General features: G+C 39.5%; 1 protein-coding gene and 4 long non-coding RNA genes across 10 annotated transcripts; 1 reads left to right on the top strand and 4 right to left on the bottom strand.

The window, feature by feature from the left end:
* Positions 1-30,971: 30,971 nt before the first annotated feature.
* LOC107316198 (uncharacterized) lies at positions 30,972-55,600 on the top strand. Of its 3 annotated transcripts, XR_014948792.1 has the most exons (7): positions 30,972-31,125; positions 32,235-32,352; positions 43,797-43,873; positions 43,971-44,035; positions 44,894-45,007; positions 52,944-53,090; positions 54,108-55,600. It is a non-coding gene; the product is annotated as an uncharacterized LOC107316198 (long non-coding RNA). The 3 variants fall into 3 exon arrangements; XR_014948793.1 differs by lacking the exons at positions 30,972-31,125; positions 32,235-32,352 and adding an exon at positions 39,476-39,609; XR_014948791.1 differs by lacking the exons at positions 30,972-31,125; positions 32,235-32,352 and adding an exon at positions 43,037-43,137 and having other exon boundaries at positions 52,944-53,083.
* LOC116653600 (uncharacterized) lies at positions 46,881-57,338 on the bottom strand. Its single transcript, XR_014948794.1, has 3 exons — positions 56,900-57,338; positions 56,700-56,801; positions 46,881-49,536 (listed from the first exon to the last, which is right to left on the bottom strand). It is a non-coding gene; the product is annotated as an uncharacterized LOC116653600 (long non-coding RNA).
* Positions 57,339-59,673: 2,335 nt separating this feature from the next.
* Positions 59,674-90,436, bottom strand: WDR11 (WD repeat domain 11). 4 transcript variants are annotated; one of them, XM_015867447.3, is made up of 29 exons: positions 90,275-90,436; positions 90,026-90,137; positions 88,822-88,975; positions 87,928-88,101; positions 86,520-86,703; positions 85,559-85,724; positions 85,173-85,287; positions 84,737-84,932; positions 82,967-83,070; positions 82,382-82,561; positions 81,722-81,806; positions 76,507-76,613; positions 75,657-75,732; positions 74,735-74,843; positions 74,073-74,197; positions 73,588-73,735; positions 72,994-73,100; positions 72,385-72,499; positions 70,479-70,650; positions 67,666-67,774; positions 67,093-67,155; positions 66,546-66,611; positions 65,718-65,889; positions 65,407-65,502; positions 64,537-64,702; positions 64,204-64,301; positions 63,137-63,282; positions 62,704-62,783; positions 59,674-61,803 (listed from the first exon to the last, which is right to left on the bottom strand). In XM_015867447.3, the coding sequence occupies exons 1-29, from the start codon at positions 90,358-90,360 to the stop codon at positions 61,646-61,648; spliced, it is 3,669 nt and encodes a 1,222-aa protein (XP_015722933.2). In that variant the 5' UTR covers positions 90,361-90,436; the 3' UTR covers positions 59,674-61,645. The 4 variants fall into 4 exon arrangements, with proteins under 4 accessions (XP_015722933.2, XP_015722935.2, XP_015722936.2 ...); XM_015867449.3 differs by having other exon boundaries at positions 82,382-82,558; XM_015867450.3 differs by having other exon boundaries at positions 82,967-83,067.
* An 833-nt stretch (positions 90,437-91,269) lies between these two features.
* Positions 91,270-94,783, bottom strand: LOC146760012 (uncharacterized). The gene is made up of 2 exons (XR_014948795.1): positions 92,093-94,783; positions 91,270-91,422 (listed from the first exon to the last, which is right to left on the bottom strand). It is a non-coding gene; the product is annotated as an uncharacterized LOC146760012 (long non-coding RNA).
* A 9,537-nt stretch (positions 94,784-104,320) lies between these two features.
* LOC107316169 (uncharacterized) lies at positions 104,321-106,130 on the bottom strand. Its single transcript, XR_001556208.3, has 2 exons — positions 106,054-106,130; positions 104,321-104,941 (listed from the first exon to the last, which is right to left on the bottom strand). It is a non-coding gene; the product is annotated as an uncharacterized LOC107316169 (long non-coding RNA).
* Positions 106,131-144,179: the final 38,049 nt, after the last annotated feature.

The following is a 144,179-nucleotide window of genomic DNA, read 5'->3' as shown; positions in this document are numbered from 1 at the left end:
GGAAAAGCTTTCAACCTGTCTGTGCTGCAAGTCAAGGGTTCTGTAAGCTTGCTCTACACTAGCATCCTATTTTATTCCTAACAGTTTGCTTCAAAAAGCTGGTGGAGTCAACAAAGCTATTGCCATCACCCTCAGTAGATTTTGGACTGGGCTGTATGAGAACAAGACTGTTCTTCACTCCCGCTGCGAAGCCAGTGACAGAATGACAATGCATCAATATTATCATAGTTCCCCTATAAACAGTGGCCATGTGCCACGTGGTAGGTGGTCTTTTATACCAGGCAGAGTGGAATTAAGCCAGCAGGCACACAGAATGACAGTGAGACAGGAGGTCTTTTATACCCAGTTCTCAGAGGAGGTTGTCCTGTGGCCGAGATTGTCTTCCTTAACCCATTCCATAAGCCTGGCTTAAGTGTCTTAGCAACACTTACATCCATTTTCTATAAAACTGATCTCAAATCAAAGAAGAAAATACTGAAACATTCTGAAGGTGTCATCTGCTGTTTATCACCATAAGCATGACATTCCTGTAGGAGGATATTATTCCATATCTTGCTGCTAAACAAATCAGACTTGTTCAATGGCTTACTCCCAACCACAACTTAATAAATATTGTTACCATAAATGACCTGTGCCTTTTCCTCCTGTTCCTTCTGACTGTGACAAGGCTGACGGTGCTTGACATAGGTTGGTGAAACCGTTTTCATTTGATGAAGTGGGAATTATTTAGCACTAACTAGCAGCATTTCTTGTCATGCTGTCTTCTTGAACCCAAAGTGCAGCTGTGAATACATCATCTGTTGCTTGGCTTTCTATAGTTTTGTTCACATGCTGCATGACTTGGTTTTGGCTGTCAAGCAGAGAAGGAACTCGGAGTAGGAAGTCGTTGCCATATCTGTCATCTCACCTGAAGCAGTTCCTAAGATTTCTATAAACTGTATATTCTTTGGCTCTCTTGCAAAAACATGAGAATATTCAGATAGAGCTGAAACTGATGCTACATCCGCTTATTGGAAAAAAAAGATACAATGTAAAGATTAGTCGAAAGAACAAAAGACCTTTCTTCACCTTCATTTATGCACTGCACACTCGGTTTACTTTTTATCACTTCTTTAACTTTAAAAAAAAAAGACACAAAACAGGAAAAAAAACCCAACCCCACACAACTACATTCTACATTTCTGTAAGGATGCACCCTTACAGGAATTAGCATTGGGGATTCCAGCTTTTTGCTTGAGACAGGGAGAACTAACTTCTATTCATATCTTATATCACTATGGATCTTACAGAGTCCATCTCTTCTCTTTACTCAAATAGCAATATTTCTGCTTTGCAGCAAGGTGGAATTAACTAATCTCCACTACTTCAGGTCTCAGAGAATCAAACTGATCTATATGAAGGAAAGAAAGAAGGAAGGAATAAACAAAGAAGATAAAAGTAATGAAGGTAGCAAAAAAGCAAGCAGGAAGGAAGAAAGAAGGAAGGTAGAGAGAAAGGGAGACATGTAGGTAAAAATGGATGCACTAATGTGGAAGGTACAAATTGTTCTGTGTTTTTCCTTTGTGGGAGGACTGTGTGCATCACAGAATCACAAAACTGCAGGGTTTGGAAAGGATCTCAAGAAATCATTGAATCCAACCCACCTGCTAAAGCAGGTACCCCACAATAGGTTGCACTGATAGGCATCCAGCTGGGTCTTGAACATCTCTATAGGAGACTCTACAACCTCTTGTACTTGCAGGAAAGATCCTGGTGAGGGAAGTGGGAGTTGTATAGACATGCTTCTCATGGCCTGGCACAGTTTCACTGCTGTCCATAAAACAAAAGCAGTTTGCAGGAGAAACCCATATATCTCCATGGTGATCCAACAGAATAGCATGCTCCAGGAACATAAACAGTGTTCAGACATGTAGAACCTGATCCAAATTCCTGTCTTTAGAAAGCTTTCACTCAGGATCATAATGGTTATGCAGAAGGCAACATATCTCATTTTCTCTGACTCATTTTCTTTGTCTCAAGCTTTTGGAGGGTGAGAAAATGGATGCTCAGGAGGCAAGGGAATAGCACTTAAGTTCTGAAGAGGAAACAATCCTATATCCTCATAACTCCACATCCAGCTTAATTTGGACACACGCCCATTGCATCTCCCCTTGGGACTTTCATATGGTGCTGCTTGTTCTGTGTAGAAGGTTGGTATGACCCACCCAGTGCTGAATGTGTTCTAATTGGATCAGAACCAGACAGGAGGTTGTTACACTATCAGTGGTCACAAATAGCATCAGATGTTCCAGGAACTTCATGGTCCATCAAAAGAGGTCTTTTACCAACTGAATGAGACTAGTGGCCACTATTCTTCACAGAATAGTAATGTACAAAACATCAAACACTACATTCCTCCCTTCTCTCCTACACCCGCTGCATAATCGTCATGCACATGCACTGCACGTATTTCCCTTTAAAAATACCATTTTCATTTCCCAGGTACTGTTGGCTGAGTGCCTGTGCACAGTCCACCCAGGGTGTTTTGCCAGCAGCCACCACTGCTGTGGGAGTGTTCACGAAGGCAAAATTCTTTGGGGCACAAATCCAGGGAGAAGGAGCACAGGAGCTCTGGCTATATTTACGCTGCTTTGGGCTAGAAACAGGAACACCAAATGGAGACTATTTTGCTCCCATGTTTTACCTTTGTATTGCTCAATCAAAAGCTGTTAATTTTGAGCTGAATGTGTTCATTTTGAAAAAGAAAACAGAGGGGTTCTTTGAGGTGTTGTTTTTAGTTACACCCATTCAATCTGAGTGATAGAACAGTTCTGATTCCTGTTGTCCCTCAAACCTCTGAGTTCAGACATCTGGAGTTTAGACGTTGCAGTAGTATTTATTACCAAATAAACCTTTGTGTTACCTTCTAGACCTCTTGAGTCAAGGATGTACTGCTGTATAAAATGCTCATGACTGCCTCATAATTTAGCACAGCAGAAGTTAATACCATACAGCACGAAATTCCACATGGGAACACTGAAAAAACTCCTATTAAGCAGAAGTCCAGTTAGATCTCATCCCGTTGTATTTCTTCTTTTCTCTCTGGGTTTCTGTCCCATCATACTGCCTCACTGTGTTTCATACACTATGTAGCAAAGAAAGCTGAGGTGAGATATTCTGATATTCCCTGATAAAACACATGGCACTCATTCTTACCTCCATTATCAAGAGGGAGTGAGGAAAGGTTCCTGTGCAACTAGGCAGATTTTTTTCCCTATATTTGTCTTAGCAAACATGCTGCCATCTATCTTCACCCCTGACTACTTTCTGTATGGGAACAGAGGCTTCTCCTCAACTGCTGGCAGAAAAAAATACCACTCTGGACAGTGGGTGAGACTCTCCCAAGAGAGAGGTGGTCAGTGTCAAAAACAGTCTGTATTTTGGCCTCTTAAAATCTCTTCTGGCAGGATGTGGCCATGCTGAGTAGGGCAGTGCAGAGGTACTTGAGGGAACTCCTTTACTAACCTAATACCAAAAACATCTCCACCACAGAGATGCACAGCTTCACCTTGAATTATGTTCCAGCTATGCTTATGTGTAAGGATGTAGAGGTATGTCTACAGATATGAAACACTCACAATGCACAGATGGTAATAATCTGAAAACTAAAAAACCTGTGTATGCCTGTTTGTGTTGTTTGTTTTCACATTTACCAGGCTGGGTGTATTTTAAGGTGATGAAAACTCTGAAGACAGACTTAGACAGATGGGTTATCCTATGGAGCTCTGAGAGCTAAGCCAGGCTTTCTACCTGTGTAGTTATGAAGCAGCACAGACCAGGGCAGTGTGAGATGGGCTAAGCTCTCCCTGTAGGCAGCTGGTCCATAGACAAAGGAGGAGAAAACACTGAACTGGACATGCTTTGTAACAGCTGGACGTCAGGGGAATTAATGTCTTTTAGGATCTTTTGATTTTGTTTCAAAACAATGTGAAAATAACAGCATGATTTAACTGCAATATCAATACAGTTGAGATTTGTTGAGTTTTACTGATTTTTTCCTTTAAAGCGGTAATTTTCAGTGTGTTTTTTGTTTTGTTTATGCTTTTTTTTTTTCTCTTTTCCCCTAGGCCGTGTATAGGCAGAGCAGAAACGTGTAAAATATTTGCTCCTCTCACTGCAAATATTTAATCTTGGGCTTTGGCCTTTGCAAAATCAACTGTAGGTTTGTGGTTTGGTGCATTTGCAAACCTCAGGCTGTGCTAGGAAAAACTCAGTAAACACTGGCTGGGTCTGCTGGCACTGCTGGGAAGTCATCAGATCTCCCTCATCTCTTCTGGCCTCCTTTAGCCCTCCCCCTCAAGGTCTCAGTCCTGTTGCAGGCACCTACACATCAGAGAAGGAGAAAGAGCAGGGAAGTTTCAGTGCAAGGAAGATTTTGTCTGGTAATCAGTGCTTGGGTTTGAGTGAAAGCAAATCGCCTGAAAAGTTCTGTGTTATGTATTCCTTGTATTTTCAGATATAGGGATTGAAGCAGCCCTTTAAAATTATTAGTACTGAAAAATAACCCTAAAATAATCCTTACCAAAAATAAAGAATGCAGGGGACAGACTTATTAGCAGGGCTTGTGGTGATAGCCAAGAGAAAATAGATTCAAACTTAAAGAGGGGACATTTAGGTTGGATATAAGGCTGCCCAGAGACGTCATTGATGCCTCATCCCTGGAGACTTTCAGGGCCAGGCTGCACCAGGCTCTGAGCACCTGATGGAGCTGTGGGTGTCCCTGCTCATTGTAGGGGAGTTGGACTAGGGGACCTCTAAAGGTCCCTTTTAACTCTAAGGATTCTATGACTCTAAATAATCCGTATCTATAAAAAGTCAACAAAAAAAAAGCCAATCCACAACACAGATTCAAAAAAGGAAGGAATGGGAAAATGCAGAGGGGGAAACCAAGGTGAATGTTTGTGAAGGGGAAGGAAGCAAGGTGTGAGGAACCCAAGGGGAAGAAGTCTGGGCAGTAAGCGGTTCTGATGTAAAACTGTCTTCCTACTGCACACATCCAGGAGTATGGATCAATAACAATCAGGGCACTCACACAGAAGTACTATATGTGTGAAAATTCATTCTAGGGAGGCACTGGCACAAGCTGCCCAGGGAAGCAAGGGATTCCTTGTCCCTGGAGGTGTTCCAGAACCATGAAGATGTGATACTGAGGGATGTGGGCAGTGGGCATGGTGGGCATGTGTTGGGGTTGGGCTTGGGGTTCTTAGTGGTCTTTTCCCACCTTAATGATTCTATGATCCCATGAAACTGCCTGCATCTTCTCACGACAAGCTTGGTTTAGTTCTGTTATTTTTCTTACAGTCTGTGATGCAAACATGGCCATAAAAAGGGAAATGTTTATTTTGTCCCATTTATTTTATTTCCTACCAAAGTAACTTTATTCTTCACACAGTTTTTCACGAGCTGGTGGCCTTGCTTCCAATATTTTGACTTTGGCAAGAGGCAGCATACAGTCAGTAAAAAAGAACTCTGAGTGTCATGCTCAATAAAGACTTGGATACAGTTTCACAAATGACTGTAAAACAAAATTTACTGAAAAGCAGGCAAAGAACTCATATCTAGAAATCGAGTCTCTGCTTGTAAAAGTCAAAGGTTAAATTCTTTCTTAAGAAAATGCTCTCACGCATCTCTCAGGCATGTCCTACGCTTGCTTGAATATTTGAGAGGGGGAAAGTAGCTGGGACAGACATTCCTGTGGACATATGTGAGAAATCTGCAGCCCAAAAATTGAATTACTTCACTGTTTAAAATGGCACTTCTAATTTTAACTTATCAAGCATTATGAGCCATAATGCAGCTTTTAAAGGGAGAAGGAAAAGTGAAATATCAGCAACATGAAACACATCCCTGCGTGTATTTATTTTGCCTTGTAATTCAACTCAGTCCAATTCTGCTGCAGGGCATTCAGTTTATGTAATATGAAAGGTTGGAAATTGCTCCCAAGATTATTTTTTGATTATATTTACTGATATATATAACGCAGATGATTGATTTCTTTGCATGTTTTGAGGTTTCATATTTTACTGAGCTTGTGCTTGAATTCTGAGTTCTCCAGGCTTTAAAAAATTTTATTCAGAGCAAAGCAAGAGAAACATCTTTATCTAACTTCTGTTTTTGAATGGGAGGACTAAATCTAGACCTAAGCATTGACTTTTATGTAGTCAAAATACTAGTTTCTTGGTTCCTTTATGCAGGTCCAGGGAACAGATCTGTAACTGCATTCCCAGCTGCCCTCAGGGAACATAGGGAAAATGGCTGGTCCTGTTGGTGATGCTTGGTTTCAGTCCCATTAACTTCTCCATATGAAGTACTGCTCTTCAGAGGGATGGAGCAGTTCACAACTCAAGGGCCTTTTAAAAGTGCCCTGTGAGGGCTCATGCTGTTGACTGCCAATGGCAGTTATGCTCCCAAATCCCTCTGGAGCTTCTTGAAAGCCTCTCCTTTCCCAGAATAGCATCACCTTCCCTGAAGCTGTGCAAATGCTGGCATTGCATGCCTTTTATCTCAGCCTGTTCAGCCTGTGGAGCCAATATCCCAATCAACCACTCTTGGTTGGAAGCCTAGAGATGTGCTGACCTGCTTTGCATCCCAGCGGGGAAACCCAATGGAGGAGCATAAGGGACCCAGGCCCAGCACCTCTGTAGCTCACATGGAGGTGGTGGTCATAAGGTCTGTAGCCCTGTGTCATGTCCCATGGGAAGAGCAGCTTGCAGGGTGCAGACCTTTCTAGCCCCTCCACTGCCTTATGCAGGGTTATGCTGAAGGTCTCTCGTATCTCAGTGAAGGTCTGGCCCTCTATCATGCTGGGGGCTATAGAAGGGAACGTATGATGAAGGGAAGCGGCAGAGAATGCCTGTAATTGCCACACAGGCTGGGGCTTGCCTGACTGCCAGCTGTCAAACTGCACCCAAATGCTGCTCATGTTTTTAAGAGGGAAAATGATATCCTTGTTTCTTGGTTTTAGGCGATTCACTGTCTGTGCCGTCTGTCATTTGGACAAGGGGCAATCTTGTGACGCCTAAGCCTGCCAGGAGCAAGAGATAATCCATATATTCTGTGGAGTATAGGAAGAAATATTGCCAGAACCAGCACTTGACAGAAAGCTGAGACTGAGTTTTTTGTCCCTTTCCTGATCAAACTTCTCTTTAGAGTTAACACACAATCAAATGATCTACTCATGGCTACTGATGGGGCCCGTTTTGCTCTGCCTTAGTTGAGTGTCTCCAGGAGCTCACACTCTCTACAAGACAAAGAAATATATGGGGTAGGACCTGACCCAAGAAAGAGATTGCTAATTTTATACCAATCCATACAGTGGTAGAATGATTTATACCCTTTTTTTGTTTCTTTGTTTCTTTGGTTGGTTGTTTTTGACTGATGGTAGTTCCAGGAATAGTAGAATAAGAATACTTCTATGTATGTCATATGAAGATTTTCTTAGTTGTGATATCAACACTGTTTCCATAATGGCAAAAGAAATGTAACCGTAAAAAAAAAAAACCCAAACATAATTACAAATGTAAAAGCAACTCGATGATCTAAATTACCAGATGCACTGTGTTAGCTGCAGAGAGAAGAGCTGGGTGTGTTGTGTACCATGCTCAAGGCTATGTAAATTCCTTAACTTCAGATACTTTGGCATTAATTACCTGTAATTATTTTTGTCCTTTCATTAAGATTTATGTTGCTCTGAATCATCCTTTAAAACCTAATTAAATCAGCTATTTCCTTTTCTTTTAGACCCATTCATTGCTGGATTTGTGCTCATTTCTCCTTATTTGGATTTAATCAGATTGTATTAATCACAGATTTCGGCTTTTTTTGTGCCCCTTCCTTACTCAAGCTGAAAAACCTCTTCCTGGCTCCAGGTCCTGAGCTTTAATTCTAATAATAAAAGCCCAGACTTAACAGGCCCTTGGTATCCTTAGTTCAGTTCTAATGTGGGAGCAGAAATGGTGGCTATTGTGTTTGCAGGATTAATACTAATTAATAACTGTCAGGAGTTGAAAAAAGGAAGTTTGAATACGCAGAATTCTTTCTCTTCTTTCTCTCTTTCTTTCTTTTTTGGAGGAGCTGAGTGAAGACATGGTCACACAGAACCTTCCAGGGCTGTTGTAGCAGCATCAGGCACGTGGAATGCAGCAGCAATATGGGGGCATAAGTAAAGGAGCATTGAACATTTAATGGAGTTTTCAGGTGGTTTTCCCAGTTAAAATCTTAAAATGTGCAAGTGCACTTTGAGAATCTTATGCTAAAAGCTCTTCATAGATGTATTTTTGGTAATTTGAAAGTACATTGTTAGTTCTCTTAATGGCTTGAAATGTTGTCTCTTAAAGTAAATGGAGAGTGAACTGTTTTAGCTGGAAGTCAGCGTCATGCAGCCATAGCACCAGGTTCTAGCATAACAAAATTCAATTCAAAGAGCAATGGCTTGTGTCACATAACATTCTCACAAGCAGGAATAAGAGGCCATATGCTGATTGTGTGTTCTGTGCCATTAGAAGCTACCTGATTGCAGGCAGGAAGGAGTGTGTCTTTACAGGGGATGATAAGAAAATGTGTGTTCTCACCCCAAACCTCCATATATTCTGAGGGCTGAACTTGTTCCAAATTCCCAGCCCTGCTTAGTTTATCTCTTGCTGCTTAGTAGATGGGAGCTGCCATGGGGTAATTCCCCAGGGTCAGCAGAGCTCCACCAGGGAACACTTTCTCCCATTAAGTATCAGCGTTGTTGACTACCAGACAGAGGAAATTAATGCTGGGCTGCAAGCTACAAAGCTGAGCCATCATCTTCTCACTGAATGTTTTTTTCTGGCAAGATGTGATACAGCCCTGAACCTTGCATATTTCATGCATACAAATGAATGAGCAGTGAGCTGCCATAAGGATATTGACACTAGTGCCTTTTTAGTATAGCTATCCTAACAAAATTCCACAGGATAGCTTAGAAAAATAAATAATCATACATTAGATTCTTTGGATGCACCTTGGATTAAACACAAAGGGCTGGGAGCTCTGCAATGTGAGCCAGGCACAGAGCTGATGGAAATCACAATTCAGCAGATTAACATCTGTTTACACCAGGTGAGAATTAATACCAACACTATAAACCGAACAGTGCAGCCTGAATATGAAATGAGTTTTCTGCAGATATTGAGACTGGAGGGAAGGCAGAGCTGCTCTCCCACTGTTAACCCTAATTGCTGCTTTTTTTCTTCAGATTGGGTTGACTGCAAGAGTAGGGTTAGCTCAACCCACTGGCAGAGTTTTAATTGCTATTTCTTGTGTGACTGCCAACATATAATCTTACGGGTAATGATAGTTTATAGAAGCATTTTACTTTATCAAACCAAAATTAGTGCTGTAATGGATAGAGGAAGGTTGAAAGTTTTATTCATATCTATTAACTATCACTGCAAGTTCGAGAAGTCACAAGGGTCAGAAGCATGAGTAGATTCAGTTTTCTGGTGATTAACCAAACAGGAAAAAAATACAATATAATAATACTGATGGAATAAAGAGCAAAGTGTAGATACACCCCAGTAAATCTGTCCCACTCTTGGGTTGCCTGGAGAACAAGCAAAAAAGCTCATTCATACCCAGATGTCCAATTAAGTCTTCCTTCACTTGGCTCAGAACCTGAACTTTGTGAGCGACCATCTTACAGACTCAAGATACATGCATCTACAGCTGTACCACTCATCCCAAGTCTCCTTTCTATACATTGAAAAGTGGACATATCTTATTACCAGCTAGCGATTTAACAGTCTCTTCCCCGTTGACATATTATAAGCAAGATTCCTTTCACCAGCTTTCAATTAGCTTAAAGTTAAGCTAAGCCAGTCTAAACCTAAGCCATTCCTTTAGCTTCATTGTATGAGAGGTAAAAGGGCAAAGGCACTTCCAGAGAGCCATTCCGTCCATTTATCTTTGAACTGACAGACACATGCTTCTCCATGGCTTCTCAGCCGCATCTCTTGCTTCTCAGTCAGTAGGTCTGGAGGCCTAACTATTATAGAGGAAAAAAATAAGATCTACAAGTATGCTTGGTGAAGAAAAATGGAAGTATTCAGAGAAAATGACACAAAGGCCTTGAGGACAAGGGCAAAGCCTTGCTAAGCATAGCTCCAAATCTCTGATTCTGGCTAAGGGTAAACTCAATGATCCTTCTTTATCCCTTCCAACTCATGATATTCTGTGATTCTATTTATTTATTTTTTACTGAGACAAACCTCACAAGAGATAAACTTTCATTCTGTTGGAGGGACACAATTCATGTGTATTGTGTGTTCATGTTGACAAGACAAGTAACCACTATTCAAGAAGAAATCATGGAAAAAAGATAATTTGCCTTCCTCCCTGTGTGCCAGCACATGAGTTGAAAGACTTGGGTTTTGTTTATCCTGTAACAAGTGAAGGCATCAATAAAGCAAGCATCATTTCTTCCCCATTAGGATTTAGCAGCTTGTGCCTTCCAAACAAAGACAAACCAGGGTCTTTTTATGCTAGAATGTTCCCGTTAAAAAAGACACTCACAGAGACATAGGACTGGATCAGGGATTTATTGATTTTATCACACTGTTCCTGCAGAAACATACCAGCTGCTTCAGAGAAAAGTACAGGAAGCTTTACAGAAAGCAATTATGGAGTAACTTGCTGACAGGAAAAAATTCTTACTAGCTCCCATTAATTAGAGGTTATCTTATGTCCTGGAAGCATGAAGACTTGCATCCTTTCCAAAGAGACTGCCATACTATTTATCATTTCTGATCTTCACTGGTTTTTAAACTGCGTCTTAAACCACATATTTCTCAGTTCAGCTTTCAAGACTTAATGACACATAATGAACAATGTTTATTTACAAAGAAGATACAAACTCTTTTGTGTAAATTATACCAAATTCCTTATTAGATCACAAATTGTTGCTCAGGATAAGATTGGGTCTTCTGGAACCTAAAAATAAGCAGAGCTTTGAGGATTTCCCTCATAAATTCAGAATATAATCACATTTTGTAACAATTAATGATAACAAACAAGATGACTATTTCTCCTTTAAAAATGTGCCATTAATTATTAACTGGCTCAAACTCTTCTTCTCTTACACAACCTTACATCAAATGCGTTTGGGAATTTTCCAGCTCAGTTTTTATGCCTGTCTCTGTCTGGCATCCAGCATTAGGGAGCACCCTTGGGGTTGTGTTTGACAATTGTAGCCCTGAAGCTGGAGGCTGCAGACATGTAATGCTGGTGAGAAGCACCCAGACAGGCTCCCTTACAATGTTAAAATCCAACTGTATGTCACCCTTGGCAATTACTCCCTGCTTGCTGTTCCCCAGTCATCACTAATTCTTACAGCTTTTGCAACTGATTTTAAAGCAGCTCTGCAGCCTACAGGGCTGAACATGGTGCAGCTGAGAACTGGGCCATGCAGTGTTACTGTGGTTGTGTACCTAAGGTACTGGTGACATAAATGCCAGGAGAAACTGAGATCTGGCACTGGCTTTAGGCAAAGCAGGCAGTGTCTGGGCTGCCCTCTCACTTCCATTTCAATTTTGTGCCTTCATTTCCATGTAAAGGGTAAGGATGGACTCCAGAGTTTGGCCATGCTCCTTCTAATATCCCTAAATAGGAAAGTTAAATTTCCTGTTCTTCGAAACAGAGGTAGATAAAGTGACATTAGGAGTAGCACGGTCAGCCTAAAGGCAGATGTTTTGCTTGGTTTTATGGTCAGTTTTGGGGTGATGATATTCAGTAGTGCCCTGGTTTCTGTAAGCCATCCCCATACACGAGTCAGCACACTGCCAGTTGTTGCACAGGGAGAAGACCCAGCCAACCTCCACAGCCACTGGAGCCCCTCAGCTCATCTGGAGCCACCTCAGCTGAGATGACACAAAGCAAGTTCGCTTTTCACTTAAGAGACCTCTTGCATCCAAAAGGCTCTGATCCAGTCTTTGAGGCCTGTCAAACTGTCTGTGGCTCAAATCAAAGAGTCGTTTTCCATTTCTTGTCATGTATGTCAGCGATTGCCCTTTCAAAGCAAACAAATATTGCCTTTGTTTCTGCGACAGACACCATTCTGCCCACACCTCTCAGCACTCTTGATGCGGGTTCTGTGATTATTTTTTTGCTGGAACTTCCTGCCACATCTGTTCCCAAACAGAAACCCAAAAGGAAATCAGCTTTCACCTGTCAACTGCTGTGGGCAAATGACCTCCCTTTTTCCATCACTTTCCATTAATGTCTTTCATCATTTCGAAGTCTTTTACATGTTTAGTTCTTTTTCTCTCCTCCCCTTGGGGAAGTCCCATTTTCCTTTTAAGCTTCAACTCCTCTGCCATACTTACTGCATCAACCCTACACACAGTGGCTCCTGTTTGTCCTTGGGATGTGTGTTGTCTGACAGGGCTCTGTCTGCCCAGCTGCTTTTGAGTGGTTGCCTCCTGATGAGGATAGTCGCTTTTGGCATCCACTGCTGCTCCCCAGCTCTGCTCTGTGGCACATTGCTTTGTGCAACAGCTGCTTGGCTTGCAGAGCTCAGATTTCCTCCGCCCTACTAACCCAGTGCAGCAAAACAGCCCTGACTTGCAAAAACCAGATGGATGGAGTAGAGTGGAGTGAGGGTTTGGGGTTGTTTTGTTTTGTTTTAATGTGACTCCAAAGACCCCAAATTCAAGTAGATTTGGCAGATATTATGTACTCTACAGGAAGAAAAAAAACTGCTCCAAAGATGACATCAACGTAGAGTAGGGATGATTTAAAGGGTAGTGTTATATTTAGCCAGGCTATGAGCACCTGATCGATCTGTTCATTGCAGGGGAGTTGGAACAGGTGGCTTTTAAAGGTCTCTTCCAACTCAGACGGTTCTATGATTCTGTGAGAAACCTGTTTTTTTAAATAGCAATCTGACCTTCCTGACAAACTTCTTAATAATGAGAGTGGTCATCACTGTGCTTTCCGATGAGCAGATTCGTGTATCAGGATGTAATCTGGGAATGTTTCCCTTCTGGAGGTCTCATGGGGTGAGGTGGGAACCTCTACCTTCAGAGACCCACTGGAGTGGACAACGCACCCAGCTGCTTGGCAGGGTCAGGGCTGAGGCAATCCTGGCTTTGTAAAAGTGTCCAAAACCAGGGGAAATTTTTAAAGTCAAAAAGCGCCAGTGTATGTAGTTCAGAGGTCTCTGAGATGAGGCCATAAATGATGAGTGGTTTCCATGACCTCAACTTTTGACTTAACTTCTGTGACTGTTTCCATGGAGCTAGCCCTTAGAAACTTGCTTAACGTGAAGCAAGGAGTGTTTGCCCTGGATAAGAACAGACCTTTCGCGACTTCTTTTAGTGCTCTTGAGACCATGTCTGAACTTCCTCACTTCTGTTTTTAGCAGTAGATTATATCTGCCAAAGGGTATCTCAGGAAAGCTACCAGCCCTGAAGGAAAGGATATTTTCCCTCAATTTTCTGTTTTTGCTAAAACTTCCAAGTATTCATTCTGAGCAGCACACACTGAAATTCTTGCTGGAACAAGCCTCATGGAAACTCTGGGTTGGTCACATTCATAGCAGAGATTCACTGCTTCAGACACCTTCAAAACATTTGCAGTTGTCTAAATTTTCTATGTTTTGGGGCTTCTACCAGTGAAGTTTGCAAACTGCCAACAACTCTACTCCTGCACATACAGAGTCTGAGCCTCAGCATCGCTGAGAGGTGTGGTACTACCTCAGCCTGCAGCCATAACATAGTATTCCCTGCCTGCCAGCTCTCTGAAGATTTGTTCAAACTTACCCTTACTTACAGAAAAGAAAATGCTTTCAGGTGTAGTCAGATATAAAAACAGGCCAGCAGGATGGAACACTGTCATTTCAGGGGAAAATGTTAGCACTTCCCACAGGAACATAATGAGTCAAGTTGCCAAATAACACAAAACCAAATAAATAATAACGGTGACAAACCCAGGACACCTACATTCCAAAGCAGCAATGCAAAGTGTGTGTTTCACCATTTCTCATGGACTGCTGATTAAAACACTTACCTGTAATGCAAAACCCCAGGAATCTCTTTTCCTTTGGCTGAGATGACTCAATACCTACCTCCCACAGACACATTCTAACCCTAACCACTAAAATGTATGGTTTTCTGAAGTGGGGAGTTTCTCATCTTAAAGGTATTTTGCTTTGCATGGAACAACTACATAGTCTTTGGGCAAGTGAGAGTATCTGTACAGTACTCTTTAGCCTACACTTCAAGCTCTCCAGCCTCCATTCACATCTCTGAGTGGTTTCTACCAACTACCTGGACCATTTGGCCTCTTTGGGTTCTGTGGCTACCAGCAGTGTCTTATTTCCATCACAAGTCATGCCCTGGCTCTACCCTTGATGCATACTCCCTCTATCAATACTCTACTCAACTCTGACACCACACTGGCATGACAGCACCTTGCAATTGCACACCTCAGGCACTTTGCCTAGGTCTCATTAATATGCATTTCACAAAGCCTTGCCTTGTACATGTGAGAGTCTACAACACGTTATCAGTCTCTGTTTCCATGGGCTACTCACTGAAGGGCCCTGCCTGGGGGGTGATTCAGATGATGACTTCTTTATGGAGTGAAAGTTGCCATGACTTCAAAATTGAATGTGGTGTGGTCATGTATATAACATACAGCCTGAGTTCACCTAACTAACAAGGTACCTAGATTCGTGGTTGTTTTAGTTTATGAACTTGAAATTGGTTGAAAGATATGAATGTGCTGTTTGCTATGAGCAGGTAGAGGGGAGTGCCTCAGGGAACAAAGCACCAGCTTTGTTTAACACGGTGGTGTTAAAAGCTGACCTAAAGATGTGATGTTGCAATGAGGACTACTTCTCAAAGATTTTGACCAAGACTGCTTTAGGATTTCTTGTTTTCCCAAAGGCTTTTAAGCTATCCTTCTCAATACACTTTGCTTATAAAGCCTCATGGTACTCTACAGAATCACTGGTCTGAGCAGGACTGTTTGTGGAGAGAATCTAAATGCCCTTTATGGCATTTTTTCTTGGTCAGGCTCACACACACGGTTACCCATATATTTACTAATTTGAGCAGATGCTTTGAAATATCTTTGAGGGGAAGGTCAGTTCTATCGACCAAATGTTCGTAAGTCCAGCTGCACTGAAAGACCTCTTTAACCTCAACCCTATGCATTCCCAGCATATCATTAGGAAGATTATCAAGGCCTCTGGAACACCACTGGATTTCCTTATGTACGGAAAGGCCTGACAGATCAAAGGAGACATTACTTCAAATAGCTTGTAGCTTATCTGGAGCTTGCCCTAGCACCACTGGCCCCTCAATCATCATAATTTTTTCCAGTAGGAATTGCTTTTAAAGACAACAGTTTTTATTCCAAGATCCTTGTTTTGACCTTTCAGGCTTTCCCAATATTCCATACTAAAAGGTGTATAAAACTCACATACCCCATACTCAGTAAGTAAAATAGATTTAAAATAACTAAACTATTGCAAGTCAAAAAAACTGCTTGGTTTTGCTAATGAAGTGACTGAGAATATGAGCAATTTTGTGTTTGTTGTTTGTAGATTTGACTCGTACTTGGCAGAACATTTTCACAAACACTGAGGTCAGTGATATTTGACCTTCAGCATTATCCAGTCAGGCTGAAATGTTAGTCCTTGTTCTGCAGTTGCATCCGTATGTGGGTGTGTGTGAACCTTTGCACCCACGCAGAGACCAAGAGGCAGCAGCTAAGTTATTTCCAGCTGCAAGGCCCACCCACAGGGATTGATTGTAGGGATAGGTTCTTATTCATGAGCCTACTTTTTATAAGACCATATTATTCATCAGTGTGGAGTATTAATCACTTTGTTTGATATTTAAATTTCCTTCAGGGGCTTGTTATTTATTCTATAGGTGTGTTTTAGCATGTTTTAATATTAAGCGTGCTTTAATCACCCCTAAAATATTTTCAGGTTCATTACTTACACTTAAAGCTGGCTGGAGATATATATGCAATAACCAAGGAACATGTTTTCGTAAATAAGATGTTTGACCTTTACCTTTCTAACATTATAGAGCTGCAAATTCCTGCCTGAACAGCTCATTTGAAGAGTTAAAATCAAGTACTCAGTCATTACTACAACGTATCTATTTCAGTTGAGCGTCAGCTGCCTTTTCCATTGGAAGTCCCATTTTCATGGCTATATAATTTGATGTGTTCAATTATACGGAGCTTAAACTCTACTTGCTACTCTTGACTTAACAAATAAGCATGGCAATTCAAAGCTAAACCAGTGGTTCAAGAAGTGCCATTTAACAACACTAGGATAAGATTTATATTCTAAGGTTTTCAGACAGATGGTGAAAAGGGCCGTGATAAAATTATGTTTTAGATAGGTTCAGTTCAGATTTAATGACTGTGATATTTTAACTGCATCTTAAACTAGTTATTTTGCTACATCAATTCTGTATATAATTTTAATTAATTTCTAACCCTGCACCATTCCAGCAGCTGGAATACATATCATCTACCAGATAGCATCGGTCTCTCATCCTTAGACTTGGTATGTAAACAGTCTAATACTAATTAGCTGTAATTAAAATCAGTATCAGACAAAGAAAATATGCAGTTTTTATATGGTTGTCCAGAAAGAACTAATCAGATCCAAAGATATTAACAAAAAAAAAAAAAAGAAAAGAAAAGAAAAAAGTGAGCAATTTAATTCCAAATTCTGTCTCTTCAGTGTTATCTGTCTCCTAACCCTGACTTGAGCAGACAGAAACACACCCCTTATTTTCTGCTGTCATCCCTACTAACTGGATGCCATACCCTGTATTGGCTTTGCTGCCTGCTGTCACAGCATTGCATTCTGCACTTGGGGCAGGATTCACAATGCAGCACTGAAGTAGTGACAGCCAACAGAAGAGCTTAAAAATGTCCTCTTTACACAAACATATAAATACGTCTTTTGTGAAGCTCTATTTATACTCTCATCTTACATATGTAGTGGTGTAAGTTGGTGTAAAGGCAGGCTGTAGACTTGATCCTTCTTTAAAGGAGTGTATACTTGTGGCAATTGGGCCAGTGGGTCTGAGAACCATGCTGTCACTGGCTTAGAGCTGGGGAGCAAGTTTAAGGGCATAAATTAAGACAACACACAGAAATCACCAAAAGGCAAAGTAGCTAGGAACAAATGCATGAATACTAGTGTGAAATGTAACATCCCTGAGCTTAGCACAGCCTTCATCCCAAACTTCCCCTCTCCAAAATACAAACCTCTTACCTTCACCTGTTTCTGTAGCAGTGATAATTTAACTCCCAGAAGGCCCTGTAGATTGGTGCTCCTAAGGCCAGAAATACAGAAATCGGGGCTTTCTTTAATGCCCATGGGGCAAAAGGGAGAAGGGGACATGATGGTGGCACAGAACTGCTGAGCTGTCCTCCACAGCGAAGGGAAATGAGCTGTGCATTGTGGTCCAACCATACATCATCACCACCCATAAAAATCATTTCCTGCAGGAAACAGCCACTGAGCACTGAAAGAAATCAAAATTTCACAGTAGATTGCCGTGCAAGTTGAAATAAATCCCCGTGTCTCTGCACTGCATGCCCCATGCTGCTGTGCTGCATGCAGCCCCAGGAAGGCCTCTGAAGGAGATACTGAACTCATTTCATATGTATATATATATATATGAAAACATGCTTCTATGAGAAGTGATGAAGTACCCTGAGAAATGTAATTCCTGTGAATGGTGGCTATTATTACAAAGGAATAGGAGTTTCTCTGCACTGTTTAAAAAGCTGAGACTGCATTTTTCTTATCCCTGATTCCTTCAGACAGATACTGAGCAAATGAAAGTGTTTACTAAATTTGACTCCCAACAACACAGAATTCTGCTTTTGATTCCATTAAAAAATGACCCTAAGGTCTTCCTTATAATTTACTTTATACCTTTCCCATGCACTTATTTCTTCTAGTAAGTGCTCTAAAATATCTGGCATGGTCTTACCATAGTACTTGGGGCAGATAGGCTATTTCCTTACTGATAACTGCATTTTGCTGAGTCAGGCCTTCCCCTGTAGCCAATAACATGAAATAATTACTGGGAAGGTGGATGCATTTCATGTGTAGTAGCCAGGAATTCCTTCTGCCTGCTCTGAACATGCAACCTCTGTTGTAGCTCTGCACAGAACCAAGCTAAAAGTACGCTCACAAAATTAATTTGTCTACAAAGATTTTGGCCAGTATTAATGGACGTAGCCTCTGGTAGCACTGCATAGCACTCTTCTAAATCAGCTTTAACCACAGCTGTTTGTCAAAGACATGGTGTTCTTTTTTAAAAGAATTTATTTTAAATGGGCTCGATTTTTATTTCTTGATTTAGTTTTTCAATCTATTTTTTCTGCTATGCAGTGCATTTCAATGGCATTAAATGCAAACCCAGATGCTTGTTCTTTTGGCTGTCCAACCTGCAGGCACAACTGGGCCGTGCAGATGAATTACTGATGTGAAAAGAGAGTTGTGGAGTTGTGAGCTTGTGCTGTAAAAACGGCAGGTGCATTGCATGACTCCAAAGGGGAACTGCTCTGTTTGGGAAGTCTGCCATAAACACAACGGCCTGAACAGTGAGGGTTACAGTGAGCTCATATTTACTTTAATACTGTTTGCTTCTCTGCAGAAACGACTCCCTGAATTATTTTGACCTCAAGAGTTCATTCCAAAAAAGGTGCTTAGCTGTAAACACCACCTGCACAGTAGAGCGTACTGTGAGCCACCTCTGCCACTGTATTGCTCTCTTATCATTCATAATGTGAAAATATGACTGCCCTTGCAGCCAGCCTGCATGCTGCCCGGCCCTGCAGATGGCAGGCACATGTGTGCACAACATTTGCATTTTATAGCTCTAATAAGAACAGTCAATAAAATGAGGGCTTTTCCACCTCCGTTACTATCTTGGTACGAATGATCTCATATTAGTAGTTGTTTTATCTCTGTCCTTGTAATTTCCAGATGATTTTGTTTTTAAATATTTGTACTTGATTTTGGCACTGGTAAGCATTCAGCCCACCCATTGTATTTTCCCAGAGCCAACATTTTCTTGGTGCTATCTAGAGTTTCAATTCATTTCTTTCCCTCCCTAGTGAAGGACTAACTTTAATCGTGTCCTATCTGCAACTGTATTTGAAATGAAAGTAACTTCTGCATTGTAATTCCTCATTGGCTTGGTTCGTGAGAGCAGCTGGTAAAGCTGGAGGTTATACTGGCTCTTCTCTTGCCTGCAGTGACACAGTGGTATGCAGTGACCTCGTCCTTATTGAGGCATTGCACTGAGACACTGATGTGAAGCTCCAAAGGTGACAGTGTCATCATCACCAGTCATGGCAAGAGTGGGAGGAAGCCTGCACTTCATCCCTTGCTCCTCTAGGAGCACTAGCTAGTGATACCAACACCACAGCTTACTGCTGCAAGGGCAGGCCTGCATTTCTATTTATCTATTTTGGCTCTTCAAAAGCAGCTCCAATGAAATTGCAGCTTTGGGCATTAGAAACAACAGCTCTGCCTATTTGCTTTTTTGTTCCAATACCCATTCTGTTATGATATGTCAAATACAAGAATTTTTTTAATTTCCCTTTCTGTACAGAAGAGTTGTAGCAGTCAGGAAGGCTTGAACTGGTGGCACTTTCCATGAGTTTAATTGCATAAAAATGTAAGGAGAGTGGTTACACTTAACGTCTGTCTTTCCCCATTCACTCTCTTTTAAGAAGTCTAAAGGAAAAGAGCAAGAACAGGATAAGCACAGATGATTTCTCCACTCAAACTCCCCCACTTTCTGACTGCTCTCAGCTTCAGATGTGGTTTCAATGATTTAATAACCCTCAGTGGATTTCTCTTCCCTGAGCTCGTCCAATTTCCTCTTAAACCAGTGTAAACCTTTAGCATCTACAATAGCATCATTCATGATTTTATAGACCTTGTCATTACCCCTGTCGGCTGCTTCTTTCCTAGAAAAATCCTAGCAGATTTGATGGCTTCCCACATGGGAACTGAGAATGATTGCCATATGATTGCCACTTCGTCATGCTTCAGATCTTTTCCAGTTACTGTAAAGGAAAAATGTCTCAGGGGATCAGGATTGCACATCACCTAGCAATTTTCCCATGTGGATTACTCTTTGAATTACTGTTTTGGATTCAAACTTAACAGGGGAGATTTAGACTGGATAAAATGAAAAAAAAATACAATAAGGTCAGTGAGGCACCAGCACAGGCTGTCCAGAGAGGTGGTGGTGCCCCACCCCTGCAGACACCCAAGGTCAGGGGATGGGTTCTGAGCACCTAATGGAGCTGTGGGTGTCCCTGTGCATTGCAGGGGGGTGGACCAGATGGCCTTTAAAGGTCTCTTCCAACTCACATGATTTATAGAATTGACAAAACATAAGTACTGGAAAAACATTGGGTTATGTGTTGCTGGAGTGGCTAATCCCTTTGGACACACACAGTTCTGTAGAGAGATAAAGGGAAAGTAATTGCCAGAGTCCTCATTTATGTACTTCATAACCATTCTACATAGCAGAGAGCTATGAAAAAAACCCAAAGGCTGTACATGTGATGGCACTACAAATAAAATATCCAATCTACATGTTCTGCTCAAAATAAGCCTACACAGACTGATGCATAAATGATGGTTTTGCCTGTCTTCTGGCATAATTGGTTTAAACCACACTTTCTCTGGAAACTATGTAGGCACGCTGGGATGACCCCAGGATTTATAATGGCTCTAATGTGGCTACCCCCACTTCTGGACCAAAGCTGGTTCATGTCTACCCAGTTTGTTCTCAGGGTAGAACAAACACGATGGTCTACCCTTGTTTAGATGTGCCTGCATGTTTTCACAAGGGTGTGACTGGGTCAGACCTAGAACTCTAGCCCTTCATACCCAGAAGCCTTTAAGGTAAATAGAATCAAATTGGCTTTTTGTGGTCAGGCCCATTTATGCTAAAAAAAAAGTAGAAAACGGCTAAGTTGAAATGTCTGACCACAGTTAATTCTTTGGCTCTTATTCCAGTTCTTTTTCATATTCTGTGACATTTTTGTTTTCAAAATAAACACAATCAAGAAAGTAAAGTTAGGAGGAAGGAAACGTGTATATTTTTTGCATTGCCGTAATAAATGCAACATGACAGTTCTAGCATCCACTAGAGTGGCATTGGATTTGGACAGTATGATACCCCATTTTTATGGGAGAAAACCAGGTGCTTTTTCCTATGATGTTGAATTCCCATTCTCTTAATCTTATTTGCTGGTTGGTACTATACTCCACAAATTGGACATTATACTTTTCAAACCATGCATGTATGTACATTTGGATTCCACCATTAAACTTAATGGAAAAAAATGGACCCGACCATGTCAGTACATTTTTATGAGTAAAGCCCCAGAGTCTCTTATTCAAACTCTTGGTAGCTTGTGAGTTTATATGCAGTTTTGGTACAGGCATTTAAAAACGTGAATGTATTTTAAAAAAGCATTTGTCAGAATTCAACGTTACTCTATTATTATGTTTTTCCAATTCCGTTGACTTATATGTAATCTTCTAATTTCCTCCCTGTGGTCTGTAAAAATGATCCTTGCTGCTCTGCTACTCATATAACAAGAACTGGCCAGTGTTACTTCAAATAAGCTATTTGACTGACTTTGTTCTGAGTGTCCACATGCCAAAAATTTACTAGATAATTATTTGTCTCCTAAACCTTCTCTCCCTGATTTTTTCCACTCCACTGAAAACCCTTTCTTGACCTACAGATATGGGTTCTAATTTAACCCCTGTTTCCTTGTGTACTGCAGTTGCTCTTGACCGTGCGTGCACTTTTTCTTCATCTGCATGGCATGTCAATATGCAGTTTACTGAGAATTATCTTTTTGACTTGCTTTTCTACAAAATAAGCATAGATTACAACATGCCCTGATTGAGTCCCGTTGTATAGAAATGCTCTCGGCCTTTATGTGGAGTGATTGACTTAGCACTTTGAGAATCTGCAGGTGACATGAGTATAATTAGAGTGGGTACAGCTTCCTTTCTGTCAATTACTCAGGTAGCAGAGCTCCTCTGCGCACATTAAAACATCCAGATTCATTTTAAAAATAATTGGCACACAGTATTGTTTACAATGGTACGATCTTCATTCATTTCCAATTTCCTTACATTGTTGAATACTTTCTGCATCCTTTCCAGGAGCAGATATCTTGAGTTCCCAGAGAGCATGTGGGCCCCATAATTAACTTACTTAGGTCACTGCAGCCCCTGCCCCCATGTGCTTCAAGTGTGTAATAGTACAACATTAAACAGTGACTACAGCTGTGGCTTTGCATGATCTTATATGAATGACATTGTACACTTAGATGACTACCATTAACTGAGGGACATCTTTCAAGGAGCAGAAGATTCCCTGTTCACTGAACAGTAATTTGGCAGCTCACCTATGGGCAATGTCTTCACATTTTCATTTAATTTCTGTCTGGGTCCATGGGAAACACAGCTTTGTTCACACAGCTTTATTCACACTCAGTCTGGTGCTACACGATGACCTCGTTCTAATTGGGTGTGTTGCTGGGTTTTTGGCTGATGACTCTAGTTATCATTTCACAGCCTGCCTGAAAAAAGGGACAAGAACATCCTAATGAACACTTTGTCTAGGCTTCCTGTCTCTCCTGTCACCGAATGACTAATTACTAATTTCTAGCGATGAATAATTTACATTACATCCTACTTTTTAACCCTGGGGATATTTCCTTTCGTTTACATGTTTCAGATTTATGCAGATCCCTTCATATTCCTGCAAAGGCTTCACTGAACACCTGTATGAAGTAAAGAGCAATTTTCCAAATAACTATTTCTAAACGTTTGACATCAGTCATAGAAATTAAGATCTATTTTTTCCTCTATGTTCTTCTTTTACTTTAAAAATTTCTGGTGTCCCAAGTGACTAAGTAGCTGTTCTTGCCCACCTTTCAGCTCTTCTCCCACATCCTCTCTGCAGAGCTTGGATTAGGATTATTGCAGTAGATTATACCAACCAACCTGGGTATACCATTATATCTATTATCACAGCAATTTTGAGTGATCTCAGCTGACTGCGAATGCCCAAGGGGATATTTTTCCAAACATGCAATTATTCTCAGTGTACCACTTCAATTGCCAGGACTAATCCCTGGCTCATCTCTTGATTAGTCAGAATTAGAGCCTGTGGGTCGGTACTGTTGATCTCACTTGCCTGACTGACCTAAATTCCATTGTGCACCTGCCATTGTGCATTTGAATAAATCTGGAACAAATTCTGGTACTTGATGTGCTGCCAGTCTTGGTCTTAATTTGGGGATATGACTGGGTGAGGCAATGAATCTCTTCATCAACGTGCAGAACTGCTATAGAAGCAAAGTGCGCATGCTGCTGAGTCATGGTGCTCATTAGGAAGGAGGACACATGAGGAAGCAACATTGCCATTCAAGGCTGGCAACAGCCCCGGTTCTTGCCACATGCAAGTGAAGCTTTAGACTTTTTTACATTTCTTTTTTTGCTTCAGTAACTCAAATAGATAATCATATCTTGATTAACTTGAGGGTAGTTGCTCAGAAATCTGATGTTAGATGGCCTTTGCTCATTTGTTTGTTGCTGTTTCTATAAGAGATAACCCAATTATCTCCAATAATTTTATCTTAATTAAAAATCTATAGAAATATACGACCAGGAATTGCTTAATTAAAATCAGGACAGTGAAAATCATTTCCAGGTGGACAGGAATTTTCCTGTCTCACACTGCATGGTATATAAGCTGATTAATTATTGCAAAGAATGTTTTCATATAATGGCACACTAGGGGAAAAAAACCAAACCTATTGTCAGGAAAAAAAGAGAGAAGAGTTGTTCAGACAGATAGTAAAGTGAATTACTTCTGTCAACACTGATGTGTCATCAGGAGTTTTCAAGTAACTGTAAGACTAAAATGTTTCCTTGTTGCATGAAGGAGGAACTACAGTGAAATGTATTTATCAGTATAGTTAACATTGCAGACTAGAATTAAATCTTTGCTGTCTACATGAAAAACTTTCATTGTTGTCGAGAAATCAAAAGACAAAGAGGTAAATTCTTTTCAGTTATTTGCCATTTGGGCAGGGAGTTTGTCTTTCTGCATGTGTGTACAGTGCAAAGCTCATTTGGGGTGTGACTGTCCTTTTAAATCTACCATAAACAATATTGTCAATAACTCATTGCCTGTGTTCTTAGGCAGTTCTGCCTGAAGTTCTTGTTTTTGTTTCTTTACTTCAAAGGCATTACATCGATAAGACATTTTATATGGTCTCTTGTTTAGCTTATTTCATCTGACCTACTTGCATGTAAAGAATTAGAAGTACATGGGCCTCATCTCCACTGTACTCTCTGTAGGGTTTCCATAAGGATGTAGACATGGGGGTAATGCACATCTGCAGGAATTAAACTACTGTTGGAAATAACATGGGCTCTATTCATGAATATGATGCCCATGCCACTGTAGTTTCCTTCCAAAACCATAAAAATACACATTTCTGCTAACTCTAAAGAGGAGTAGGATTTCCACATTGCTCGTGTCCTTCCAGTAAAGGACCAAACTCCTCTATGGCCTTTTAGCTTTGTGGCCTTGGAGACAACTAAAACATTTATGGAATGTACACCAAGTGGGAAAACAAGACAAGCAGTCTTTCAAGACCATGGAATACAAAGATGGGACAGGAAAAAATAAACTAGGAGAGTGATAACCTTATTTTATTCCAAAGTGGGGCTTAAGTAAAGTAAATGGTGGCAAAATTGCTTTCCAAGTAGAGCACAATAGGAAGAGAAAGAAAGAACATTTATACATAAGATGTCTGATGCTGACACTTTCGGTTATGTAGAAGTTTCCAAGGCATCTTGCAGGAGATTACACAAATGCCTGAGAAAATGTAAAGGTGTCTTGAATCAGGAAGCACCCGATATGTTTATGCTGCCTTGATGGGAAGGGATGTTTTTATTCAAGCTGCCAGCCAAAATTACATGTGCTAATGGCTGTTAAGGAAGGAAAAGAATTTATTATTTGTAACTGTGCTGTATTATGCATAAAATAAAATAATGGTAAATAAAACAATAACCACCACCATAAACAAGCAAACAAACAAACACATTAGAAAAAAAAGGCTTTTAAGAAATTTCGTGGCAAGCTTTCACAGACTGGAGAAGGAATGGGAGAAATGTAAAGCAGGCTGCAGGTAGGAGGATGCTTAAGTGTGGCTCTTCATTCAAACTCAGCAGGGATGCTGTGAGACCCAGGAGTTTGTAGTAGATCTGGAAAATAATATCTGTACGTTGCTGTAAGTACATGGTATCCCACTGTTAAAAATCTGAATGTATAGAACTGGAAAATCTGTGATCTTGTGTGTTTGAAAAATTGCAAAGTAGTACTGCTAGGTCATGTAGTGATTCACAAGGATGTGTTTTCTGGCCTGGGAGTCTGCCAGCCCCAAGCATTAGAGCTTTGTCTACTTGCATGATGAGTTGTATTTCACTATTGAAGTGCAACTTGCAAGTTGCCTATATAATCTGCCTCAGAGAATTATTTCTGTATGTAAAGCCAACTGTTCTTCAGGCATTGCTCTGGGCTTTTAGTTTTGTGATAAAGCCAGGGATTCTTTGTCTTGCTTTGTTTAAGATCCACTCACTGTCTTCATCCAGATCTGCAGAAAGGTAATGGCAATGCAAGGAAAAGAGTTCGAGTTTGTCTTAAAATGGTGGAGGTGATAGATACCATACAAAATTAAAAGGTTATTCATCAGATATCAGAAATGAGAAGAAGAAAGGGTTGCAATGCAAGCTGTGTTTAGATGTTTAGCTGCAACATGGAATACGCTGTTTCACATGATACTATGGGGGATACCATGGCGGGGGCCGAAATCATTGTTATTTTCTTAGGCAAATGGTATCTTGCTCTACTGCTCTCCAGATAGCAGTTACTCCCACTGGAAAAGCCCAAGACCCTCAGCTGTAATTCTCGTGGTCTAACCACTTGGCTTCACTGAACAAACTTATTTGTTTGGTGTCATAATTCGGTAAAAATAGAAACTGCAAGAAAATCTTTGAAACATTTACTAGAGTGGACCTAGGAAATCTTGGGAGACCTTTTCCCTGTAGCCTTATTGAAGTAATTTGCATCTGAACAAGATAAGAACAAAATCTAGGAAAAGATTTTGTCTTTCACGATTCAAACATAGTTTTAAAGTACACCTAGCATGTACTAGCTTTGTACTTTGTGTATGTTTAGCTATGGTTGCTGATACTGTTTAATCTGTATCTACATCACCTCCTATTTGCCATCTGTTCTTTGAATGGAACCTCTGTTTAACATTAATTTAATGAAGAAAAATGGTCCTGTAATTAAGTTTGCTAGCAAACTGTTGTGTCAGCTCAATCTTGAGTGTCATTTACAGCAGGTGGAAAATGGCAAGGGATTTTGTGATAGTGCCTCTGCAACCAAAGTGGGTCACAGAGCAGCCCCCAGGAAGGTCACCTTCTGAACCTGTCAGGACAATCTAGTCCACAGCTGGGGCAAGCTGGTCATGTACCTGATGCAAGGAAAAATTTGGTAGAAAAGGCATATTGGAATTCCTGGATGATGACATGTAAATAATGCATTGCTAATAGCTCTATTAAATGGGACATATTTGTTATGAACACATCCCTTAATTCAGTGTAGTTTGCTTGATGAATTTGGAGCTAAACACAAGCAAGATTTATTTCCATCTACTGGATTATTCTGTTTAATTGCTTCTGTTAACTTCTTCAAATACACTAAGCTGTGGGAAGGTTCTGCAGCCAATTGAGTTCTGCATATACCAGTGATTCTGTTCTATGGTTCTATGATATCTAGTTTCATCTTCCCAGCTGTGGGCAGAAGTGGAAGATAGCCAAAAGGGGCTATCAGGTATCAGTGCACCAAAGTCTCTGGCTGTAGTGTTGTTAATTTACAGCCCTATGTGCAGACACCTGATGTGATACAAAGCTAGAGCAGGGCTCTCCTGACTTACGCCTATTTGCTCGCAAATCAGGAGCCAGCTACAATTGCTAGAATCTCCTCTGTGAAGGCCTGGATCTCCATCAGTTGGGCTGATGGATGATTTCATTACACAGGCATAACCCTGGAAAAGCTGAATTTGTTGTTACTTCATAAACGAGGCATCCGGTTTCAAAAAATTAAACTGGGTTAAAAGTCACTGATCTTAAAGGGCTTGCAATATTTTAATATGCTATATTCTACTCGGTTGGCATATAAGGATTAGCTCATCTAATTTCAGTCCAAAGTTTTCACTTGTAAAAGTATTTCAGGAGAATATTTACATTCATACTGCAAGTAGAATTGCTTCAGGGAACCCTGCAGTATCTTCCTGTGACAAAAGATCCAAATCCCTTCCATGCCTCTGTATAGATGAGCTGGGAGCCTCAGGGAAATTTTAATACCACCTGTATATCGTGTAGGAGGTGTTGTGTTTGTGTCACCATATTCAAGTAGAAATAGAACAGCCAAGGAGAACTTTCTCACCAGGCACATTGTGGATGCTTGGGAAGGCTCCTGTTAGTTTTATATCATAAGTTATCATCAGGAAACAAAAACACAGAACTACCATAAGGCTACATCAAAACAACTGACAAATTTACTACTTGATAATTCTAATACTACTCAGGTTTTGGACAAATTGCAGATGGAAAAACAGAAGTATGGTCTCAAATGTTATCAAATGTTAGGACTTTTCAGTTCACATAGTTGACTGCAGGAGGTTTCAGCAAACAAAATGCCTAGGACATGACTAATCACAGTATAATCATCTGATAATCCAACATATCAGAGTCAAATGTGACACCTAAAACTCAGGATCTTTGCATCTGTGGCCATTTTCAAAGCACTGTAGCCTAGCTACAGTGTCCCAAGTGCACATAAATTAGAGTCTCTTGAATAATAGGATGTCATATTAAAAAGGAAAAGACATTGTTTTGAATTTCTTTCTGTGCCTCAGACAGAACATACAAACAATAAGAAAGAAAAAATAAATGAATCTTCCAAAAAAATACATATATATTGTTACAAGGACAGAAAACAGCAAAGAATTTCCTCTGTTTAGAATAGTAAATAGAAAAACAATCTCTACAAACAAGTACTTTCAGTAATGAAATGAGCTGAGTTCACAATGTAGGTCATGAGATCCTGAACAGCTACTTCCTTTTTGGTGGAATTACTGGCAGAAATTCCTCATAACCCATTGGAATCTCCTGTATTTGATGATAGGGAAGTATTTAAGTCATGAGTTAAACTATAGCACAGAACCTCAGCCAGATCTGATAGCTGTTGTAAAATCCATGAAGGGTCATTGCCCCATTTCTGACATCCATCAATCTGCAGCAGCAGAAGCTTCAGCACACAGTTATGTGTGTACAATGCCATGGATGCCCCATCCCTGGAGGTGTTCAAGGCCAGGTTGGGCAAGGCCCTGGGCAATCTGATCTAGTGCTTGATCTAGTGGTTGGCAGCCTTGCCTGCAGCAGGGGTGCTGGAACAATGTGATTCTTGAAGTCCCTATCAATGCAACCCATTCAGTGATTCTGTGAAGGTCACCCCCACCTGGAAGCTTGCTTTATACCCATAGTTTGTTTTATCTCTGCTTTAATATCCTATAACCTTGGGTTTTCCCCAAACACTTCTTTCCTTTGATTTTCTCTACCACACATACTGTGAGCATTTCTTCCTAATCAGAAGAGATGGGAATAGTAAACCGTATTAAAAAAGACTTGGAAACAGTTTCTAATAGCTTCAAATTCTGGGCTTGCTAGCCAAGAACATGGATGCTGTTTGAATACAGTGGAAAATATCTAATTTTAACAGATGAAATTAATGGAACTAAGCATGTAATAAGGGTACTATTCAGTTTAAATGCAGCAGAGATGGCCCAATAAAGATTACATAATGAGTATTAGATTGCCTCCTCTAGTTACAAAGTAAAAACAAACAGCTCCTAACATTATGCATTGGTAACAGCATGTCAGGAAACGCTCAAACCCAAACATTAAAACATCAATCTCCAGTGTAGAAAATGTTTTATTTACTATCAATGATGCCACTAGGTATTCTTTGTATGAATATTAAGAAATCATACAGCCCAGTTTTTCACTGTCTTGTGGAAAGCAAAGACAGCTCTGGGAGTACTTCCAGATGTTAAGTCAACTTGCCACATTTCACAGATTCAGAGTTCTCTTTTTAAGGCCATTTATAGAACTTTGGAAAAAGCACAGGGTTTGGTGTTATTAAAAGGTAGGGAGATGTGTTTTAGTTTTTAAAACAAATTAAAGGCATGACAGGTTTTTGCAATCACTGTTAACTGCTGTAGTCCAAAAAGGAAACAGCTCCAGGTACCTATAGCTAAATAATTTCCTATTATTATATTAGTGGATTTTCACCTAAGAACGTATCCTAAAATTGGATGTACCAAGTTGTGAGACATCCAGACATTCAACTGGCTCTGTTTCTCTTGCAAAGTTCACGGAATTTATGAAGATTTAGGCTGTCCCTTTCATTTCAAATGAATTTTCTGATCCCTTAGGTAGTAATTCCCAAAAAACAGTAATAGAGATGTCACAGAGAAGGAATATCTTTATGCAGCAGTCAGGAAGCATACTAAGATCATACAAGTGTTATGGAGCAAACCAGGAGCAGCAGCCAATGTATTCTGTTTTGGTGCTTCATGCAGCATTTACTGTTTGAAGAAAAATGGAAGAATGTCTGCAAATGATTAGAAGAGGAGAAAGGAAGATTAGGAATCCCCACAAATTAAAGTAGGAGAATTGCCATCTAAAATGTAGTTGAATTCTTTCCTTTTAATATAAAGCTGTATTTAGTTTGAAGGGAATTGGAAAGAATGATCAGCACATTTAACAATTAACATGGTCTGCATTTTACTTTAACTGTCTGTCAGTAGACCAGGTCAGTTTAGTAACAATAGCATGCCTTGTTCTGATTAATTTGTACCATCTTCTATGAAAACATTAAGTAACTCCTGGAATGCATTGTTCCTGCAAATGCTAATCATGGCATTATCACAGATTAGATGAACATTAACAGATTTAACATATCAAGTTCTAGTAAATACTGTAGGTGTGCAGTCAACAGCACAGTGCTGGCTAAAAGGCAAGAAAATAATAATATGCAAACCAAACTACTCAGCCTTGTAGTTATACAGCATATAGTCCTACTGTATGACAAAGAACTTTCATGGCACCTGGCAAATGACCAGGAATTTTAATTATCATTCTGTGACATGTCTCCATGGGATGATTGTGCTTATTCAAAGCAGGTTCTGCTTCATGAAGCTGGTGACTGTATAATAAAGTCATCTGAATGCCCTCATCTATCAATTATTCTTGTGAGATGATGAAAGTAGTGGCATTTTTAGTGCACATATGAGTTCTGTCATACAGGAGGAAAAGTTACTGCAGGTTCATACAATGAGAGCAGTAAATCATACTTTTTAAGGCTCGTTCGCAGTGGGTAGAAGTCACATCTAGCTGAGCTTCAGCTCTTTTCCTTTCTCCCCTTTTACCCATGACAACTTTAAAGAAGACTGCCATCTGGTCTCCCATCTGCCTGCATGTCCGATCTTATGCTTCCTGCAATTGCTTTTATTTGTCCCCAGTGCCGCCTTCACAGAAGAGACAACAGTCCCCACTGAAACACTACGTAATTTGGGACCTTTATACCTTTATGAAGCTCTGAAAGAAATCAGAATGCAAGGAAGAAAGTCTTCCATTCTAGTTATTAATAACACTGGGGGGATGGAGAGTGGGGAACAAACAAATGTGCTGAAGAAAAATGACAACACCTGTTCTTGCCTTCCAGGTGCCTGAAACAAAACTTCATTGCTGAGCTACAGGGATTAAGGGAAGGGATTTTATTTGCCTGCCGCATTTTGATGCAGCATCCTCAAGGGCCCCAGGACCTGCATGGAAACATGGAGGAGAGGAGAGGAGAGAGGAAATAACCTTTACAGAAAGTAAGTGCTGGGTGCTGGGAAAGGCACTATGGGACTCAAGGGAACTTATCACTTCTTCCCAAAAGCTGTACTAACTGTGCATTGATGTCAGTGAAAGTTTTATCACCTCCTGATGACACTGAGAGCAGAATCTGATCTATAAACATCAATCTGATCAATAAACATCACATGTAAATACATCAACAGACCCTATACTGGAAGTTTTTAGTTAGACTGATACCCTTCAGCTGAATCACAAAAATCCCTCTTGATCTGGAAATGTTACTTTCCCATCTACTTCATTTCAGTGCAGTGGGAATTCAGCACTGTAATCCCTTAAACAACAACAAAAAATCTCAACCTGAAATGAACTCTGACATCAATCTAACAAGCACCCAAAGAAGTCACAGAGTGGAGAGCCTTTAAATCACAGCATGAACAGTAGCAGAGGAAGCAGAGGGACCAACAGCATAACCTGATACAGGTACAGATGTCTTGCAGTTATACACTGCCTAATCAAGAGAGGTTATACTCCATCCAATGATGCACAGAGAAAGGCTCTGTGTTTTCATTTTACAACAAGGGAAACTAACTCTGGTATTAAATAGGTGGACTTAGTCTTGCTGCCACAATAAATCTGTACTAAATCCTTGCACCTTGCTCCAAAGTTAAGAGTGGGAGGTGCACTCAGACTTTGGTTTCTCCCAGGAGGACTTGGATTACTTCAGCTCCTGGGATGAGTAGTATGGTTGGAATAGCACTTGTATTAATACATATGAATATAAAATATATATTTCTACTTCATCTGACATGGCTAGTGTAAAAACCCAAGCACTTTAAGTTGTTCAAGATAAGTATGTGTGAAATTTCTGCATAGAAAGGGTATGATGGTTTCATCTGAGGACCCTGGCACTTGCTGAAGTTATTCTACACCTAGCTAGGAGACAATGGAGATTTGCTGACTTACATCAGCTGTGAATTCGTGAATTCATACAGGCATTTAGTGGAGATACCACCTGCTTCACGAAATGAAAAAAAAAAATTAACTCAGTGTTGAAACTGATCTCGTGTTATCCAGGATATCTGCATGTATATACAGTAACATGCTGTCCTGTTCTTTATGGTTGTAGGAAATGAACAAGTGACCTCAAGGACGAAAGAATCCTCTTCTGCCAATTCAAGAAAAGATAACGGATGAGGTGTTACAGACCCTAGGTGAATTCAAGTTTGCATTATAACCATCTTTACGTAAGTCAGGTTATTTATATCATGTTTAATACAGCCGTCCTTTCAATCACTGTTACTTTAACTTATTTATTTAAAAATTAATGAATGCCTTGGGTTGCCTGCCAGCTGTATCACAGCCACACGGGCTGTTGTGCAAGAGATCAGTCATTCAAAATCAATGCGTGACAAAGCGTAAGAAAAAGAAGTATCCCCACAAATGCAAACATTATGAGGGAAGTGCTTTATGTCTTGTGAGCCACATCGTCAGCTGGCTGTCTTAACTGAGACAGTCACTTTTCTCCCTGTGTTTATAAACAGCAGTGTGATGGATGTGTTACGTTCTCTAAACTACCCCAAGAAAATAATTTTAATTTTCCATAATTCATATATTCATTTACATGTGGTGAGAGAATAAAATGTTAGAATTTGGATTTAGAAGCCTGTAAAGCCCATATTTTCCTGATGGAAACAATTATGTTGAAAGCAAAGCAGCAGCAAAGTTGGCTTCCCAAACCTGGAGTGACACCAGAAGTCACTGAGGTCCACCAAACACCAAAGCACTGACTTTTACCTCGCTCACTTAACTTGCTCAGGAAAATCACTAGTGTGAAAATTGAACTCATGTTTAGTTTTGGTTTAATACTGCTGGGGGAGTAATCTTTTAGTCTGAAAAAAAATAGGGAGAGAGAACAAGCAGACACAATGCAACCAGTCAGTGAGGAGGTGATGTCAAAGGCATGTTTCAATTAGTGCAAGATTAGCTGAGGCCATGTTGGCCCAAGGCAAATACTCTGAATCTGAGAGTGGTGGGAATTCCTTTGGGAATTCTGAATAGAGGGATATTATTTTACCATTTTAGGTCTTATCTCTCCCAGCAATGTTGCTGATGTGTTTAATTGATATATCCTTTCTCATTTATTGTTGTGTGAAGGCACAACAGTGAACAATCCTTCCAGCTGAAAAATCCTCACATGCTGCAATTATAAACAATGTTCCCCTTAATCCAAACAGCTACAATAATTTTATTAGCAGTCATGGCCTAGAAGAGATGTAACAATTAGTCTATTTTACTGGGACAGAATTTTATAACCCCATAAAATCAACTTATTTAGCGTGAGGCTTTTAGCCATTCAAATGAAGAAGCCCAGCTGAGAAGCGGCAAATGATAACACAGGTTCTCCAGCAGACCAACTGCAAGCTCAGGTGCAGTGATGCTACATAGGTGACAGAATGGCTCCTCTGGTCTGTTTCACTTTATTAAGTGACAAAATGCGTAACAAGTAAAACACCCATTAGTAAAACCAACAGCTTCTGCAAAGAGGATCATTTAAATCCAAAGATTAAGCTGGAAGTTCCTACACACCAGCAGAAATCAATGTACCTTCTCAAAAAGGGGAAACAGCTGCACATCCTTGGGTTTGTCAAGCTGGGAAAATAAGGAAGTTCTTTTGTTTTTAAGTGATATCTTTAATTCAGTTAACGTTGCTATGAGCAGAAGAGTTATAATGGTAGACGACTCTATGTAAATCTTCTTTGTCAATTTTATTTGGTTGAAATGTGATTGTATAGACAGGCCCTCATCATGTATCACTTTGTGTGGAGTGGAATGCTTTGCATCTATGATGTACTGAGATCTGTTTCCAGATTCTGTTTTGTCCTTAAAAGTGACCTAATGTAGAGTGAATTCTTTCCTCCTTACAGTTTCTCTTTATGAATGTGATTTACTGAGAGAACAGAGTGAAATTACTCTTCTGCTCCTATTATCAGAGGTTCTCTTTTTTTTCAGTGTTGTCTTGATGTTAGTGTTCTAAATAAATACCTGTATACCACAACAATCAAGAAAATTAAGTAAGGGTAGCAATAAAGTGAAACAAGCCAGGATTAACCCTGATGTAATGGATGAGTTAAGCACAATGACATCAAGCAGCAGGAAACTCTGAGGAGCACTAAGTGAGCATAGTCTGTTTAATTTATGAGAAGGATTAGAGAGTAAATGCTTGATGAGAGCACACAGAATAGAACAGGTACTTTTCACTACGGAATAATTATGCAGTGTAAGGCAAGAACATCCCCTGCATACCCTTCCTTCTGCAAAGCACTCATCTCTAGCCATAGAAGACTCGGAAAAACGAAAAATTATTGGTGTTTAAAAAACTTTTCCCCATTACATCATAATGAAAAATTCAGCCCTGCCAATAAATCACTTCAGCCTGCCCCTTTTGTACAACACCATGTTCTCCTGTTCCCCTCTTTATTATTAACTTTAACTCCATGGGGCATTACCGTAGTTAACATCAAGGACTCACTCACAACCTGTACTCCATCACCCGCAGAGCTGACAAAGTTGTGATGAAAGCTGTGCATTGCTGCTGTTGTGCCTTAGTGATTTTCCTCTGCATGGTTAAAGCTGTAACTAGTGATCGATGTGAGCCAGCCTGACCTTCTTCTAACCTGTCTTAGCAGCACCTCTCTTTGCTTGGCCCCTCTGACACTTCTTGATTTAAATCCATAATGTGCAGCTCAGTGGTTTTCTCGTTCTTCTTCCTCAAGAAGATAAAAGCTTGAATCAGGGGAGAACAATCAATTCATGGGCATCTTGGACTTAAAGGCAGGGCACATCTGTGATGTTTCAAAACACAGAAAATCATCAAGAATTTGAGATGATCGCTATAGGGCTTGCTATATTCAGGAATTTCCCAAGAACCCACAAGAACTGCTTTGAGAAGCTACCGAGCAGACATACACACATCTTAATTAGGGGGGGGAGCAAAGCAGTATCCACACTTGAGACATAAACTGTTTCCAGAAACCACCCAAAGGATGTTGGAGATTCTGAGCTAAGCTGCTGTTATGAAGTTCTAATGGCAGAAAGAAATGCCTCTTGACATCCCTGTGGCTGCAGTCGTCTCCAAACTGAGCTTAATATTTCTTATGAGAAAATGAAAAGCATCACAGAAATTCTTTGCCTTGATCAAAAATGAAGATGATAGCTGCTTTACTTTTATTCTGGTGGTGTTATATTAAAAACACATTTCTCTTTATTAATTACAAAGGGACATATTTATTTATTTTTTTCGGGTAGTCCTTAAGGATTTTTTTTGGAGGACTTCAAGAAATGAAGGAAAATCATTCTTTCCATTTATTCGTATCATCTTTCAATTCTCAGCGACACATTCAGAACACAGAGTAAAATGGTTTTTCTTGACCACATCAAATTCACACACTCTGATATATCACTCTCATCTCAGCATGCCCAAAACAGTATATGTAGAAATGCCCTTAAAAGAAGGAAAAACCACAGCAAGAGGGGAAAAATAAACAAAAGAGGGGAGAGGGAATGAAAAGAAAGAAATGACATGCGAGCAATGAAAAATGTTGCTAAGAAGAAATACATTTTTGCTTGGCAAAAATAAGAGGCATCTTTTTCATCGCCAAAGTAATGTCAGATTACTTTTCAGAGTTATGCAAACCTCAAAGTTTTGCCTGGAGGAGATCCTGAAAGAGAATTTGAGGAAGGTTCATTCCAATTCCTGCTATTTGATCCATAAAGGAGAAATACTGCTGGCACGAGCTCAGTACACCCTAGAATGATACTGGTCTGTCATCCTTGAAAGAAGAGAGCTATTGCTGATAGGGAAAAAGGCAAGCACCTCCATGCATGATTTCCAGTGGTATCCAGACAGTATTAGAAATAAGACCTCCACCACATAGAACAAAGCCCAGTGTGAAGTTAATTACAATGTTTCTTTTTTATTGTTGTAGTTCTCAGTGCCAGCATGACAGGCTTTTGGTGGCGACAGGCCTTGTTTTGGTTGCTTGGTATTCCAGCACTTTGCTGAGTGACACCAATCAAGATAGAAGAGATGCTTTTGGCACTTGCATACCTTCACCATGCTGCAACTTGCCAGTAGGAAAGGAGCAGAATCTTAGCCTGCAGGGCTATCCTGTATAATGATCCATTAATCCAAGATTTATCAGCTACCTGTCAGATGAAAAGAATTTTGAAAACTTTTTAAGTAGTTTCTCTGTTTATCAATAGCATAATGAACCCAAGCCTGTCATTTTCTGCAGGCCAAAGTCCATTCTGCTTAAAGCGGTACAACTATTAAACTTTCAGGAATGGTGCTCCTTAAGGAAAGCAAAGTATTCATGTAACTCTTTCTTCTCCCCGACAGCAAAGATCTTTATCATGCTACAGACTACATTTTGAGAACAATGCCTGAAATAAAGATGGAAAGAAATACTTTAATACTGTTATTTCCTCTAAATAAGATCAGAGAATCACTGAATCATAAAAGGTTGGAAAAGACCTCTAAGATCATCAGTTCAGCCATCAGCCATCACCACCGTGCCCACTTTGGAGGATGCCAAAGCAGACACGGAACTGAACTGCAGTCTCAGATTAGGATACATCATGCTTTTAGAATTATTATTCTCTCCTGATTCGCCTTGTTGCAACTGCAATGATACCGGTACTCTCAGAAGGGAGATCAAGAAGAGATCATTTCAAGTGGGGCATTTATTTCTTCTCTGCCATCAAAGAGATGAGCCTCTGGACAGCAAATTTAGTGGTATTTTAAAGGATACAGATGCATAGCACTGCCCATCTCTTCTTTCTGCAATATAACAGCAGTGGAAAGTTCAGCTGAGAGAACAAACTTTGCAAAGATATCTCACTCCTGTAGGACACTGAAATAGTTGTCCAGATGATGATGTGGGACTCAGAGCCATGCCCTAGAAGAGAAGGGTATATACCTTGTCTTTTCTTATTCTTACAAAGAAAGATCAAGATACATTCATATGTGACTTTTGACAATTCAAGGAAGAAAACTTCAAATGCTCAGGTGTTTGATCTTTAGATTTTTATATCCTACCAAAAGCACGGGATTTATAAGCATTCCTTCAGACCTAGATGGACTCTTCTCTACTTTTCATATATTATTCCAGTAATGGAGGAAGCCTTTCTTTTGTTGAGAAAACGAATGTAAAAGAGTAGAAGATTTACACAAGAAACAAACTTGTAAAGATGGCATCCTGGGGTTCCCCATTTATTACACTGCAATTGCTTCTAGATCAAACCTGTTCAGTTCAGTATTGAAAGGATGGGTTCGCTGCTGTCCATTGCTGAGAGCTCTACAAAAGTAAAGCCAGATATTTTCTGGGTCATACTCTCTAAAAATAAACCACAATGGGAATATTGAAAAAAAAACAGCTAACTTACAACATGTGAGTCAGAACTCCAGTCACCTTTCACTTCTACAGGACTAAGAAAAACCTCTCAAGTGCAGCAATAGGTTATTTAAAGACCAAAGTAAATAGATCTGACTGCAAGCAGACACAGGAAACAGATCAATGTCTCATGACGATGAAATCTGTGCAGTAAGTTTTGACAAGAGCCACATGCTGGGGTTCATCCAACAGGGATCTTTCCACCAGCTATTTGTTGAAGCCTATAAAGATGCAGATCAGTTCCAGTTGATGCAGGGAAGTGATTTTTTTTTTCATACATCCTATAAAGTTTTATATTTTTGGCGGGGAGAGTAAAGTTGCATGAATGCATAGTATTTTTGCAGGCAGATATAGCCTTATTCCAATCCTACCTCACACTCTCAACCTTTTATCTCTTAGAGTTGCTCCCATACCAGTCCTAGTTACATGACTTCCAGTTTGCTTAGATCAGGGCAGAGACAGGCTATGTGTGCTTGTCAAACACAAATACATGCTAGAACCTGCAGCTAGAGTCCAGGAAAACGCCTTTGACATTACAAACATATTATGTAGTTCAAGACCACCACAGCTCCAAGCTGTACTACTGCCATGACTTCAGATTGTTGCTGTGATGCTTTTTATGGGGATTTGATGACATTAGCTAGAACTAATGTGATATTTTCCTAAGTGAGTGCAGGCATACCACACTCTGGAGGGGACAACCAACCCTTCAGGCCCTTCCTGTATTCCACTGTTCTCCATGAATATTAGAGATGAAATTTTTGTACACATTTACAGTAGCAATCATGTGAACCCGAGCTCATTTCCACAAACAAAGCATGCCCAATCAACAGTCTCGTTTTTTTTCCTGCTTTATGGATTTTATTGCAATGATTTTGCGGAAGAGGTACAGGTGGGTTTTGCAATCCTGCTGGGCCCCACAGTAGAGACTCACACAACAAAGGCTTGCAGGTGTTTCCTATATCTTTGTGGTTATTTCTTTCAAACAGCATCTGTTGAAATGCATCTTGCCTCCTGCTTAAAAGAACCCCATTGCTTGGCAATGCAGGGTGTTTGCTTTAGCTTTAACTGCCCACCCACACTGAACATTTTATGTTACTTAGGTTGACTGGGGGCACAATGAGAGTCTTTGACAAGCAAGACTTCCCTTCGGGTGGGAGGCTCTGGAGGGGGAAAGGTGACCCAGAGATGTGGTAACATTTTTCACCTCCGCTTCTCTTTCCAGTCGGGCAGCCCCGTCATAGTTGGCACTGACCACACTACCACCTGCCGCGTCCCAGCAGAAATCCACACAAAACCTGGCTTGTCTTTGGGTAATTGCACTTGTAAAGTAGAAGCAACTCACTTAAGCGTTACACGCAGCATCTTATTAAGCACCTCATGATGCATAGAATTAAGACAACTAAAAGAAAATGTCCAAAAATGCTTCCATGCAGTTTGTGACCACAGCTGACATGTGTCTGGTGAGTCTTCCTGGGTGATGAGTCCATAGTTCCCATAGCCCTTTGGAAAACATCAAATTTAACTTTATTTTGCTTCAATAGTAACTACTAATGTTGTGTTGACTAATCAAAAGAGAACAGGTGGTCAGAGCAAGACCTAGAAAAACAGGCCCAAACACATCTAGCATGAAGTAGATGTAGGTTGAGCATTATTTGGTTCTGAATTCTCAGCATGAGCTATAACTAGCTATAACTAAAATTCTCTGGGCAAACTGATCTAGATGTGGTGTCCCTGTTCATTGCAAGGGGAGCTGGACTAAATGTAGCTCTGTTACAACTCTAAGGATTCTATGATTCCACGATTATTCTAATTCTAGGAGTCAGGTGGTTTTAATATTGTAGTGGAAATGCTGAGTCACGGCCTGAAGCAGTGATAGAGCACCTGGTGGGAAGGCAGGGCCAACCCAGGGGAGCTCAGGTGTATGCAATGCAGCTGAGTGACTGGAAGGGCTGGAGCCAGGATCCACCCCTTCCCAGAGGAAGTGTGTTGGCAGCGGAGGCAAGGATATCTCCCTGGAGATTTCTGCTTATCCCAGTCTTTCCAAAGGTAAGCAGTTTTTTTCTTCTTTCCTTTGTTTCTGCATCTATGGCTGCTGCATTTGAACTAGTTCTCATTTACTGTAGCTAAAGTCATTTTCACCCTGCTACTATTGCTGTACTTTCCATCACATTATAGCGTTACAAATATCATCATGCGCTGGATAGGCCAGCACTTGCCAAACTAGCCAGTTCCTTTAGAAGCAGTGCCCAAAACCAGGCAGGACCTCACTAGCACCTAATTGCTCTGGGAAAGTAAACATTTTACCTCATATTTTCTATGCTCTGCCTAACAGCATGGTAAGTTCTGCTTCTCATGCATGAAGAGAGATTAACGAGCACTTTAGTACCCACCCTGTCTTCAGACAGCCCTCTATAAATAGGTGGGAAGAATTGCCACCTGGTGTCCACCTCTTTGCTTAGGATAGGTGGTTTGTTTGAAATGGATTTCTAGCTTTTAAATAGTTAATGGCTGGTGAAGTAAGTTCCATCTTTACTGAGTAGCTTTAAAAGTTATATCTGTTTGAATAGCCCAGAGAAAAGAGCACTGATAAGTATTGATACCTACCAGCATGCTCCTGACCTGGAAGAACACTGCTCCTAAGTTTCCCTAGGAGAGTAATCTAAAGGTTTTTTTCCTCTCATAACTGGCTGAGCTAGGAATCTTATTTTTGGTACAATAGTTTCCTTGAAGTGTACAGCTCTGAAGGGCACGTGCTTGTTATTCTGCAAGAAAAACTGTATTCATTTCCAGGTCTGATAATTCCAAGCAGCAGCTTAGACACAAGAATGAGGGCTTTTAATGTACTGGGATGTTACATAGAGGACCCCTAAAAACTCTTATTTGCACTACCATTCTGATAATTGTAATAGATTAACAAGAGCTTCATGGACTAAATTAAGTTTGTATAGGTGGCTATCAGGTGCTTATAACCTCTGTGTCTATATTCATGATACTAGGCTGCTAACTCGATGCACTAATCACAGTAAGTGTAAGAAGGGTGAACTTTGGTATTTCGTGTACCCTTAGATATTATTTCTTAATAAGGACTTGTCACGGGTTACTTAGATTTACCTATGCCCGTGACAGGGGAAGCCACCCCGTGGGCCCCCTCCCGGGGCCCGGAAAGGAGGGGAGAAAAGGGAGTGGGATAAAACAGCGACAATCTAAGGAGGAAAAACTTATTTTACTAAATATGATACCGAAATACAAGATAACACAATATAATATAATTGAGGCTAACAAATTGAACGAAACAGAGAGAGAGAGTCCCCGAAAACCGAGAGGCCTACTGTGAACTCTAGGCGACACGGCTGGAACACTTCCCCCTCTCCGAGAAGTTCGAGAGAAGAAGGAGGGCACTCCAGCCTGGGAACGAGATTATACAGCGTCCTGGTCCCGTGACTTATCATTAACCCTGTTGTTCTCTGGGATATGTAGTCTTCTTCTGTGGACTGCACATTCAATAGAAGTATCCATACTTTACATGATGTTATGATGTGGAATACTGATACTGATAGCAAAATTACAAAACCATGACAGGACTAAAATAATTGTTATGGATGTATTACAATAGACTAATGAATAGTATTAATCTTTTCCTCATGGCTACCTTGGTCTTCATGAAATGCGTTTGGAAGATTTCATCTCTTTCTCTTCTGCCTTTTCTTTTTCTTTTTAACATCTCAGGCCTAAGTATTCTAATGATGATAGGTAGCTGTACTTTCTTAATGCAAAGCATTTAGTAGCTTTTTAAAATGTCATTTTATTCACAACGTATGGGTCAACTGCATTTAAATAACTACTAGATGGAACTGCCCTTAACGCAATGAAAAACATACATCCTACTCCTTTAACAGAGTTGTTCTGTATCATTTTTTCACCAAGTTTTGGATGGAAGAGGTGAATTATTGCACTGCATACAACTTCAGGCCATGCACTCAATGCTGCCACCCATAAACACCTTACCTCATGTTGGAGGACTGGTGACACAAGGCTGTACACAGCATCATGCAGGGCTGTGTGATGACTGATTTCAGTGAATGAAAGGTAATATTCATAACCACAGGCTCTTGACCTGGTAGTGACCCACTCACTCTCCTTTTAAGAGGCTTCTATGAGGGGGGGAACCCACACCAGAGTACTTGTTTGGGTAGTTTGCTGAGAAGCACAGGGACTCTCATTAGCCTTGAAAGACATTTTCCTGAGTCTAAGCAAGGTTTCTACATTTTTGGTGGACTCATTATACCTTTGTAGTTAAATTAACCAGAATAGCTTTCAGATGCCTGTGCAATCATTTAGGAACAATAGCCGCCATTCTGTCCTGAGATGCACTAAAAACATGCAACAGCTCTTTCTGTTGTATGAAAGCAAAGGTAGCGCTCGAGTGGTCTGGATGAACGCAGAAACACTTGGAACAATATAACCTAGGGGTTACCTCAGTCATCTTAAACACCACAAAATCTCTCCTGGATGGCTGTAATTAGAAAAACAGCACAAGACAAAGGAGCTAAAGAACTATCAGTGGGAAAGTTAATTCAGGTAAAATCCAATGAGAGATTGTGGAACTGAATTGACTGTAAAGTCAGATGGTTTAAACTTCACAGATGTCACTGATAGAACAACAAACAGAAGACGAAGAAAAACAGTATGGGAAATACACAAGTTCACACTGTTGGAATATGAATTGAAAGCAGGTATCCAAAGGTGGTAGAGTCACTGAAAGGGCATTTTTACACACATTCCCCTCAGAGGAAATCCTATTGTTATTTCTGAGTGAGTCAGTCAGGGCTTATTCCACAGAATGAGCACATGTGTTGCTGAAAGCCTTCCCAGTGAAATGCAATGAAGATGGAGTAATTAGGGTGATGGGCACCAGCTGAGGTCTGGGCAGTGCCTTGATTCTGCCATGCAAGGCTCTGCCACCCAGCTGCACCCAGCAGCTGCATGGGCAAGGTGTTTTGTCTCTAGGCTTTATGCTTTGATTGATGTGTGGCAAAGGTCTGTACTTAGCAGAGTGGGAGACAGAAGAGGAATTAAGCAAAAAATGTAAGGATTTGGGGGGCTTTCAATACAGGTTTAAAAAGGAGAGAAAAGAAAATGCAGAAAGGCAAGAAAATTCCTCAACATGTTAGAACATAACCAAAGATCTATATGAACAGAATACGCAGCCATTGCATGGTTCAAGTCACCCAGTTTGTTCAGGCTTTGATAAGAACTATGCTGCTTCAGTAATGCGAAAAGCAAAATGCGTAATGTCTACTGCTATTGAAATGGGTTCCCCCTAAAAGTTCATGCATATTGTTTTTAATTTGCTCTTGATTAATTTTGTCTTATCTCCCACCTGTCAGCCATGAAAACCAACTTACTCCATTGAAGTCCTTTGTAAGTAACTTTGTGAAGAACAAGTTTCCGAGCAAGCCCTCTCCATAACAATGTTACATTTACATTGTGTGGCACCACAAACAATGCTTTGTGCTTTCCCTATTTTGGAGCTTTGTGAGCAGAATGTCTGGACCTGCAGATGTTCACCCTCCTGTAAGCGCTGGCCTCTACTGCAAATTCTTGTCGCTGTCTTGTCCTTGGGAAAAGCCTTAGAGATACAGGCTTATCTTAGTGATTTAAACACAGCTACCTATGGATGTGATGGATTCCCTTTATTTGCAGTCCCCCAGTCAAGACTAGATCTAATATCTCAAACAAAGAGAGGTGCTTGATGCAGAAAGGGTCAGATTCAAGGGCTGCTGTTGTGAGGGAGGTCAGGCAAGGTGAGCGTGTACTTCCAACCACTGCATCTATGCTATAAATTCCGAGTTGTCTGTAAAACTAGGAAATGCACAAGGAATTTAATGCAAAGCGTTTACCTTTCCTTTTGTCTGAGGTGTAACCCAACATTTTGCCTTTCCACCACATTGCTGTGAAAGGAAATTCATTTCCCTGCTCACTAGTTATACTGAAATTATTTAAAGCAAATTCTCAGCTACCACATACTTGATCATAGAAACTTTCTTAACCCCAAAGCTCTCTCGTTTCAACACTTCCCTCCGACAAGAACTCCACCAGAAACAAAAATAACTTCTCTTTCTAACCTTTCAACCCAGGACTCCCTATTCAGCTTTAAATGCAATCCCAAGGAAGAGAATTTCTCCTCTTTCTTCCTTCAGACAGTTACCTGTTTTCATCTGGTCTTTCTTCAGCCTTGATCCTGAAAGGAGCAAGTTCACACAGTGCTCAGAGTATCACCAAACGAAGAAGGGACTGCCTGCAGAGAAGGGTAGGTCTGAGTTTTTTATATATGCAGAGAAAGGATGGAGCAGATCCATATATGCCTAATACAGACAGTATTGATATTATTATACTTTTTTGGGCAGGGTCTGGACGGAAGAAAAGGACAGTAGAAAATGGGTCTGTTTTGTCAGACTGGATGTGTTCAAAGGTAAGAACAAAGGCTGAATGAACTTGGCTGCTGCTGTCCCCACCTACAGCCAAAGACTGAATTTGGTGATGGCTTTCCTTGAGTAGAACCAAGTGGTGCTCCATAGCCAAGACTGTCAGCCCAAAAGAAATGCTGTGAGTTTTGTATTAGTGCAGTAGCTTCTTCTTTTACAGTGAGCGTGGTGAGGCACAGGTTGCCCAGAGCTGTGGTTGATTCTCTGTCCTTGAAGACTTCCAAAGTGAGGCTGGATTGGGTCCTGGGTAACTGGATCTAGCTGTGCTTGTCCCTGTACAATGCAGGGGGGTTGGACTAGATGACCTTTAGAATTCTCTTCCAACTCTAAGGATTCTATGACCTAAGTCCTATAGACAAACCTTCCAAATATGAGACAAGGAAATCGTGTGCCACTGTGCAGAAAGAGCAGGCTCACAGTGTGCTGGGTCTTGTTGTAGGGTCATGTCTGAAACTTAAGGAAGCTGACAAAGAGAAGGAAAAAAACACTTTCCCAAAACACAAGTCTCAAGGTTTGTAACAAAGCAAACTGAGGAAGTGCCAGGATATTATGAAATAGAAGCAGCTGAAAGATAATCACAGAACTAATACTTGCAGTATCTACAAAAGAGCTCGTTCAAAACATGGCACTGGGTTGGGGGGAACTGGGCACTGAAGTTGTACAGCTAAACAGAAATGGAGCTGTTTTGGCTACCTGCAAAAAATGCAACTGTAATGCACATCTTAGGAAGTACGAGCTGAGCGAGCTCAGAGGGGGTGGAGGTGGCTGCCCAGATTTCTTAGCACTGCGCCTTTATGAGCTGAGCACTTCACTGAGCGTGTTTTCTTTCATATTTATTTTCACAGAATCAGCCTGATCTCATGTTCCAAGAATGAAACCCTGGCATGGAAGTGGCATATCTGCTAGTGAATGTCAACATTTGATGTGCAGTCAGAGAGCAAACAGGATTTCACACTGTAGTAAGAAGGGAAATACTATTTGCTTTAATTCTAGTTTCTTTGTGTCAGATGTATTAAGAATTAATAGTAAAAGAATTTCATTCTTGCAATTATAAGAAACAAATATTTATGCATATATACACAATGTACCTACTTCTACAAGTAAAAAGAAAATGTAAAATCTAGCTAGTACTGAATAGCCTGAAACAAACATCCTTTGCAGAAAACATAAGAGATTCCAGTGACTGTGTAACACTCAGCTACTAAGGAGGGGAAGAGAACACTTGACTGTGAATGAACTTCCCTATTGCAAAAGGTTCCCTGGTTTATAAATAGGCAAAGAGAGGCTGAGATATCACATAGGGTGGGTACAGCTTGCTGTCCAGCTCTCATCAGCCGTGTGTATATAGCAAATTAACCCATGTGCTTTATTGTCCTCCAGTCTTCTGGACAAGAGATCACAGGAGATCATGTTTCAAATGGTGATGTCTGGGAAGAACTGAGCAATGGGACTCTCACTGCTGTAGGAAGACGGTGCTCAGAACCACAGGAGATACCCCTGAGATCTCAAGGACAATAATTAATGACAAACAGCACTGGCACATCACCTCTGTGAGCCTCAGAGCAGAAACAGCTGCAGCATATCCCACCCTGGCAGGGAAATAGAGCTGGTGACCTAACAATCTTTTCCACCTCTAACTTCTGGGTCTTTATGAATCGTCAGTCACACCTAGGTGTGATATCACTGTAAAATCCCAGTCACGTAAGAGAGCTGGCAGAGAACTCTGGCTGTGCAGCTCTGTGGTTTTATGCTTAGTTGTGTCCTAAATACTGAAAGAACGAAGTAAACTTTCAAGCATCAGCGCTGACAGTTGCTTTCAGAGATACTCAAACAAACAAAATCTTGTCCCATAGACAGCAAAACCAGCTGCAGGTTTTGAAAAGAAAGCCATCAGTACCTAAACAAACACCACGTGTGGTGTGGAGTGACTGATGCAGCTCTTTTTCAAGAGGTTGGCAAGGGCCTCTTTATAGACTCATAAAACTATAGAAGCATTTTGGTTGGAAAAGACCTTCAAGATCATCAAAGTCCAGCCATCACCCTCACCTACCAAGTGCCACCACCAAACCATGTGCATCCCCAGAGCAAACATGAGCACTGTGCCCAGCGCCAGCTCTATACTTCACTCAGAAGATAGTGATGCACTGGAACAGGTTGCCCAAGGAGGCTGTGGATGCCCCATCCCTGCAGGCATTCAAGGCCAGCCTGGATGTGGCTCTGGGCAGCCTGGTCTGCTGGTTGGACCCTGCACGTATCAGGGGGGTTGAAAACAGATGAGCATTGTGGTCCTTTTCAACCCAGGCCATTCTATGATTTTATGACTATGGATGACATCTACCTAATTGCTGTCATCCTAACACTGGGGTAGAGCTCAGTACATTTTTCTACATGGTGTGTTGCAGTAGGAAAGTTTCTTTCCTTCTTCTCCTCCTCTAAAGTCTTGCAACAGGAAAGGAAAACATGGCAAGTCATGTCTTCAAATCATGCACCCGTATTTTTTCTCAGCGTATAATTTGGTAGTGAGCTGCACTGTATCTGTGTTTTGTCTGGAGTTTGGAAGTGGTTTTAACGATTTAAATCACAGTGAAGAAAAGGGCCACTCAAAATGCAGAGCTGGAAAGCAGAACCGCTTCGGTGCGTGAAGTATTTTAAACTAGATTTTGGTCCAGGTCCCACTCCACTGTGTCCTCATGTTGGGAAAGTATATTCAGAGCTGACATGGCTTTCCCAGGTGTTTTCTACTGGGACAGAGTGCAGAGAGTGCAGTTAATCATGAGTGCATTCAAGTGTCCTGAGGTCTTTGGGTGAAAGCTGTTAGAGACATTGAAAAAGTGTTTAATAATCACAGCCCCGTGTCCTCAGCGCAGGCTTTTTGGGTTCACCAAAGTTCAAACACCTTTTAAGAAATTTAGGCCAAAATGTAAGCAGGCCAGAGCCATGCAGCAGTTCCAATGGCAACGGGGCTTTGCTGAACCATTTTCAGGATCATGACTATTTGGTAAGATGCAGGCTGAGCATTGCTGCTTTCATAAACCACAGCAGGTGTAAAGGTACTGTGTGTGGTTTCCTATAGCTTGGCCTAGCAAGGCATTTAAATACATAAGCACTTAAAAGTATCATAGCTATGCATTTCTGGTACCTCTTCAGTGCAACAAGCTCCTCAGCACAATGCTGAGCAACGCCTCGGTGCTGTTTTTTTCTGCCACAAACCAATTGAGTACTAGAAGTTAGTTAATCATTAGCCAGCCAGTTGTGCATTGAGACAGACTCCCTTCTTTGTCTTACCGTGTTATTAAATGCCTTCTTCTTTGAAATGCCGCACAGAAGTGATAGATGCCCTTTCTTTACAAGTCAGCCATCCAAGCAAGTGATGTTTTATATAAAAGTTCAGCTAACAAGAACCCTCCTTGTTCAAATATAGAAGAGTCGGGCAGATAAGGCTGAGCAAACTGCTGCTGCCATGAGCCCAGCCTGCAGATAGGGGCTGGGGGCTGGAGGGCATTGCTGCACCAAATTTTACCCAAGAATTATGGGGTGGGGACAGGATACAACATGAAACACAAATTAGGATGAGGCCAAATGGTTATATATATTTGCAGTAGGGCAATGGAAAGCTGTCAGCATTTCCTTCACTGTTTTGAAGGGCAGCTTGGCATGGTTAAAGCCATGAAAACACACAGTCCAACACAGCAGGTGAATGAATGGGAAGATGAAAAAGCAGGACCGAGCAAGACAGCAGAAAGTTCGCCCTCCCAAATCATGGACCATTTTCCCCTAGCAGCAGTACTTCACCACATTTTTGCTAACTGGCTTTTACAATGTAAAACTGGTGCTCAGGAGAATAATGCTCACTTTGTTTGCCCCTGGTGGAAACACAAGGCCGGTAAGGCAGGGCTCAGCTAATGTATAATCTATATTTACATGTCAAAAAAAACCAACACCCTTATTTAGGTTCTTGATTTATAATCCCTAGTTTTCATAAATGTCACTCATTCCCAGTGAAAGAATGCAGGGTAGATTTATAGGTTCTGCATTATGCCTTAAATCTTAATAGCATTTTGAAAGCACATTTATGAGTCTTCCTAAGAAATGCTTTCCCTCTATTTTCAAGACATTTTTGTGTAAAAACAGATCCAAATTGTTACCTTAAAAACAAGATTATTTTAGCCAACCATTCTGGTATCGACTCTGCTGCAATGCTAAACTCTCTGTCTGCAATGTCCTCATAAGCTCCTATTTCCAAGGGTTCACAGCTTGAATGTAAAATGCACTTTGTACTTAAATTTGTGTGACGAGATCTTTAACCCACATGAGTTGTGAATTTGTTTTCACCATTATAGCCAAAATAAAATAAATCTTTGGAGGTATCTGTAGGAAAGAGGTGGTGACGCACTGGCACAGGTCGCCCAAGGAGGCTGTGGATGCCCCATCCCTGCAGGCATTCAAGGCCAGGCTGGATGTGGCTCTGGGCAGCCTGGTCTGCTGGTTGGCGACCCTGCACATAGCAGGGGGTTGAAACTAGATGATCTTTGAGGTCCTTTTCAACCCAGGCCATTCTATAATTCTATGATAAAGGGCCTGATGCTGCACCCTCCCCCTGTCCCTCATAGTGAGAATTCTGCTTGAAATACACAAAGCTCAGGTTCAATCAAAAGCAGCACCATCTGATCCCAAGTACAATCATCACATGCACACATACAGAAGTGCTGGCTGGGCATTAACAGTGCAATGCCAACCCTTAAGGAGCTCACTGTAGAGCCAATATGCTTTAGATGGAAATTTAAATATATGTTTTGAAGAAGTGAAGAGTTGACTATCATAACATGGATTGGTACAGAAGCAGTTTCTTAAACATATTTTTAGAAAGCCAAGCAGCAACTAGTTCATGAAAATATGTTATTATCACCCATAAATATGTATGTGCACTGATGAGATGCTTCAGCAAGACTATTCCTGATGCCAAGTGCACCATTTAGGAGATGTACCTGCAGAAACAAGGTCCTCGGTGAATGACGAATTGCATAGCACAAACGTCTCTCTAGAGCATATATCCACTCATTAACAAACATGCTGCAACTTTTGGGAGGGTCTAAGAGAGCTGACTCCAACTGACAGATACAACAGTGATGGGTCTAAAGAAGTACCACCAAAGTCTTGTGAGCACATGCCTGGCTGACTCCCGTTTGCCTTTAGCTCTGCCTTCATGGCTGCACAACTCATCACCCATCTCTGTTGCTGAAGCTGCCTCTGCACAGAATAGTCAAAGGTCTGGACTAGGCAGCACAATCCTGGGAGAAGCGGGAGCGAAGGAGGCAAGGAAGATCCAATCACCCGTGTCTGTGCTGATGCAGCAGCCACGAGTCCAACATGGAACAGACAACAGCAGATTCTGAATGAAGCTGTCCAAACTAGAGCAGGTGCAGTGATAGCCCAGAAGGAGGCAGGAGCTCCATGGGGGTGACCAGGCACTACACACCTGTTTCAAAACCTGGAAAAGACACAAAAATAAGATCTACATATCATTGTTTCTGGCATAGCTCTGAATTTCACCTAAATATCATTGTGGTTATTTAACCTGAAGGAGCTCAAAATGAGTGAGAAATACTTGTGTTCCACACAGCATTGTTGTCTGCTATGTATCAAATACAACCGATAGAGAAAGACAACCTGGGAACAGCAAACATTTCAGGTGAATTACAAGTATGTTTTAGAGTAACCTGAATCACATTTCAAAGCACTCAGAATATTATCCCACTAAATCAAGTATTTACTGGGGATCCAGCCTCACAGCCTCCATTCATGGGAACAGTCCCACCCACTGTAAGAGGTTGAGGCCATTCCTGAGTACACGTCTTCAGAATCTGCTGTTCATTCCTTACGTGCTTTATAATGAAAATTGTACATTTATGACCACATTTCTATGGCAGGGAGTTTTTCAAGCAGTCCCCATTTCCAACCTGTTTAATCCTTACAGATAAGATCCATCATAAACATGGATATTACTTTTTGGCAAACATTTGGACTTTTTTTGACAGTTTTTCTTCGGGTTAGAAAATGAATTTATTATTTTAATGTCAGCATGTAAACAACAAAAGTCTTCAAACTATATCATCACATTGAGATCCTTTGTATTACAAAGATTTCTTAATCAACGGCCATAAAGCCTAACGACTTGTAGGCGTTAATATTTCTGCCACGTTTTGCATTCATGCTACTGCTAAGGCCACAGAAGAGGTCAGTATCAACAAGCAAAGAAACTCTGAATTTCTACCTCCCGTATTTCCACCAACAAATAGATGCTGATATTTGTATATAATCCATTAGGATAAATTCTAAAAAAAGAAAGAAAGAGAAAGAAGGGGAGAAATCAACCCCCAGGGATTCAGCAACAGAGCTCAGATTACTTCCAGGCATCCAGCATCAATAATATACACAAACAGGTACCAACATGAGACTTGATTATTCAGTATTCAGAGTTCTTGGCTTTGGTCAGCCAAGCAGTTAAACAAGTGCTGAAGTTGGAGTGTGTGAGAAGCCCTAGTGAAACATCAGATGACTGCATGCCAACCACTTAAGGCTCTACATACTGCTACTGCAGAGCGTGCTTTTGCTGCTATTCAGCTGTTTTCAACATTTAAAGTTAAAACACACATTGAGCACAGTTTTGGTTCTTTGTTATTCCACTGCAGCATGGGAGGGGAGAAAAACACCTCAAAATTGTCTACTGCTATCCCCAGTGCAGATCAGACAGTGATGTTGTCCATGGCCAAGACTGAAACTCATAGCAGGTAACCCATGGGAAACGTGTGTTTACAGCCTTTAAATCCCCACTCTGCAATGGCAAAGTCCTTAGGAAAGCTCCTGGAATTTAGACACAGACTAGATTGCAGAAGCTCCATCTTACACTAAAACTCAGCTACTCTTTTATCCCACCATACTCAATGGACGCATCAAACAGGCAGCAGCAGAGCACCCTCCAGGTAAGACCCCTTGTGAAATACTACAAAGCAAGAATTCCTGTCTGCTGTCTTCACCAAGGGTCCAGCCAACTACTTGCTTTACCTTCCAGAAATACTTACTATTAGATGGAATAGGTCCACCAGAAGAGGTTGGATAAATCCTGTCCCAAAACAGGGAGCCGTCCAGTGACAAAGCACTGCCTCCAAAGACAGATGGTGGAGGGCCACATCTTCTCACAGAAACAGGAGTGTCAAAGGCCACTGTTCCTACATTTATCTCATGATTACAAATAACTAGAGTCAAATGCCATAGCATGCCAGTACCAAAGCCATTCCTCATAAGGTCAGAGAAGCAGGCTGTCCCAGAGGCTGTGCTGTCTCCACCCTAAGAGTTTCCAACACCGGATTGCAAAAAACCCAGCTGCAGCTTCCAAATGACCATTGTAATGAAATATTATATTTTCAAACGTGTATTTTATAGAAGCAGGAAATGCTTTTCACCTTCGTTCTTTCCACTAGCTCAGGAACATGTTTTTCCCCTCTTAACAAAAGCTTTTAGCAGTTAAGATGTATAATCCGCGTGGAGGAGTTTATGGCTACACACGGCATAATGCCTGGATGTCAACTGAGACTCAAAAAGCAACGTCTTTTCAGCTGCACTAGAAGATGTACTGGATACAGGCATTGAACATACTTAACGCAGACAGAAAATTATACTGTGGGAGACCATGAGAAGCAAGCCCCTTACGCTGTTGCCCTTGGACAATCAACCTACGCTGTTCTTAGTATGTGTGCGTCTTTCTTTAGAAAAGCCTTGTCTGGTGTAGGTTACAAAATCTGCCTTGGCATTTTTTTTACTTCAGGATGCCAAATGACAAAGATATTATCACACATCATGATGGTTTGGCTCTGAGGTTTGATACGTGTCTTGTTCTTAGTCTGTTTTTTTCTTCTTTGTCACACTTGTGCTATCCAACTGGAGACTGTTCCCCAGCCTCAATAGACATGTCTACATGCTGACTCACTAAGTCACATATATTTGGAAATGTACGAGCTGGCAGCTAAGGAGTTTTTCATTTAAGCACTGAATCTCTTGATCACTAGGAGCTGAACATTCTCCTAGCGGGAGATAATTAGCATGGACAAGTAGGGGCAGGCTATCAGCTACAGACACTGAAATGCTTATTACTTGTTGAAGCATGAGTTACTCTTGCTCTTGGATTGCATTATCTCATACATTCCTCTCTTGAAAGCTTTCTTTTATTAAATATATACCATGTATGCCTTAAAGCTAGCACTCCCTTTTTGGCTTGGTGCAGTTTGGAGTATGGATAAACCACTTCAGAGAAAACTTCTGGAGATGATGAGAATAGTATTGGCTAATGCCTTGTGCTCCCGACCTTCACTTCATATCCCAGTACTGGCTCAAAGTCTCTTGATCTGGTTACAGGATCACAAGCAGATGTTGCCAAAGTCTATTCTGATTTACTGAGTCAGCAACTCAAGGTGTAATAGGGTTTAAGCCTGAGTCTCCATCCCAGCTGCTGAAGGAAATGGGGGGAGAGAGAAAGAGGCCACAAAGGGGAACAACAAGAAAACAGGACTTCTCTAAAGTCATTACATTCAGAAAACCAAATGTTATCTGTGGATTCCCAACCTTCCCCCACAAAATAAATAAATACAGATAAATAAATATGCAATTAGCAAGCAAAAATTCCATGCCATGTATTCACATGGTGGTCAGGTGCTCACAGGAACAATGGACTGCCGGGCTACCCATTTGGTTTTGGTATCCTCACCTGACTGAGCTGCAATCCTAAACGAGACAGTCTCAGTCATAAGAGAATCAGATGCACTGCTATGAAAAAAACAAACAGACAAACAAATCAGTCCAAATAAACTGCATTTTCTTATCAAAATGAAATATTTTTTTCAGCTTTCATCTGCTGACCTGCCCACTCCAGCTGAGCTTTACACAAGAGAAGACTCTCCCTGGACTATGAAATCCAACAAACATCTCTCAACAGAAATACAGGCTTGTGGATCAGAAGTTACGAATTATTTCCAGTACATAATGTAAGAGGTATTAACTTGTATTGAAAGCTGAATTGAGCTTCCATTTTAAACACTGATACCCATTAGAAAGATAACAGGTCACATAATTCATTATGTCTAGAAAGACCATCAGAATGTACTGCTAAGGACAGGCTACAGGGATTACTTTCTATCAATTAGCAGCATGGGATGTGTTCTAAATGTAGCCTAGTCTAGACTTTCCTGCTTTGGGTAGATAACACAGCTGATATCACGCAAGGCTTTTTGATGAGAGTCTTTACTGAAAGAATCACTGCTGTATGAAGTAAAGAAATGACTTTCAGAAGCCGAATAACGACCAGAATGAAAATCTCAGCTCAGCGCTCAGGCTGATGTGGGTAAAATGATGCCTTCCTGAAGGCACATCTAAGTGGGGAGAATTAAAAAAGGATGGATGTGGTTCTGGGCAGCCTGGTCTGGTAGTTAGTGGCACTGCATATGGTGGGGGGTTGAAACTAGACGATCATAATAGTCCTTTTCAATCCAGGCAATTCTATGATCCTCTGAAATGCAGTGCTTCAGCAGGGGGCTTCCACACCCCACTGTGCCCATGGCACATGGGCAGGGAGCCAGTGGGCCCTGGGGTGTGGGGTGAGCGGTAAAGATCCACCAGACCAGAGCTGTCCAGCCCTGCATGGATGGGACCTGGCCAATGCCCAGCATCCCTCAGTTGGATCCAACACACAGAGATGCCCTTGGCTGCACTCTGATGAATGCTGAGGAGCTGAAGCCAGGCTGATTCAAGTTGGAAATACAGCATTTATTTACTTATAGCAGAAGCTGTGATTTTAAATAAGGCTCTAAATCTACATCAGGTATCTTTCTAAAAGATAAGCTCCTGCAAATGTGGGATAGATGCAGAAACACTGCGACCCTTAAGAGTTTATATCAAATACGAACTTCATTTCCATTGTTTCACACTGTCCAGAGATGTCAGAGATCAGTTTAATTGCACAGCCTGTCAAGACTCCCTGGGAATTATGTGTATTTTTTTTCTCTCTCTCAGACAGAATCCATCTTCACATTGAATAATTACTGCCAGAGCTGAATCAGAAACTGCCAAAGTTGCAGGAAAGAATCCAACCCTTTTCTACAAAGATTCAAAGCAAATATGAATTCCCTTCCCTTTCCATTTTCCTTTCCCTTCCCTTCCACCACAACCCCTTTCACTTCATTCCCTTTGAATAACTTACTATGAATGAATGTAGTGAGGGAATGGTACACAAGGAATCTTTGGGCAAATCCTCAGCAGTTTCAATTGGCTGCAGTAAAGCTACACTCAGTTACATCCTGAAGATGCACCACAGCGGATGTGAAAAGCTCTCTTGGAGATTATTCACCTCGTATGAATGCAACTGTTCCCATCAGCTATCTCAGCTTAAAGATTTTGGTTATTGAGTCAGGGGACAGAACAATGGTGTGGGATTGAGCCCAAGCAATTAACTCTTCCCTCAACTTTATTACTGAATCCTGAACTGGAATCCCACAGAGAACCTGTAACAATCTTATTTAGATCAAAGCTCCCACTTTTTAAATAATGAGAAGTTTGGAAAACAAAATCAAAGAGCAGCCTATGATTCACACACAGAAATTTTATGAAAACCACAAAATCAAAAGGCCCGTAATTGAGGCCTTTCAACCCAACCAAATATTCATCCCGAGATAATTACTGCCATAAAACCCTCTGCCACAGAGACACCGACTAGAAAACCTTTGAATTGCACACAGACGTTAAGGAAGGAGCTGGCTGGGATGTAACCCTGCTGAGACCTGAAATGGAGGAAAAGATCTGGGGGGAAACAAGCCTTCAGTGCAAGTCACTCCTCTGTAAAAACATGTCGCCATTGAGAAGACTCAACAACAAGAAAAGACTGGGGAAGATTTGCCAGGAGCAAACCAGGTACTCTTATAAATAAGTAAGAACCAAACAGCACTGTGCATCACATGGGTTAAATGCCATGAGTAACGTCAAATGGTATTTGAAGAACAGACGAGTCAACAGGCAGCAATGCGACTGATTAAAACCAAAATTAGGTTGTTTCTAATTCATGGTGCATGAAGTGCTACAAATAAAATGAGGGCAACTCTTGCAGCAATGCAATGCTCAGTCCCTGCCGTAGTCCTGCCTCACAAATAGTGGTTTGGTTTTATGGTTGTTGGCTAATATCTGAAATGGTAGAATTTCCAGACTGGAAGGGATCCACCAGAACTATCAAGTCCAACTCCTGTTCATTCTCAATGATTAAGAAGCTTTAGACTGTCAAATAAGTACAGTTACAAAGTTCTCCAAAGAGATTACTGATTATTATTGCTAAGGACTTTCAGATCAAATGGCTTTAAGGCAACTATTATGGAAAAATCTGTATGAAAAAGGGCTATGCTCAATAGCAACTACCTTTGTCAGTACAGATATATTTCATAATGGTTGCATGGGTAATCAAATCTCTCTACAAACAAATGCAATTGTTGAAGTTTTGAAATAAAACAATTATGGCTCTCTCTATTTTCTGATCGAGTCAACGATTTACACTGAAAGACAGATATGCAGTTAATATACAATGAGGCCTTTGTGATATTACTATCAGTATTCTGCATATTATGCTAGGTTATATGGGTAGGTACTGAACTGATGCAGCCCAGCCCTGTACCCCAGTTTTGTTGCTGGATCACAGCTGAGGCTGAGGGAAGGCAGTTCATTCCTTAGACCTTTTTATAAGATGAAAGCAAAGAAAAGACTGAATCAGTGAACCCAGGACAGCTTTAGGAAAGAGCTCCCCTGACATCACCAGTTTACATCATCTTTGTTTATGCAAGCAATTTATTATTCTCCTGGGGTGCAACTTCTGTCAGTCTGAGCTGGCTTCAGACTAGATTTGCAAGTGAGAGATTCAGCAATACTCATTGCTCAGAGCATCTCACTGCCTCCTCAAGGTCATGGGCAAACAAGTACAAAGTACAAAATGCACCACCACAGAAAGATGTGGTAAAGCAGCCTTTAGAAGCTGAGCAACCTGTTCCAGTGGTTGGGAGAGTAATTTCAACATGGGACTCACCATGGGCTTTCTCACAGCTTTCTACTATTAGCTGAAGAATTCTATCTAGCAAACGAGATGCTTTGTGTTAAGTGATTACTAGAAGGGTGGTTAGGTCCTGGAACAGGCTGCCCAGTGAGGTTGTGGATGCCCCATCCTTGGAGGTGTTCAAGACCAGGTTGGACAGGGCCCTGGGCAACCTGATCTAGTACAGGTGTATGTTTGGTGGCCCTGCTAGGCAGGGGGGTTGGAACTACATGATCCTTGAGGTCCCTTCCAACCCGGGTCATTCTGTCATTCTGTGTGATTCTGTGAAGTGCAGATTTCCCGATAGCCACCAACTACTGAAAGGTCCAAGGGGATACAAACGTGGTACAAAGAAACCATGTCCTTCACTGAGCTGGCTCTCATAAACACCACAGACTCTCATCACTAGTAATAAGTATTAGATGCTTCTAACAAAAGAATAAATCTCTTTCTCTGTTGATTTGAGCATGCAGGGGTGGATTCCTGCTGAACTGCTCTGCATTCACATCTGTCTCAGGTAGGGCTGGAGTTATCATTACCTGTCTACAGGTTGGATGAGAGGCAGCTCTGGGTGGGTTCTCTCCAAAGAGGATGGCACCATGTAGTCAGGAGACACACAGCAGGGTGCAAGAGTTAGGAAGCTATAAAAACAACAATATTCATTAATTAATTAAGCATATCTGTTATCTAAAACACATAGATACTTTGGCTGGTTGTGCTTCCAATGCTTTTGGCTTACTTAAAAATGCTCAAATCACACTGAAACTCACAGCCAGCTATTTGCTGTGCACCAGAAATGCCCATTGCAGCAGTGCTGAGGTATGTAAATCTCAAAGCTGTCAGAAAGAACTTTTCCTGTTGTAAATTTTCTGTGCTCCTTTCTTCCTCCCACACACACAGAATCAGCTTCTGTGATCCACGGTGCCTCGCAGGAGGGCTGCCAGCAGTTCGCCATAGGTTATTGGTATAAGCATCCTCTGATCTTCCAGGTCAGTGCAGAAACACTGCTTTCAACACCTGAACACTTGTGATTTCTGTGCTCAGTATATTCTAGTAAGCAAAACCCTCCCTTTATTGTAAATAATGAATGATTAAGAAACAGTTGTTCAAGACAGAAATAGAGCAAACTAGACTGGGCTACAGCCAGCCATCTAACTGTAAGAGATCTAACTGTCTGCATTTGAGGCAAGGTAATGCTTGAAACTGTACTTATTATGCATTTTCAAGCATTTACGCATCAAGCCAAAGCAGATTTCAAGCAAGGGTTAGGCTGTGCTAACCCCTAACCCCATCTCCAACTTCTTATCGCATTGTAAGAATCCTGGATGTCCTCAATATCCTCCTTCCCTCCCCGAGCAGCCTGCAGCCACTCATAAATCACACCGAAATCTGCTTCTCCTGCCTGGCTGGTTCCTTAGGGCCGCCCTGCTTCGAGGACAGAATTAGTGGGAAAATGCAGCACACCCCTTGGAACGCATTCTATTGCTGTATGCATGACTGTCCTCATTCCCTGAGCTCTGCTGCCCTCTCCTGTATGAACTGGAAACTGACGGTATGGGAAATTCTGGGAGGGTTTCAATGAAATATCGCATTCTTGTGGCTTTCAGCAGGGATTTGGTTATACCCTGAGCTGGGGACAGGAGTTGGAGGATGAGCAAAAGTAAAGTTGGGAAGAGGAAGTGATGGCGAGAGCTTCTGAATGCTGAGAGGGGAGAGTAAATATAATAGAAAATAGCTGTAAAACAGTAAAAAACATATCCAGCCACCAGTTTGTATCTGTGAGGGAGACATCCAACAAGACAATATAACTATGGGTTTGCTAATCTGCACTGCCTACTTACACCACCTCTTGTGCTGGCAGGTTGGAGGCATGCTGCCACAAAACAGCAGAATTATGGAGATAAACAAACTTGTATAAAACTTCATTGAAAATGAAAACGTGGAATCACCAAGAGAAGAAAACCCTTCGTCCCTAATTCTGTGGTGAGGAGTTTGCCTGCAGAGCAGTCAGAAAGGATAAACAGATTATTTCAGTTGGGTTCAAAGAATGTCTCTTGGCTTTTTGATGAGACGGTTGTGGCATACAATAATAATATAAAAGCTGTATGTTAGCAAAGTCCTACTGGGAGCAAAAGCTGCTACCAGAAAATATCGCATTCCGGACCGGGTGATCGCTGACAAATCGCCTTCCTGCTCTCCTGGTGTTGGAAAGCTGCTTTTTCTTGCCACGCATCTCAGCTTGGTTTTAATCAAAACCAGGCATAAGTTGGGAGAGTGGAAAAAGAAAGCAGATTGCTGAGGTAAACCGCAGAGCAGAGCTGGAAGAAACTGTCATAAAGAAAAGGCTTTGGCTTGATAAGTATTCAAGAACTACTTTTCTAAAGGGAAGGGAGAAGGAAAACACTTCTTTTTTTTCCAGTTTGAAAAAATATCTGTGCCTGCCTTCCTTCCTAATCTGTAGGGAAAGGGACACATTTTTCTGCAGTATATTTCTGCAGCTTCTATTGACAAGTTGTATAGCATAGAAACCAGCAAAAACCAGTGCTGATAACTCAGTGGAAAGTCCTCAGACTGTGGAACTAACACTTACACTTTGGGGGCGACAGGAATTTCAGCTGCACGGTCACCTGGTGGTTGTCTCTTCCCAACTCATTACAACTTCTTTTCTTCACAAGGGCTGAGGAGACAGCAAAACAACAGAAGGCACTGAAAAGGTCAGAGTTCTCTATTGGAGGAGGCTGGGAGCATTGAAACTGATAAATAATTTCACTGTGTTCCAATCTTCCATTCTGCTTCAAAACCAGAATCGATTTCAGATCTTACCTTCCTGGAAAGTCACGAATAATCCGCTGTAAAGGTCGATTAGATATTCTATTAAAAGCTCTCTATCTGTTAAAATGGCACAGGGTAAACACAAGAGAAATCCTCTCATACACGTGAAGAGCAGTCTTATTTTCACACGCTATCAGAAAGTCATAAATGGATCAATGGGAGCAATACAGCTGTCACAGTGTTACCTGAAATTGGGTTCCACACTAAATGATTCTGCTTGGATTATCAGAGCCACGAAGTATGTTTTTAAGTTTCATAGAATCATTAAGGTTGGAAAGTTCACTCAGATCAACAAGTCCAACCATGAACCCACATCTCTGACCACTCAGATCATGTGACATGTAAGGTAAGACCTCAGCACAACCAAGACAAGCTTAGTTACCTTTCTCATCTGATCTTTCAGACTCAGTACAGAAATGTTAGGTACCTGCTTTCACTGCTGCCAGTGCTGCATCAAACAGTTGATATGCCGCATTAAGCAAACTATACTGCATTCCAGCACTTCCCATACTCAGCAGTGTAGGGAAATTGCGCCTAATACATATGAAGGGTGATCACTTCCCCCTCTAAAAGCAGCCATGAGCAACATTCCATGTCCAGAAGGCAAAATAACAATTACACCATCAGCATTCAATCCAATGGCAACAGATGACATTTCTGCATTAAATACAGACACACGGATTTAGAAAGATTTTTTTCTTTTATTCCTAAGATTGCACTTCTATCTAAAGAAACTTTTACATCAATTCCACGCTGTATTTTCATCATAAAAGTTTCATTAGGGAATAGTACATGGCATTCTGCAACTTCACACTATATAGAAACATTCAGTATCAAAAGGCCTTTGCCAGAGACCCAACAATAAACCATTCTGTGTAATCACCGAAGTCTGAGTGTGCTTATATTAAGTCTCTGGTGTCCCCCTCCCACACTACTGCTATTGAAATCAAGCAGAACACAGGAGTGCTGTTGTAGCCAATGCCAGCCTGAATTTAGCCCACTGATAATGACATTTAATCTTGCTTAACTTCATTGTGCACCAGCTAATACTTAAGGCAAATTTCTTTGTATACTATTTTTCCCACGCATGTGTGTAAGCATCATACATAAGACACTGAACATCTTTAGTAACTTATATAAAATGTGGGAGAACCTATGTAAGATACATTACCTTATCTATACAAAACATTCACTTTTAGAGCAACGAAACATCTTCAATTTGTATAAGAACCATCATTATGGGAAATTCAAACCTTCCATGTGTTTTCAGAAATGCTATGCTGGATTTTAATTAAAAGGTTTACAGAGCTGAAGAGAGGTAACAAAGCTACTGCTCCTATAAGAAGGAAGGCGGAATGTGCATTAACAAACCTTCAAGCAGAAGAATCAAAGACACAATTATGTTAAGCAGTAAAGTCATGAATTACATTCAGATGGGAAACTTCTTACACGATACAGTTCTTCTGACTACTGCATACTGAACTTCATCAGCTCCAACAACTCCCTTTAAATAAGTAACCTGTTAATCCAAGACTTATTTTCGCATGCCATCGTCTTCCATTTGCAAATGCAGTCTAACCTTAGATTTTGCAACTGAAGAGTGGATGCTTTCAGTCAAACAGCAATAAATAGAAAAGACACTTATAACGTGAGGAACAATAAAGAAAACAAACACATCAACACTAAAACACTGTGGGAAGCTGTTTTGATCCTGCTGAAATACTGGCACAAAAATGAAGAGATGCTGTCAGTAGCATCCTTAAGTATATGGACCACAAGGTGTGCTATCATATAAAGTACTGAAAGAAACCCAACATTTTTTGCTTCACCCAATGTTTTTTCCATGTCTTAATTCAGGACATGTTGAAATACCTTACAATACCTTACTGTGGAGAGAGGATCAGCATCCTTCTGAACATTCTGTAGGAGCCCACCTTGCCACTTTTTGAGGTAGGATAATTTTCCCATCCTTTGATCCCATTAAACAATCGAGACAAGGCAGAATTTAGTCCCTAAGGTGTGCAGGCAGTGCTCAATTAAGAATAACACCAAACACTATCTTAATCAAAACAGAAGACATCTCATGGGTTTCTGGAATGTTAGGAAGCTTTCTTAAATAAATCTGTTAAAGATTCCATTCCATCCTGGTATGAAAAAGACAATAAAGGGAACTCATGTAAAAGAACAGTAATTTTTAAGAGAAAAATTGGATTTGAGAATAACTTTCCAGGAATAATCTTTGTGTTTTGTGATCTGTATTTTTTTTTCTTTACATAAATTCATATTTTTACAGTACAGACTGAATCATTTATACATATAAACACAACAGTGGTGAAGAACTACAAAGATTTGATTTTTGGAAGTAAATGGAGTAGGCTCTTATACAGGTACAGAACACTTTCAGCATTTTGTTAAGTGTGATTTCTGCTGTAGTTGACAAAGTTGGAGATATTCATGTATAATCTTATCGTAGCCTTTTTTCCTTCTCTCTTGAAAATGAAGACATCTTTAATTTGCCTCCTCACATGTTTGATGTTATTTGCTCAAATCACACATGAGCTATTACAGTGATTAAGAGAAAACGCATTTTCATACAATGGAATATCAATCCAGTTTGACAGAAAAACTCCTCTTAGCAGTAAACATAGAATTATTACTCTTCTGTCGTTTCCCCTTTAGGCTGTTTGAGCTCAACCAATAAATCTTTACCAGCTTCTCCAGCTTTTGAGGCAAAGAAAATAGCTCCTTGCCTAAAGCCCAGGAGCTTCAAGCCTCTGGCATAATCTGCATAGACAGCATGGATCAGTTTATGTAAACGAAGCATTAAGGAAGACACACATGAAAAGCAAAATAAAAATACCAGAACCCATTTTCTAAACTCACTTGTTAGTTCTCCCCTAAGCTGAAAATGCTGAACATTGCTGCTGAATGTTCTAAACCAAAAAAACAGAAAAAAAATGCTGATTTAAAATCTACTATTAAATACATATTACCATTTATCAGGCAATACATGAAGTGCTGTAAGATAAAACAGACAAATTCCAGGTAAGCAGAAGCACATAGAGTAATATCACATCAGAACTTGTGAAAGAAACTGGTGGATCACATGGTCTCCAGTCTGATGTGTCTGACATCATTTCCCATAATGGGAAAGTGGCTTTGAGTCATCAATGATGGCAGTCAAGTGTGCATTACAGTTTACTGTATACACCTAAATAAAAGTGTTAGTGCAAATGTTCAGAGTTCACAAGCAGACCAGAAGGGCTGAAGAACACTTTAGATACCTTTTCAGATCACCCTGAATCCTGACCTTCAACTTCACTTGTTTTCACCTTCCCAGAACTGAAACCTTCACACAGGATTTCAGTCAGTAGCAGTATGGTTGTCAATACTAATTGTCAAACCCCTGACCCTACCATATAGTCTGAAGTAACAACTTCTGAGTTCTGTAAAGAACATTTTATCATCTGTCCTTCTATTTTTAACTTTGTTTCCCAGTGCCACTGACCTCACAGAGCATCAGGAAGTTTTATGTATCTATGCAAATGATTCCTTTATAGTTATTTTCTCACACTTCCTTCAAGCCCACATCCTGGAAAAGAAAAGCAGAATCTTCTGTTCCTGTGCAGGCTGGTTAACCTAACACTGACTCACACAAAACTGTAAATAAGTAACACAGATGCAAAGACAGGATTTCAGAAAAAAGGATATTTGTATCATCGTTGACTTCAAATGCCCCATACTTCAGACAAGCTTCAACAAATAAAGCCGCTCTATCAAAGTATCTCATACTGCAAAACATAGGGGTGGGGGTGGGAAAGAATTATTTGTTAGGACAGGAAAACAGAAAAATATTCAACACTGCATCAAAACAACTTGCACACATACTTTCTAAAAGCTTGCATACAGCTCTGGAGTGGCAGATCTCTTCTGCACTGACAGCTGCACTTAGCTTCTGAACATCTCTGGGGTTAAACAGCATCACCACTGAGCTGCCACCATGGCATATATTCACAATCCCACATCACACACACACCACGAAACACACACTGAGATAGAAACAAATGCCTAAAAGCAAATCCTTCCCCCCTGACTTGTGAGTTTCTGCATTCATAAAACACACATGATGCTCTTTCAGTTTTACCTGTACAACATCTCTGCAACTTTTGTAAAGCATCCAAGTGACAAGAGGACAAGAATGGCTTTGGACTTCTGGTTGATTTGTGGAGAGCAAAGGTGATCCACCCAACGCTTTAACACATCAGCACACTCCTCTGAGTTCAAGCGAACCTTCAGGAGATGGAAAAAATGATTATGGATTCTAACTACACAGAGCTTTCTTTCACTTCTTCCAGTCCTTTGGGCAGAAGGAAAAGCATCTCAAATTACCAGTTTTATTTCAAAAAGTGTCCTAATCCTTTGAGCAAATACAATAAAGCAAAAAGGAATTACACAGATATATCAGAACTTCACTCAGGTCACTCAATCTTTAAATGTGCTTAACCTTTTATATTTTTTAATTAAGACTTTAATAAAACCTCAGATATTAAGAAGTTATGAATCTTTAATCTTAACTGAAGACTGAAGGACAATTCATCTTTGATTCTTCTTCAGAGAGAGAATGATTCATTCAGAAAATCTGAACAAGTCTTTTTCCACGCTTTCTGCAGGAGAAACAGACTCACTCAAATATAACCCTCAGTGACTCGTTTCTTACACAATTTAATGTAGTCTATTAATGCTAAGTCTAGGTACTTTTACGGGTATATAATTTTATAATGTGTACATAGTGAAACTGAGGTTGGTGCTAACGTGGTGGGTGCCACTGCTAAGATCAGCTCAAATGCTACATGGAGCTCAGCACTAAATCTTTGCCTAATTACTTATCCACTTCTGGGAATGGGTTTCTGCAGTTCACAATGAATTCTCTGTTGTTGTGAGTGTACAATTTCATAAACTGAAGTTAGAAAACCTCAGTATTGCTACTACTTTTGGGGCAAATCTTGTCATTTGGATGACCAGGATAGACCTCAGTAGTCAAAATGCTGAAGGATCTGTGAGTGCTGGCTAAACAGATTGGTTTCTTATAGCTTAAAACATGGAAAGAACGGATATTATATTCAGATTTTTAGAAATCTTAATACTATCACTGTCCTTCTTACCTACGTAGGTCATTCATGTTAGGACAGTGAAAGCAGAAAAACTGCATACCTTTGCAAGCCATGCTGCACGATTCCATTCACCATAAGTCTGCAAGTAGCGACAAGCATCAGCAGCCTTATCTATCAGACACAGCAACTGAACACCCTCTGGAAAATAAGAAGTTAAAATATATAATAAGAAAAAAAAAGCGTTACTGTGCAGCTGTGAGTAGATCATTTGCCACCAGAAAAAGAGGATATCTATTAAGTACACCTCCTTCCTAGCATTCCTTCATTTTACATATGCTATAGGACTCATTCCATTCCCTGCAGCATTACAAGCACTATTAACAATCAGAATTGCTAATTTATAAGCTAACATAAAATTCAAGTCCCGTTTTACCTGAGAGCTTTCCGTTAGCTATCATGTTGGTTGCTACCAGCTTGATGGTGCTTTGAGATGGACCTGATGATGTGACAGTTGTGACCAAGCAAGCTTTGAGTGAATCGCAGTAGTAATGTGCATTCTCTGAACTTGTTTCTAACAGCAGCTGTACTGCTCTGTCAGTCTGACAAGAGGAAAACATACAGCTTTGACTTCAACTCATTCACTCTCAAACAGAAGTCTTCATATATATATATATTTACTCTTTTTAAGACATGGAACAAACACAATGAAAGCTATTTAAAAGCAGACTACAGAAATATGTAGTGGGATAGTAATGGTTATAGCTTTATTTCAGTACAGCAACCTTAGGATAGCATTCATCATTCATACAATGCTTAACCACAGCCTAAGAGTTCTAGGGACAAAAGAAATGTTTAATTGAGAACATTTATTCCCTTGAATCTTAGCAAAGTTATAAAAGGAAAAGAAGCACTTAAAATAAGCAGAGAGGAAACCCAATCATAGAGATATAGAAACCAGGAGCTGAAGGGCTGATTTAATAACTGGTATTTTGAAACAAAGGAGGAATTCATCCATTTAAATGTTAGGCGTCTCAAGTAAGTAGACAGGCATCTACTCTAGAGTTGCTGCTCAAGAGCTGAACCAGGGAGGCTCATACACCAACTATTACTAAGTCTTTTATAAGGTTCCCATGAATATGATACATGCATTATAATATACCATGCAGTTACATGGAGGCTACAGCATAATAACACATTAAGACAGCAAAAAGTACGTAATGGGATGAAACAACGTAAGATAAAACAGTCATTATATAAAACAGATGGAGAAAAAGGACACAAAATTCAAATATTACCCACAAACCTGGCCCAAGAGAAGAAGCTGGTCAGCACATTTCCTGGTATGATCATATGTTGATCTCTTCACCTCCTGGAGATTTACCCTTTCAAGCTGGAATTTCTGCATGTAGAAGAATTATTAAGAATATAAGACTAAGAGAAGAGAGAGAAGCAAGTAATTAAAAAAAAAACCAACACAAGGAAAAAGTAGAAGAATTCTAAAAACTCCCATTTAAATAAGAGGGAATGACTCAATTCAGGGTTGTGTGCTTATAATAGAAGTTAAATATACGTCTTAGGGCTTTTCCCTGCATAATCTGTTATTCCTTGGAATACCTGAAAGTAATGATTTTCACATAGTATGTCATAGCATATATCCAATGGGTTAGCCAGCTGTTCTTGAAGGATAACTGCATCTGTTGGTTTTGCAGGTTTTTCCTTGGACAAACCATGCAAATAGTGGGCAGCAATGGTCCAGAAATGAAGTTCAGACTCATCTCCATACAGTCTGAGAAAACAGAATTCAACATGAGAAACAAGAGAGTACTTTTAAAGACAGAAATAATACACATTTAACATGTCCTTTTACAAAGAAGTTGCATTATTATGGGTACAATTCTGCGTTATCAATGGGACGAACTACAAGAAAAGATTCAGAAAGATAAGTAAGTTGTTGGCCAAAAGACTTTCACAACAGCAAATAAATTCATTAAACATTCAGCTTGTAAGTGGTGGATTTTTTTAAACTATTATTTTACACTTAATCAACAACATTGTTTACAGAACAAAAGACAGTAGGCCCTCCCCCATTTACACAATCTATTCTATGTTGCAAGGTTCTCAGTTATGGCCTTGGAGTGCTGTACATGTTCAATACATTAAAGCATTATGTTCGATACATTAAAGCAGAAATGCATTTATGAAACCATCATGAAGACCAAAGGAGAATCTGCATATTCAGTAAACAATCAAAACTCCCCAAGCTATGAAACATTTTCACTTTCAGACCTGAAAACACTCTTGTAGGTGCACAGTAAAGTACTTCAGCAGCTGCACTGTGCTAACACAGAATTAGCTGGCACCTTAAATTTTATATTTATATGCACTGCATGGATAAGGATTTTATTGTGACATGTTTCATACAGTTCTCTGAAGATTTGCTACCTGGCAATCAGGAGACATCTCTGTAGAAGAGTAAACTCTGGATCAAGCAGAAGCTTCTTGATGTCACTGCAAAAGGAGAAATCCATAAGAAACCTATAAATTGCTGTGCAAGATTTTTGTTAGCATATATTACCTAACTAAATTTAAAAAAGAAAACAAAAAATATACAATTTCTTTTCTGAGGTGAAAAAATATGTATCTATCAAAGTAATTGCAACAAGCAATTAATAATATGCAATAATCACAATGAGCAACTTATTCTACCTATTTAATACCAACAGTGTGTTGGTACTTTGTTGGCAGACACTACTACTATGGTAAACATTCAGTACTGACTTCCATCAGACTTCATGTGGTCAGAACAACACATTTTGAATGTTGGGTCAGTATTTAACCAACTACTTTGAGATAGTTTGCCTGTATAAAAACAGAACTGTTTTGCCTTATGGTTTACTCTTTAATGAGAGAATACTGAATTTTTAGTTTTTATTTTTTTCCCCTTTCTCTGAACTCAGTACCTTAATAAAACATTAATGGGAAAACTCACTTTGACAGTGAATTCAGCTGCTCTTGAATCAGATTTTTGATGTTTTCATCCTCTGGATAATCACTGCATTTAAAAAAAATAAAATAAAAAAATCCATTACCAAGATGAGACATTATCAGTAAAGGAAGTGTACTACTGTTAGTAAAAAGAGCATATACATATGTATGAAACCAATCTAGTATAATTCTAAAGAAAGCCTTCCTGCAAGACTTTTGTCTAGACACTAATTTCATGACAGTCATGCAAGACTGTCTGCTCTCACTCAACCCGAGTCAGAATAACCCATCTTTCTTTTCCCTCTGTTTTTTTTTTCCCACTTGAAATTAATGAAAATGCCCACACCAAGCCCACTACTAAATTACTTTGTCTCTTACACTCCTCCCAAGGGAGGGAAGGCATAGATAAGATGTCAGAGTGAAGTTCTTCACAGAGAGAGTGGTGAGATGCTGAGGGTGCCCAGAAGGGCTGTGGATGCCCCATCCCTGTAAGCATTCAGGACCAGGGTGGAAGAAGACTTGGGCAGTACCAGATCTGCAGGTTGGCGGCCCTGACTGACAAAAACCACCTCCTTACATGTTCATAACATCCAGAGAATATTTTTCATTCCATGGCTGATGCAACAAGAATGCTTTTAAAGCTAAAGAAGCCCTTGGAACAAGTAGATAGGGACACCACGCAGGTTCTGAAACAAACAGAAATGATTTGTTGTTGAATGATAAAGTGCAGTAACATTCTGTTCAGTAAACCATTAAATGTACCACCTTGTTTGTAAGCACCAGAAGGGAATCATAAGTCATGCAGTCATATGTATACACACAGCACACATTACAAGAGATAAAAGCTTATTGTTACATTTAAGCAACAGCATTTTATAGAAGGCACAGGGTTATCAATCGTGTTCAAATGAGAATTTCAAGACATCCCATATCAAATTTATTTACAGACTTCTGGAACACGACATACTAACACTGAGCAGAGCCATACATAATAATTACTGCTGCCACAAGGGCATGCTTGAAAGTAAGTACAGCTAGATCAAATGCACCATAACATGCAGTTTACTTTCAAATTGCAATCAGAGCTCCTGCTACATAACACGTTGGGATATAGCATCCAAAGGGATGTTGTGAAGTTAAATACGTGCTTATATTTGCAGAGAAAAAAAGCACTACCTGTGTTATGCAAATATAGAGGTCAGTCTCTGTATTCAGGATAAGGTTTGGATGTTATGGAGTAAATGATACACAGTGCCTTATGGGTAAACCAAGTAGCAACCAGTTACATTATTAAATAAATATTTAGAAATTCCAGTACCCTGCATGTACTGAATGATGTAGGAATCCTGTATATATGGTTTTTATAATTAAAAGATTGTAACAACACAGAGGAAGGCAAACTTAGTCCTGGCACATCCTAATGTCAGTGTGCTTGGTTTTGAACATTAATTTTTATAGTTCAGTATTACAGAATATTCTTTTGATTAAAAAAAATGGCTGTGATAAATGATGTTTTTCCCCAAACACTCCACACAATCATTTCCCACATCGCTGTTCATTGTGTTATTTTGTTGTTGTTTTTTTTTTCTATGAGCATCATAATCAGAATCTATTGGCTTTAAGGAGATTAATGAGCCAAGGCAGGACTGACAAAAAAAAAGTATCACAACAATAGCAGTTATTTATAACAGCAGAAAAAAAGGAAAAACTCCTCATATACTTCAGAAGTTCAATAATGAGGCATTTTAATTATTTCCAGATTTGAAAGCTCTAGGGAACCTGTGCAGATGGGTCTGAGCTACAAGTGAAACAGTAAAAACACAAAGGTGAAGGTGGTTAATGAAATCTTTTACAATCTATCCTGTCTTTCTCTAAAGAGAGAGATTCTTAAGACCTCCAAGACATTATGAAATTATCCTCATAACCCCCCACCTCTTGTTCTGGGCTCAAGATCACACACATAGGCCATACCCACACTCCTTTTCTATAGGGCACTGTGAGCGTCAGGAAATAAAACCTTTCTGCACAGCTGCCTATGGAAAGAGTGGGACTTGGTTAACTATTTTATCCATGAATAGTATCAGTTTGCTATTAGTAATGTTTCACGGTAAGACCAACTTGTGGTTCAATCTCCTTTTCCTCTGAGGATGCTCCTGTGCTGTGTGACTCCCTGCAGAGCAGACTGGCCTTACCTTGAAAAAAGTCCTCAGGAGGTCATATGCACATCATTCTCCTGTGATAAGTGATCAAAACTTAGCATTCAGCTATACTTTAAGCCATACTTTATACTGGGAAACAACCTTCTCTGATAAGTCTTATTTCAAAATCCATAAGAATTTCTTTGAATGTATTTTTCTTTATTATTATTATTTTTTCCAAATAGAAAACATTCTTTGATATATAAAATTGAAGAACATCTACCTGCATTAAGCAGTCGCTGGCAGGCAGGCCATTCTAAGTCTTGCAATATATGAACTTCTGAGGATTTTGTTTTTCTAGTTACAATGAAAATAAGGCTAAATGCCTAGCTACAGTGAGATTAAAGAGAATTGATTTTTGATGTCCGAGAAACAACATGCCATTAGGCCAAATTGCTTGTTTGACAGCTGAAATACAAAGAGTTTATTTTAATCAAAGTAACCTAAATGGTTGCCAGCTTACAAAACAACACTGATCCTTTTAAGCCTCCGGGTGAAGAAACTTAATATGAAGCAAAAGAAAGCAGAATGTATTATTCACATGAAGACTCTGTGCAAATGTACTCAATCACGAATACAGCTCTGTGTTACAACTGCCAGTGTGGACTGTCATAAGGAAAACAAAGGATGTCAACTGACAGGGCTGTCAGTCCAGCAAGGTTCCTTAGTTAAAGGTTTGTCAGCACCTTACCAGTAAGGAACCATAATGTACTGAATCATGACAGGGACTTGGTTTTAATTTTCATTTGAAGTTTCCCAGATCAATAAAAGAATCGTGCACACAGAGGAATCTTTTAAGTAGTACCACTTATGTATCTTTACAAACAAAATGTGTAATTGAACCGATTACTTACCAGTTTCAATCTGATTTTTTAGATGAAAATTAACACAGATTCTAATAAAAATATTTATGAAGTACAGTAGTAATCTACAGGAAGCATTACTAATTCTGGACAGCGACTCACTGCACTCAACTGATTCCTAATTTAAAAACAGGATTCTCTAACTCAGAGTTTTCTGTGTTTGCCATTTATCTGCATGGTTTGATTCATTTTAGTTTCAACTGTGAAAAACGGTACCTAATCATCCACATACGACAATTTTATTTTCTACTAAAGCTGTTGAACATTTTCAGTGTTCTCTTTCAAAATGAAATATCTTGCAGTGAATAGCAAAATAGAAATCAACCTACCTAATAAGTCTTGTTCATCCATTCTAAAACACGCTGGTTTCATGGACATCTCCAGAACTCTAATGCACCCATCATCTGATGCCAGGATCACTTTGTCTGAAGTGCACCAGTCTACATCCAGGATTCGGTAATTCACATTTCTTCCGCTTCTTAAACTGCTCACCATCTGTACCTTGAAAAGTTGAGATATTTTTCACTTTTAGTAGGATCTCCATCATACAGCGTAAGACTCTGTCACATGCCCATGAGGCATGCCACAAGATTTGCAATAAAATGTGAAGTTGGTCGTAAATCATTTCAATCTCGGTCTCCTCTGGAGAGTTGGAAATGCTCAAATCTTTAAGTAAGGCACTTAGTTGCCCCAAAACAATATTTTTTTCCTCAACCAGTAACTAAGAAAAAATTCTCTTTGAACACAGCTGCATAACTCCCCTTTTGTTATCTTTCCCATAATAAAAATTCCATGGCAAATTGGGAAAATCCTTTGTTGACTCCAATCCTTTGCTTCTGCTTTGATGCCTTTATGCTAGATTAACTCATGCTCTTTCATGAACTTTCTCAATAAACACCAAACTTGCCTAGAAATATATTTAAGCATAATATTAATGTAGTATTATGGGAGCGTGATAATTAACTGTTCACAAAAAAACCAAAGCACCACAACACCTGAGATACATTTGTAACTTACTGACCGATGTTTTTAAGCACTGATCAGTAGTCAGACATTTCACAACCCTTCTGTAATACCACTAACGTTACAATTGCAAATATAGGGACATACGAGCAAAGCCTCCACTGCAACCAGCATTCTGCTGTTTCCCTTCATTTATTTTAGAGTCCAACATGAAGTTGTATGCCACATTGCTTTTGTCCATTCTAGAACATGAGTACTGTTACCACTGAGGGAATTAAGAAAGAAATGTAGAAATATTGGCTAATTGGTTGTAGGTAAAGGTGAAGTCTAAGGACAGGACTATAAAGCTACATTATCAGATATTCTGGAACAATTTCACCTGAAAGTGAATCCATTTTAAATGCTTTTATGTAGGAAACTCCTCTTGTCCTAAGAAATCAGGAGTAAACCTACAGGAAGAGTATTCCACTGCATCAAAACTTTTCAAATGGTCTTAAAAAGGAGATTTGAGTGTTAATTAATATTTGACTCTGCCCACATCATTCGGTTGTTGATCATATCTGCTGGCCAACTCTAATTATCAGTGAAGACTTTCCTTTTACTCAAATTCATTCTCAATTAAGAACTTGCGCTCACTACGAAGTAAATGGAAAGCAAATAAAATTCTTGTTTGGTGCCCTAAACTTACCCCAGGGGTATAAGTTAAAATGTTAAATTATGCTTCCTTCCCCATGGTAACAGTAATCCCCCACTAGACCTAAGAAGAGAACTCAAGAAGATTCCTGAACCTTATTTTGTTAGTATAGAATAGGATGAGAAGCTAGACAGTGTTAATTAACAACTGCCTGAATTTCTGGTATTCCCCAACAATTAAAGAAATTAAATCCATGCACTGAAGAATACGTATCCTTTTATATACACAGAAAGTTGGAAAGCTTTAATAATGATACTCTATTATCCAAAGGTTAAAACTTTGAAATTGAGACCTTCCTCTGAAATCTTGAAAGTCTGCCTCAAAAACATTACAAGAGAATAACAAGAACATCTCAGAGATGTTGTCAGCTTGTGAGTGAAGGGTACTTCTCAGCTGATGACAGCGTACAAAGGGTTTACAGGAACTAAAAACCCACTGAGAAAAGCCATACAATTTTAGCATACAACTGTCAGCAAGATATCACAAATAGGTAAAACTTAATCTTTGACTTTTCCTGATTTTCAGAAGCAACCTGTATTTTGCAAAGAAAGACATAACAAAACACAACCGATATTTACCTCTTTTGAATCCCAAACTTCTGCTCCATCATTGTACATAGCAATAAGTTTTTGATTTCCTTTCCCTGGGGCAAAACGTATCTTTTTCACCCAGCTTCGGTGCGTAGGAATCCCCCTAAGAACAGCATAGCACAAGAATTATCATCAATCATGCTGGAGTTAACATAATGGATAGTTAAATCCCTTCTGTGAATATTACACATCATGGTATGGTACAGATTGAGAAGGAACTGAGGAGTACAATCCATATAAATACAACAGGTACACTGGGCTATCCAAAATAACATGAAAGTAAAAAGGTAGCTGTTTGTTTCAGGCATTTAACATTACTTAACATTTTGAGAAGCCACTGCACATTTAACATGAGAATGATATGTAGCTAAATGAAATGTTTGATAAAACATTAATTCATCTGAAAACACAAAAAATATAATGTAGAGAATTGTACTGCAGTAGGCATATTTTGAAATTGCATACTGAAATACTTCTGTTTTTCCCCTCAAATACCAGAGATGACCTCCTACAGTGAAGAGCAAACATGAGGGACTAATGTCATTCTATTCTAACACTCATTATCACAAGCTTACCAGACAACATCTGCATTCATACCTGGATACTCTGGCTTTCAAATCCCAGAAGTTTAAGTTTCCATCAACATCTCCAAGAACCAGGGTATCCCCTTTCCAGGCAATACATGTAATGCTACCCATACTTCCCTGGAAATATTTCAAAAGAAGAATAAAATCTTACAGTAAGTAGAGCCAAACAGGAAAAAGCAGAAGATTTAGTATTAGTAAAATTAGTAAGATTTTAGTATTTAATTACAAATAATTACATAAAACAAATGCTACCCAGATAAAAACTGAAAGAATTCTATTCAAGATCAGTGATCCTCATGGGAAATTCTGGATTTAAAACAGTAGAAATCAGCTCTCTATTCTCTTGACACAATGAAATGCCAACGTGACTGTCCTCAATTATTAAACACAATACTAGCATATGCTAAAACAAAAAAACAAAAATAAAGCAATTTGTATTTGTAGGAATCAAAAGAAGAAATAAAAGGAAATGAAGTTTCTCCAACTTGATAGCTCTCTGCTTCATTTTATGCAGATCAGATGTAATAAATCAGTAAATACATTCATAAACTTTTCCATAGCTTTGGGATAGTATCTAAACATTACACAAGAGATTGAAACTTACATCAGGAGGAATTCTTGCACTATCTTTCACTGAGTTTCCTTCTACTGTGAGATGATAGACCTGCCCATCAGTATCTGTAAACACAAAGTGCTCCCTCGCAGAAATGTTCTGGCTCAGCTCAGACTTACTTTCAGCTTCCTGTAACAAACTTGGAAAAGAACACAATGAGGCAGAAGTCTTTGTTTCTTGAAAACAGAATAGCAACAATTAACTTATTTATACACTCCTGGAAAAGTTCAGGGGGCAAAAGAAGAACTTTAAGAATATTGCAACTAATGGTCTGCAACAGACACTAGTTCCACTTGGTACAGACTTTCTCATTCTGCAGTAAATCAGAGATCGATGCCTAAAAGTTAAGAGTGGCACAGAAAGTTGTTTTGCCTGGTATGTACAATCAACATGAAAATATGCTGTTTTTTAGAACAACAGCATACAGGGAAATTAACAACTGATAAATCAAAGCACTAAATCTGAATCAGAAATACCTGATAACAGAAGATTCAACGCTGCTAACTTCAGTATCTGATGCAACTGTCTGCCGGGCCATGGCTTCACGGGCTGCAAGCTGCTTCTTCCTCAGGCTTTTCAGGTTATGAGAAGGTGACCACTCCTGAAAAAAAAATCGTTTAATAAAAATGGAATATACATATCACAGAATTATAGAACCACTTGAGTTGGAAGGGACGTTTAAGGATCACTTGTTCCAAATCCTCTGCAATGACCGCGACACCTCCAGTTAGATGAAGGTTGCTCACACCCCCATCTAGCCCATACTCAAACATCTCCAGGGATGGGCCATCCAACACCTCCCTGGGCAGCCTGTTCCAGTGCCTCACTATCCCTACTGTCAATCATTTTTATGCTTCCTCCCAGAACTTACATTCTGTTAATTATAATGGTTTCAGTGAAGATTGCTTTCTCTGACACATTCCCTCATCACCCAAAAGTCAGACCTAGTATCTAGGAAGTATCTCCTTTTTTTCTTCCTCTATTTGGTAACAGATGGGAAAGAAAAGGAAAAATGGGGGAGAAAGCACTTGCATTTGTACTACAGATATAATAACACTCCAATGCAGAAACATTCATAGGTTTCCACACTACCAACAAATTACATTTAACAAACAGTAAGGAAGATTCTATTCCTTACCAGAGCAGTCACTGCTGGAAAGTTTTTAGACATTTCTCTGAGCAGAGTACATGTTCTGACATCCCAGATTTCCAGTGGTTTGTCTTTAAATACTACAGCTAGATACTGCCTGAAACACAAAGCAATTTACTACATCAAAATATATCATTCCACTTTAAATTTAGCATTTCACTTCATATGTTTTCCACATCCATATTCCAAGAAGTGCTGATTTGAAAAGAAAGAAACAAAAAAACTCACCACACAACTAAAACTCAAAAACTAAGACAGAGAAGGGTAAATTAATTTGGTTCAAATCCCAATCCAAAGCTTGCAATTTCCTTGAGTTACTAAGGTGCTTAAGACTCAGAACTGAAGGCCTCCTTCAAGGCTAGAAGAATTACATACTTCTGTCAGGTTGGTGGCACTGTTCAGTTACTGTACAGGAGACAAAGGAAGGAATGCAGAGAAAGCAGCAGCCCCTCTAATTTAGCCACATTCATCCCAAGATGATGACTGCACAATCTATCAGAAAGTCCAAGTCTGCAGTGTGGATAGATTTATTTCTCTGCTCCAGACACATGACACTTCCCTAATCCAGTGATAAATGAACATAAAATCCTCTTACATCAAACCACCTGTCAGTCATGTCTTCAGATCTTTCATCTGTGCAGCTCATTTAGGAAAACACTTTCAATCTTCCACTTTTCACACACTGCATGAAAATGCAGACAGGTTCTGTAGCTTTATGTACTCCTCTAAGCTTCATTAATCTCTATTCAAATAAACAACACTCAACTTTTTGTAGTCTCTTCATTTTAGCTCAACGCTGTTCTGATATTAATATATCAGCAAGACTATCATACGGCTGAATGTTTAAATTCTCTTGTGAGGATCCCCACACAATCTAGTTACTAACTTTAGAAAGGTCATAATTACTCACTTCAAATGAGACACCTTTATCATTTCAATAGCTGGTTCATCATTGCCTCTCTCCCCACGAAATGGAATGCTCCTGCCTGAAACACAACAATGATACAATGAACACAAAAATTACCATGACGAGTGGAAAGCAGAAACACTTAACCACACTGACCTAGAACATCTCCAAGTGACCTTCATAACTGACATTACTCCAGTCATTGTTATACTACATCTCAAAATCTGAATGTAAATTCTACTGTGTATCACAATCCATTACTTGCTTCTGGAGCACAACAACTGAAACTGATGCACCTCTTCTGTTTTGATTTAAACAAACTTTTTATTTAATTTTACTTGTTTTTAACCTTTCCAATCCTTTATAGAATTATCCTATGTTATCATTTAATTACTACAATACCAATTTTACATTCATACACATCTGTGTATTTTATCTGTAAGCACCAGTGTTGTACAACGCAGAAACTCAAAGACAAAAACAAGAGACTATTAAACTCAGAAGAATAACCTGTAACAATGGGTTTAGGCTCTGCCAAAACATACTTGGAAATACAAACCCTTTTTCAACAAGCTCCACCACTAACAGTCATGTTGTATGGATGCTCCTAAGACACACATGCTTTTAGTTAAAGCCACAGGAATCTCTACAAAGGTACTGTTTCAAGTCTGGCTGTAGAACACCAATTGGAACATCATGTGGTTTTCACAAGGAAGAGCAGAATCAGTTATATTCCTCTTTCTTTATTTTTTTTCTTCTGTTGTCACAACAAAATAAAGTAGTAACAAGTTTTATTTGTGACTCCTCAGCAAATCTAACAGCCTCTTGTACAGATGCTTCAGGAAACACCAACCTGTTGGCAGGTCCACCAGCTGCAGCTCGTTCCTTACCAGCCCTAAGTTGTTAGGTGTTGACGTGGCAAAGGAAATAAAACCAGACAAGCTGATCCATTCTATTCCCCTACAATCAGAAGGGAGAGCATGGAGTACATTAATCACAGTACTCAAATGGACAGAATAGACAGTACTTATTCTCATGCATATTCTTAAAGTTTGAAAACAGCACAGAGGTAATTTTCTACGTTTTATGAAATACTATATTTGAGCATAGAAAGAAGTTAAGCATTTACAACTACGATATAAATACAAAAATAAAGTTACTTGTTTAAGTTAAAAACAATGCCTTTCTTTAGGACAATGCTGGGAATAAGGCTCTTGGGTTAAACTAAAATTTCAGTCAGGAGCACAGGTAATTTTTATGGAAAAATCCCTCATGTACTCAGCACTGAAACAGATTACCAAATCATAGACTCATAGAATGGCCTGGGTTGAAAAGGACCACAATGCTCATCTGTTTTCAACCCCTACTTTGTGCAGGGTCACTAACCACCAGACCAGGCTGCCCAGACCCACATCCAGCCTGGCTTTGAATGCCTCCAGAGATGGGGCATCCACAGCCTCCTTGGTTATTCCCACTGGAACAGGTTGCCCATCAAGTAACTCAGATTTTTAAGCACAGAAAAAGGGAGAAATAATCACAGACAGGAGAGTGAGGAGACAGGTATCTTGCTATCTAAAAAATGCAAAAACAGAAGTGACAAAACAAGGGAGGCCCTGAACACATTTCATGAGTTATCAGAAATGAACTCACAGTCCAAATTATTTTATCTGCCCCTTTAGATCCTGCAAAGGCAGCCACAAACCAAAATACCTCAAGTGTCACAAGGATGTAAAGTTACAATGCATGTAACAGTATCAGAACCTTTGGGCTTGGCAAGTTCTTGAGATACCCTACAGACCACAACAAGATGGAGAGGGAGGTGGTAGTGATGCCCCTCCAGAATCCCAATGCCCCAACCCTCCCCACTGCCTACATAGCACTCTATCTATGAATTAAATCAAGAACTAATCTGAAAGAAAACAGAGTGTTCTAAAATACCTGCCCCTAAGTTAATTTCAACAGGGATTAAAGGATTTAGGTTTTCCTCAAATCCTTCCAACACTGATTACTAAAAATTATCTCCAGGAGAGCTCGGTCTTCTATTGCTTTATTTGTAACATCCACATCTGTCATAATAAATGATAAATATCTGTCTCACATGTATTCTTATCAATAAATCCAATTTACATTGCATTGAGACCAAGTTTCCTGAACACAATTTAGATCAGAAAAAGCAAAAAGTATTCCCATAAGATTTTATGCGCATAAGCTATAGCCATATTTATCTTTCTTTTCTTCCTAATTCAAACTATTTAAATAAAAAAAAAATACAAAAAGGGAAGCATTGCTTCCAAGTCTTCAAGAAAAGCTTAACAATTCAGAATCCAGTCTTTTTCCCACCAGGACTAACAAAAGTTTAACCAGAAGCTTCAATCATCATGAGAAATACACAATTATTAAGCAAAACACTACAAGAAAGACTGAACAGAAATCTATGATTGCAATAATGTTTCCCATTTCAAGTCTCCAAATAGTCCTGAATACAGGAGGTATTCTGAAATGGAAGGAACATTAATTCTGACACCTTGGCAATCTTTATCTATTATTCCACCATGCTTTTTCTGGGAAAAGCACAGAATACTCACAATGCATTGTTATTGACAACAGTTATTAACCATTCTCACTCAGAGACCTGAGTCATCTTCTGCCCCTCACTCATCTGCTCAGATTGAACACCAGAAGTCCTTTAGTTTCCTGCCAGCTGCCCATGTGTCAGTACCAATAAAGATAACAGAATCCCAGGACACCCGTCGTCAAAAACCAACCTCAGCCAAGCTAACAGCTTGCACCTGAAACAATACAAACTTTTTGTCACTGTCATAGATGTAAATTGAGAAATCTGAAGGAACTTATTCCCCAGATTGATGAAGACCGTGGTTTATGTTTAAATGAAGGAAACAACTAATGCTTTCCCTGTTGCAGTAATTCCATTTGCAAGATGTCTCCATAAGAGACAACTTCATCTCCTAGAACTACAGGTTACATTCGTCTGCAATCTGTTTCTCAGAATCAGGAGAGATTCTGGACATGCAACTTATTTCAGTTACTTCTGGTGTAAAACTTGTTCTGATGAATGGTTTCACTGCAGACAAATTATAGAGTAGACTAAAATGGATAAAGAAACAAATGACATTTTCTAGTAGAGAAAGAACTGCTTTGACCTTATGACAAGGCAGCTGTTAGTTCAATTAACTATAAAAAAAAAAAAGGAGATAGACAAATGTTTCACAGCCCACTTGTTTCTTGAACCCATTTATACTTTTTGCTTTCCACAACCTGCCATAATGATGACTCTGGAATTCAGCTCTGGATCCAGAGATTTCATTGTATTGCCCGATGAGTGTTAAGTGGCATAACAAAAACCACAGAAATAAATCTAGCACTCCAACATTTGTATGGCAGAAGTGGAAAACATTTTATTCATCTTTCTCTGTGCAGGAATTATTACTTTTTTTTCTAGAAGGGGTGAAATGTTTCCTAAAGGAGAATGAGCATAAACTCAACTGTCAAAACTTGGATGTAACTCAGCAACCCTCAAGTTCTGCCTGCAAGCCATTCTATTTACAGCCAGTGGGGCTTTTTTATGTACACACTGAGCATATATTCCTCTGCACTGATGATGTACTATCATCAGCTATCTTACCTTAGACTAAATATAAGGAAAGTGTTTTTACAGCACGGGTGGTGAGGAACTGGAACAGGTCGTCCACAGAGCTGGTAAATGCCCCATCCCTGAAGGTACACAAGAACAGACTGGACAGGCTCTGAGCACCTCACTGAGCTGTAGGTGTTCCTGTTCATTGCTGGAGAGTTGGATCAGATGGCCTTTAAGTGTCTCTTCCAACCCAAATGATTCTGAGACTCTACATCAATAACTTACAAAAAGAATTTAGATTGCTCAACTCAGAAAAAAATAAGAGTTCTAAGAATTAATATTGCTTTCGTCTTCACATTCCTTTTATCAGTAAAAAATATAACATTTCTCTGTACTGTAATGGAAGACTGAACTCACAGCTTCCTCTGCATATGCTATGATCTCTGCTGTTTTTTGCCCACTAATGCTTCTAGCTCAGCCTGTTTGACCTATCACCTCTGTGGACTCTGAAGCATTTCTGCTTCCTCCTGCCCTGTATTCCTAAAAGAAAGCAAATTAAACTCAAAATGAAAACTAGTAACCCACACAGTTCCAGAGAAATGGCAAACTAAGAGTCATGAACAGAAATAAATACATTTAAAAATTAATCTGCCCGTGCCCAAATAATCTATCTTGGAAGAAAGAAGCACTAAATCTCCACATTGTATAATAATTGCGAGCATCTAGAAAACTTACTTGCTGTTATTTTAGCACAACTGACATGTGAAGGATGGCTGCCAATACAATGATCCTAAGTTTCATTACCTTTTCTTCGCATGCCACAAGGCACTGAGTTACAATTACAGGGCATTATCAGCTACACACTAAAATGGTGCTCCCTGAAGGTGTGTTTTCAGTTAAAACTGACATGGAGGCATTATGCAAATTATCTGCATTTTAGAAGTAAAGTAAGAATTCCCACTGAAAGAAAAACTGTTACACTCCATGAATACTAATTTAACATAACCACGGTGCCTTTTTCCTATGCTGCTTAAAGTGCTCCAGGGAACTTCTGAAGATTATGTAGAAAGTCACTCTTGCCATTAAGGGCTGGATTGAGAAACTAAAATAAATATTTAAAAGATTTAATGACTGAGCTTTGAACAAAACTCACAATCACTTTGTGTTCTAAAAATACCACCTGGGTGAGGACAACTCCTAGGAAAGGCAATGCATTCTCAGAGCTTCTTAAACACTGCAGAAATTTTGCAATGTGGAAGGCACCTACTAACAATACTTCCAGTAACACGTGAAACTGACATGAACTGGAAGGAAAAGAAATATCTTCTCCAAGCTGCCTCTCCAATTTTTATTACTATTTTTTATTAATCTGTGAAGCATTCGTAGTGGTTTTAATTTTGAATTCTAGAAGCTATAGTGGAAAAAGAAACCAACCCAGCATCTCCCCAGGCTACATAACAGAATATAAAATTAAATTTTTCTAAGTATTCTTCATGGCATTAAACAAACCAAAACACCCCACCAAAAACACTCAAATGGATTAGAATAGAAAGAGGAAGTCTATTTTTGAAGTGTCTGCTAATCACACCACAAATGCAAGTATGCACGTGTGATTTTGGTGGTAGATTCTAAGCAGTTTTAGGGAATGAGCTTTCTTAGATGTAGCTATTCTCAAACACCACTACTCTTCTTCTCTTTTTGTAGAATGAACAGTAGGAAGACCTCAGCCTCTAGAAGGCTTCAACTCTGACATAAATATTTTATTATATTTTTACTTTATTAATATTGCTACTAAACTATTTTACTTCCCAAGGTTAATCCTGTCTGGCAATACACACCTGGTCAGCACCATACTGAATATTTTTGCAATTTGTTTCACAAATAGTTATTTCATTGTGTACACACAAGCACCACGTGCAACAGGTTTCAAAATGACTCCATTTCTTATTTAGGATAGCTAAATCCTGAAGACTACATCCAGGACTCAAAGCCTTTGTATGATTTTTAAAGAAAATTATTTGGACTTCAGTTAGGTCTAGGACTGTGTTAACAACAATTTCACAAGTGAGCAGAGGAAATAAATCATGATGCACAGAACAGAATTATTTCAAAGGACACAGCGTGCTAGTAAGGACTATAAATAAGACACTGAAACAGTTTCTCGTGCTAAAAAGACACCTTCGTACCAGAATGTGGTAAAGAAATGGGAAGTAGCTGACACACACACTAGATCAGAAGGAACAGGAAAAAAAAAATAAAAATCAAATATTTATAGCTCAGTGGATTTTTCACTCTAATCTCAACACTGTGTTACTGCTTATGTGAAGAAAAGATACTGTCCAGTCAGACTGCTCAACAGGCAGTTATTTGGGTGTCATTAACAACAAAACAAGACACTACACATTGCTCTGAACATATTAGATGTTTTAACTTTTGGCTCCCTGAAGGATTACACTAGGAATTAAACTCTTACTTGACTTCACAGGAATGGATGCTCAGCTCTTTGTGTAATAGCCCACTTGTAAGATGAAACACCAGGACAGAGCCGTTACTTGTACCTATAAAAATGATTTAATAAAATAAATCATGGAATATTCAGACCTGTTTTATTTTTCTATTCTATACTTGAGTGAAAATGCAGGATTTACAGGCAGGATTTACAGCTATTTCTCCTTTCTTCCACTTTTAACTACTGTTCTTTACCAAGTTTAGAAAAGGTATTTTGATTTCTAGCTCTCAAACCTTAGATCTTATACCCTCCAAGATTCTCTGCAGCAAGCAAAATCAGTCTGAGTAAAGACATTTTCCTGAAACTATCTGTAGAGCCTATGGAAAGCCTGTTGATTCTTCTTGCATTTTCACAAGGTACCTAGATGCGGGGAAACAGGAAGGTGTTTTTTTTGATTGCTTGTTTTGATGACTCAAAATGAGTAAATGTCTTAAGGAAGAATATTAACTGCTAATCATCAATAATCTCAGGAGACGATCCATGCACAGATTTTACCAAATCATTAAAATATATCTGCTTTCTCATCCCTGAAATAATGATATTTTGGTAACACATAACTGTATTTGTATTTAATCAAGAATCCATAATTTGCAGAGTAACCAATAAACCAATTGAGATACTTACCAACAGCAAGGAGTGGCTCATACTGCTTAATGTTTTTTGTTGTAAGAGGTGGGCACATGCGGATAGCAAATGGAGGCAAAGGAAGCCCTGAAAGAAGTCCAGTCAGCAGGAATTTGAGATGAACTTCCTGCAGAAAAGAACTTTTCAATTGTTCTTCCCCACCAACTGTGCCTTGCCCTGCTAAAAATTAAAGATCTTGTCAGTATTCAATTTTCATCTGAGATTACAGAAAGAAATCACACAGGAGTTTATAAAAGAAAAACAACAAATAATCGTACAAGCTACCAAAACTTATTTGAAGAGGCATTTCTTCTTGTTGAACTTGGTAAGATAAGACTAGCTAAATCCCATTTCAAATTACATTGCTTTCTTAGTGAAGTGAACTTTGAACGTTGGTCTTCAACATCATAACCTCAAAATCATTAATCTTTTCTAACAGATATGTACTATATTTCTTTTCTTTCAGAATTACTACTTAATTTACCCACAAAATAATTCTAACATGTGCAATCTTAAACTAAAATGTACAGTGATTCAAAAATCCTAGAAATCAGTATCAGTAATATTAGTGGAAAACACTCTTACCTATCATGTTGTCTAATGAGAGGTCGGGCAGTTTATTTTGGAATGCCCCTACAGGAATTCCACAGAATGAGACCGGGGAATACAAAGGTGATGCACTTGAACTGCTGTAGAAGAAATGAAAACAGACTCCTGATGCAAACTGGACCACTTGTTGACTCAGGTTCTTGGTTTTGCTTTCTCCACAGGCTGCTCTCTCACTTATTGCTTGCAGAATACGTTTACAAGATTACACCAAACGCTTACCAGCAGATGACGTAAACAGAAATATATACATCTTAAATTCATGTATCCTTTGCTCTGAAGTGTACCTAATCACTCAATGGAGGCTTTTCAGTGCATTAGAGTAACGCTAAAGGAATGCCCTTCATGTAAACAAAAGAAGCACAACCACCTTTGTATACACAAAGCTGCGACAAAATCATGGAGGAAGACTCATTAAGCACCCGTTAAAGACTCTCTGCCAACTAGAAATATGGAATATTGTTCAATATAATCACTGAGCCAGATTCCTCTAGGTTCAGTGCTTCTTATAATATTATATAACATTCGTCTGGGTTACATAGCCACGACAAATATCAATGCTTTAGAAATGAGCCTAGGAATCCAATAAATACATCCCAGCAACACAAAGATCCTATACAGCTATGCTGGTTATGCACCACAGTGAATCCATCTAATACTATTTTTGGGAATGAGAAGACAAAAATGCTGCAACAAAAGAAAATGTTAAAAATCAAGTATTTCCGACATTTAGAAGTATACTAAGTATTTTGTTTTAATGGCAATAATTTATTTATTTTATCCAATGATGTATTAAAAGTTTAATGCAACAGAATAAATTTGTTGTACTGAATTGTTGAATGTTGTACTGAATTGTCCAGGTGTGGAGCCCTCAGTACAAAAAAGATATGGAGATTTTGGAAAGGGTCCAGAGGAGGGCCACAAAGATGATCAGGGGGCTGGAGCACCTCCCCTATGAGGACAGGCTGAGGGAGTTGGGTTTGTTCAGCCTGGAGAAGAGAAGGTTGCGGGGTGACCTCATTGCAGCCTTTCAGTACCTGAAGGGAACTTACTCCCAGGAGGGGAGTAAACTCTTCGAAAGGGCTGATAATAGCAGGACTAGGGGAAATGGTTTTAAGTTGAAGGAGGGAAGATTTAGGTTGGATGTTAGGGGAAAGTTCTTTACTAGAAGAGTGGTTAGGTCCTGGAACAGGCTGCCCAGTGAGGTTGTGGATGCCCCGTCCTTGGAGGTGTTCAAGGCCAGGTTGGACAGGGCCCTGGGCAGCCTGATCTAGTAAAGGTGTATGTTTGGTGGCCCTGCTAGGCAGGGGGGTTGGAACTATATGATCCTTGAGGTCCCTTCCAACCCGGGTAATTCTGTGATTCTGTGATTCTGTGAATGTTTGAGAGGCAGCTTAGACTTGAAACTATAAAGGCTTCATATATAATATTATTAATTGTTTACACAGGCATATTCAAACCACCTACTGTGCACTCACACTGCTTTGTGTCAAACTGACAAATAGCAATTATTGAAATTAAGGGCTCCAATCCTGAGGAAAATGATACAGTCTGCAGAAAGCCCCTGAAATAATGTGAATATTCATTCCTATCTTTTGTTTCCTTATTCCAAATATCTCCCTCATCCTTTCATTCGTACACGTGTATCACATGCCACACACAGAAGCACACCATACTTTCAGAATGCAATTAAATATCACTTGAAAACATATCAGATGGAAACTCTGATAAGAAAAACAAAGCCATTACCTGTTACGTAGATTTCTGCTGGCAATACTGGATTTTAACTCCCAGATCATTACCCTGCCATCACTGACAATGAGAGCTGCAGAATTCTCATTCACTGGGCAGCACACCATACTGAATGGCCGAACTGTTTTTGTTACTCTAATTGCATCACACTGACTTCTTAAATCATAAACCAGCTCCTGAACTGGATCTGGATCTGTAACATCAACACGCCACAACAACAAGCAATTAGAGCAAAACCTACAAACATCCACAAAGCAATACAAAACAAAAAACAATTTTTGGTAGAACAGAATATAAATTTATCAAAGACAAAGAACACTATAAAAGCTGTAATTCACCACTCTGCACAAGGCACGCTGGTTGACACTGGTGCTAAAGTACTGAATAAAACACCTCGAAGTTGACTTCTGGCCATTTCTGACACATAACTTACCTGGCTCTTCATTTGGAATTCCAGTTGCAGAGCAGTTAGATCTGCGAACTCTTAAAGTTATACAACCATTTTCATGTAGGCAAAATAAGCCATCACGCTGAAAACAAGGAATTACCTACGTGAAGAGAACATATTACATTGGGTTAAGAAAATTTTGCTTTGCAAAAAATGCTTGTAATTGAACATTAAACTCAGAATGAATGTGCAAGTCACCAAAAAATTACCACTAAGTCATCATTTCAGTGGTACAGAGGATGCTTCTCCTGATGAATTAATTTCTTTTCATTCCCTAGCATTAATCAAAATGCAACAAACAGTAGGTCACGAACTCATAAATCATCTTAATAATCCATTACAATGAAAGAAACCAATCCAATTGTCATTACCTGTAGGAAAGGCACACCTGTTCTTTCAATTGCAATCACACCCACTGTCTGATTCACTTCCAAGTCAAGAATCAGAATTTCTCTGGGATAGAGTAACAACATGTAGTTTCTTTTGGAAGGCAAGTAGGATAACTGAAGGCAGTCATTGAGTGTCACTGATTCAGCACTGGAAAACATGAAAAATAAACTGAGTGACCCAGAAAATAAAAGCAACACTCTTCAAGACAGGTATATAAAATAAAATGAACTGCATGTACATGTCACGCTGAAGAAAATTATTCTTATATTGTGTTCAGTTTGGACATGTTCTTAACTGATTTAATGTCCTTTTTAAGGGTTTTCTGTTTGTTTTAATCCTATCTACCATACAATAAACCCCCATTATCAGCTTCTTGCATCTTATTCCTGTCTCAAGGACTATAAGCCACCTTGTGTTTGTAGTCATTTTCCCACTCCCCTTCTCCTAATCTAATAAAATCAATGACAGTCAGAACTTTCATCCAGAGCTCAGGGGTGTCAAGGGAGAACATCATCCAACCTTCCTTAGAGGCTGTATTTGCTTTACATGGCAATAAGTGATTTTCGAAAAGGCGTGACTAAAAAAGTAAATAAATCACACAGTCCAAATATTATGTGAAAAATATTACATTAAAAGGAAAGCTGTAACTAAAATGAGGGACCATTTTTTGAAAGGGGGAATCAACTGAATCTCAACTAAAAAAAGCAAAGCTGAATAAGCATGAATTAAAAGAAACCAGAGACTTTCCCCACAAATGCATCTTACTTGAAAGCCATGAAGACATAAAAATTATGACCAGTTTACATACCCCACAGTACATGTATTTTTTAAAATATTTAATTAGATTTAGTTAATTAAATTATATTCAATCTAGTAGTAATCTAACACTACTTACAGAACACATAGGCATTAAAAAAAAACAGTATCCACAAAGAAATCTACCTTGGCTTTTCATTGCTGATTAAGATTTTTACTTTATCAAGGGCCTTCTTGGCTCCTGTAGTAGCAGCAAGCCTATGGGAAGGACTGGAATGGGGACTGGAGATGTAAACCTTCTTCCCTGAGCTGGCAGGAGCTTTGGAAGGAGAGAAGTCTGAGATGAACACTATTCCTTCACTGGTAAGCACTGTGTGGGGAAAAAACAATTATCACCAAATGCAATCTGCAATTCCGTTATGGCATTTTACTTCAATAAGATTTTGGTGGAGATAAATGATAATAGCCTTACTAATGTATTAACATTAATGTATTAACAAGTCAGTATTAAAAACACAACCCTGCATGAATTAATGGTAGAAAATCCTTATTTGTCACTCCATATTTGTTCAGTACAGTTATTCTCTGTCATCAGCTGCTGTTTGTTAAGCTTCACAGTGCCAATAGAAAGCAGAGTTGCCCACACTGGCTGTATAATCATTTTATCTTCGCATGCAGCACACTGCTCAAAGAACCATTAACGCACGCTATTTGTGTGGCAGGATAAAGACTCAGCTAAACCGTAAAGATGTAGCTAAGATTTTACTACATGTTTATACCCCAAAGCTCTTCTTCTGTGTTGAACAGTATGACAGATAGAAAAAGAAACCTCAGCTAGAAAGCCTGGAAACTGCAATTTGTCTCTTAATATATCAGGAGTGATAAAGACAAGCTAAAAATAGTGACTCTTTATCTTAGTTTCTTTCCACTAAAACCTGAATTAGCAGACACTACAACCCCTTTATCATTTGAATTGTTTCTGAAACTGATGCTCACATTCTTCCTCTAACAAAAGCTTCTGTTGAAGATACCATCTAGTTCAGATCTGCTGTTATCTCACTGGATCCTCTCTCAGCATCCAATTATTTTATAGCCTCTTATATCAGTTCAACAGGGATCTCTACACCCAGCTTCCTCAGCTCTCTATCCACATTCAAGGTGCACTGCAACTTCTTTATGAAATCACAAAGGTTTCTTTTCAGATCTCTAACTTGTGTTTTCCACTCACGTGCACTTTTACTCTCCCAATTAGGATTTTTTTAGACAGTCTCATAGAGGCCAAAGACTCCCCTGTCTTTGTTTAGAGACTTCTTCCTGGCATTAATATCATAATCCCATCTAAACCATTACTTCAATCTCAATACCTCTACTTAGACATTTTGGTCTCATGTTTTTGCAGGTCACACCTGCCAACCTCCTTTCTACATTACATAGAGCATATCTTTTTTACCCTCCCTTATATCTCCCCACCAATTTGAACCAATGATACTATAACACAGGTATCTGCAATTCTTGACACAACCATATTGGTTTTTTGCTAGTTCCAATTAACTAAAATTACAACTGTCTTATTATTTTATACACACAAACTTACATGCTAAGTGGGATGGATCAAACGGGTCAAATGAAAAAGACAGAATATTTTCTGCATAACTTTTCTTCCAAAGTTTGGTGCCCGTGTCTGCATTCCACAGCACAATATAATTAGGTGGATGAACTGCAAGCAGCAAATCTCTAGAAGCATCTTGATTCCACAACCACTGCATGTCTGCCAAAAGAAAGAAGAGCCAGTAAACACCAAAAATTATTTTCAGAAAAATTTTCATCTATTTTAAAACAATTCATTTTCTGTAATACACTGTAAATGGCAACTTGTAACAAGATATACAGAAGTCTTCTGAGTGCACCTTTTTCTGTGGGTTTATTGGTCACACCCTTCTATATTTATTAAGTGTATTAAGACTATTAACAGTATAGAAGTTAAATAAGCCCTAAAATAAAACAGTACTTCTGGGGCTGGGGAAGCATACCTGATTCATCTCCAAATCCAGAAAAGCCTTAACTGGTCCAGTACACACTTCCCAGTACAGCCAAGCCTGGTTCTACTAGCCGAGTTAGCAAAGCTAGGAATCAGGTTTTTCTGCCTGTCTGCTGACAGACAATGATGCTTCTTCATATTGACCACAGCATCTAAGAACTGTATTTGTATATCTGATTGTGCATTAGTGAGTTTCTTTTTAGACCTGAACTCAAGAATCCTGTTAAAGATTAACTGAAGAAAACATTTGGTTTCAGGTTCAATGCTAACACCACCCCACTGTCAATCTGATACGGTGTGTGGTTCTTTTCATTATGACTAATGTGGTTCTGTACAACACAGAGTGATGTTTCAGACTGAAATACACTGGCTGAACTGAGCCGAGGAGATGGACTTGTCCGTGCTACTCTGTAAAGCAACTTCCACTCAAACATCGTGAATTATCATTACCTTGTATAGGTTTTGCATGTTCTTGTATTTCACAACGAGCTGTTCCTGTTGCCACATCCCATACAATTATTTTACCAGTGACATCAGCAGAAGCTAAACGTAAAGAATACGGAGAGCCAATATTGTGATGGTAATTTTCTTTAGCCCATTTAACCTGAAGACAGAGATGAAAAGTGGTGAAATGAGGAAAACACAAACAACAGAGAAATCAAACTTGACATTTTTCAGACTGACTGTTTTGCTACTTGCTGCTGAGAGAAAGAAGACGCTAAAGGAATAAATAATCTTAATACTATGCTAACAAGAATTTGCCTGCTACAAAACTGATGTTGCAGCTACCTTGATGTATGCTGTCCCAGTACCTGACGCAGAAAGGGTTCGGCCAAACACAACTCTTTCTGCAGATACCTTAAAGGTGATGCAGTAATACAGTTGCCACTGGGCACCATTAGCTGCAACGTGAATTAGATTTGTAACTGCACCCAGGGCACTATACTGCTACCCCCGTAGGAGCTCTGCCCAAGAAGCCTGAAGCTGCTGAACACTGGGGTCTCCCCCACGTCCTCATGCAGCCCGTGCCAATGCCACATCATTCTGATAAGAAATTGCTCCTACCACACAACATGAACCTCCCCTGGCATAAAAGAATCACAGAATTACCCGGGTTGGAAGGGACCTCAAGGATCATGTAGTTCCAACCCCCCTGCCTAGCAGGGCCACCAAACATACACCTTTACTAGATCAGGTTGCCCAGGGCCCCGTCCAATCTGGTCTTGAACACCTCCAAGGACGGGGCATCCACAACCTTCCTGGGCAGCCTGTTCCAGGGCCTAACCACTCTCCTAGTGAAGAACTTCCCCCTAACATCCAACCTAAATCTTCCCTCTTTTAACTTAAAACCATTTCCCCGTGTCCTGCAGCTAACGTGCAGCTATCCCCTGTTGTCCTGTTGCTGTTACCTGGGAGCAAAGACCAACCCCGGCCTCATCACAACCTCCTTGCAGAGATGCAGAGAGCAATAAGTTCTCCCCCGAGTCTCCTCCTTTCTCCAGGTTAAACCACCCCAGTTCCCTCAGCCGCTCCTTCAGATCCTTCACAGCTTCATGCCATTCTTTGGGCACACTCCAGAGCCTCAATGTGTTTCTCGCAGCAACAAGCCCAAAATTACATATGTTACAGTCTTATTAAACCACGTGTGTCTCACCTTGACAACATTGGCTTTGTGCCTTTCCAGAACCTGCAAGGTCTGGGCAGTATTGGCGTCCACCACCAGCACGAGGGAATGGCATCCGTATGCAATCAGCCCCTGCCAGCCCCTAGGAAAGCAAGTCCCATCACCAAACAGAGCAAGCAGCACTTCACATCAACACATAGACGGGCGTTTAGTACCGACATAAGGGATAAACACCCCCACACACCCCGGAACTCCACAGCCCAGCCCAGCCCCTCTCACCAATCCGCCGCCCCCCTGTTGGGAGCACTGAGGGCTCCCGTCAGTGTGCGTGCTGACAGCTTGATGTTCACTGTGAAGGGCTGCATGGCGATGCAGGCAGCGCCGGGTCCAGCCCCGCAGCCCGCGGCCCACCGACCGCGGCAGGAAGCGCAGCACCGCCCCGCTCCGCCCCGGCCTCCGGTCCGTCCCCGCCGGGCTCCGCCGCGCCTCGAGAACTTTAGTTCCGCCCTGTTGGAGCGTCTCTCGGCCCTCAGGCGCAGGGCGAGGTGCTGCTAACCAGCAGTTACACCATTTCTCTCTCCCTAGCCTGGAGCAAAGCCTTGCTCTTTCCTCATAGCCATCCCAGTGAGCCCTCCATCCAGCTGTCCCAACAGAAGCACACAGCTGCTACCCCGAGGTGCTGTGCCCTCCCCAAAGTAACCCCAGCCCTGCTCTGGGCCATCACTTGGTGATGGCATCTAGGCTGACCTACACCTGGGCAGGAGCAGTATTCTCCCCTTGTAAGGCCCCATCTGGAGTCCAAGCCAACTGCATAATCTTTAAGGTCACTTCCAATCCAAGTCATTCCCTGATTCTTATGATTCTACATCTATTTTCTATGCCACAGCATTAATAAGAAGGCAATAACGCTGTAGCTCCAAGCAGGTTTCTTGAGTTGTGCTTGATGTACATTGTGGTTTTTAGGGGGGTTATCCCTTTTCAAAATAGAGATCACTAATAATTGTTTCTTTGTTGTTTTTCATAATGAAAAAGATGCCACTAGATGGCCAAAGCTGGCACGATCGTAATGCCAGCTTCATGTTTTTGCAGTGCTGGATGGTCGCTTTGCCACTGAAAGTGCTATTCCTCTTCCTTTTTTTTTTTCTCCTTTCTCTTTTTAATCACAATTCAATCTGTGCAAGCTGGAACTCAAGGAGCAACCTGCAGCTGGTGCCTTTTCCAACACTCTTCTAGAGAAACGGAAAAGTAGAATCATAGTACATCGCTGACCACCATTTTCAGATGAACTTTTATGTTTTATTTCTCAGAATCCTCTCATCCAAAAATGTCTCTGTTGGTGTTAAAGCAGATGAATCACTGTTGCTCCCAACATGTTGCTTCCCATGCAGAGGTCTTCTTTGTTTATCACAGTTTGAAGACAACATGATCTACAAATCCAATTTGAAGAATTGTTAGCAGTCATTAACCTCACTATTTTTAGTATTTTTTTCCTAGTTCTCATGATGTAGATGAGAATGAGAATCTGAGTGACTGTAAGAAAAAATAAAGCCTAATACTTCAGATAAAATAAATAACAAGACCTATGAGCTTTGGGCTCGTGTCTCCAAATAATTATGCTGTGAGTTTGAAGTAGAAGAAGCAGGATTGAGATGAAGATATATTCAGTCTCTCTCCTTTGCATTTCTCTTTTATGTAATCGTAATTACTGAAGGAATAATCCTGTGAAAACTTCTGGGACTTCTTTAATTTCCATGGCCTTAAGTTAGAGCTTCAGGTGCTCCTGGGATCCACCAGTGAACCACCATAATTCTAGATTGTGTGCTGTTGTATTTCAAAACCCCATTTGAAATTAGGATATGTAACTAATTCATATATGCTATTGGGCACAGCTATATTTGCCTTACAAATTATGTTACTATTACCTTAGCATTATCATCTCTTCTCCAGGTATTTAAAGCTTCTTATGTTCTTCCCTGGTTAAGTGTCAAGCTGTTTGCTGAGCTGGGGCTGTCAGTGAGAAATAGACAGCACTGTGCTGTTCTCAGCTCTGTCAGGGCTCATGCACAGACCAAGAGTATTGCACAGCTATGTGTATACCTCATTGTGCCATATCCACTGCCACCATCCAAGCAAGGATTTGTCCACCACATTCAGTTCAGCTCCAGTCTTTGTGGGAGATACTTGGCTACCATGAAGGACTTCACCTATCCCAGGCTGTGGTTATATATTCCAGTTCCTCAAAGTCATCAGCAGCTTTAGGTTATAGTTTATGCTAAGGCTTTAATTAACAAATATAGTTATGTGTACGTTACAGACACACACAAAAAAACCCAAATAGCTGTTGTCTGAGTACATCCCCATGCATGCAAGAGACTGTTTGGCTTCAGCCATGTGATAAGCAGACTTTCAGACCTCTGCACTATGACAATATTCCCATACTTGATTTTATTTACCTTTCAATTTCTGACTTTACTCTGTTAAGCACAGAAGACAAACAGAGGGAGGTTTAAAACAAACAAAAAGAAAACCAACCGGGCCTCCAGAGGTTGGCGTGATGTTCTTTCTAGGAGTGCTATCAGATGGAGAGCTCTCAAGCCTCAGAAGCACAATCTCTGTTCAAGTGGGAATTGCTATGAAATGCAGGGCTTAAATCTCTGAAATGTAGGACTTCTACAAGGATACACGGTGTTCCACTCATCATTAAGGTCACCTGAAGTTACTCCATCGACACTGAAAAAAATCTCAGAAAAGGTAAATTAGTGAAACACTTTTTTTTCCCCCTTATGATATCAGGAAGGATGGAGTTTGTTCAGTTCAAAGCCAGTTCTCTCAGGCAATATTAGTGTAACAGATTTAATGGTTGGTATTCATGCTGGGAGAGAAATCATAGGAATGAGTAACTTTTATTTCCAGCCATTGTTATATGTAACTAGTGAGTTTCAAGTACATGTGTGTACTAAAAGCACAGTTTCTGCTGTCACCAAAGTTCCCATCTTCAAAACCTTAGTGCAGCAGGTGTAAGCCTCAGATGGGGAGATGGAATAGCAACACACAGAATTACATTTTTCTGCATGCTGACTGTGCAAGGCTTAGTACAGTGAAGCGTTTCTCATACACTTTTGAGAATCAGAGTCTAATTCCATTATATCTCTTTGATATTAAGTACAGTAGTGGGAAAGAGAGGAAGCTTGATGGATTTGAGAAGCGCCCATCTGCAGACTGCAAATGAAAAGACACTCATATATATATATACACACATATATACATATATATTTTCCCCCCACAAATTATTATCTCTTATGAATTATTCAAGCAGTATTTGGTTTATTAAAATGGAAGGCATACATCTCAGAATGCCAGTGCTTCCTACATACAGTGGGAAGATGATCACTTTTCCCCAGTCCTAGGATGGTTATTTCTCATGTCAGCACTCCTGGGGTTTGTAGGGTGCCTAAGAAATAACTGATGCATTAGATGAGAGACAGTGGGGAAGTTCAAAAGATGAAGGACCCTGAGAATACAATTAAGCAGCACTAATGAACATGACTAATTAAGATCTCAGCTGTTACCAACCCAGAGTAAGCATAAGTCTGTCATAAACATTATTTTCACAGATTAAGTCTTCAATTCTTCTCTAAAGTCTTCCTTCACTTTGTTACACATTCTGCAGAATATTTCTTCTGACAGTAAGGGAATTTCTCCCATGAGAAGGTCTGATACTCGGTTTTTATACAAATTAATCATTTCTGCACTGACAAGATCATCAGATCTAAAACTGTGAGGCTAAAAAAAATGTTGCTTGCTTATCAGTTCCATCTTCACCCTTGTATTTTCATGTTCATTCTTTCTCTCCTTTGGCGACTTTTTGACATACTGGAGAATATAGAAGTTTTTCAAATAAAATATTCTTGGAGATGAATTTTCCAGGATAAAACAGTCCTCTAGCTCCCTATTCTTCACAGAAGGTTCTATAAAATATCCATGATTTGAAGAGGGAATCATCTGTCTGAATCACATCACAGACATGCATCCTTCAGAGCAAAGAAACATATAAAAAATGAAATATTTAGCAAGACTTATACAGTATCAAAGCCAAACGGGATTTGAAATCAGAGTGGTGATGTTTACAAAGCATTCTTGATTTTCACAATGAAAAAATGTCTGACCTATAAACAAATAATTTGTCTAACTTTTGTTTAATGCAGCTCTGAGATTTTAATGCAAACTACCCTAAACTTCAGACTTGCATTTGAACAGGTGAAAAGCCTGCTGCAAGTATATGGTTTTCTTATTTGTTAGTTTGATTTTTCTATTTATTGTATGCTGCCATCATCAGTGTCCATTATCCTCCAAAATGTTTGTACATGGCAAATATCCCATCTGGAGCTCTTCTGTCCCTAAAATCCACAGCAGTTGTTTTCTAAGTGGGTCAGAACTGAAATTTGTCAAAGAATAAACATTCATTCTTTCATTTACAAACTTAAGATTGTTTAAGTTCCTTTTAAAGGATTTTTCAGCCATTTATCTGGGTTAGGAAAAGTTGTATATTACTGCCAAAAATAAGAACCTTTCACACATGTGGTAAACGCAGTTTTACCCAATATACCCAGATGTATAACCATTTCCTATTCACCAAAATTGTTGAAGCATGAAGCCTTAAATTCCAGAAGATTATGAGTCTTCTGGTTTTCCAGGGTGCAGAACAGCTTACTGGCACACAAAATCCAACAAATAGGATACACGCAGATAATTTGCATGGCCAACAGCCACGATTCCTTTCACAATTATAAGCCAGCTCTGAAATATCATCTTCTGTTTTGTAATCCTTTCTAAGTTAATTTGAACACAAGTAATCTCAAGGGCTTAATTTTTACACGGCATTGACAAGCATTGTGCTACAATTTACTGAGAGATAATTGCTCATTTACAGAAAAAAAAAAAAACACAAAAAAACACAAAACAAAACACAGCAAACATTACAAAAATCCCTTTCGAGATTCCTTCCCCTCCAAGATGAGACGTTCCTCGTTCAATTAGAAAGCTCAATGAAAAGTACGCTCTTGCTAGACAGTAACATTTTTTACCAGTTTTTGTGTTGATTTCATCAGTTCTAAGAAGGACTGCTGGGCAAAATCATAGGATCATAGGATCACAAGGTTGGAAAGGACTCACAAGATCATCTAGTCCAACCATCCTCCCATTACTGTAGCTACAGCAAACCACTAAACCATATCTTTATAGATCCTTATCCAGACACCTCTTTAACACTGCCAGGGACAGCAACTCCACCACCTCCCTGGGCAGCCATTCCAGTGCCTGACCACTCTCTGAGAGAAAAAGTTTCTTCTAATGTCCAGTCTAAACCTCATCCGATACAACTTGTAGCCATTTTCTCAGGTCCTGTTTGTTGTCTGGGAGAAGAGGACAAGCCCCTCCTCATCACAACCTCCCTTCAGGAAATTGTAGAGTGCAATGAGGTCTCCCCTAAGCCTCCTCATCTCCAGGCTAAATAATACTTGATGGACAACCTGTTCCAGTAGGAATAACCAAGGAGGTTGTGGATGACCCATCCCTGGAGGCATTCAAGAACAGGTTGGATGTGGCTCTGGGCAGCCTGGTCTAGTGGTTGGTGACCCTGCACATAGCAGGGGAGGTGAAACTAGACGAGCATTATGGTCCTTTTCAACCCAGGCCATTCTATGAGTCTATGTTTCTATAATCACAGGAAGATGGCAAGTTTGTCTAGAGCAGCCAACAAAGTGGGGACACAAGGAAGAACATGTGAGACTCTCACATCCCAGTCTGCTGCCCTAAAACACGTTCCCTCAAATTAAAGGGTTCTCTTCAAAGGAAGCTGCTTAGCAAAAAACTCATTAACTCATGCATGGTGGCTGTTTTATCAGCTCTTCCTTGAAAATTACTATTTAGCTGTGAGTAACCCAGTTATCTCCCATAGAAGTCCTTGTAACACAGAAACCACGTGCAGCTACTGGGATACAAAGCACATCTATCAAAAGAAAATCCTCATTAATAAAGTATAAGAATTCTGGCTCTTTCATAAAGCCTTAATGTGACACAAACCCCTTCTCACCACTTGTGATAACTTTGCCTTTGAAAAGAATGAAGTTTTCTGATGCGAGCTCACATTGGTGGATTTACTGCAAGGATGAGAGCTTATTGTCTCATTCATGAGACAATAAGAAGTCAGCAGGCTCTTCCAACTTTCTTGCTTTCTTCACTTCCCATGGCAGTGGAGGCAAGGCACAGACTGGGCTATGAGCAGCCCTATGGGAACATTTGGCCAATCTCTCTCAGCACAAAGGGATGATGCCTGGAAATAGTGTTTGATTCATCTGCTGTTGGCTTACTGAAACACAGTCTACCTGTAAGCATTTGTCATATTAAGTAACCTCTGCAGCATCGCTGCTGAAGAAGCGTGACAATAAGGAAATTAATTGTTTCAGTGAGAACTTTTTGTCTTGTCAACAGTGTTTCCAAATTTCCACAACAGCAACTGCTATGAAACTTGAGGCATTTACATTTTTAATTTTCCCTTCCCAGAATTGTTTTAATGAACCAATATTACAGTGGCACTGATGGGCACAGATACATGCTGGAACTAATTACTAAGATGGCAGGAGTGAAGATTTAAAATGCGGATTTAATTTTGGAAAACAAGCACAATGTAAAAAAAAATCTGCCCTGCAGCTTTTGTAAATATAACTGACTGCACCCACAAGATGACTTTTCTCTTCCCCTCACTTGCATTTTGCCAGCATATTTGCATGCAGTTTTCTGTCGTATTTACTGTAGCCTGTCCCAAAGGCCATTGCTCATGCATTTGCAATTCCCATCCATCTCTTTGATGAAACAAATGAACCCTCTTGTAGCTTTTCTGTTTCTACATATTTTGATCCATTTGCCACTTCAGGAATGTATTTTCAAAGCTCTATGCAAAAAGTCTGCACAGACTTTGGGAGTTTTGATTGTACCACCTGGAGTCCTCAAAGGCAATAACATCTGCTAATTAACAAATAACTCAGTATATTGAAAATCTATCCCCATAAGCTTTTGGTTGAGAAAAGAAACACGTTAGTAACTAGATTTGCTTTTTGTTATGATTGCTCTCATGTCTTTACATGGTTGGTGTGTTCTAGTAGACAAAGAATAAGAGAAAAAAAGGACCAGAAATAGGAAAGAAAGCAGAAATTGAAAAAGAACAGATAAAGGACTGAAGAGTAGGATTCCAGTCACGTCTAGTATGGACAAATCAAAGGCTTCTAGAAGGAAGGGCAGTAATCTCTGTTGTCCTCTCCCTACTCTTTTACTTGCTCAATCAGCTGAAGCTGACTGTTTTTCTGTATAATCAGCATAAATCATGTGGGGAAAAGTCCTGTTCTGTGAACTGGCCATTCTGTGAACTGTTACTATTTCTCAATACCTCACAGTTTAAAAATTTGGATATCAGTCTTTTCTTTGTCAAGTTTAAATATATATTCTGCCTATATATTTTCTAACATATACTGCAAAGTATTCCTTTGTCATTCGTGATTTTTAGTTTGTTGACCATGTTCCATACATAACTTTTTTAATTAAAGTTCCTTTGAACTCAGTCTTTGAAATAATTACTTTTAAAGGAGTAGGTAGAAGATTCCCCGAATTTCTCCTGTTCCACACTCAGGTTTAAGGTCCATGAGGTTGGAGCAGATCTACTTTGTCTCATTTTCAAGCCATGGGCCTCCTTTACAAATTGTCCATTCATCTTTGTCATACCTCAGAAGAGAGGTTGAAATGTATCCAGCAAAACCTTCAGGGCATGAACTGTTTTAGAAAGTCTCATTCTAACTTTGCCCAAAGCACTAGTGGAAAAAGCTCTTTTCTGGATTAGTTTCTCTTTGATTAATTTTAATCAATTTCTCCTTAAACCACCAGGCTGCAAAATACAACATTTAGATCGACACCTTTCATTATCCCAATCAGTTTCCCAAAAGTCAGAAATTATACCAATCATTCCTAATTTCTGACAGTTATGTTTCTATTTGATATGTATGCAGAAACACCTTATTTAACAGAAAATTACAGGCTAGCCATAGAAGAAGGATGCAATCAAGGTGAAGCATGACTTTAGGCACCTTTTGGCTTAGCATGATTTCATGCATTGAGTTGCATAAAAGATGATAAGCATTTGAGCAGCTCATTTCTAATGGTATGCAATCAGGAACTCACAGTAGGTGTAGGGCAGCCATCAGGTGTCTCTGTATGAACTTCAGGGAGGGAGGAGATCCAGATCCTGGTCGATATTGCAGCAAATGTGCATCTCTTTCTTGGTGCATTCATATATACACTGCTACTGCCCCAAACTGAGATGGTATTTCTGTAATCATCAGTCTGCTTGTGAGAAGGGATTAATCAATGAGATGACACATACATCTATATTAAAACTGTGATTAAGGGTCCACAGATCAATTTTTCAGACCACAGACAAGGTGTATGATAATACACTGCGCATTCCAGAGCTTTCTGATAGTTTGGTTCTCTCACTACAATGAAAAGTATACTAAAATATGTATAAAAACTTATCAAAGTTTCAGGTTTTAGACAAAAACATAAAAACAAAGCTTTAAATGCTTTTGAATTAAAAAAAAATAGTGTGTTACATGTGAAAAATAGATACTGCCTTCGACAAGCTAAACATTATAAAGCACCTTTATTTCAGCCATACTGAAAGGGTAATATTGAGATGAATAGAATGTAACTTCATCTTTTATCTACATTTCAGTTTCAAGCAGTATCATTGTCAGGTACCTGTGTTGGGCACGACAATCCTTCATGCCCACACTGAAAAGGCAATGAGGGAATGTAAGTGAAATTCCAAAGCCGCGAACTGTGTCTTATGAAGCTGTGTTGGATGCCATGTTTCACTGCCCTCAGGATGTTTACAAGACTTTAAGTTTGCACTTAAAAGAGCGTCTTGGTTTTATGAAGATAGCTTTGCATATCAGAAAGTAGAAACAAGATAAATCACATGAAAATAGATCATTAGTAGTTACTTTGTAGTCAGTGGTTATTGGGTACTATTGTCACTAATACTGTTATATAATGCCATTTTTTTTCATTCGTTTCATTTCAGACAGCAGCTGTAATTGAAAACCATGCACAATAATTGCAAAATGAATAAAAATATGCATTGAAAGTGCTATCACATTCTACAGGGATTTTCACAACGGAAGCAAAATTTAGTTAGATGATATTGCTCTAAATAGATGGATAGAAAGTGAATTTCAGTTAAAACTTAAATTCTAAATGCACTCCAACTTGAGCTCTGTGATTGACTAAACATGTAATTTGCCCCTGAAAGCATAAACTCATCTTTGACAGCTGCGTCTTGAGCACAGAACAGGAGCACAGGGAGGTTACTGCTATCACTAACTATGGCAGCATAACACTACATAGCAACAAGATGTATGTGCACAGTAAGATGTCTCCCTTAAATCCTTGTTCCAATATTACTTACTTGTTCTGTCCACAAAGAGCTGAAGAAGTTTGATGCTTATTGAGCTGTCCTTAAAGTGAATAATTTACATCAATGACGCTTCACACAGATGCTCCACTTACCTGGGATCTGCTTAAGATCAGAACTTAGATCAACTGCTTTGATGACTGGATGACAGCCACTGAAGAACAAGGTTAGGATATGACCACCCACCTCCACCTTATTGACTATAACTGCTATGCAGACTTGTTGCTGATGCTTCAGGTAAAGTCAAAAGCTGAATCCAGACATCCCCAAACCTCAAATCAGAGATAAAAGAGAGGTTTTTTACTTTTTCTTCTAGGCTTGCAGGACTGGGAGAGACGATGCAAAGATTTTGTATGACTTGGATGGGATGACAAAGACTATTTCCAGTCTGACATTTATTCTGAGCTAGAAATCAGTCTTCTACTCCAGATATCTACAAGTGTGCTGGACCCAGTGAAAGATAAAGGGCAAACCCTATTTCCTTTAACAGGATTCAAGCAGCCAACTAAAACTTTATCAAACTGAGCCTACAGCTATTAAATCGGTAGTGGAAATGGAAGTGGTACACTCTTCTCCTCCAGACTGACAGTGGACCACACCAGCTCTGTTTCATCTTTATTTTCACTCACGCTGCCCTTTGTCTGAATTTCAGCCTCATAGATCTGTGGAGGATTTCTGTAGTGCATTTGTCTTGCAAAATTTCTTCCCTGGAAAGCTGTTCTATTCCTACAGAGAGTTACCATCTGGAACACAATACTCATTGATCCCCAGTAGGATTTCCGAATTCCACCTCTTCTCTGCTATTGGGAACTTCATTAATTGCTGAATTGATAATCATGATAACATAAAGAAGGATATATAACATCACAATATGAAGGCAAGTGCCTTAACTCTACAGACCCTAACGGGAGCAAGAAACAAATCTGGAAGAAGAAATGACTGGCATATCACTAAAACAGTCAGACAGAGAAAACAACTTGCAGCTCAGTGTAATTGTACCTTGCAGCTTGCAAGTTGGTATGACTTCTATGATAATAATATCTATAATAGATCATCTCCGGCAAAGAAAATTTGATGAACGTGGTGTAAAATGATGCTTTTCTACTGGAATGGGAGCACTATGTTGAGTCATGTTTGAGGTTCAAATTTAGCTGACTATTGCAAGAGTAGGAAAAGTTCCAAACAGTGATGTTTTAAGCAGATGGAAAGAAATTACTCAGATTCGAAAGGTGCTAAATTTAAGATTCCCACATGTATAAAAAGTGACAAGCAATTTTTACTATCCACAGCTGCTCATGCACATGGATAATGTCTCACACAAGTAAAGGACTTACTAAGTTACCACGTGTATTAAATTATTCCCTCCAATTGGAAAGGGTGCTGTCCCAGTCTCAGCCCTAATATTAATTACACCATTTTTCCCTTGAACTCTCCCATCACACTGTCACTTCAGAAAGTGGTTGCAAATGCTTCATTCTGACAGGCAAATGGCACTTCTGATGTTGGGGCTGATCTTAAGTAGTTCATAGCATTCATGGTTAGGGATCACTAGGCAGTACTATCAGGAAAAGAAGCTTAGGAAGCTCTTTTAAAACAATATATATATTGTGTTTTTTTCCTAAAAAGTAAATCCCTTCAAAGACATTTGGTCAGGAAGACATTTCCTCATGCTTCCTCTGCAGCAGAGCTCACTGTGCTAATGAGAACCTCAGCAATCCCTATGACTCCTGTTAGGTAGAATACTGAAGTTCCCACTGCTGTGAAATACAGATACAACTTTTACCATCACCTTGAATGGAATGGAATATTTCCTTTCCAACTGTTCTTAAACTGCCTTATTTGCTTAAACAAATCTCCCATGAAAGCAATCTGCATGCTCATGTTTATATTTGTCATTTCTTCACACCTGTAATGAGACATAAACTGGATTTATTTTCAGATAAACCTCATTTAACCCCTTAACTTCACTCTAAGTTACAAATTAGTTTGTTAAAATTTCCTCCCTAAGTGTGTCTGTAAATGTTTCACAATATGCTCCTATTGCAAGCACTGCCACTGTCATTATTAATGCAGCACAAAGCATTTCAACTTCCATTACAGAGCTGAAAAACATTTGTCTGGCAAATTCAGCTGAAACATCCCCTTGTGCATCCATGAACTCAGTTCTCTTCTCTGACTGCTGTGGCTGTATTACAGTGGGAAATACATTAGAGAAAGCACTAAGAACTGCCAGCAGCCAGCACCAACACCTTCCAGCCCCTGCTCTTGCAGATGATGATCTGTAAAGCCTCCAGAACAATAAATAGAAAGATTCCAACTGCAGATTGTTGCCACCTCAGAAAACTGAGTCACTGGAAGATTCATGGAGATGTTTTGTGCTGCATTTGCATTTATTACTATTCCGGATTAGTAGTTGTTCTCCCACTTGCAGTCCATCCATAAAAAATCCACTCTGTGATGTTATTGCTAAGATACAGAATTTTGTTCAAGAAACTAAGCTCATCTAAATCAAAAAATATAGCATATTAAAAACAGACTAGATACACTATAGCAAACAAAAATTCAACTATTGTGCAATGCTTTTCTGATGTGATTTTCACACAGTCAGATATAAATTTCCTAACAGCATGCCAGCTCCTAGTCCAGATAATTTGCTGAATTTAAGGTTTTTGAGGATGAAAGTTTATTCAGAACTGCTTCCTGTCCTTTCAGCCAGTCTCTTCTCTCAGAGTTTCATAATGCCATACAGCTTGGAACTTCTGCATGTACAGAAAGAGAGGAATATGGAGGTGAGGAACACTATAAAGGAAAGCCTCACTTTTGCTTAGAGCTGCCCATTTTAAGCATGGTCAATCTAAATTCTTCAAATTTCTTTATGGTGCCAATGAAAGCTGAAATTCATGGTTATATTCTTAGCACTCAACCTTACAGGAGAACAGGTAGAATGGAAGAATTTCTTACTTTCTCAGCCTAGCCTGTATTATTGAGAGTGTCTGTAGCAGGCAGGGTGTCAGGAGATATTCAAGACAGCATCTTAACAAGGATATAAGAATGAATGCAGCAGTACAGAATAATGTTTGAGTTGGAAGGGACCTTAGAGGCCATCTGGTCCAACTCCCTGCAATGCAGAGGGACACCCACAGTTCTATCAGGTGCTCAGAGCTCTGTCGCCTGACCTTGGATATCTGCAGGGATGCACACCACCACCTCTCTGGGCAGCCCTTGCAGTGCTTCACTACCTACCCTGGAGGACTCTCAGGCTGCTCTCACGACAGAGACATCTCCCTGGTTAATGGCAAAGGGCTTGTATAAACTCTAGTACAGTAAAACAAAGAGCTTTCTCAAGCCACCCCATTTAAAAACAGTGTTTTGTTTTATGAGGCATCAGCAACAGCGTGCAAACAAATCTAAGTGCCCTAGAAATGCTTCATAACCCTTCAGCAAAACAACAGCTGTACATCCTCAAGCAGCAGAGAGTGCTTTATTAATCTCTAGGTTAAGGTTTTGGGGGAAAAAAAAATAATAATAATAATAAAAAACCCAATCTATTCTTTCTCACAAATACCATATTGACAATTTTCCCTGTGACCTTGAGAGCTTCCCTGCTCTGTGCCATCCCAGCTTTGTGCTGGGAGCACTGGCAGACCAGGAAAAGCAGCCTTATGTTATTTCCTAAATAGCCATTCAGGATTCCGTGCTAAGATGGTGATAGAAAAATTCAAGATTATGAAGTTAAAAAGCTCTAATTTCATCCTTAGATGTCCACCATGGCCTAAATGTTCTTCTGGAAACATTTGCAAATGCTTTTAAAAGTCAGAATGACCCATTTATAGGATATCATCCTTTCACAAGTGCAAAATAATGAGTTTCTTTTGTAGAAAGGACAGCATCAGTAAACAGGACAACAGGTGAAATTTACATCTGAGGAGTTGTTTAAAACCCACGGGTGACACACTGATGGTTTGAACATTTAATAGAAGTCCATTATGGAAACCAAACAGTAGATTTAGAGTTCTAAAACAACAGATTCAAATAGAATTGGCAACTCTCTTGTGCATGAGGTTTTATTCTAAAAGCTAGGCAGGAATTTACTACAGCTATCATTCTGTTATATATAGAATGTTAGCAGACATAAAAAAGTGCAGCTACTATATAAGATTTTCTGGGTATGCTGTGCCAGAATTGCAATGTACTTCTAACAAGCCAAGTAAATGCTAACCAGTTCATTGGAGTTTATCCTTTCTTTAAACAATGAAATGAACTCTTCTATCTGCTGAATCAGTCCCAAAGAGCATATACCAACTGCTCTGCTTAATTAATTAATATCTTTTCCACTGTGAATCTTAACCTCCCTATAATAAAATGTGGTGAGATTAAACAACGCCTTAATTACTTGTTAAATAGTACAGCATAGATTAAAAAATGCTACATCACAGTTTTGCAGAGGTGGGAAGTATTTTCTTATACAGCTGCTGCTGAAAGAAATTTCAGTCTCAAGAAGTGAAAAGTAAATGCAGCATGATTAATTTTGCTGTAGGGGTATCATCATTTAGGTGCCTATTCTCTTTCAAACTATTTCATTTCCTCCTTTTAGTGGAATATGTTAAATACGCACCTTTAGTACTAGTGAAATCTGCCTTGTGCAGAGAGGTGAGATGGGGATGAGATCACAAGCACAATAAACCATTTATGACAGAAGTTTCCCTAGCATGATTCTAAATTAGTATTAGTAGGAAACAAACACTCGCATTGGTAACATCAAAACTGTTTTCCACCATCAAGAAAACATGCTGTTGGATTACTGGTAGATACTGATAACATTTTATTGCGAAGCTGATGTATTTGGCAGCTTTTTAATTGCATCCACTGCCTGTAAGTGTGTGCTCTAACAAATCATACATGATGACATTAAGCTAATGATAAAATAATGGCCTGTGAAGGACTAATGTTGTTATCATAATTTAATAACTCAAGCAGAGTATACTTAGGATCACTCCGTTATTTCCTTTAAGTAGTTTCTAAAACTGCTTTCTTTTATTTTTCCAAGCTATTCTGCCAAAATGCCCAGTGAAAACAAATACCATTGCAGAGTGGAGCATACTGTGCTTTGATAAACAACTGGCTGTGGTGACATCTCTGATAGTAAACCCTGTCCATCCTTCACAAGTCTGAGGCTTGAACAGACTGATGTGCTCCTGCTCCAGTTACATGTGGATTATACAAACTGTGGTAGAAATGGATATCACCACCGTTTCCTCATTCCACCCACTTACCCACGTAACAGAACAGTCTGTCCCAGTCCAAATCTTTTGGTGTATCCAAATCTGTTGCAGGCTTGGCTGGTTTCAAGGCAGAGTTGTCTATAAAATGCTCTTTTTGTAGTCCTAGATAAGGCTCCCTGCCTTAGATGTCCGGGCTTTATGCTGCTAAAATGAGATAACAGGGCAAATTGTTAGAACTAGGGACAATAAAAGAAGTAAAAATATTTTCCATGATGCAAGACATTTGTTCATATAGTCTTCAAAAGGGTCATCAGATAATGAACACAACAAATAATAGCCCTTAAAAATAGTAGCCACTTTTTTTGCTCTTAATTAGGCAGAGCACTTTGATTGCAAACACTGCTTAAAAACAGTCTTTAATGACACGGACTAATTTATATTTTAAAAAGTAACCGAATACTCCAGTTTTTAAAATTCTGGGATGGCTCAAGGAGAGAACAACTAAATGTTTAAGGCAGTGAAAGTCACTCATGCAATACAAGCCAACATTAGCTCCTGCACAGCTTCATTGACTCCATGTGGTCAGTGAGACAAATGATGCCCTTAGCTGCCACATAGAGAAGTTGCTCAACCAAATTTCCAGTAGAGAATTTCAGAAAGAAAGGCCATAGTTATCTAGAATTTGGTAGCAGATAGTTATTCCTCTTCCATAACCTGACCAAAAGGTAACTAAATTCAGCAGAAAGAATTTCCATTAGATAATAAGCTTCGTCTTTGGACTTCAGTTTGCTTATTATCTAAATGCACTGTTGGGAAAAATGATTTAGTATAGGTCAGCATTTTCTTAATCTTATGTATTTGTGGTGCGATTTAAATTGCTTCCCATACTTAAGCAAAAGGTGATGATGCAACTATCAAGTTTCCTACAGAAACATTAAAGTTTTCTTAGCACAGCCAGTAAACACTGGAAAAGGAAAGGCATCCCCTGTGCTCCAAATCACATGGGACATGGGCTATTTTACATTTCATCTGAAGAATTATAAATAATAAATGCTCTAACATAAGGTCACTGAATGTCACTATTTCTGGTTTTGCCTCTAGAAGCATGGTTAAAAAAAGAAGTCTTTTTCTTCCCTTCTCTCACACACCACATACATCAAAAATTCAGCCTAAATAATCCATATAGTTCTCCTTATTTGCCCCCCACAGATTTTTCTCCACACTTTGGTGTTGACTGAGTACATTTTTGGTGCCTTCTTCCTCAGCTCTCCTTGATAATCCCTGTAAGCTTTCTCTAGTTTTCTTTCATCGGTTACCTCCTCTTTGATCTTGGGGATTCTTTTCTTTACCAGTCTTGAAGCTTGTGAGCCATGTTTTCAGAATTAAAGCTGAAATTGTGAAGAACAGCATGAAATAAAGATATGCATATTAAATGAAATATTACATCTCAACCTAAGAAAGAAGAAAATAAATTAAGTAGCTGAAAGGTACTAATCCAAACATTAGATTCTCTGCTGTGAACCATACAAAATACAAGCTCTTGTTATCTGGAGAGGTTTTCCAAATACCACCTATTTATGTCCATCTATGACAGGAACCTTTGGCCTTAGGTCTCTCTCAACAAAAATGCCTCATAAGGATGAATTTCTCTATGGCAAATCAAAGGTGTTAGAGACTATGCTTGATTATATTTTAAAGTTTGCTGCACCTTGGCACAAGATTCAAATTCTGCCTTGGAAGCTATGGTCTTGAAGGCAGGAAATATGACTGCCACTGGAGCTGTGGTGCTGACAATGCAAAGACTCAAAGCAATTGCCTTGCTCTTGGTGAGCTGCCCTTCTGTTGATTGAGATAGATCAACGTGGAATTGGAGGATGAGTAGGGAGAGGACAACAGGAAGGAAACCTAGAAGCTGGGAAGAACACAGTCATGGCACAGCAGAGGTAAGGAAGGCTGAGGTCAGGCCTTGTCCTCCCTTCAAGGGACCACTGTGCAAATGCATGGCTCCAAACCACCCAAAATGGGCTAATTGCTCTCATTTTGACTAGTTGGGCTCTGAGAGGTGATGGTCTGAAGTTGCACCAGGGGACGCTCAGATTGGATATCAGAAAAAATTTCTTCTCCAGATCTCAACTCTCAAGACTGTTTATTGTATTAACAAGTAATTGAAAGTTAGAAGCATTTAGAATATTCAAAAATATTTTCATATTTCAAAACTGACAGGGATATTTTATGTTATCTAGGAACACACCACGTGCCCCTAGACGCAGAAATTCGTTTTATTTGCTGTCATTTTTACAGCACAGCTGTCTGTGTATCAACACTGATTTTTCTGTTCCTCTCCTAGGCCAATTCTTTAAATCTTTATCTGCTAGTACTTAATGACATTTCTTGTTAAGAACCACACTGGAAGTCAATATCTGTTGTCAGACAAATCAACATGCAATGCATTTTCCAATAAAGTTCATACCAATACTACCCTGGTGGAATTCTGTTTAACTATATATTGAAAATATATTAACTGCAGAGGTGAACACTGACCAACACGTCCATTTGCCTTCAATACTGAAATCAATTCAGTCTTCCAGCATAATCAAAACTTCAAGACATCTACATAAAGAGAACTTTGCATTTAGGATTGCTGCAGAAGAAGGACCGAACTAAAAGACAACGGAAAAGCAGCAGGAATTGTACGTTTCATTATGTAGCAGAATGGGAGAAACAGTCTATTGTAATATCTATTACCCTGATGTTTAACTTCAATAATTGGCTATGTCTTTGCATCTGTACCTTTTCACAAAAGTACTTCTATATTTGTGGGGCTATCTGTGCCAATAATACTATATCGATGAGTGCTTTAAGAGTGCTCATAAAACACAGGCTGCACTTCAGTTCGTTCACTTACCTTTAGGGCAGGTTTTTACAGTTTCAACAGCACAAGCAGGCTGACATAGGCATGTATACTTGTGCCTGCTAGCTATTAGTGTTTTTAATTAGTGATATACAAGAATGTGGGAGCCTGTACAATTATTTTTGCCCGATGTCAAGCTTTCTGGCTGTACAGACAGCAAATCCAGCCTTGTGGCTGACCTCCTACACACTGATGGACTTCTGAGTCTCAGCTGAGAGTTTAGCATGTGACGTTTTAAACAAGGATGGGGCAAGACAGCCTCACTAAGAATCAAATGCACATCCCCCAAAGACACAAGATAATAACCTACATCAAATGTTGTCTTTCGTATAATGAAGAATTCCATTGATTCCAGAGGGCTTTAGATCAGCTTGTAAGTATACACAAGAAAGCAAAGACATTTTTATTTAATAAATAGAATAATCTAATGAATAGAATAATCTGCATCTAGGAACCAAACTCCACACTGTGAAAGGTTCCTTTTTTGTTCTCAAGCCAGATCGAAATACTGTGATTATCATAATCTTTTATCATGCTACAGTTCTTTCATACAATGTTTTTCATTAACACAATTTATTCATAAACCACTTTTTTTTTTTCAATTCCTGCAAGTGCAGCTTGCTCAAAACATTGTATGCTTTCAACCTTGAAACTCTGTCTTGCTCTGTAAACTGATGTATTACCTTGTAATTTCAGCTCCACATGACCCTTACTACTATAGTTTGCTTTAATCCCTATTACTGTTATTATTTATGCAGCTCCCAGCGGTATACAAGACATTCATTAAGTATTCTCTGCTTTGAAGTAAGCACTGAATGTAAAGCAGGTCACCCATAGGAATTTATTACTTAAGCATCTTATTTCATCATATCTTTAGGAAACCCAGTAATTTTATAATGTGATTCCCTGAATTACAAATTCATGAGGGATTGATTATATGTCTGTAAAACATTACCAGATGAAAGGGGCTTATTCAGTTACTAACTCTTAAAACTCCATAACTACTGCATAAATACTCAAAGGTACCAACTCACCCAGGAGATCAGTGCTCCATGAAGACAGATTTAGGTTAGATATTAGGAATAAATGTTTTACTCTAGAGGGTGGCTAGGGCTATTCAGTCTGGAGAAGAGAAGGCTCTGAGGTGGCCTGATAGCAGCCTTTCAATATCTAAAGAGGAGCTACAGGAAAGAAGGGACAGACTCTTTTACAGGGTCTGTGGTGACAGAACCAGGGAAAGCGGCTTCCAGCTTAAAAAGGGTAGATTTAGGTTGAATATAAGGAAAAAGTCTCTTTACAGTGAGAGTGGTGAGGCACTGGAGGTTGCCCAGAGAGGGGGTTGATGCCCCATCCCTGGAGACTTTCAAGTCCAGGCTGCATCAGGCCCTGGGCAAGCTGTGCATCTCTGTTTGTTGCAGGGGAGTTGGACCAGATTGCCTTTAAAAGTCCCTTCCAACTATAAGGATTCTATGATTCTAACTTCAGTTGTAGTGTGTTATATTTTTCAGTCTTTAATCTTGCAAATACTTCGTCCCCTACATAGGCTCACTTTTTTCACGCTTTCCCTGACCTAGGAGAAATCAGCACTGATTGTATCTCTATTTTCTCCCTTTAAGAAAGAGTTGATAATTCTTGGCTAACTACAGCCTTAGCTGTCTGATCCAAAAGCCTTGACAAGCAGATACCATCCAGATATGAATATTAAAGAAGAATCTTAAGGCAATATAAAAACTACATTTTCCACCATCAACACTGAAGAATACTAAAGTACTGAAATGGCTACAGCATAGCAAAGAATACTCAAATAAGAAATTACTGTTCAGCAGAGCTTCACAGAACTGATTAGGATGGAGGACTCTCAGATCAAGGTACACAGAGAGTTCAGGGACAGAACCAGACAATTTTAAAGTTCCCATAAGTTAAATCCCCAAATAATGTGCTTGAAAGTATTTTCACTTACTTCAGTAGCAGAAAACACAATATATGAAAAAAAATTAAATGCACAATAAAACAGCTTCATGTTTACCTGCCTGTAAATGGAGTTTTATGCCAAAAATAGTCATTCCTCATTCCAACCTCATTACGTTCAATATAACAGCAACTCTCATAGTAGCTATTTTCTTACCATGAGATATCACCAAAGAAAATGCCACCTGACGTGCTTTTGGTAGAGCAATTTGTTTTGAACTTCCAGCATGAAAGCTGCCAAGATATGTGAAGACAAAAATTGTGGTGCAGGAAGCCATAAACTTAGGGGCTCATTAGGCCTTTTAAGTTTAATATCACACATGGGCTGAGCAGAGAATATCAGTGGTACCTCAACTGAACAACAAAGTAAACATGTAATAAATCCTTGATCAGACCAAACCACTGCTTTGATTTGGCAGTACAGGGTCTGCATCTGGAACTTGAGGCTCTCGTTCTCACACATTAAACCACCCTTGTTCATCAGCTCTACTGTACAACAGCCATTGGAAACCTTAATTTGGCTCTATGTTCAAGTCTCAAAGTTCCTATTACAGTTAGGGCTAACAAATTGAATGCAATAGATTTCTTCCCCAAACCTGCAACATTATGCTTCAGGCTGCTGGCTAAATGACACCTACTGGCTTCCATGTTGAAAGGAGTGAAGCATGCTTGAAATTATAAGGATAATAAGGTACCATTTAGGTAGAAAATAGTTATCATCTATCAAAATAATCTTTAAGTTACTGGATGAAATTTCCACCTAAGATGACCGTGATGCATAACAAAACATGTAGACAAAACAAAATTAATTATACAGATAAAAACATACTTAGTAGATCACAGAGAGGAAAAGGGAGAGGATAGAGTGGGAAACTAAAAATGACCATTAAAAATCTCATTAAAGAAGGAAGAAGAAATACTTGAAAGGAAATATATCTGCTAGAGAGATGAAAGTCACAAGAGAAAAGAGGGAATGAAATAACGGAATGTACTTAGGACCAGAAATAGCCCAAGGGGAAAATCAGACTGAAAAAGATGGAAACAAAAGAAGGGAAAGTGTTCAGGCTAAAGAAGAAAAAGCAAAAAACCAAAGCAGTGGGCAGAGGCAGAAAAGCGTAGTACTCTGTATTTCATTACTACTGTCAGGGTTTACTACTTCAATAGACTGCAAACACTTAAACCAAACTGGATGTAAGCAACTTCTGTACTCAGGCTGCAGCACCCTGCAGATGCTCTCAGCGCCTGATCGCACAGTCTCACAAGGATGTCATTTCTCATGTTTGTTTTTCTTTTCTTCAGATGTAGCTCCTGCCCATTATTTAAACTCAGCTCACTGAATCCCAAAGTAGTTGACTTCCTAACACCAGCTTCACAACTGCTCCTCTTCACAGCATCTGTCTTTTTTGGCAGCAGCAAAGACAGAATATGACCCAAGTAGCTTTATGTGCAAGGCATCCATTTCTCATCTCTCAGCAGCACTTACTCAGATTTCCCTTTGCTGCCTTCAGTTACATTTCTGCCCTTTAAGCAATAAAGCGTATGTGTAATTTTATTTTCTTAATTAGCATGGAATCACTCTAATTAAGCAATATAATAATAAGTAACAAGTTTTGGCCCCCATTGGTGCTAATGTAAATCAGGTGTTATTTCAATACCAGATAGCAACTGAAAGCAAAAATTGTATGTAACTGTTCTTGGCTGCTACACAACACCAAGGGCATATGAAAATAATTTGCCTTCAGGTTTATAAAGGTACTTCCTTTTGTTTTAAAGGAACGTTTTAATTAATACCTTCACTTATTTCTAATATACTTTCTCCACTCTTCTACTGTTTAAGAAAGTAAAGCAGCAACAGTGCACAGAGATATTATTCCTGAGCTGATCGAAGGGTCACAGAAGTACCAAGACAAGTAGGAAGCTTTGTTTTAATTAGCAATAATTGCTCATTAACAGTTTAACAGTTGTATCACCTGACATAAAATAGATTTGCAGTATATCTTGAACTTCAACATGTGCTTAAGTGTGAAGCCAAAGCTGACACAAGCAAGAACTGAAGTCCTCTACTGAAGGATTTTATAATCTGGTGTACATGAGATATTTAAAACCATAAATATATCATCATTTAATAACTCATTTGCATGTTAAAATTGATAGCAAAAGAATACACAAGTCGGTTTATGGCTGCAACACACAATGGATTTACTCAGTGATATAAGCCAGACTTGATGGTCAAAATTGTGTAACATCTTTAACAAGTAATTTGCCTCTCCACAGTCATCAGACACATTCACACCTCTGCAAGGAGATATTTTGGAGCACTAGATAAAAAAACAAAACAAAACAAAAAAAAAAACCTACACACTACAGATCTTCATATGCTCTTTATGAACACAGTTTCTGCTTTTCTGTTGTTATTGATTACGGATTTGAACTGAGTAAAAGAAGAAACAAAGCCAATAAATTGATGGATATAACTAAAGCATGGTTCAGAAGCATTATTTCCTCTGTGTGACAACTTCAGTTTTCAGGGAAACAGAGCAGGTTGGTAAACATCCACTCCCTGTTTCTAGAAAAACGAGATGGAGGAGAACAAATGTTGCCTCTGGCCCTTCATTCCTTTGTTGCTCCTGTTCAAATAACTTCTCCAATTTAGCTACAACTCTGTTACATGCTTTCACTCCTCTTTGTCCTTCCTAGCTCCAAACAGCTCCCAATTTCCCTCACTAAAAGCAACGCAGAAAGCTTCAATCATACCCCACCCCTGCTGTCCCCCAGTTACTTCGCGCTGGAAAGCTATAAACTCTCTAAAGTAACTTTGATATTTCATTTGCATTTGGAAGATTTCCCTTCCGATGTGCTCTCGCTATGGCAGTAAAGCCATTCCAATGCAATGGTTAATTAATGCTCGTACTTGCCCCTTCTCATCATGCAGTAAAATATGCTCTTCAGAAGAAGGCGCATGCCTGTATAGCTGAGAATCAGTGACAAAGAGCTTTAGCCCCTCTGAGCAGCAAATTTCAATGCTACATTCAAGCACTCGTAGCCACCTTGGAGATTTTCCAAACACTGTTTGATTGCTCCTCATCAGCCTTTGTGTTCCTGTGCTTCACTTTCTGCGAGATGCAGCTTTTGTTTGAAGTGAAAGCCCATCATCGCTAACAAAGTCAGAGTTTCAATTCTTAGGTACCAGCAACATCCATTGTAGCCTGCCTGTCACACACAGCGGGAGTTAAGGCTGTATAGACAAGAGTCCAAAAGCACTCACCTATCTGCCACAGACAAAAAAACCACCTGAGACCAAAAATAAAATGCTCCATCTCACTGCATCAGTCTGTTTGAATAACCATTCTCATATCCCTGCCCGAGGCTCTTGTTCTATCGTTTTGCAATCCCCTGACAAGTACCATTTGGGTTTTAAATGCCTTTCTTCCCTATGGAAACTAATTAAGCAAGATGAAACACTTTGTACTGCAAAGGTTTGGTGTTTTCTTTTCCTACTAATTATTTTGATTGAAGAGCAAACCTCCATTGCAGCTATTGGTACAGTCAGGTATTTTATAGCTCTTTTTCCATAGCTGCTCCGAACACTTCATATTTGCTGGATTAACTCCCATAGACCACAATGGCCATCATCTCTCAGGGGAAGCATTTCAGCAATGCAGAAAAGCTTTCCTGACATTCCATTGCTTTCATATAGCTCGTGGCTATCTTAGCAAATATTATTGGACAAGTTATTGTAAGGAACCTTTTAGCAAGTCAGAGAGGTCAACAAATGAAATAGAAAACAATCTTGCTGTTTAATACTTTTCATAGTTCATTTCACTTACCCATTCACCTGGTTGTTCCTAATCTATTGATACCCAAGTGTGACATCTAATCAGAGCCCTTCTGTACAGGGAACGGGTTGTTGTTTCTACCCAGCAGCCATAGAATAGCTTATTTAGCCTAACAAAACAAATGTAAAACGCTCTCCAGAAGGTACTGAAAGGAAACAATTAACAGATGAACTTCCATGACTGCTCTTGACAACATTATACATCCCACTGTTGTCATATCTTGTCTTCAGTTGACAAACAAAGATTCTCCCAGGAGTACATCTATGTCAACAAGTGGCTCTGTACTGGCAAGTTCAAATTAGTAGTTGATGTGAATTAGCATAAAACTTTGGCATCTTTCCTCTTCACTGCATGGAATTTGAGGAAAGCAAAATCAGGTGGAATTAAAGTTTATCCTTTCAGAGCTCTTGTGGTAAATGACAAAGATTTAGAAGATCAACACTGAACAGAGGGAAGAGATGATGTAGAAGAAAAAAAGGTTGGAAAAGCAGCTGAACAATCGGGATAATAAAAAAATAAAATAAAATAGAAAGACCAAATAGAAAGACCAGCACTTTAAAGATCAAGAGGAGTATAAGACACAGCAGACAAAGTACTTGGCTGAAAGATCAAGAAAGGTTTTTGGCATGGTGAAAAAGGGTGGAAGAAAGTTTTGACGTTAAAACAGAGGAGAGCAATACCGAAATTTGGCTGGAAAGAGAAAGGGAGATGCAAAGAATTTGGATAAAAATCATTTTCAGTTCAAGATGGAAAGGATTCTCTATCCCAAAAGCAGGAAATAGAGTGCTTGGAATTCTCTGTTGTAATCCTCCTGTGCCATGAGTTTTTTGTTTGCTGTTGAGCCAATCACTTAAGTCAATATTTTCAAACACAATTGTTCTGATTGGACCATGACTTTTAGGTCCATTGAGCCACTGCTATATCTACAGTGAAAGAGAGACAGTCATAGGAGGAAAAGAAAACTTATTAAATCTTGAAGGCCACTGAAGAAATCTGGTTTTTGGTGCTGTTAATTAAGAATATGAGGTGTAGAACTGTAAACAAAGTGCACCACCTTGTTGTGAACTGTTACAGTTTGTATGGACGTTAAAACCCTGAAGTTTTCCTGAATTTCTGCATGCAAATTCTGAACAAGACTTCAAAGGAAGTTCCAGTAGGATTACCCAGGCTAAATCTCATTCTTTAATACTCCTTTCTTTTTAGATATTTATAGAACACCGCCTGTTGGTGATAACTGGGCATACAGCATACAAAACTTTGGTCTACAAACAAATGAAATAAAATGTCATGCTAACACAGCACATTTAAAGTATTCTGGTCTACGTTTTCATACCCTATAACTTAGTCTGTTTAAAGTGGATAGAAAAAAATATATATATATATAAAATAAATAATATTTTATATATATATATATATATATATTTCCCCCTTTGCTTTCAGAGTAGTTTTCCATGACTAACACTGCGCAAAAGGTTTAAATCTGTTGTGAAGAGCAGTTTCTTTCCCCTAACTTGTTCAATTTTCACATGCTTTAAAGTAACTTTAAAGCTCTCCATCCAGTTACTGAGACCAGCTAGTATTTTAATCTTCCTTTTTTAATGTATTCAATCCAATCAAATCTTACTTTAATTGCAGTCAGCCAGTGTCCTCACTACAACAGGAATGCAAATGCAGAGCACCCTGGCCTCCTTCCACATGAGGTCCTCTGTACCAACCTCAGAGGTGACTGATGAGAAGAGGTAGCTGCCAGTGGTGGCCAGCTGGCAAACTGATCCATGTCTGAGACACTACTCAATGAGATCAGGTGGCCTCAGACAGGCATTGCACCCGTCTTTACTAGTATGACAGATTAGGGTTAGGTAGGCAACATTTAGAGATGACAGAGAAACAAAATGGCAGTGTCTGGTAGGACAGAACTGAAAATCATCACAAAAGAAATGGCAACAACATCTATAGAATTAATAGATGGGCTCAAGAAGAGACTAAGGGAAACAGATCTAATAGGGCTTGGAGCCTTTGGTTTCTGTATTTCATGCCAGTATTTTACCTAAGCTGGCCTACTTGCTATTACAAATATTTCAGACACTTCTGTTGTTAAAATAGCTCTGTAAGTCATGGTCAAAGCAAGCTGACTGCTGCATTGAGCTTATTTTTACCTTTGTAAAGTACGTTCTAAAAATTAAAAGGTGGAACAGTTTTGAAGTTGGACTGAAAATGTTAATGTGAGAATGTGAAAACAGAATTGGTCCTCTGGGGAGCTCAGATGTATAATTTTCCTTTAAATGGCAAATCCAGACATCATTTGCTGCTTTTTGGGTGCAGAGTTCCCCATCTCCCTTGTGGCAGTAACTATGGCCAGATCAATGACTGCAGTGTTGATCATATGCTCCTCTAACTGGTACTTGACCTTTATCAGAGGAATGCAGCTGCCCAGTCATGAGTAGTACATATAATATTAAACAGATTTCATTTTACTTTTTTTGCTTCCAATAAAATAGGTTATCCATTAAGACCAATGATGGAAGCCAGCTCTGTGTTCTCCCAGCCCACTACCTCTTGTTTTCTGTTTTGTCTGTTATCTGTGCCAGTACTTGATAACTACCAAAGCACACATATGTTTATGACTGCGTTTTCTACTATAGTTAGAGCTGCCACAGCCAGTACTCAGGACTTCCCTGTCTAAGACACTGAGCTGTACTTCAATATACATCATCTGTACCAGCCCCTGAGCCCAGAGTTTTATAAAAAGCAGGAGGTACCAAATGCAATAACAAGTAGCAAGGCTTGGCTTGTTTGCTTTTTAAATCAAATAAGCGTTGCCTACATTCAGATGAATTGTGTGCATTTCAGTAAAATGGTTACATTTGACATTAATATTTCCCTTATTGATCATAATTTTACAAATCCAGTTTTCTGTTGTTGGTTCTGTGTATTTTCTTTGGATGGGAATTATCTCAGTGACCCCTGATGTCTGTGTTATCTCAGTGACACTCATTTGGAGGGTACACAGCCACTTGCACTGGTTAATATTTAGAAACCTGGAGTTAATTACTGTAATTTCTATTCAAACAGGCATAACAAGAAAAAGAGCAAGAGGCTGGATTTCTTGGTGCAGAGCTGTTTTTTAATTAAAGACATAAGGAACTATATTTTATTTTCCTCTTTAGACTCCCTCGGAATACTAAAGCAAGGCACAGTTGGTAGGAAAATGCAGTAACTTTTACTACACCAACTGGTACATCCAAGAGAAGCAGCCAAATGGGCGCACCGTGCTGAGCACAGCAGCTGAAGGCCAGGGATTTACCCAAGGCCAAGCAGCCTCTGCCAAGACAGCACAGATACCTTTTAAGAGACAGCAGCACTGTGTCCACCTAAGGGTAAAAAGGCGATTTGGAAAAGACCTCAGCTGTACAGCTCCACTTATGCTGTTTGCATGCAAATATCCCTTTGCATCTTTTGCCTCCAGCTTTCCTTAAGCAGCTCTGTCACATGCCAGACATTTCTGGTAATTCTTCTTATGCAGCAAAGTCCTCCCACAAGGACAAGTGTCAGTCACTCTCTACCTGCTTGTAAGAACAGCGATAAAGCTCCATTCAAACCACACACAGCCCTGGGCACGTCCATCAGGAGTCCTGTGGTGGTGTTTTCTTTCTGAACAATTCTTTAAGCTACAGAAAGCCCAGGATGTGTGATGAATGAGTTATTTATGTTGTTTCCTATGTAGTTTCTTTGCAGAGGCAAAGAAATTTCAGGAAGCATTCATTCAGAAGAGAAAGAAGAGCAACATCAACAAAACAAGGAAATGAGAAAACAACTACAGAATAGAAATTGGAATCCAATCCCCAGTAGCCCCACCAAGACACCAGGAAGACATTTAGGTCCCACAAGCAGTATTTTACTGTTCAAAATAACACTCAGAAGCCTGCTATATCCCATTGCTATCTCCCATTGCACACTGACCTAGATTGTTCAGCTTCCTGACCTTCTGTTTAACATGCAGCTGCTTTCAATAGTCTCAATATCCATCGCCAGCAAACACTGACTAAAAGACACAGCAAACAAAAGGAATCACAAAAGAAACAATCACCACAGGCAAACACAAACAGTACATGTATGAACAATAATACATTCCTTGATGTGGCACATCTCAGAAAGTATATTTGCATGTATGAAATCACAGAATAATTAAGGTTGGAAAAGATGTCTAAGACCATCTAGTCCAACTCACCTTCACCATGCCCACTGACTGTGCTGCTCAGTGCCACATCTCCACAGCTCTCAAACACCTCCAGGAACAGTAACACAACCACGTGTGTGCAGCCTGTGCCAGTGCCTCAATGCTCTGAGAAGAAATTGTTCCTAATAACCAACCTGAACCTCCTCTGGCATAACAAAAGGACCTATTATCACTGCTATGTAGAAGATATTGGACCACACCTTGCTATGACCAGCATAGACTCAGGACTGCCAAAGGGTGCTTCTTCTAATAACTTCTTCCATTTTACATCCACTACAACTTGTTTCCAGAAAGATCAGATGCATTTTAAGAGATAACACCTCTACACTACTGAAAGTTATTCTACAACCATATCATGCACTTCTAATGTTACGAGAGATTACTAGTCCCACTCTTAAGAAGAATTAAAAGTCAACACAGCACTCCTTGATTATAACTAACCTTAGACAAATCTGTCACCAGCTTGAGCCAACAAATTTCCCATATTCTCATCATGCTCTGAGTGGAAATTTGGATTTCAAGGGCACATTAGATAGTGATAGAAATACAAAGATATTACACTTGCACACAGAATAAATAAGGTTAAATTTACTCAAACCTTTGAAACCCTTGAAATGCAAAGCATTTGCTGCTAAATATTAACTATACTGCAAGGAAACCATACCTAAGGGATAAAAAAGTACACTTAACTAGGGATACTTTTCCAAGTAGAAAATAAGTTTTCCAGTGTTTTCTATTCCTGAAACCCTCAGAAAAGCTTCATTCATCATGAAGCGAGTTCACTGAATTGCTCCACAGTTTCTGACCTTATCAGCTGCAAGCACTGCAGATTTAAATCACACAGAGTACCTGCTCACACCAATGCACATCATAAGGAAACCCAATTATACAGCATAAAGCAGAATATCTTGATTGAGAGAAAACTCACTGAATGTGGGGAGGAGAGTAAAACAGTGAAAGCTTATTTATTCCCACATCTACTGAATTTATATGAAGTAAAAAAAACAAAACAAAACAAGCAAACAGATTTATCCTTACCTAAGTCAAGGATATAACATCTAAAAGTGAATTAACTTGAAACATTTCATCCCCTTTGCTCCTGCATAAGTTTTCTACACACACTTCACCTGAGCTCTTCTCTGATTTTAACAGCTGCTTTCACTAACATTCCTTATTGCTGGAGTGTTTCTCTCATTTAGTTTGTTAGGTTCAGCTCTTCAGAAGCATGTAACTGCTATAATTAAACTCAGGTGTGATTTCCTTTGCACTGCACGCCTGCCACAACTCTACATACAGTACTGACCCTACTGAAGCCAACAACAGAACTTCCTCTGAATGCAGTAATATTTCCATCTTCATAAAAAAAATCACCAGGCAGTTGTCACATGTATAACTCACATGGTTACCGCATGCGTAACTGCTCCTTTGGGGCACAGCCAGAGCCTGGAAGACCTTTGTATTTAACAAATACCTCTTCTCAGCTGCTGCTATTTGATTTCATTTTCTGCCTCTGGAACTTTTTAACTTTTCAGCCTGTGGTTTGTGTCTCTCAGCACCCTGCCCCCCATCACCAGGAGCTGCTATCCATACCTCTGTGTTCAGTCAACCTTTAGGGCTAAAGACAAGAGGCACACAGCACTCCATGACATTTCATTTAACCACCTTTGCCAGATCTTTAGATACCTAGAGTACTTGCTAATGCACATCAAGCCACCTCAGCTCATTAGGGATCTGTGATTCCTCCATAAATCAGAAAGGTTATATGCATTGAGAGCTCTGCTTTCCTCATTTCTATGTCAGCTCAGAAGAGTTTGCATCAGCTTTCTTGGCTCTCCATGAAACTCCCCCGCACTCTTCAAGTCAAATACTGTTCAGAGCCATGATCCTAGGCTAGAAGCAGGGTGCCCAGGGCCACAACCTGGTGGGACAGTGCAGGCCCATTGCCTTTTACTGCTGGCAAATCTGCCTATTCTGAAATATAGATTAGGAAAAATATGCTCAAGACTTCTACCTTTGGCTTCCAGTAATGACAGACTTTTGGCAGATACTCTGGGAGTCAAAGCGCCACAAGGAGATGTGTAAATCAAAACTGTCTGGCAAGGGTCACAGATGTGTGACACAAAGAGCAAGTTTTACAAGTACATGCATATCTTTTAAACCTGCTCCACTGTTTCTTCGCGTGCTCTCACACACGACCATTTCCATTTGTATGTTTATCCAGACCTATTCTAGCATTCCTGCTGCAAATCTCTGCAGCACCATGGCTTTCTGCATTACTCACAAGGAAGTCACATCTTCCTGTATCTGATAGAGAGAACTGAGAAACTCTACTTTTATTCTCTGAGTGTAATCAAAGATTTGGATACTATAACTTACTATAATATACATTGTCACTGGCAATGTAGGAAAAACAGTACTGTCATGATCCGCCTTGGAAAACATAAAGCCAACTCACTGAATTTTAACCCACATTTATTTCATCAGTTATTATTTTAAACCGAGGACATTTTTCTTTGGGTGACTGGGGAAGCATCCCAGCTAATCAACAAACCAGGCAGGTTGATCAGAGAGAATATCTGAGTTCCTCGTATTAAACAAGACCAGGCATTTCTGAGGCCCCAGCAGAGCACAGGCTGCACACTAGGAAAGGAGGGTTTTCTATGTGGAATTGACTTGTCAGTGATGATGAATATGTTATTGTGAAAGAAAATCGATGTGGAGAGATGGCAGCAGAGCTGAGCAGCAATCTGTTGGTAAAGGAACACCTGCCTCCTTCGTGGACTGAGCCTCAAACCTCAAAAAAAATGATATTTTCTTCTAGGAAATCATACTGTGTTTTTTCTTAATTTAAGACTAGATTTCCACAAGTGCCTACAGGTAGCAAAAGCATCCACTCACCTTTGAACAAGGAAACTCAAACTGAATGTAAAACTACCAGCCATGCATGTTATAGACAGAATGTTTAACTCTTCACAAGGTTAATAACAAAGTTGTGATGATGAATTCTTACTTTAAGGTGAGCAAAATTAAGGCAGTGTTGCCTCTTATGTTGAACTGAAGCTATTAAAAATGCCATGGTCTTTTGTAAAGTCCCACAAATTATGCATCAACCAAGAAAGCCACTTCCAAACCTCAGCAGGGAAAGCTGGTTCACAACACCCAAAGCCAAGCCTATATCCACAGTCCAACATAAAAACCTCCCTTGGCTTGTTCTATCAGTGATACCCTGCCAAGCAATAATTACCAGGGCTGCTCTTTCACTGCTCAAACATCATCATAGTCACCTGTGTATCCTCAATTCCTGACATGTCCAGTGTTGCTCTGGAAGATCATACTTAAGCTACATCACAACACAAATAACTCAAGCATCCTTGTTCACAGTGGCCTTTCATGAGACAGCTCAAAGGTATGAATGCATACATGGGGAAGATTCAGTTAAAAGCTGATGATTGCTTTGTATTGTTTATCCTTTGGGGTGGAGTGGTTATTTAACAGGCCTCCTTCTTCCCAGATGGTAAAGACTGACACTGAGGCAAAGCACAGAATATTTCACTAACTGGAAACATGCAAGATTATCTCTTGCTGCAAGACAGCACTAAAGTGATTTTCTCAAATAAACAAGATAGAGTGAAGAAAACCTTTTTTAATGCAGATAGAAAGGCAAAAATAAATAAATAAATAAATAAATTTAAAAAGGGATTTTTCCAGAGAAGAGATCCTGACAAAGTTATTTTAATCTTGTATTGAACCTACTTTTTCTATGTTAATGCCCTCATAATAATCCTTCTGGCATTGGTCCAACAGCTGTGTGAGGGAACTGCAGGCTAATTTCCAACAGATCCACCTCGTTCCTCTTTTTAATCTTCCCTTTTCAATTAGTGCAGTACCTTGTTATATCAATACATGGAACTGGAGTCACAGCAGCTTAGACAAAGCAGTGTCTACTGCATTTTGCAGCTGTGAAACAAAGGTATGGAAGTGTTAAATAAAATTCCTCTAAAGCAATTCATCCACTGGGGAACAAGATCTTCCTTGGATGAAAATGTGTGATTTTTATCATGTGTGTCTCTTTAAGACACATCTCTTCTCTACTGTGTAATGTAATTACTTTTAATAGTTATTGATGTCAGAAGTTGAAATTGATAGAAGAGACAGATCAGATTACAGGACGATGTTAACAATGTTTGCACTGTCTTCTGAAAAACTGATTTTTTATGAAGACAATCGCTCTATGTACAAAGTGCAAAACATATTCATCTACATTAAGAAATCCCATCACAGCCATGGTTGAATACCAGAGAAAAAATGAGATCAGGAATGGGATACAGCTGACTATATTTGTCCTGGAATACTGCAGAGTATTTGAAAGATTAGAAGATTTGGCAGCAGTTGACAGCAAGAGGAAGTCATTTGTAACCTGAGCTTGCTAAACCTTGTTATACCAACAAGAGAAAATAAGTTACTTGTCTAAATAACCAAACCAACTCTTCTCCCATGGTGGGGAGGAAGGAGAGGTGGAAAGGCTGCATACTTCCAAGTGAGGAACCTGTGGGGTAAGAGGGGCTGATTTGAGTGCCTGTGAGATTAGGCAGCATCTGCCTGGACAAGCAGAGCTTACATCCAGCAGAGGGCATGAAGGCATCAAAATGAAATAGAATTTTGGGGAGCAAAGAATACTTAAAAGATTTGCCTAAAACTTCTGAAGAACTTGCATGGCTTCACTCATTGAAGTATTAGTACAGGATTAAGGACTTACTCTGGGGCAGACTTAACTGGCTTTAAAATCAAATATTGGCTTTAATTGAAAATTAAAGGAGTCAATTTATGGCTGAAGGGAAAATTAAAATCAGAATTTACCCAAATATGAGAGTCTCTGTGTATTATTGCTTTATATATGGATGGAAAAGGAGCCAAAAAAAAAAAAAAAAAAAAAAAATTCCTTTCCTTTCACTTTTAAACCCTACACAATTAGATGTAAAGCTAAAAACTTAGGTTTGGGCTCCAATTATCTTAAATCATGGGCTAATTTAGAGAAAAATAAGACATCTTGTTTTATAGAAAATGATTTGAAGGAATTAGGCATATGTGTATATGTAGCATATGCAGAGCTCTTGAAATAAAGAATATTTATGTAAGCAAGTTGCATTTTTGGTCATCTTAAATACTAAGAGAGGGAGCCACAGCTGTATATTAGAAGCAGCTTTGAAACCTTGCCTTTTATATGTTTAAACAAGGATTTCAAAGTCTACATGATGTTTGAAATAACTGATGGGTAATTTTGGTTTGCATTTTAAAGAACCACCACATAAAGCTAAGCCTCTAATTCCACGCGTCCCACGATCTTTTTTATAAACATACTGGCCTGTGATGAATAATAACCTCACTATACTCCAACATTTAGATGACTGCATTTATTAGGAGAGATAAAAGTATAGTCCTCAAAGGAGTTTGTTAAAGGAGCAAAGCTACTATCATATATTAAACTTTAATACATCTTTGAGGAAAGAAAGAACCTGATGTTTGGTACTGTTATGTATATTTTCATCTTTCCCAATAACTATGGAGTTTATTTTATTGTTACAAAAGGAAAAAAAGATTATCCTTTCTTGTTTTCCTTCTGTAGTCATCAGGATTTTAACGGCATATATTTAAATATTCATTATCAGACAGATGAAGTTAGTGGCAGAATTATGTGTTTAGGAGATCATAGGATTGCTGACAAGGACCTGATACTGGCTGGGAATTCAGTGCAGTGATATCTTCCATCTGTCTTTAGAAGAGTAATTCACACCCTTCCCCTCCGAAGTCCATATTAGACTATCTTAACTTAGCCCCATGAGAAACCTTCACAACAGAGTGAAGAATGGGTTTATTCCTCTACAGGTTTCAATCTTTAAGCACATAAAGCTGGTTCTAAAAGCAATGGTGGCTCTTGTAATGGAAACAGGCAGTAAGGTAACTTACAGTTATGTAGGTACCCTGACTATGGGCTTGAGAGAGCAGTACATTGGGCTGCTAACAACAATCATCTGGAGTCATAATGTGCACCCACCAACTTAAGCAGAGAAGGTTGAAGAGCTTGTCTCTGAGTGTGGCTGAGCTAAACTGTAACTGAGTTCAACACAGTGTCTTCCAGCTGAGTCTACCTTAGAACTATTAATTATCAGATATGATCATTTTGCCATTCCAAACACAGGAAATCAGGCAGTCCCATTCAGGCTTTCATAGACGATTATTTAGTTTGTGTTATTCACCCTGACCATTATAGTAGAGGAAAATACTCCCAAAATAACCACTGTGCCTTCTTTTCTTTTACTGATCATAACTTTTGACAGTAAAGTACATTAAATCAATAATATTTTGCTCTTGCTCGGTTTCCTTTTTAACATAAGAATAAGGAGGATGAAAAAACATGGAAAATAGTCTGAAAGTAAACTAAAAAAAACCTTCATTAGAGAAGGAAGCACAAAATCTACCCAGAGAGCAAAAGGAAAATTGAAATATTTCAGGACTAGATTATTCTTCCGATCACCTCATCAGTACGAAATTAGTACAGTTCAGCTGTACTGAATTGGTTGTGCCAACACATTATGATACCTTTAAATAAAGAGGACAAATACAGATTCCCCATTTAATAACCCAAATGAAAGTTTGCAATAAAATGTTCAGTTGAAACCGTTTGAACATGTGCTCAAGCTGGCAGTGAAAGCAGAAGAGTTCTGATCTGAAATTGCATTCTGATAAAGACCATTCAATCCTCATCACCGTTAAAAAGGAAAGCTGACAGTGTACATAGACAGAAGAGCCTTTAGCCCCTGGAAGTAATAAGAAAGGATAACTTGACATTTTTCTTCATAGATTTTTTGCTGCTACAAGATGTTGGAAAATAAAATACAAAACAAGTGCAAGTACTTGGACAGACCTATTAAACTGGCTGGTTGTCAGTGAAAGCTAGATACACTTGCTGAATGGTTGTTTTCTCCTTTATTTTTGTGTGTCTTTGGAAGAGACATGTTAAAATAAGTTCCTGTTACACATAAGATTTTTATAAAAAGAGAGGGACCCAAAAAAGAGCATTACCATATTCAATTTCCCAGAAATGTCTATTATTGCAGTAAAAACAGATGGCACCAGAAACAAATGATCATCCACCATTCTTGACATCTAGTATGTCTAATTAGAACAGGTTGTTTTTGATGACAGTAATGACTTTTGAAACTTCATCAGTTTTTACACAATAAAAAGAAGCTGCAGAAACCATTTTCTGTAGCCTGCAATACCTGTACCCAAGCAGAGTTCATTTAATTGGTCTGCAAAGATGTCTGTATCTTATTTCTTTCTGAACAGACTGAGAGATAAAGGCATTTTAAACCTTTTCAGCAGCCTATAGACAACCTGTAAACTCAACCTAAGAGCTCAGCTTGGTCAGAGCCATGGATGTAACACTGAGGTGCCAAATGCTTCTTTTAACCTGTTTGCATGGCATTTGTTAGTGATCATTCAAGGAAGACACTTTGCTAAACTGAGTTACCTTCTGCCTTGGAACTACTTTATTTATTCTGAAAATGGAAAACAGGATTATAAGTGCTATGGCTGTGCGTGCAAAAATTAGCAGTGACCTGGCTTTAAAGCACATATTTGTATTCATGCGTCTCTCTCCCACCTACCTGCGTGGAGCTGAGAATTAAGGAGTCTCTTCATGTGCCAATCTGAATGGAGAAAGGGCAGGAATAAGGCCAGACCATAATGCATTACCAAACTGGTGCCTCCCATGGAAGGGCTGTAAAATGTTTCTCCTCATTAAGAAACAGAAATGGGCACTAGATAAAGTGAAGGTCAGTCCTCTGCTCCATGGCTCCAAGTAGTAACTCAGTGCATGTTATTTCTGAATGTCTACCATGAAAACAAATTTTGAATTAAATTTGTTTCTAAGACAGCATGAAATTTAAGCACAAATGTATTTAATTGTACCTCAATTATTGACATTTAAGTACAAGCCTTAAAATGCAATCCAAAAGTTTAAGAAGCTTTTTGTATGAATTAGTCTTTGTACCTCCAAAAAGTATGTAAACACTTGTTCTGATTTGAACATTTAGATGATACAAAATTAGAGCACCTGCAATCTGAGATTTTGGGTTGAGACCATTAAAGATCCATTTTCCAAGAATTGAGCACAATGATTTCATAAATACAAAATAAATAATAACAAAAAAGAAAAGAAAAAAAAAAGAATTAATCTCAGTGGAAAAACTCTTGTGCCTACGAAAGCCCTTTAACATAGAACCTGTAAAATTGTCCAATGTCATGAACTCAGCCTTGATGTTCAGGAATAAGATGTTGCTAGTATGAATAGAAAAAGAAGATAAAGAAACCTGAAAACGTGAAACTACTCAGCACTACCATGCAAGGTGAATACATGTGAATGTGCCAGTGAATTTAGTCAAGCTTAAGCAAGCATATTTCCATATCACTTGCTGGAGATGATTACCTAATATTTTAGTTAATATTCACTGTTCATTAAACAGGCAGACTGACAAGGCAGAAGTGACTCAATATCTACCTTCTATTAAGGAAACATTCACATCTGGCTAGTAAGGATTTTGCTATTTAACACCAGCATCAAGTACACTAAGTGTCGTCTCATAAAAAAGACTGATTTTTCAACTATTCAATGGTTTTCTATGAAGTTTTGTCAGTGCTGCTCCTAAATACTGCAAATTAATTCATTATATTCAATACATCTTTTCTGGGGACAAGAACATCCCTCAGGTTCACATCCAAGACAGTGAAAAGGCAGAAGCAGCTTTATGATTTAGCTATTTTGAGAACCCCAGTTTTTTGTTTTGCTTCGCTTTTGCAAAGATTTACATAAACCAGAAAATACTTTGCTGGTTCCCATGCTTACAGGAACTTGATTCTTTTGTGTTTTCTAACAGCTGCAACACTGGCAACACTGCTGAATTTAATTAACCTGACAAAATGTCTGCTGGCCCTCTCCCTACTGTACAACAGATTTTGTTCTCTGAAGACTCAGATATTAGGACAGATCTGTGAATTGTGAAGGCTGAGACTGACTTGCCTGAACCCACAAACAATGAGGCACACAGTATGCATCTGTAACCTCCCAGCATGAGAACAGGACCTAAAGACATTTAAGCTCAGGCACAGCATGGTTTCTGTGAGTAAATATGGCAGCAAACCAGAAGTCATCCAGTCTAGATACAAAGCTCTCTGCTGAGCTGGGTTGTGACATGCTTCTCTGTAGCCTGGCAGGGATCACTGAAATATGTCTATATAACACGGATGGTTAAGATTTTTTTGCTTTCAGGGAACTCAAATAGCCAATAACGCCTCCACAAAAGTGTGTAGATAGGCAGACTTTCTCATATAAATCCCAGGTCCTGCTGCTTCATTCCCACAACCTCTGGATATGCACAAGTTCTTCTCATCAAAGAAATGGGAAAGCTACCTAGATTTTACCAAAATCTGTTACTGAAAGCATACTTTTGTACTGAAAATATACTTATGTACAGACACAACTTCATCACACAGGAACAACCTGTAGGGATAGCATATAGATGAGGTCTTGCTACATGCTTTTTTCTTTGGTCCCTATAATGATGGCTTTCATCTCTGAAGGCAATGGGAACGCTAACAGAAATAGGTATGACTGAGTAAATTGGATAGGACAGTATCTTTCACAACAGGATTCCTTTGCTTATGACCTCTCCCATTCCTTTTTCTTGGCTCTTGTCTAAAAACAATCTGCAGCTGGGAGGTTCAGCATCTTTATCACCAGTTCCCACTGCCAGGTGGCTGTGCCAGCACCTGCACAAGTCATGGTCCCATTTAGAAACATCAGTAGTCTTCAGTCCTTTGGCCTCAGGCAAGGTGTCTGTTTCTTCATGTGTTGTGGTGTTGATGGTCTTTTCCTGTGCTTGCTGCCCTAGTTTTTTCCTATTTAGATGTGCTTAGCGTGAGGAGTTATTTTCCCTCGCAGAACTAATTTTGTTATGCTCAAAAGTAAAAGCTCTTGTAGGATTCCCCCATAAATCAAGATTCTAATTCCTGTTACCAATTACATCTATCTCCATTTTCCTGCCTGCATGCCTGGCTCCACACACCAAGAGCCTGCCAAAAGACATCAGGGTATACTTATATCATGGGGCACATGCAGGTTTCTTCATTGCTTGAACAGTAAAAAGCCATCCTGAGGTGTCCTTGGTAACCTAGTAATTACAAATTCAAGATGCTGAGAGCACAGACAAGTGCAGACAAGGAGAAGGATTCATGCAGCCTGGTGTCTTTGCTTCAACAGTCAAATAGCGTGGCTATTAACTCACTGTGAACCAGGCTGGTCAAAAGGCAGATTTAAGTCCTCTCCAGGACCTCCAAGTAAGTCCCTGCAAAAGGAGGACATCAGAGACCAGAAGGTGGCATAAAGTTGAGGACTAGGATGTTTACAAATTAGAAAACTAATGCGTATTCCTTAATGATCTGCAGTCTCATCCTGTAACCAAAACTTTTCCTTTCCATTCCTGTCACAATCTTACAAGCAGGGCTGAATAAGCATGAACTTCATAAGCTGATGCTGCATAAGGCATGCTTGAAAATCATGTCTTACTCCACCCAGCAGCTGTGGCAGTTCATTAGTTGCTCAGCACACCTGAGCTCCTTCCAGTCAGTGTAGGCTCTGTGCTGGTCACATCACTGCAGCCCACAGGTGCCAGCATGATGCTGGGCACCTGATATCAGCCAGCAGGCATTCCCTGCCTTCAGCTTTTCCATTTCTGGCCTCAGTGGGTTCCCCAGAATAATTACATTCCTCAGATGCATTTCAGAGTCTCTGCACTGGTACTGCCAGAGGTGAAGGCAGAGATTCATAGGTATGATTTGTTCACTTGCTTAAGAAAGGAAAAATGTCATCTATTCACCGCCCAGCATCTGAAAGACAGGAGCCTTATGTGTGCCAAAAGCTGACTGAAAACACAAGGATTCATTTCAGAGACGTCATTTCAAACCTCTTCATATTGTCATGTTCTTAAATTTCCTCCTTTAAGCTTCAAACTGAGATTATCTTAATTTGTTAAGGATACTTCTATTTCCATCTTTTTATGAAGCTATTTTCTACCCTACACTTGAATTTGCATCAAGTGCTTCTCATTCTGAGATTACACATTCTAATAATAATCTATTTAGTAAAATGAATTTTCTGCCTGTGTTTTATTGCCCGATTATCAGCTGCCTTGGCTCTTCCTGTCCCTTGTGAAAGGAGAGCTGCAAATGACTCCTCATGAGGTCACTAAGACATAAATGAACTCACACAGCAATGTGAGGAACACACTGATTGCTGGCATCTCCATGTTATCTCCTGGGCAGCCTTCCCCTGCCCAGCCTGGAATCAGGCTCTTAATTAGAGCAACAGTCTTCCTCTAGTGGATGAAATTGGGAAAGGCTGGGATACTCGATGTAACCATAAAAGCTTTCAATTTGCTTTAAAAAAAATAAAACAAATCGTGTCTGCATTACAGCTTGTTCCACAGAGTTCACTGCAGATACTTCATTTTCTATGGTGAAAAATTTAGACTACTGAGCAATTAATGCATACAGAGAAGAAACTCAAAATGTATGTCTGAATGCCAAACTAAGATGGGTTTTACTCCTAATGAAAGTCCAGTGAAGTAGTGATATTTTGAGATGAAATATACATAATTAAAACATACGGTCACTCCAAATGTGACAATAGAAAAGACCACCGTTTGTTAATGAAAACAGGGACTGCACATATAATGGAAGCTCATCAGTCAAAAGGAAGAAGGGGGATAAGCATCAGTGAACTGGATAAACTCAAGACTCCTCAAAGTGGTCTGGACTGTGCCGCAAACAGCATAGTGACAAATGTGGCTGTGACTACAGTTCCATCGCACTCGTTTTCAACACAGGACAAAAAAAGGTAACATGCAGGGAATGGCATAAAAGTCATTACAAGGTGAAGAGATGGGGAGTGATGACAGAATGACCAGAGAGTATGCTTTGCTCTGGAAAGCAGCGTTCTGTGAAGTGCTTCAGCCAGGCCTGGTGCAGCCCTGCTATTTTATGTTTAAAAGCAAATATAGATAACAGAAGACCATTGTGCACTACAAAACTCATTAACAAGCACTTCTCTGCAAAGAACTGCTCTGATTAAGAAAACTATGAACACCACAAGGAACAACGATCTTGGCCAGATTTTCCTGAGGTCAAAGTGAACATCACTTGTTTCTGTTTGTTTTTTCTTCTCCAAGTGAAAGAATCTTTTTGCATTACAGTTTCTCAACTTTACTAACATACATCCACTAGCTTATGCTTAATTTTTTTTCTTTTTTATCGCTTGCTAGAGACACTGTAACAACCACTTTGGCAGGCAAAAGCAGGGTGCAATAAATTGTTTGGCAGAAAAAAATGCTGAATTTTGTGAAGAAACCAGAGACAGGTTCCGTAAATCTCAAAGCAACAGTTCATTGTTATGCCAGGACCCACATGCTTCCCTGGGATCAGGACATGCTTTGTACCCTCAGCTATGGGTCATATCCCAGGTATTGGGCTGACCTCAAGTCACTGTCATCTGCTGAGAAGAGTCTGATATCTGGGAGTTCGTCCCCACTTTTAGCTCCTTGATACCTGCTCCAAATGACTGCAAATGCTGTGATTAAAAATCACTTTTAAATCAACACAGTGAACCTCAATGAAAAATACCACTACCTTCTAAATACTACGTGGGCTACACCAAAACAAAATTATCACCAAGAAGAGGCCCAATTTCTCCAAAAGAGATTATGTACAACATACAACTCTCCAACAAATAAATGAATAAATAAATAAATATTGCAATGGACTTCAACAGCACACAAGTCTGCATTAGCTTGGAGCTGTGGTACAGTTTTTTTTAGGTGAAACCTTTGCTTGCTTTAATATTGCACTTGCTGAGAAAGCGTTGTCACCGCTCCCTGCCTTCCTGTCTGTCTCGTAAATTATTGTGGCTGTTAAGCGCTTCTGCTTAATAGGTTCAAGTTTGAAATACACACTGCATCCCACCGAGTTCACTGATGAAGTAAACACTGAAATGTCAGTGAAAGAGTTCAGGGAGGGAGGCAAGGGATGAAGCTGTGATTAATCAGCAATGATTTACCGGCACTGCCTGCATGCTCCCAGGACGTCTCCTGAAAGCACATCAAGACTTGCTCACCGTGTGAGCAAAAGTCATCGTTAGAGCACTCGTAAGCTGCTCTCCTGGGCAATGTAGCAGCTCACAGAGCACAGTTTAAAGTTAGATTGTGTTATTTAAATAATATAGGTTCTGAACCTTTTATTTATAATAGTACCATAGCATGTTTAAAATGTTATATTCTCTAAAGAAAAGTGAAAGCACTGGCTGGGCTGCATTTTAATGTATTTTGTTTTCATCCCACTGCCAACGAGAACATTAGCTTTCCCCTCATATTTGTGAGGGAATCAGATACAGTTTGGTCTTTTCAGATTTGTTGCACAGCTGCTAAGTAAACAGGCTCTGTAATTTACAATGCATGATAAGCATGGAGCTGGGCTAAAGTGACCCAGAGGACCTATTTTGGCCTTCAGTTCCCTGATATACCAAAGGTGAGATCCAAAATGCATCGCCAGGATGGCAGGGGGGGAGAAATAGAAAGGGTAAACTGAATGAAAGCAGATTCTGTATTGTAGAGCGTTGCTCAGAGGACATAAATCAAAAACTGGCCAGGTAATTTAGATAGAAGAAGATAGGATGATAAATTGGATGACCTCGTATGATCTCCTTCTATCTACTTTTAAATGATGTGTCAGACAGGCTGGCAGCCACTTTTCATGATCACAACAGGAGTCTCTGCTTCCATCTGTGTCCTCCTTTTTGCACTCCTGTCACACACACAGATATCAAACTCTTATGTATACTGGTAAAAAACTACTCATGGAGGATGCTGTCCTTTTCTCTCAACATAAGTCATTGCATGTAAATGTGTTCATCAGCTGTGGTAGTTGTTCTATATCAAGAAAGCAAGATCAACATTCCCAAGTAACTTTCCTGAGAAAGGAATATCTGTGGCAACAGGCATCATTACTTGCTCATGTGGACTTTGCTTTCTGTCTCCTCCACGCCCCAACCTGGACCACAGAGTAGTTCCTTGTCCTGTATTGCCACAGCAACAGAACTCACCACTGAGACACCCAAGCATCACGCCCACAGTGACACCTCACTGGCTGTCCTTTAAAGTGTGGCGCCTCCTGCTCAGCTTCAGGACCACCATACTCTCTCATGTTCCAGCAGCAATGCCCAGTTCTCCTCCCTAGGGTGCCATCAGCTCAGGGTTCTTCTCTTACAGTATCATTTCCTCTTTTTTTCCCTCTTTTCCCCTACTCTTCAGCTTGCTCTGCATTCTCTCTTCCTGATCTTTCTTTCTCTCTGGACCTGGCAGCTGAATTAATTGGTATTCATACCCTGTGTCATAGATCACTGCTAGATACAGCTTTAGTGACCTGAACTCCTCAACATCTGTTTGAAGACCTATGTAAAATGAATCACTATTCTCAGCATCTAACAAAAAAGTCTACATCATTTATCACTGCCAGAAGGGTTATTTCAGGTTAACAGTTCAGACATGTCAATGAGGAAAGTACTCATTGTTCCCTTGACTCGCCTGGCATTGCACATTTCACCTATCTCTGCCATTCTTTTTCATTAAATACCATGCATAATAAGTTTGGCATTGTGAGAAGACACAAACAGAATCAAAGATACCAGCAAGTCAGACCCCTTGGGCTGCTAAGACACAGTTCTGCTTCAGTTACTAAGAGGCTGCATGCTTGTCAAGGAGGGCTGTTGTAAGAATGGATTGGAGGAGATAGATGGCAAGTCTGTATTCCTCTATTCAGACCCTACAATGTAAGAGTTATTTTTTTAAAATCCAACTTAAATAGTCTATTCCATATCAAACTGAATCTACAGGAGGAACAATCTTCCCAGTAGTTTAGCTTTTCCTCCTTTACTGTGCTCCTCTATGTAAGTTTATTGAACAGATGTAATTGCATGGAAGATTTATACAGAGCTTTGCGCTGTGCACATCTGAGTTCCCTTCTGAGCTGCTTTCTGCTTCTACTTGATAACTGTCTTTAACTTTCAAAGACGAATCTAGACATGACTACTCTGAAATCCAACACACAAAGCTGGTAGAACTGTTATGTTATCATAAATCATACCAAACTGGTATGATTACTTTAACCTCAACCGGAATATGGTTATCATATCTTGACTCATCAGAAAACTATCGAAACCTGCAGCTTTCAATGGACTGATGGAAATAAGAAGGTGCATAGTCCTTTTTTGCAGCAACATGGGATCCTGACTGTTTCAGTAACAAGGAAGACCAAGCCAGCACAGACAAGCAATGGATGTATGGACTCCAATTATTCCCAAATATACTCTTCTATATCTCCTGGGTCTGATCAAATATTATCTAGTTTTCTATGGCATCAGAACTAAAGCTGAAATGGACTGAATGATCACGGCACTAGTCTTGTGAAACTAAAGGAAATGCTCTAAAAATTGACGCAGAAAACTTTCATTGCTTCAAAAGTATATTTCATACTGCTGAAATCAGATTTATGGTGTCCTTAAGAGTTCTGAAGAAAGTAATTCAAGGGTTCCACATGAGAATTTGAACATGGTAAAATAGCCTATAAAGGTCAAAGATGCTCACATTTACAGTTCTGGGTAATTGCCCTCTGAAGTCTCTCTCCTCTGAATGAAATGGGAGGAAAGTAAAATTAATTCCATCTTGACAGTCATTATTTTTTGACCGTCAAGCTGGAATTAATTTTACTTTCCTCCCATTTCATTCAGGGAAAGAAAGAGTGGGAGTAAACATGACAGATTTTCAAATGTAGAAAACATTACAGAAAAAAGACATGACTCTCCCTAAGCACCATATAGCACAAGTCGCAGTTTTAATCTGTGACAAGAAAGTTTGAGGTGGGGTAAAAGGAAGACTGCAGTAGCAGTGGAACATGGGAACAGATTACCAGAGGTGGCTGTTGCATCTTTGTCACTGGTGGTTTCCAAGAATATGATGGTCAGATTTCTGACAGGATAGGTTTATATAATAGTCAGTTCTACCACACAAAGATCTGGGCCAGCAGCCCTCAGATGAATATTTGCTGTGACTGCAGTAAAGTTGACATGGCTCCCGTTTTAAGGGCTGAAGTCCAAATTATTTGGAGGAGATCCAGTGGTGCAAGGTGGACCAGAACCTCTGCTCACCCAAACTCCTCCTGGTTTCCCTAATCTTTGATGGTGCCGTGGTTCTGTAACATGTCCAAATCTGGCTTAAGCTTGTCTAAGATGCCCAACACAGACAATATTTGCAAAAAAGCTTCCAGTTGTGTGAGCTGAATAAGTAATGCAGCTATGTTCTATGCCACAAAGCAGCAGTATCATGGGGAATATCACCATTTATGTCATACTACAGTCACCACCAAGTAAAAAACATTATAACCCTATGTGCAAGTGTAACTATTAAAATCATAATGTTTTAACAAATTATTAAAAAATAATAATTATATCCCCCCTGTGGACTGTTCATAAATATTGAGAAACCAGATTATAGCTAATTTTACATCGCTTGTTTGTCCTTCAGTCTTTTCTCCTATCTGCAGCAAAATTGGTATTTTGGTCCTTAGCAATCAAGTAATATCCAAAGGATTATAAATTAAGAGCTAATGGTTTACTGTCATATTTTATGGAAATAAAACTGGTAGTGGTATGTCCTGACATCTTACAATAGTAAGTAAAATTGATTAAACTAGGCTCAGAATTTCTCAGAACTGATTACAGATTCTGAGTATCTCATTAGGGAAAGCACACATAGCTCTTTATGAACATCGTATTGCTTCTGGATACTTAAAAGCAAGACAAATACAAACACCGGTTACTCAGGACTTCCATCACAATGTACAAACCTATGGGGAGCAAGAGCAGCTGATCTGCAAATCCACATCTCATTTCCAAGGAATGATCTCATATAAGCCCAGTTAAACCTAGGAAGATAGGCTTTTCTCTAGCTGTTTCAAAACATGTCTGAAGATAGAGCTGGTGAAAAAGGAAGCAACACCAAGGGAGCTTTTCATACGCAGGACGAATAAAGAGAATCAGATGAATAAAACATACACTAAAATAAAATTAAATGGTAAAACATTCTGAAATTTCCAGATTTTTTCCACAATTAATTCATCATCCTATGGGAACTGCTACCCTATCAGCTGCTGGGTTAGAAGAAAAATCTGCCTTTGCAAGAAGCCCATGGATCAGATCTGGGACACAAGCAACAGAGCGTGGGCATCTGAACGTATTTATGATGTTTGCCAACCTCACATTTCTTGCAACAAAAATGTCAAATGCCTTAGGAATGCTAGTTTATGGAATACCATTTCGTAGCAACTTTAGCATATGGCATTTTAAAAAGTGATGGCTTGGAATTAAATGTGTGGCTATGGAACACAAAGAAAGTGCAAAATGATCTTAGGCAACATAGAGAAAGCACTTTGTGAAAGCGATTTTTTGAGAGCACATGTAGCATACTGTCAGTGTGACTGATTTTTAACTTCCTTTGTTGTGAGTTCATCCCTTTAAGTCCCCTCTGAACCCTGACCTCAGAGCCTGTAACATCTGGGAGAGGATTTGATTACTGGTATAGATAAAAAAACTCCCAATCAACTCTTCCAACCCAAGCCATTCTATGATTCATTCTGTGATTCTCTGATTTCACTTGCTTGCAGCTTTATAGACTATATCTCCAGAATGTTTCCAGACTAGCCCCTAAACATAGTTTTAAATTATCAGCTGACTGCTTTCATACATTTTAAAACAAGTATTATGAAATTTTGGTATCAATTCTTTGGCTTAAAGCATATTGAAATGATAGCTTGCATAAACAAAAAAGATAGTGCGGCAATTGCACCTCAGTTAAAGCAACATGCAGAATTATAGTTAGACCTTACTGATTCCAATTACTGTAAAACCTTCTTTATCTTACAAACAGTAGTTAAAATTTCAAAGTTTCAAAATGTGGCTATTTTGTTGAGATATTTAACCTCAGCTGCCCGCATTTGAAGACCAATTATTTTTCTAGATAATGCTTCCTTTGATTAATATTCTCCAGCCTTTTTAGTTAGAGTCTTTCAAGTATGTATAATTAAACTAACAGACAAATAAACAACAACAACAAAAAGAAAAAACCCTAGGTAATGCTTGGCAAATTAGAATCCTAGTGGTTTAATTCAGGTTTTCTGAGACCAGCTTTTCAGGATGAATAAAAACAGTACAGATTATTAAAACACAGCAGAAGAGTCATGAGGGAAAACAACCAACTAAAGGAAATGTGCAGCGTCCCTGAAATTTAACAACAAATATTTTGTTGATAGGCACTCATGATTAATTACATTTTATTACTCTAGCAATCCATAAGGAATAACTGCTCCGCTACTTCTTCAAACTGTCTGTGCAAAGTCTGCATAATAAGAACCCTCAAGTGATATGTGCCTCTATTCAAATGTCTGTCGGCACAGAGTTGCAGGATTTAAAAAGGAGGCAAACTAAACTGAACAAAGAAATTAAGTCCAAGACATTTTCCAGGTGTCAACAGTGCAGCTGGTGAAGCTAAACTGGCAAATGATGTCTGGGTATTTCCTAGAATCATAAAATCATTAAAGTTGTAAAAGATCTCTAAGATCCCCAAGTTCAACCACAGTGCATCCCAACCGATCACATCCCTCAGTACCACATCTCTATGGATCTCAAACATATCCAGGGACAGTGACTCCATCACCACTCCCTGGGCAGCCTATGCCAATACTTCACCATTCTTTCTGAGGAGAAATTTTGCCTAATATCCAACCTGAAAGACAAGGAAGTCAATAAAGGATATCAGATTAACAGGAACTAGAACAGAAGACCTGTCTGACAAAGTGGGATATGATCAACTTTGCCAACACTGCTGTTAAACTAATCAGCTGTCCACCTGGAGATGGTGACCAAAGCCTCAAGGGAAATGAGAGGAAACTTGTTAAGTAGAACTTTATTAGGGAGAAGGGCTGAAGACAGATCAACTGAAGTTCAGCAAAGGCAAATACAAGTTCTGCATATGGAACAGAGTAACACCACATACAACAGCAGGCTAGGGACTGGCTGGCCACAAATCACAAAAGGACCCAGCATTTCTGATGGGCAAACAAAGCATGAGCCCATGAAGGAATTAAGATACACTAGGCCATGGTATTTTACCCACTGTTAACTCTTGTGAGACTACAACTACAGAAGACTGCTACTGCAGGCTCCTCAGCAGAAGGACGCTGATATACTACAGTCACCACCACAAGGATTAGGGCTGTGTGGGAAGGCAAGTTCGTGCTTAACTGTTGTCTATGGCTCCGAAACGGAATGTTATAAATAAGCAAAGATGGAACGTCCTCAAAGATTACATTAAAATCACTGCACACATGTTGCAGCAAATGAAATGAATGCCACATTTTGAAGCAAGTGAGATTGCTTCAGGCATTGTGAAAAAGTACTTCACAGTGTGAGCAGTTTAGCTTTGGAATGGAGCCCAGAGAGGCTTTGAAATCTCCAATCTCTGAAAAACTGAAAGCTGGACAAGAATCTGAGCCACCAGATCAAGTATTGGAAGCGGATTTAGCTTCAAAGCTGGCTCTGTCCTGAGCAGGCAGGAATGGACCAGATGTTCTCTGGATGTACAATCCAGCCTAAATTTCCTAGGATTCTGTAATACAGACCTGATTTTTTTTTGCACAGCAACCAGGGGATGTGCCCCATTTTGAGTAACTCTGAACAAGGGCAATCCAATGGCAGTCACTGCTCGAGCTGCAGGGAAACGAAAACTACAGAGGAAGGAAACAGCTCAGAGATAGGCTCAGACATGGTATAGGCTGTAACATGACAACTTCTTAATGATGAACTGTGTCCTAAGCACCAGATAAATCACTAATCCAGTTGGCTTCATTGGTGGTAGAAAACTAACATATTTCAAAATGGTGGAATAAAGTTTCTATCAAAAACCTTTCTGTTCACAATTAGGATGTCTATTCTGTCTAAGAATTGATGAAAACATCTCAGAACAGCTTTGAGAAAGACTGCTAGAGCTGCAAACAATACAGCAATAATCTGGCCCTTGTCCTGGACTCAGAGAACATGATTTGGGTTTGTAGCTGGAGCTTATCTGCACCAGATGAGTGCAGTTCTCTCTGTAAATAGATAAGAAAGGAAATTTTGGATGCATTTTTACTGTCTTGTCTTCACTGCTGTTCATGACAACGGGAGGAACATCAACAAGGTTGTTGTGTGCAAATGAATGTCACTTCTGAAAATCCCACCTGACAGTGAGGAACAGAGAGGAGAAGGAGGAGAGCCCATAAGACATGCAATAAAGGTAGTACCTATATGAATTATTGCTAAGGACACCTGAAGCTTTTTCTTACTTTATATCACAGAATATTAAAGCTTCTGAATCTAACAGAGAAAGGGGTCATTTCACTTTCTTCTTTTGGGAAACTAATAGTTTTAACATTTCATCCAGTGAATTTTTGTTCAGTAAAATTAATGTAGTAGATCATTTCCAGAAATGCAATAACCAGAAGTTATGCTCATACTCAGAGATTTCTGATATTTTTAGAACCAGTGATTTGAAACAATTTATTCACCAGCCTTTGAGCTTCTTTTGAGAGTTCCATTTATACAAATACCATTTCTTCCCCACCACTGAGTCACTTCCAGGTTAGTATAAGATTACTACCAAAAAGTAAGAAGTGAATTCGCATGGAGATTGAGAAAAGTCATCAGCTACAGGTGATTTCCACATTTCCATATGGAAAACAAGTCTAGGGATGCTTCTGCTTGTACTCCAATAATCCCACCTCTGAACTGCTGCCTCTTTGGTCTTCTGATTAGATCACAATTAAGGCCTATGAGAACTTCACCTGCAAGTTCCTTTCTGAAGAGTTACTCGTTTTTACAAACAAAAGCAATAGACTCACTACACTAGAGCTTCAATCATGGCCTCATAAAATATTCTGCTGCAAAGGCTGACACAATTATCATGCATACAAATTTCTTCCTGGTTTACGATCAACTACCTATTTGCAAAACAAAGACAAAAAGCGGCATCTTTAAGAAACTTCAGAAGAAAGAAATATTAATTTTATCTATTTGCAAACCAATTTTTAGCACTTCCTAATGTGGATATGGATAACAGTTCTGTTCTTCATGACACATTTCTCTTATACCTACATTTTCACTCATTGTCATTTCTCTGTGGCTATATTACAATTTTAGCTCAATAACAGACTAAAAAGACATCAAAGAGAAATATAAATTAGTTTCATTCTTTACATCTATATTAACAAAATTTACTTCCCTGGAATCCAGCAAAGTACTGAAATTTTCCACACATACATTTCTAAAGATCTCAAAAAGACAAAATTCAAGAACAATAATTCTAGGTTTTTGGCTTTCCAGTTAATTTCTTTAAAACGTGAGAAGTGTGGAAAATTTTTCCATTTATGTGTTGTACCCTGATGGATTTGTCTCCATGGTGAGAAGGACGAAGAAGCCAGAAAGATAAGAAACCAGAATATTAAGTTCCATAAGGCTTCAGAGGGGCATTTCTCAAAATAGGCTTTTAGCAAAAGCCTAAGCTTTCAAAATCTTACATTCAAGAAACAAAGCAAAAAAAAGTTACCCAAATCTAATTAGGAGAGCTATAACCTGATTTCCGTGAAGAACAAAATGGAACAATGTCAGAAAGGAAACAACATCCAGAGATGTATTTTAAACAGCTTCTCTCAGAAATATCAAAAGGAAAAGTTAAAATTACAGCTGAATAAAATGTTCCTGGTAGGACCAAGAGGCCAAAAGAAGATGAAAAAGTGATGAAGACACACACATCTGACATGCAGTAATTTTCAGGGCCAGGTTTTATTTACTGGTATACCCTCCTCCACCATTGCTTAAAAGTGATTTTCTGCTCCGAAGTATAGCTGTGTACTACTATATACTTCTCAGATTTTCTCACTGATATCACTGAGAGTAAAATAAGTAAAATCAAAGCATTTTCTCAGCAAATCTATTTCTAGTAACTAATTTTAAGCATTTTAGCCATCTGCCTTTGTCGTAAATAAATAAAGATTGCAGACGGGTAAGAAAGGATGACAGTTCTGCTCCATCCCCTATTTTTTTTCCCACATATATAATTTTTAGAGAACCATCCCAACTTTGTATAGTTGGGCTTTTTGTTTTGTTCCACTTTGTTTTGAGCCAAAGAGCTATACTGTCACTTCCTTCCCAGAGTTTATTAATGAGCTGCTTAGGACAAATGCATTAGCACACTATACTTGTTGGTCAGTGTCTACTGGGGATGTCAAGTGCTAAGTCTGAGCTTAATTGCAGGTTCTGCTAACAGTCAGCTTCCCCAGAACTTGTTGCATTGTCACTGGGTGAGGGTACAGATCAGGCAGCCATCTGCACTCTGGGCCATCTCACCTGGGGCCAACACACAACCCCTGACTGAAATTACTTCTAAATCTCAAGGTCTGCATCAGGGAACATTCCATTTGCAATCAGCAGTGGGGCTGCAATGCAGAGCAGCCGGCCCATGCCAAATCTGTACCATGGGGAAGCTTGAGTACAAGGGTAAAAATCAAAAGTGGAAATCCTTGTGAGGACATGAAGCGTAAAATAAGGTTAGGGTTGGGATGTGCTTATTGTTGGTTGGGATATGCTTATTTTTGCTTGAAGCATTTACTGTCTAAATTATTTGGCAACAGAACTTTGCACTGCTCAGAAACATGCAGGCAAACGTTTACTACAGAGACTACGTTCTACCCGATAGATACTTAATATTTACTGGTGCATTTAGAAAACCTCAGGAAAGCCCATCAATTGCTAAACATTCTATCAAAAAATGATTCCTGGGGAAACTAAAACAAACATTTAATTTCTAAAAGAGACAAAGAGTAGCACCAACAGTGTGGAGGGAGTTAGAACAGGAAGATAACCCCAGAATGGCTCAGCCCCTGCTTCAGAGGGCACTGACGATGTTAGGCACCCTGCAGAGTCACACCTTCTGTCTGCTTATCAGACACCGCGTACATATTTTGATTCAAGTATACCAAAATTTTCCACTGCTATTTTCATTGGTTTCTGGTACCTTGGCTGTTTGTGAATATGCTTGTGTTTATGGATCTGAAATAGAGATATTCCACAGCAACCACTGCAGTGATTTCTCTTTCTTCTGTGACCTGAGGAGGGAGGCAGAAGTCCTACCATTTTTCTTGAGAAAACAGCTTTCCTCAGGCCTCCAATAATCAGTTAAAGTTGTCTTTTATGCCTCAGATTTACATTTCACCTTAGAAATGGAGGGTTTGCTTTGCATAAGCCTACAGGTAGCTTAAAGAGACTTCTGTAGCAGAGCTAAGACTGTCTGCATAGGGAATGGGCTTTATCTTATTAATGCTGCATGTTGTGTTCTGCCTGCACACAAATAAAAGATGCCTGCCTTCTTTTTTAATAGCCACCTAAGCACAAAAAAACTAATCAAAGATGTAGAAAGCAATGCTGTTTACAGCCTTCAGAAGTATTTTCATGAGCTGCATGGTGACTCACTGATCTATGATTTAAAGCTCTCTATATCCCTGTGTCAGTATTTTTAATGATTCAGAAAGTGCTCATAAATTGATATTTCTGTAATAGGTGATGCCTGCATGTAAAAGAATCCATATTTCAATGAGACATAAGGAAGAAATTTGATAAATATGCATCTCTGCACTATCAGGCACTAAAGCCAGAATCCTCCTTTTCCAATTTCAAGCTGGTTGTATTATTGCATAAGATGTAGTCTTACAGATTTCTGACACTCAGACACCCCCAGGACTTTAATTCACCTAATACCAAACTTGTTCGGAGGTATCAGGCAGATGCAACCAAGCTGCTGAGGTTTAACAGCCCCATATGCCACCCTAGCTGTGACAATTGTCCTAAATCAGATGCAGCCTGTGCCCAGTCTCTCATCACAAGCTACAGAAATTCACACCTACACTGATAACACACTTCAGATGATGACAGTTCAGCTGCAGTAACTTGACCAATTAACTGAGTTGGTCTATGTGTTTACTTCTGGTATCAGAGTCTGTCCTGTAGTTTGTGATACCACTGGTAAGTGGTTGCTAATTTTGCAAGACTTGTTTTGAGACACCAATAAAACGATATTTTGAGTTCAGTTCACAGCACTCCAACAAAGTGTAGATGATAGGAACTGCAGAGCCAACACCTGGAGGTGAGATTCACCTCAGAATCTCACTTGTTCCTGAGATAGGAAATGGATAGATAACGCTACTGTTACAAGAACAGCTTTCCAAGGCCTGAGGTTAAAACCTCCCCAAGGACCCTTCTCAGCTGCAGCACTATCAAACTTCCTTCTTCCAGAGCATCACAGAGGCACAGACTGCACTTTCTCTCCTTGCACACCAGATTTTACAATCATTTCTTTCCAACCTAAGTTACTCATTTATTTTTTGTGAACTGTACACAGGAAGAGTCAGAGACCTATAGAATGACTCAGGCTAATGACTTACAAGTCACAGGGGATGCAAAGGTGGAAAAACGACCCCTTTGTTCTCATTCATCCACCCCCAGCTCACCTTGGGTCCTATGGCCAAGAAGCAGAACCTCTTCACTGACTCATTTCTTCCCATTTACAGGTAAATAGGAAATCTAAAATCCATTTCTGAATGTTTTTGATGGTGATTCAAGAAGACATTAATGCATCTGTTGTCGATTTATTGGGCCAAAGTATTAAATAACAAATTAATTCTGTTTAAAAAAGAAAAATCTTCTATTTGGATTAATTCATTTTTATCTGATGTTTACCTAAGAAAGATCGTGTCCTTGGAACTTTATTTTGCCATACCTTGTTATTAGCTACTTTATTAGTCAAGACAGAGAAGGTGGATTGTAGGAAATATCATTTGTTACCTAGGAGATAATACAATAGATAAACAAACCAAATTTGTCAAGATTCTCTTGTAATAAATCATGCATTTTCCCTACTTAGTTTTCATGATATTTTGTTTTCCTCCATTCCTCAGATGTTAAGATATAAATAACAATGGTGTTGTTCTCTCTAAGCCCAGAAAACTTTTACACTTTTTTTTCCCTCAAAATCTAAGAGAACACATCAGTTTTCTGTTCTGTTGTGTCTTTTTTTTTTTATATGCATGTGTCCTTTGAGGCAGTCAATAAAAGATTATTACAGTGCAGGAAAGTTCAGCCCTTATTGTCTTAAGCAAAAGTGAACAATGCTTGGAAGATCTTACAACCCAAATGGAGGAATGGCAGCTAACCATATTTACAGAGAGATGTGGAATGTAGAAGCACTTCAAGGTTCATGAGGTGTCTATAATAATCCCCAGTGCAGCTCACTCCAGGGCTCCCATTCTCTCTATCATGCCCAGGACATGCTCATTTGCCATTGCCATTTAGCCATGACAAGGAGACCCAATGCTTGCTTCCTTCTCATGTGACTTGCTTGTTTTCCCTTTCTTTTCAGATCACCTGCATACTGAGAGAGCTCTGCTCTAACCTAACAAGTTCAGCTCCCCACTGTGTTACGACCTTCCAGTTCAGAACATAGATTGCAGCAGAAGGTACATACCAAAAAAGCTTGTCCTATTCTAACCGGGGCTCCCATTGTAACAAGCATGTGCTCAGTCTTATTTCTTTTGTTCCACGCATGATTCTACTTGTAGTACAAATCAGAGCTTATACACCAAAATCAATTCACATTTATTTTTGTTAAAATCCATTGCTGTAATACTTTGTAATCAAAAGATATTTCCCTTCTCCTCCAACAGCCAACACTTCCATCCTCAGAGGGATGCTTTTTAACTTCAGGAAGCAAATGCACCTTAAATGTTGAACTGCAATAAAAATTGAGTAGACCTTCAAAGCATAACATTTTCTTAGTGGATTCAGTCAAAGCAGTAACTAAGTGCATGAACTTATCCTATGGGAGCTGACTCCTGAAAAAGGCTGCAGGAGCATATGCAAGATGAATGGATGCGCCTCTTCCTTGCACTTTTTATTCAATCACCAAAGTTTAATAAGTGAGCTTCAAGGAGTAAATTGCTTCTTACACATTTTCTTTCCTTGAACATATGGCTCATGTAGTGGCGGTGATCTGTTTTCTTATGCACAGCTTACTTTTAATGTTGTTTAATTTTAGCAACCACCAAATCCCAAAAAAGTAAGTTTAACCCAGAAACAAGTTGTGACTCACAGAAAACAAAACAAAAACACCAACAGATTTTATTGTATTTAGAACCACAGCTAGTGAAAATATCTTTGTGCCTAGTAAGATTAATGGAATATGTCTTACA

Source organism: Coturnix japonica, chromosome 8 (assembly GCF_054131305.1).
Source record: "Coturnix japonica strain WE chromosome 8, WE-NBRP24, whole genome shotgun sequence".
Classification (NCBI taxonomy): Eukaryota; Metazoa; Chordata; class Aves; order Galliformes; family Phasianidae; genus Coturnix; species Coturnix japonica.
This window is presented reverse-complemented; position numbering and strand designations above follow the sequence as displayed.

Excerpts from the sequence above, each read along its gene's own strand:
- WDR11 (XM_015867447.3), bottom strand. The coding sequence starts at position 90,360 with ATGCAGCCCTTCACAGTGAACATCAAGCTGTCAGCACGCACACTGACG. Across the intron at positions 74,198-74,734 it reads TTCCAGCAGTGACTGCTCTG|GAGTGGTCACCTTCTCATAA; the intron begins GTAAGGAATAGA and ends TTTTTTTTTCAG. Across the intron at positions 73,736-74,072 it reads GTTGAATCTTCTGTTATCAG|TTTGTTACAGGAAGCTGAAA; the intron begins GTATTTCTGATT and ends TTCTTTTCCAAG.